Source organism: Borostomias antarcticus, assembly GCF_949987555.1.
Source record: "Borostomias antarcticus genome assembly, chromosome: 2".
Lineage (NCBI taxonomy): Eukaryota > Metazoa > Chordata > Actinopteri > Stomiiformes > Stomiidae > Borostomias > Borostomias antarcticus.
In genome coordinates, this window is record NC_140235.1 from 35768245 (window position 1) to 35912423 (window position 144179).

At 44.9% G+C, this 144179-nt stretch overlaps 4 protein-coding genes across 6 annotated transcripts; 1 reads left to right on the forward strand and 3 right to left on the reverse strand.

The window, feature by feature from the left end:
• Positions 1 to 6421: 6421 nt before the first annotated feature.
• On the forward strand, positions 6422 to 16189 carry adra1ab (adrenoceptor alpha 1Ab). 2 transcript variants are annotated; one of them, XM_084458103.1, is made up of 3 exons: positions 6422 to 6604; positions 10703 to 12044; positions 13657 to 16189. In XM_084458103.1, exons 2-3 carry the CDS (start codon positions 11108 to 11110, stop codon positions 14241 to 14243), a joined length of 1524 nt encoding a protein of 507 aa, XP_084314229.1. In that variant the 5' UTR covers positions 6422 to 6604; positions 10703 to 11107; the 3' UTR covers positions 14244 to 16189. The 2 variants fall into 2 exon arrangements, with proteins under 2 accessions (XP_084314229.1, XP_084314230.1); XM_084458104.1 differs by lacking the exon at positions 6422 to 6604 and having other exon boundaries at positions 10312 to 12044.
• Positions 16190 to 20052: 3863 nt separating this feature from the next.
• Positions 20053 to 26602, reverse strand: dpysl2b (dihydropyrimidinase like 2b; the record flags this gene model as incomplete). Its single annotated transcript, XM_084461509.1, has 13 exons — positions 26568 to 26602; positions 26224 to 26408; positions 25232 to 25396; positions 24934 to 24995; positions 23802 to 23882; positions 23499 to 23567; positions 23256 to 23376; positions 22988 to 23144; positions 22678 to 22819; positions 22415 to 22585; positions 20836 to 21015; positions 20464 to 20638; positions 20053 to 20144 (listed from the first exon to the last, which is right to left on the reverse strand). Exons 1-13 carry the CDS (start codon positions 26585 to 26587, stop codon positions 20053 to 20055), a joined length of 1620 nt encoding a protein of 539 aa, XP_084317635.1. The 5' UTR covers positions 26588 to 26602.
• Positions 26603 to 47336: 20734 nt separating this feature from the next.
• On the reverse strand, positions 47337 to 55492 carry bnip3lb (BCL2 interacting protein 3 like b). The gene is made up of 6 exons (XM_084461581.1): positions 55390 to 55492; positions 52372 to 52588; positions 51165 to 51243; positions 50414 to 50517; positions 50045 to 50194; positions 47337 to 49538 (listed from the first exon to the last, which is right to left on the reverse strand). The coding sequence occupies exons 1-6, from the start codon at positions 55466 to 55468 to the stop codon at positions 49490 to 49492; spliced, it is 678 nt and encodes a 225-aa protein (XP_084317707.1). The 5' UTR covers positions 55469 to 55492; the 3' UTR covers positions 47337 to 49489.
• A 596-nt stretch (positions 55493 to 56088) lies between these two features.
• On the reverse strand, positions 56089 to 67026 carry ppp2r2ab (protein phosphatase 2, regulatory subunit B, alpha b). Of its 2 annotated transcripts, XM_084458516.1 has the most exons (10): positions 66804 to 67026; positions 65074 to 65151; positions 63962 to 64059; positions 63618 to 63783; positions 63388 to 63500; positions 62302 to 62479; positions 60757 to 60921; positions 60383 to 60552; positions 60135 to 60226; positions 56089 to 57774 (listed from the first exon to the last, which is right to left on the reverse strand). In XM_084458516.1, exons 1-10 carry the CDS (start codon positions 66808 to 66810, stop codon positions 57495 to 57497), a joined length of 1347 nt encoding a protein of 448 aa, XP_084314642.1. In that variant the 5' UTR covers positions 66811 to 67026; the 3' UTR covers positions 56089 to 57494. The 2 variants fall into 2 exon arrangements, with proteins under 2 accessions (XP_084314642.1, XP_084314643.1); XM_084458517.1 differs by lacking the exons at positions 63388 to 63500; positions 63618 to 63783; positions 63962 to 64059; positions 65074 to 65151; positions 66804 to 67026 and adding an exon at positions 63216 to 63237.
• Between the last annotated feature and the right edge of the window lie 77153 nt (positions 67027 to 144179).

Here is a 144179-nt window from a genome sequence, read left to right on the forward strand (position 1 = left end):
ATGACACCATCTCAGCAGGAGCAGGAGTAACCAGCTGACCTTTGACATTAAGGACCAGAGAGTATTCACCTCAATAATTACATAGATTCTCTCCTCACATCTCCTGCAATGGAGAGGGGTGTAGGTAACAAGTCTTTAACTCTGACATGACAGTTCAGTCCCAAGAGAGCCAGGTGAAGAAAGAGAAACTGTCAGCAACTGTGTACTCATTTAAAGTGACTCATATTGATTATATAATCGCCAATGTAAGTTTGGTCTTAATCTGGTCTCACTACAACTTATTTCAACACCATGTTCAAGTCCAGGAAAGGTACTTACTGTATGTCAGACAGAAGGTGAACTGCAGTTGTGAAGACTTAGATTTAGAAGATCATGAAATCCAGATACAATGTTAGCTATGCTGTATGCAACATACAGTTAATCCACTCAGCAGAGCACTTCTGTCTTGGATCTTCAGGCCTTGGCATTAAATCACTTCCCTTGCTCTAATGGCAATCATTCACGGACTGATGTCATCAACAACAGTCCTCACACCCAGTTAGTTACAATGTGTTCCAAGGCACCTTGTTTATTACCATTATTGCTGACGGAACCTTGGAACATTGGAACCCCCCACTGTCTCCCTGGCCTGATAAAGACACAGCACATCCAGTTACTTGTTATATGATATGTACTGGGTCCAGACTACAAGGCTAATGGCACTCATGACTCTTTCCAGGACAAGCCGGGGCCCAATGTGCTGGTATCTTCCTCAATTCCTGTCTTGATAGGTAATAGAAAACGAATGGTGAATCTACAATACTAAGTAACGGGAAACACTCAACTGGTTTTGCAAATGTATCAAATTTAGCATCCATTTCTCGTCAGCCACAAACTATCACAGAAAACTGGGCAGATAATACCTTTAGCAAACTAAATTTAGCTTTATTAAATATCAGGTCTCTAGCAGGAAACACATAAATGATTGTATTATCAACAACAATCTTGATTTCAGGTTTTTACAAAGGTAACAATGCAGCTGTTCTTTTCGAATCAACCCCCCCCCAACTTGAGCTTTATGAGTGAGACTAGAGGTATAGAAGAGGTATAGAATTAAATTAATGCCATAAGTAAGTTGTGATTGTGATTAAGAAGTTGTACTTGTGATTTTTATTTGTAATTGTTTTTGTATTTTTACTTCACAAGTTGTAGTTGTAATTAACTTATAATTTAACCTTGTAATTTATATTTTGTTTGTACTTTGTACTATGTAAAAATATTACGGTTTTACGGTTTCAACAGTCGTTTTACAGATACGATCCTTGATTTACCAATGCCACAATTCACAAATAAATAAAATACAGCATTCACTCTACTTACAAACTTTTGCCATGGCTTTTGCACTTCCTGAGTCAAAATGCCCAAACTATTTTGTCCTTGAAAAGATGATTTGTGTAATTTGCAGTAAACCCGTGTACGTTCAACTCTCCTACAAGCACAACTGTCTCTTTACAGATTGGACAGCACTAGTACAGCTTCGGATCGCTGATTACAACTACACATTTACAAGTCAGTCGTACGTTGAACCGGTTTACGCTCAACACCCCTGCAAGCACAACTGCCTGTATAGACTGAGCAGCACTTGTACGGCTTTGGATCTTCGATTACAGTTACACATTTACGAGCCCAACAGGTCTGTTACAAAAGTCGTGTGATCAGCTCAGCCAATCGATGAATGACAGGTCACGTGATCCTGTGATGGCAGTCTTCTTCGGTGGTGATCATTTTTGGTGCTCGCACAATACAGCGGCATTTTAAATGGGACATCTCCATACGAGTGGCTCCTCGGTGTGGTGCACCCAAGAAAGAAAGATAAGTATTTTCTGGCATTCGTTAATCTTCTAAAAAGCTCCAGTTAAAACTAGTCATCCCAAAATTGTCAGTTTAGCGTGAAATTATCTAAATAATTTGCATTTTTGAAAAATGTGAAAATAAACCTTATGAATGCAATGAACATGAGGATGAATACTTACAGTAAATAGGCTTGCATTCATTACTTATTTTATTCAGAATAACACCTCAATCAGTTTTTTTTGCCATGGGGGATATGCAGATATTTCAGACAGGAATACTCTGTTTGCCAAATATGTCTCACTTCTGCCTGAATAATAATCTGATATTGTCAACCAAGGAGCTTCTGCCTGTCAACAGCTACACATTATATCATTATAACTCTCTAGGTCATGGCTGGATCATTGTATATGTACGGCTGATGCATATACCTGGTTGGTGTCTATGCGGATAGTGTACGAGGCAGCAACCACTGATCATATACATGTTGCTATGAAATTAAATATTGAGGTGATACCTGCTCTAACTAGGCAAGGTGACAACTATAACTCAATAATTTTGGATTGGACAAACTGCACTTAGAATATCTCTCCCTACTGTAGGCTATTAGAACGTGTATATTAGAACCATGGATGTATTAATAGAACTGGATAGGGCCACTCCATTCACTGACTGCTCGAAGAAGTGAAGCCCTATTGAACCGCGCCATCTTTGAAAAAAATGCGTCACTGATACCTTTGACATGCGCAGTCAAAGGTATCAATGACGCGTTCTTGTAGTCCACGAACAGATGGCTCTCCCTGCTCTGAGTTAGCGATGAAAAGCGGCTTGCTTATTAATCTACTTTCGTCAAATATATCCGTTGGAAAACATATTTTTTTATCCAGGCATCTTAGTTTTAACAGTATAATTGTGACTGAACATGTTTTGTTTGCTAGTAGGTGGTATTCATTCTGTTTCGAGCTCGGCGGGTTAGCCACGAACTTCATGCCGCAACGAGAGATCCCGTCTCTGGGTGGACAGCTGTTCAACTCGCCTGGGACCAGGTCCCCTGGAGCTATTTCGCCTGGCTGCCCATCGCGTTGTTGTGAACAGAATGAATACCACATAATAGCAAACAAAACATGTTCAGTCACAATTATACTGTTAAAAGAGTACACACAAATGTTCAAACAGAGGTCATTTCAAAACAGTGAAAACATCAGTGAAATATTTACTCAGGCTTTCTCGTCCACACCTGCCCTCTCTTGGGTCTCAATCAAAGAGCTTATAGATCATTTCAATTCTAAAATTACAAATATTATTGATGCTATTGCGCACACTAAGGTGAAGGTGGTCTCTGGTAAGAAACGATCTCCATGGAGAAACGCCACACTGGTCAGAATAGAAAAAAGAGTGTTGAAAAGCTGAACGCAAGTGCAGAAAAACGTATCTCCATGTTCATTATGACATCTATAAAGAGAGACTTCACATTTATAATTTGGAGCTGAGAAATGCACGGCAGTCCTCACCAAAAACAATAATAATGCACATGCTTTGTTTGCCACTTAAGATAGGCTAACAAACCCTCCTGTGTCAGTTGCCTCGGAACTTCTATCCACCAGGGCCTGCAACGAATTTGCCTCATTCTTCACTGACAAAATGCAGAAAATTAGACAAGCAGTCAGTGCCTCCATATCAGGTACAGGAAATGTGTTGTTCTTGTGTCCACTTAAAATCAATACCATGATACAATTTTATCCGATCAACCATAAAACCCTGGAGGACATTATACAATATCTGAAATCCTCCTGTTGCCTTGATATTCTGCCTACAGGCTTTTTCAAAAAGGTATCTAACTGCATGGCCTCTGATTTACTACAAATTGTAAACACTTTCAGGTGTGTTCCCACAAACCTTGAAAACTGAAGATGTCAAGTCACTCTTAAAAAAGAATAATCTAGACACCTCCCAAATGAACAGTTATAGGCCCACATCAAACCTCCCGTTTTTAAGTAAAATCATTGAAAAAGCAGTTTTTCAACAGCTGAATAACTTCCTGGCACTAAATAATTGTTTTGATGTCTTCCAGTCAGGATTTCGACCATACCAGACAATGGCAAAATTTCAGTACTGGATTCTAAGCGCTGCATTCAACACGGTTGACCACAACATTTTACTAGGCTGACTGGAAAACTGCCTGGTAATTTCTGGCACAGTGCTAGACTGGTTTGAATCCTACTTGAAGGACAGGGACTACGTTGTGTCTATAGGCAATTACAAATCTGAGCAGACAAAAATTACGTGGAGTTCCCCAAGGCTCCATTCTGGGGCCTCTTCTGTTCAACATTTACATGCTTCCACTAGCTCAAATTATGGAAAACAACAAAATATGTTACCATAGCTACGCAGACGACACAAAAAATTATATCACTATATCCCTAGGGGACTATAATCCCATACAAGTGCTGCAAGGGCATTGAACAAATCAACGATTAGATGTGCCAGAACTTTCTTCAACTAAACAAAAATATAAGTTAATAATATTATATAAGTAATTGTCTTTTGAGCCAAAGAAGAATAATTAAAAGTCAGCACTCAGCTCCAATCAGTAATGCAAAAAAACACAAACAAAGCCAGAAATCTTGGTGTAGTCAATGTTGTGCCCCCACGCCTGAGCCAGTCTCAGTCACGTTCCCAGTCCCACTCAGCACGTCACCCTTGAGGTTGGGCTAGGCGTCTCCTTCCGCAGCAGGTGTGGACAGTTTCAATCAGGCCAGCTGAAGCCAATCACCACCTGGGCTCAGCACTACTTAAGGCTGCGGAAGACAGACGTCGGGCGCTTGAACGTTGACAACTGTTGGTCAGTGGTAGTCTGCTGTAGAGCCTCCTAGAGAATTGTTTGCTCACCTTTTTGAATTTCCTAACCCTGTCTTCTCCTCCATTCCTCCTAGGCTCCCTCCCGTGTAAGACCAGTGTCTCCCAGCTCCACCCGTGCCCTCCACCGAACTCCCCTCCCAAGCTCCTACTCCTCCGCTCCTCCCAACCTTCCTCTTGTTCTACCCCTGGACCCCCCGTGCTTCCCAACCCCGGATCCCCTCGGACAGGCCTCCCCCCCTGCTCTCTACCCTGGACTACCCCCCGGACGCAACCCTACATAGGTTACACATAGACACTTGCAAGACACACACATAGTCAAAGTACACATCCCATTGACATTTTGACCACGCACACACACACACATTAGGCTAGCTAAGTTTTATTGTTTCAATAAACTTTTGAAACCTGTTCAGTTCTCCGTCTCTGCTTCTGGGGTCCCAGGCACATTCGGCTACTCTGCACCGTAGGGTCGTAACAGTCAAGACTCAGTCCTGAATTTCAACAGTCACATTAACACAATTACAAATCACCTATCACCTGAAGAATATATCAAGGGTTAAAGGATTTATGTCTCAGCAGGATCTGGAAAAACTTGTCCATGCGTTCATCTTCAGTAGACTCGACAACAGTAACGGTGTGTTTACAGGTCTCTCTAAAAAAAACGATCAGACAGCTGCAGCTGATTCAGAACGCTGCTGCTCGAGTCCTCACTAGGACTAAGAAAGTGGATCACATCACTCCAGTTCTGAGGTCCTTACACTGGCTTCCTGTCTGTCAAATAATTCACTTTAAAATACTGCAGTTGGTTAATAAAGCACGGAATGGTTTAGGGCCAAAATATATGTCTGATCTGCTGCTACGTTATGAACCATCCAGACCTCTCAGGTCGCCAGACCTCTCAGGTCTGATTTCTGTTCCCAGAGTTGGATCAAAACATGGAGAAGCAGCGTTCAGTTTTTATGCTCCACATATCTGGAACAAACTTCCAGAAAACTGCAGGTCTGCTGCAACTCTCAGTTCTTTAAAATCAAAACTGAAGACTGTTGTTTTTGCCGCTACTTTTTATTAAATCAAATAATTATTCATTCATACACTGCACTGTAACTTGTATGTATTTTATTTTTCCTGCATTTTGTTTTGAATGTCCCTATTTTGCATTTCGTTTCATATGACCTTTTGCGTTTCTTGCACTTTGTCTCGATGCTTTTAATGTCTCATGTAAAGTACTATAGGTCTACTTTGAATTGCCTTGTTGCTGAAATGTGCTGTACAAATAAACTTGCCTTGAATTGCCTTGCCATCCAGTGGCATTAGAGCCGTTATGCCAGGTGTTATTTTGCTGGTGTAGTGTGCTCTCTCAAATGTGGATGTATTCATATCCCCTTGCCAGGCCCTTTCATGAAGGGCCTCACAGTCAGAGTGCGGTGACGAGCGCGTGGGCTCCAACGGTAAATGGACTGCACTTCATAGCGTTTTATCCAAAGCGCTTTACAACGACATCTCACTCATTCACACACACATTCGCACACCAATGGCAGCAATTGCCATGCAAAGTGCAAAAGCCTGCTCGTTGGGAGCAATTTGGGGTTTTGCTGAAGAACACTTGAGCAGGTGGATGCAGGAGGAAGATGGTGATGATGAAGATGATGATGATGCGCCTTTCCGTAGAGCCTCGCGGGGTGGTGTTTTCTGGTGGAGCGCGTGCCAGTCCAAACCATTTCTCAGGAGGACAGCAGCGTGCTGTGCGCTTGTTGCTTATGGCACCGAAATGCATTTTGTCCTTCACCATGGGAGTTCAACGTTGTCTTATCCAGATGAAATAATAACAATAGTTTGTTGTTATTTTGTGCAATAATTATTGTGCTAGTAACGAACGATAGTGGTGAAACCGGTTCAACAGGGAAAAGGGTGTAAGGTAAGAAATGCGATGCGATGCGCATTCAGTAAACAATTCTGAAATGCTACGAGACGGAGTACAAGTAACTTTGTGGTTGTGAATTCCAGTTAGTTGACTGCATGCATGAATATATTTCAAAAATCAAAATAACCCGTTCTGTAGCCTATAGGGACATTTGTGTCCGAAGTTTATTTTAACCTATTTGTGACTTGTTTTTATCCCAAATATGACTCAATCAACAAACATTTATTGACTAATATCTTACATTGAGTTGCTTCAAATCTCACCCCAATACCAATTGTGTTGTTTTTGATGGCACCCATAGGTAACTTTGTATGTCAATATTCCTGAATAATTTTCACTCACCATTTGATTTCTGTATATTCAAATTACTTAATATATTGTCATGGAAACTAATGTGATGAACTGGACATGAAAACAACAATGTTTGTTTCAGAAGGATCTGTCTAGGCTCGGACTCTTGATTTACCACTTCACCTGTAATCAAAGTAGTGCAGAACAAACCGCATACAGCAGAGGAATGATAAACAGCATAAACCCCGAGAGCTCTTTCATCCTGTGCATGCAGAGCTTAGTAGTCAGTAGTCATTTTCAATTATGACAGATGGAATATATACTCGTTTACTATGCCTTGATCAAGAAAAGATGACAAAAGCATAGGCTTTATACCTACCGGTAGGCCTACCTATATGTCCCTGGAGCATAAGATGGTGATTTCCATCCCAATAAGTTCAGACTCTTTTTACAATGACAGTGTGCTGAGGACACCTGAGATGGAGGTGACCAGCTGCTATGCTATTTGTTACCAAGGTATCTGCATGAAGAGATATGCATTAGGCTATATGACGCCAGGTGCAATTACTGCAGGTGAATCTTTCACTCCTGTAAAGAAATGCAGGCGTCAAATTGCCCCAAGACATTCAGAGTGGTGTGTAAGTTTGCCTCATGCTCCCCATTGGATCTCCATGATGAGCAGTGATCTTTGTTAAGTTGAGTAGGCTACGCTTTGTTAGTGGTCGGTCTTAATTCTGCCCCAGGGTTTTATTGTCCCAAAGAGCAATGGTAATTCACTAGAATTCACTGGCAGAGGAAACATTAGCCTACAGTAATTTGCTGGCAAAAGAAAGTGGTCAAGAACCTGCACAACAAACTACTGTAGGCGCAATTCAGTTTATCTTAAATATATCTGAATTTATAAGATTTTACTGGCAACGTGAGTTGCTAGACTCTAGTTGCCAGTTAAATACTGTTATTAGCAGTTATTTCCTTGTCACCTCCCACCACCGTCTTCCTTGGCAGACTTGGATTCGAACCTACAACCTACTGATCACTGGAGCTCATCTCTGACCTCAAACCCACCGTCGCCACCCCATTTCCTGTCTGTTTACAGTCCCAGTCTCTCTCCACCACCACTGTCTATCTGTCTCCGTGGAAGGGACTGACAACAATGACAGCGCTTTGATAATGTCTAAGTTCGGTAGCAGCAAAGTCTATGGCTCTAGTACCAAACAATAGAATGGGAATATCATGATACGTATTTTGTGCACAGAGACAATCCTCTTTTAGGTAACATTAAGGGGATTCTACTGTACACTATCGTTTTGAACTCACAACCTCCAGCCGACTGCTCTTTCCACTACACCAAATAGGAACATATGTTGTTTTATGAGTAATGGCTTTAACAAGGTCATTATGGTACACCGTAAATCAAGAGACTACTTTCTCATCATCCTAATGTGTGTAAACCTTTGACCACACAACAAGACCATGGGAGTAGCCTACAATCCCAGAAATCTTCGGCTAGTTACTTTCAAACCTGTTTTGCTGTTTATTTCACAGTTGAAGAATGTTGCTGCATGCTGCTCTAACCATGACAAATGTTCTGAGCAGAAACCCAATAGGGTTGACGTTTTAACATACGGTATCAGTTAACACAGCAAACAGTCATACTCCAGCGCTGTGCTCTTTGGGTTCTCCAGGCAGGACTGAGGGAAAACTATGTGAGGATTTGGAATAAATGCAAAATGATTAGTTTTCATGGAAAATGATTTGGGCAGGTGCGTGCAGGTGCGTCCACTTCATTTTGTCTGTCAAAAGATGCTTTATTGAAGATAGTGTTTGTGACAGAACAAATCTAGCTGCCACAAACAATTCATCTAGTCGTGTATCAGGTTTTATTGCAGATCATGAGGTGTTTGTTTTTAGATTCTGAATCTATTTGTAGATAGTGTTTCTGTTTATACATTGTAATGTGTATTTGTGACTTATGGTTTGAAAATTTGCATTTAGAATAATATTGAAATCAAATTAAGGACATAGTGTGACTATTAGAGATGTGACTATTAGAGGTGTGTCTATTAGAGATGAAAGAAGAAGAGGGTTATTTAGAGAGGGTGATAGATAGGTGATAGAGTGAGGGAGAGATAGGCAGAGAGAGAGAGAGAGGCAGAGAGAGGCAGAGAGAGAGAGAGAGAGGGAGGACCGATGGAGGGAAAAGTAAACAAGTCCAAAAGAGAAAGGATAAAAGAGAAATGGTTGTTGGGATGTTGAAAAATGGGTTGAGTCAGCAGAACGCCGCAATGATACATCATTATCAGAATCCAAAGCACTGTTACCCTATCAGTGTAGTATCACACTGCTGAACTGCTTGAGCAACGCTTTCACTGCAGTCAGGTAAACAGTAGGTGAGCCCCTATGCTAAAGTCTTACTGTATTTTTGCTAAAGGACTACTCTGGAGAGAGAAAGAGAGCTGTACCTTGAATGGTCTCCAGTGTGTCTGGGCCCTGGGTTAATCAATAAATGTGTTGTCTGTGAATCTTTAGCCTCCTGGTGTTACTGTAACTACAGTACAGTCGACTGTATGGACAGATTAAACAGACTATGTTGGGTCTGTGTTCAACCACAGTTCTCAAACAGGCAGAATTTTGACACCCAAACAGGATTTTGCGCAAGTTCCTCTTAACTCAAATAACCCCTCTGGACATCCAAATAAAAGTCTCAACAGTGTGCATTTTATCCAAAGCAAAGTCACCTCGCCACAATTGCTATATATATATATAAGAACCTGTGACCCTGGTTCGATCCTGGTACAGTGTATGATCTGGAAAGGCCATGTGAGCAGAATAGGGATTGGCTCCATCACTATTCCTGTTCATGCTCCTCATCCTCCCCAGCAACATTTATCTGTCCCTCTGACAGCACAAGTCTCCAACACGTAAGGCAGGAACGGTACTGAGTGGAGTTATCAGTCCCTCGCCCTTCTCTGCTGTAATAACAGGGCCCTCTACGCTGCTCAATTCATGGCCTGTCATCTTACTGGCAAACACAGCCCGTTAACAACCACATCATGTGCACCAGCCAGAGATTTACATCCCGGGTGAAAATGAGCTTTTGGATTTTTCTTTCTTTTCTTTCTTTCTTTCTTTTCTTTCTTTCTTTCTTTCTTTCTTTCTTTCTTTCTTTCTTTCTTTCTTTCTTTCTTTCTTTCTTTCTTTCTTTCTTTCTTTCTTTCTTTCTTTCTTTCTTTCTTTCTTTCTTTCATTCATTCATTCATTCATTCATTCATTCATTCATTCATTCATTCATTCATTCATTCATTCATTCATTCATTCATTCATTCATTCATTCATTCATTCATTCATTCATTCATTCATTCATTCATTCATTCATTCATTCATTCATTCATTCATTCATTCATTCATTCATTCATTCATTCATTCATTCATTCATTCATTCCCTAAGCTGCCATGCTTTGCTGGCTTCCTCTTGAATGCTGCTGAGGGATCGCTTGGTGTCAGCGGTCCCGGAGTCTGAGGCTCACAGTTGTGGACCAGGGGGCAGACACACAGACCCAGAGAGGCTCTAATGGTGTTCTGATTAAGAGTGAACAGAACAGGCTCTGTGCTCACTGAGCCAAACTCTCAGGGGTGTTTTTCACACAGTATACATAGGACAGAGAGGATATGATTACACACAAGTCCCCAGCTTAGGCTCTTTTGCAATAGGGAAATATTTGCTCAGTTCTTTTTATCCAAGAGATCTGAGCTTTGGACCCTTTTGGTGTTTGACATCTCTTTGTTTTCATCTTTTCCCAGCATGACCTCTGCTCCTCAGAATCATCTCTCCAGCAAGTACTTTCTACGAAAACCCTGTCCATTTCTGGTGTGATATCGATAGCTGCCGTGTAACTTTTGACGTTTGAACATAAATGTATGCTCTACAAACTACAGAAGACAGATTTAACAGAAGTAAAGTATGGAAAACCTGGCGGTTACAGTTTTGAAGGGTAGTCTTTTCCCTGTCAAGGCCATGTGAGGGATACCCTCATTGGCAAAGGCTCCTGCCATCAAACATCTGTAAGAGAAGACCTACAAAAAAAAGATCCTTTCAGTTACATCGAAGTGGAGAAGACGCAATTCGTGCTTCAAGTCACAGAACATTGCTATAGATCCCAAAGACCTTTGACACATTGATTACCCCTTAAAAAACGCTAAGCGAAAATGGTGCCTTGGGATGGAAACACGAGTGTTGGCTTGCCCTCAGAGAGATGTCCCAACTGTAGCGCCACATCTTTCCCAGAGATCCATGTTGCCAAGGCCATCACCCTAGGGCTGGTGTTGGGGGTGTTTGTCATCTTCGGTGTCCTTGGCAACATACTGGTCATCTTGTCCGTGGCGTGCCACCGCCACCTGCGGTCCGTCACACACTACTTCATCGCCAACCTGGCGGCGGCCGACCTGCTCCTGAGCTCGGCCGTGCTGCCCTTCTCCGCCGCCTCGGAGGCCCTGGGCCGCTGGGTGTTCGGACGGCCCTTCTGCAACGTCTGGGCTGCCTTGGACGTCCTCTGCTGCACCGCCTCCATCCTCAGCCTGTGCGTCATCTCCGTGGACCGCTACCTCGCCGTCAGCTACCCGCTGCGCTACCCGGCCCTGGCCACCGGGCGGCGCGGTCAGCTGGCCGTGGCCGCGCTCTGGGGCCTGTCGGCGGCCATATCCGTGGGCCCGCTCTTCGGCTGGAAGGAACCGGACCCCGAGGACGAGACGGTGTGCCGGATCACGGAGGAGCCTGGCTACGCTCTGTTCTCGGCGCTGGGCTCGTTCTACGTGCCGCTGGCCGTCATCCTGGTCATGTACTGCCGGGTGTACGTGGTGGCGCGCCGCCAGACCAGGCTCCTGAGGGAGGGCCGGAGGGAGGAGGGCGCGGAGACGGACGGAGTGGCGCTGAGGGTTCACCGCGGCAACGCCTCCCAGACGGAGGGGCAGGGGGAGGAGGAGGGGGAGGGGGAGGAGGAGGGGGGGGGCACGCGGGGCAGACGGGCCTTCGCCCTGGTGCGGCTGTTGAAGTTATCAAGGGAGAAGAAGGCGGCCAAGACGCTGGGGATCGTGGTGGGCTGCTTCGTCCTCTGCTGGCTGCCCTTCTTCCTGGTTCTACCTATCGGTGGGTATCCCAGAGTGCTCCATTTGTCTTAATATGTAGTTTTAATCAATAGTCATGCCAGAATATCAGAGAAAACACTTTAACACCTGCAAAAGTAGTTACATTTTTCTGGGGTAAAGCAATTCTGTTTCATATGACTTGAATAACATCCCCTACCACAGGGTGCAGAGTAAGTGTCCATTTCTTGGCATGGAAGATTCTGTTGAAAATCTCTAAATAAATATCACTGAACTCTAGTCCAATGAACTGTGAAATAAGAATCTAAGCCTCTGAGCTGAGACAAATTTGAAAGGAAATGAGTATATTGATGGAGAGAGATAGGAGGGAAAAGAGGCAAATGTCTATTTTCTGCATATTTGTTCCTGTTCTTTCCGCTGCAGTGAACCAAGCAACACATTGTTAGGAGCCCTCAAGAAAAGGCAATTTGCTGTTCTATAAAGACCTGTGACTTGTGTGACTACATTAAAAAAAAAAAAATATGACGAGACCTGTTATTATTGATGTCACGGATGTCCCGTCATATTTTTTTTGATATGAGAATCTTAACTGATAGGACATATTAAGGGTGGAAAGATTGAGGATAGCTATCTGATCCTGTGAATGGAAGGACATGGAAGGACTATAATCTCCTGGAATAATGAGGGGACTAACCAATAATACAAGATGACATGAAACTCATTAACTGCAGATTAGCGAGTGATTAGTCAAGCTCTGTACCATATTGTCGTCTGAGACTTAGACGCAACCTTTTATAATGTTGATCGTGCTTCATCAGATACTTTCTTCTGTAGATGATATGCCATTTCAAAATCGTGTATATTCGATGTTTATGTTATTTGGACACACACCTCAATCTTCATATCAACGCACACACACGCACGCACGCACGCACACACACACACACACACACACACACACACACACACACACACACACACACCTCAAATGCTCTATTCACTATTGCGTTTTCTTTCATGGTATGCGAAAAGCATCAAAACAGCACATAAAAGAGCAGGGACCAGGGACAGGATTGACAATATACTTCAGGAGGAAAAATCTAATGGGCTGGAACACGGTTCGTTCTTTGATAGAGAACAAGCAAACAGGGCCTGATGATGGGTTGTGTTACCTGCCGCTTTCAAGCACACCCTGGCTTCTCACAGCGAACCATCAGATAACAGTTATGTGGTTATTTCCATATAGAGGGACTTACAGGGCCCTCAATACAATGCTCATGTCTGTTCTGAATCGATGGCCTTGAGCTTCTCTCAGACGAGTTCAATAGGACAGACTGATCCGTGCATAGAAACAGAATGTGAGCTTGCAAGATCAGGATGGTCTCATAATACCAAGAGGTCAATACTTCATTTGAAAAACACCTCACCTGGTCTTGCGTAACGGCTGAGCAGATGAATGTGTCTGGGTTTCTGGCTTTGTGTCTGGCTTTGTGGGGCTGCAGGGTAATGTGTTCACCTCCTCTCGTTCTGTGGTTGTTTCTTCGATTTAGATAGTGGTCAACAGGACCATGTACAATGTTCAAGAGAATTGGAACTTACGTGTGTGTGTGTGTGTGTGTGTGTGTGTGTGTGTTTGTGTGTCTGTCTCCCTCCAGGCTCCATCTTCCCCTCCTGCAGACCGTCGGACACCATCTTTAAGATCACCTTCTGGCTGGGCTACCTCAACAGCTGCATCAACCCCATCATCTACCCCTGCTTCAGCCAGGAGTTCAAGAGGGCCTTCAAGAACGTTCTCCGCGGCCGCTGCCTCAGACGACAGAGACGAACCTACACGCCGTCCGGGCTGGGGGGCCCTTCCTACAGCCACGGCCCCGGTCCCCTGACCTCCCTCAGAGCCCCTCGTCCTCGACCCGCCTCAACCTCCACCCCCCGCGCCAGCACCTCCACCTCCTCCTCCCCCGCCTCCACCCCCCGCGCCAGCGCCCCCTCCTCCCCCGCCGCCATGCCCTGCTGCTGGGGGACCCTCTCCAGCTCCTCCTCCATGGCGGCGGCGGCGGCGCCGGACCCCGCCCACAGCGCCTGCGCCCACAGCAAGAGCCTTCTGAAGGTGTGGTGCCTCGCCGACGGAGAGAGCCCGTCCCCGGAGGAGGACGCATCTCGTCTGGACCGCCCCGCGTCCGGTGCCGAGTCTCGGGCAAAGGTCACCCGCCTCTCCCTGGCAGACACGGGGGACGCTGTCTGATAAGAATATACGACTGTGACATTTAGCGTTAAAGATCCCCAGCGAGAAGCGAGACTTGTATTCGGCGTGAAGAGACGCCGTCTGACAAGCCTGGCTGGACCCTATTCAGTCCGTCTGACGACATGTCGTGGACGTCTGTTCAGGTGGCGGGAAATGAGAGATACTGCAAAGGAGGATCATCACATTCCAGGTAGTTGTCATTTGGGTCGATAGCAATGACTCGGTGACATTTCTGAGGAGATGGCTTTTCTCCCCACGTACGAAGGACAATGTAGGATCGTGCATGGGAAAACGACGTTAGGGGCTTTTAGGGACAGACTCTGTAGCTTTGAGGCACACGGTATTTATGACAAGCTGTCACACGGCCACTGGAATTTGCCATTAGGGAACATGGCACTCGTGTACATGTATGTTCTCACTGTCTGTGACTAGCTAGTGTTAGTGGGTCTTTTCTTCATCTCATGGGGACAGACAAGTTCAAACTCTTCTGGGATCAACAGGGGACTATCCCATGCACTGACAGTCACTCACTGAATGATTTGTAGTCCTGGTTGGCTGAGACCTGAACTGAACCTGAACCTGACCTGAACTAAATCAAGAGTTGCCTCCTTTCAATGATCTGAGACTGAGAGTCAGAATAAATGCATGTGTACAGTAGGCAAACACATTATAATAGTAATTGTAATTTTGCAAATAGGAAGCCTAGCGTCCATCATCCCCCGTTGGCTTATATTGCTCGATTCCCTCTGTAAAAATGAAGATAATCACCATGCATTGTTCTGCACGTCTCTAATACGCCATCTGGACTGAAAAGTAAACATTACACAAGTTTAGACACGTTAATGTGGAAAAAATGAGTAGTGAAAAAAAGGAAACTTAGCACTCACTGAAATTGGAGTTTAAATAAATCATTAGCTTGAGTAGCCGGCGCCGCTATTGTTTCAAACGCTGACGAAGGCTCCGGTCAAAACGACTGCTGCTGATGATTTATTAAAACAATCAATAATTCTGAGCCCACCACCCTACTGCCTCTTTGCGGACTATATTGATCAGTCAAGAACATGTTAAATATATGGCATAACATTTTCCCAGTTGCCTGAAACCTATCTTTATTCCGGAGTTGCAAAGCTTCTATACTTAGGTCTTTGGACATGCTTCCCCCTTGTGTCAAAACAATGGAATTACACACAAAGAGTTGAGATCTCAATTGAAGTTGGCATCATAACTACATGACCTTAAAGGAGTACTTCACCGCTGGGAATCTAAAGGTCAATTGAAATTGGGTTACCTATGTAGTAGAAATGTGCAGTTGTTTGTACAAGTTGTACCTTATGGCCAGAGAAAAGACAGAAAATGTTTTTTTTTTCTCAAACGGATGAAACCTACAACTACCACAATGCACTGTGCTTGCTGCCTTCCGTGGCTACACCCAATGGGCGGCACGTTGAAGCCGTGAAAACAGGCTAGATGTGGATCCAGATGAGGAACAGGCTGCCGGCTGTCTTGCGTGCAACCTCAAGCAAAACGCATTTGCCTACATGCTTTGATCCCATTGTTTTAAAGCTAATAACTCCCAGCTATAATCATCTGCAGGCAAATCAACTCCATGCATTTACTCCAAATGGTTCAAGAAGAGCTTTCAATTTACTTTGGGCAACATTATGCAAAAAATCCTGGCTTTAGGTTTGATTTATATATTGGTAGTATATGGGCATAATTTTGTGACAGTAGTGCAGCATCTCAAGTGTCAACCTTTTCCCCAAGTAGAAATAATTGTGCCTTATCCAGAAGTGGTGGTAGATGGGCTCAATGTACACCTATGTCCATATGGGAAACACATTATATAGGCTTAAATGACATTGTGATAAAAAAAAGATGCAAAATAAAGAAAGGGAGAGAGAAAGAGAGAGAGAATTGAGTGCTCAATACAAAAAAAGCTAATAAAATGTTTTCTGTCCATACACATAATGAAAATTATTTTGTCATATTTGTTTCACTAATATATTGACAGTGTACAGTAGCAGTTTTCTAGGTCTATAGTCAGACACCAAACCTACATGTTGATATGGTTCTCCTCCTCTCCCTCTGTAAACGCAGCCATGGTTATACACACACTTTAGAGAAACACTTCCAAATGAGAAGCAAATGCACAAAAAGACAGGCGCGGTACTTTTGGATTATTTTTCATGTTTAATTCTTTGAAATCATTGTTTTTACATCACCATCCATGGGATTTGACACTTTCCATAGAGAGCAAGCATCCTGGAAAGCCCAGAGCCATCAAGACAAAACACTATCACACAGTTTCACTTTCACAATGGGAGGGGGCCCGGGCCAGGACAGGGGTGCGGGTCAACAGCGTTAGCAACCTCCACCCTCCTCTCTCAATCAGCGGGTCACTTACATCACATATAGTATTAGTGTGGCATAGAAAAAAAACATCCAAGCTGGCAGAGCGAGAAGGAATGTGTTTGAATGTGCATGTGTGAGAGAGGGAGAGAGAGAGAGCGAGAGTGTGTGTGTGTGTGTGTGTACACACACGAAGGGGACACTGTAGGGACTCCGGCGTTGACAGCTGGTTTACAACATCTGAGTCACTGCATTAGGCATGGGTCTCTCTCAGCACGGTGACGGGTGTGTGGGAGAGCTCTGGGGCTTTCACAGCCCTGACTGTGGAACTGCTATCGTGTGAAGCTTCGACCTGAATGACGTAATTCAGGGCCAACGGATGCTGGGTTAGTAGAGACATGTGGATCTCCCCAACTAGCCTACAGCTAATATACGAATGCTGAAACAGGGTGTCACAGGGTGATATCTGCCTGTCTGCAGAAACGGTCTGCTATAGAAAACCACACAGTGTGTGTGGGTTCTATAAAAGTGTGTGTGGGTTCTATAGAAGGAAGTGTGTGTAGGTTCTGTATAAGGAAGTGTGTGGGTTCTATATAAGGAATTATGTTTGGGTTCTACAGAAGGAAGTGTGTGTAGGTTCTGTATAAGGAAGTGTGTGGGTTCTATAGAAGGATGTGTGTGTAGGTTCTATAGAAGTAAGCGTGTGGGGGTCCGATAGTGTGGATTGCTCAAATGCAGCCAATCCACCATGGACACACTGTTATTCTAATAGCACCAGGGGCCGGATGGGTTGCCACAGGCAACTTCCGATGTGACAGGGGTTGCCATGACAAACAAAAAACCAGCCGGGGGTGACTCAAGGGCCCTGTAGTCACGACAACAGACAGCAACAATGGAAGAGCCAGAGAAAGAGAGTGGGGGATAGAGAGAGAAAAAAGTGAGGAGTGGGGTGGAAACTAGCAAAGACATACTTTTAGTCTCGGGGGAACTCATGCTCTCCTTGCAGCCAAATCATATTTGTGCTTAAGCAGCCCCCCCCCCCCCATTAGAAATCAGAGTGAATAGAGCGATGAATCATTCTGACCCTGCACCCCCCACCCCCCTCCTTTTGAGAGATATGCATTGCAAGCAAGCAAAAGGGAGACTCATGCTGAAGAGATGCCGATCCACGGGCCTGGGTTTTCCATCGAACGGAGAACAACAACTGGAGAGCCAAAACAACTGGACATAATTAGTGATCAAAGTAATGAATAACCAAGAGAACTATTCAAAATCGCAATGAGTCTGAACATCTCAGTGAGAAGGACCCCTAGGTGAGGAGGCCGTCGGAAGACCAGAGCGACGCGAGCTCCCGGGCGGTACCGGGGTGACGGACCTTTACACCTCCATCGCTCCCTACCTCTCAACTCCGCCCCGTCTCCTCGCCCTGGGAGGCAGAGGGTCACACTGCGGTGTCCAGCCGTCCTTTATCTGTGCTGGGTTGTGTAAACACAGAAGCTCTGCCTCGGAGAGAGGGCGCTCCGTCCGCAACGGGCTTCCTACGAGACCTGAACGAGGCCGGGCCAGGAAAACCTGAGGTCCCAAACCACAAGTACAGCACTGGACGGGCACACAGACGACTTGTTCTGTGTGTGTGTGCGTGTGTGTGTTAAGCCATGGAGAGGAAAAGGCGCGCGCGGCGAAGCGGTGACTTAGGCCAAGATCTCGCCGACCTACGAGTGAAGAAGAAGAAGAAGAAGAAGAAGAAGAAGAAGAGAAGCCAGCTGGAGGAGCGCTTTGCTTAACGAGAACCAGGCCGTGCAAATATGAGCGCGAGCGTGCGTCCGTGACTGAGACGGACAGGCGGGTGGGGCGGGGCTCCTCGCACACTTACACCGCACACTTATTACACCATATCCTGTCTACGGCTACGAAAGAATTAATAGTGTTCGGCCCTCGGGCGCCTAGTTACAGTAATGTCACTAACGTAACGGTTAACAACTCAAAAACATTTCAAGGTATCAAGCGTTTTCTTTACAGGAGCACTAACAGCAGAATACGATAAAGCAAAAACTGGCACCTTTATATCGGTTAAACGAGGCTATCTTACATGTTTATCTTACATCCTTCTCTTACGACAATAAGAATAATTAAAAAGAATCAAATGATCAGTACAACTTCTGTGGGTTGAGGCACATAAAGAGACAGGAGCATGTGACGTGTAAAAAAGGAGGCGCCAGACATTCCTCTGATGCGCGGGTGAGAGTCGTGACATTCTAGAAATAGCGACACCAGATGACGCGATGCTTCCCGGTGAAATGCTGCATCGATCTCCACCGTTCCTCTGTCAAGTGACCTTATCGGACCGCAGCGAGGCATGCTGGGTAGGCCTACACACTCCAGTTCAGCTGAGTGCGGGGGAATCATGGATGCGGGGCGATTTAAGGCCATAGTCGTGGCGCTCTGACTAACAGCCACTCCCGTTGTCAGTAGCAGCAGCTAGATCTACTCCTCTCGTTTACTCATTCTACTCACCGGAGCGCTGATGACCACGCCCCAGCGGAGCGGAGATAGACGCAGTACCAAGTTCTATTCAGCACCGGCCAAGGACACTCCACCCTCTGCACATTTTCCCTCTACTCCAGCTTCCCAAATATAGACCACGGCTTTTCACTTTAGGTGGCCTTAGCAGAACCGGTGGAATGAATGGGGCGTCGATCACAAGACGGTCGCTCTGCCTCTTCCAACACTGCAGCAGTCTAGAGCGCCGTACATGGCGAGGATAACAATGGCCTGTTGTACGATCCTCAAACCTCTGGCGACAAATATGATAAATACCGTTGATTACAACCAGGGTTGAGCTGATCATATCAGCGTGACAGAGAGAGAGGACCGTCGTGTGGACGACACAGGGTGGAACTAACACACAGATAGTTGAAAATCCACAACTGACGGTGTGAACTCCAAATTGGATGTCACCCCTCCCCCCTCAATTTACCTTGTATCCAAATTTCTGACGGCAAAACAGACTTCCTGTATGCAAATCAGGTGCGTTCTGTCCCATTTTCCCTGTGTTAAATCCGCTCGGTCTAGTCTCACTTGACCCCTCTATTAAGACACGAAAATAAAACCAACAACAAAAAGAGGCATGGCAGGTAGAAAGTACAGTAAAAGTCACTAAATAATACAGTCAAAAGTGCTCAAATAAGATGTGTTGTTTTCTCATTCCTTTTCTTCATACGAGGCAACTCTTCTCTATAGGTGTCTCCTCTAGGATGGGGTGTTGGGGGGGGTGGGGTGGAGAGAGGGGAGAGATGGAGGGAGCGAAGGGGGGCGGAGGTGGAGGGGGGGGAATTCGTCAGGCGCTGCGGAGGGCTCGGCTCCCGATGTAGGCGTTGTTTCTTGCCCCCCCCCCCAGTTCCTGAGGACCCTCCCCTTCAACAACCCCCCCCCCCTTCCCCCTTCGGCCAATGGGAGCGCTTTAACCCAGGCTGGTGATGTTGGCCCTGCCCCCCGGTGGCGCCACGATGCGCTGGGTGTTCCGGCGAGGAACGTTGTCGTCAACCTGGGCACCTGGAGGGGCAGAAGAGTCAAGGTCAAGGTCAACTTTATTTATATAGCACATTTAAAATTAACCGAAGTTGCACCAAAGTGCTTTACAGTATATACAAATAAAATAAAAACAGACAATACATAAAAACAATACTGAATATAAAAGTGCAACGTTTAAAACTACACAATCATACCAGGGATGTATGGCTTAACTAGTCAATTCACAACCTGGCTACAAGCTAGCAACGTTAGCACAACAATCCCGCCGAAACAGGCACAGTTACTCACAGGCGCTGACGTCAACGCGTGACCCCCGGCGTCGGTGGGAGGTGTCACTGACCTGATAGGCTGAAGCCAGACTGGTGCAGGTTGCGGACTGGCGTGGCTCCGGCGGCGGCCTGCTTGGCGGGCGAGGTCTTGGCGGAGGAGGCGGGCGTCATGGTTTTGGGCGTGACCGACACCTCGCAGACCGGCCCGTCGTAGAGCCCCCTGGGGACCCCCCGCAACTCGGCCAGCTGGGGGAGACGGGGGACAGAGGCGGGGGGGTGTCAAACGTGCGATTTCAAACACGAACCGACAGCTCGCTGGTACGGAAAGAAGACAGCGAACGCTGACCCGTTCGCCGTCCAAAACATGCCAGGATGTAAACACGATGACCAGGATGTAAACACGATGACCTAAAGAGGCCGGACGCGGCCCGGCGAGCTCTTACCCTGCTACGGGCCTTTATCCTCTTGTAGACGTAGTCTGGGAAAGGCTTGCGGACCACGTAGCGCCCCGAGCCCTCGGTGGTGTGGAGGTTCCCCTCCTCCAGCACGATCTTGCCCTGGCTGATCACCACCAGGGGGCCGCCGCGCACCTCCGTGCCCTCGAAGATGTTGTACTCCACAGCCTGAGGGTCAGAGGGGTCAGAGAGGTCAGAGGGGTCAGATAACCCACACGTCTCTGATATAATACAGGCCTTCATTTCGGCCTGTTAGGGGACCGCCTCCCTGAAGGGCCACCGGAGCTGCTGTTTAACCGGTACTGTAAACACATACTTAGTGGACTGTTTCAGTTAAGAGCTCCCTGTCGCCTTTTGGTGATGATGAAAATGGCCGCCTGAAAGGCCGCCAGCGAGAGAGCCGTGTTGATGTTGTGAGGCATTTGGGGTTTCCCGGCCACAGGGCACTGATTCAGCCAACTGTAGCAGGCGGGAGCTGGCAGTTAATGTGTGTGTGTGTGTGTGTGTGTGTGACCACCCTCCTAAAAGCTACTGACTGAGGTTGAGGTCATGGTAATCTGGTGCCATGGGCCCGGAAAAACAGCATGAGGTCACCTGGAGGCCTCCCACCCAACACAAGCACACACACACACACACACACAGACACACACAATCACACATACTGAATGACCAATTTTCCCTGTGTACATTAGTCCATTTCCTGACCAAGCGGAAAGAAAGAAACCAGAACGTGGAAAGCAATTAAGATTCAAATAGCACACACCACATTCACGCACACACACACACACACACACACACAAACACGCACACACACACCGCATTTACATTCTCCCTCTCTCTCTCACTCTCTCTACATCTGTCTGTCTACCTTTCTCTCTCCATCTCCCCTCTCTCTCTCTCTCTCTCTCTCTCACATTCATGCACACACACACACACACACACACACACACACACACACACACACACACACACACACAAACACACACACACACACACACCACATTTACATACTCACTCTCTCTCTCACTCTCTCTACATCTGTCTGTCCCTCCATCTCCCCTCTCTCTCTCTCACACACACACACACACTGCATTTACATATTCTCTCTCTCACTCTCTCTACATCTGTCTGTCTACCTTTCTCTCCCCCGCCTCTCTTTCTCTCTCTCTCACACACACACACACACACACACACACTCACACACACACACACACACACACACACACACACACACACACACACACACACACACACACACACACACACAGGGATTTGCCTGCTAACAATCAGAAACGACATGTTCCAGTACGCTGGCAGAATTTGCAGATGACATCACTCTCCTGAGTCACTGTGAGGCCACACCCTGGTGATGGCGTTCTCAGCCAATCAGACAAGCTCTACGGCCAGACAGCCATAAAAAGCCTAATATGGGGAGTCATGCCTCTTACTAAACTGCCCCATGTTGAACAGTTTGGATTTGGACCGTTTTGAGGCCCTCAGTCACGTAGTTGGGTGTGCTGTGCTGTGTTCGACAGTAGTGTGAGTGCGTACGTAGCGGTCAACCTACAGAGATGTGGCTCTTGGCCGAGATGATCTTGGTGACATCGGGGTCCCACAGCACCAGATCGGCGTCCGAGCCCACGGCGATGCGACCCTTACGGGGGTACAGGTTGAAGATCTTGGCGGCGTTGGTGCTAGTCACCGCCACAAACTGGTTCTCGTCCATCTTACCCGTCACCTGGGTGGATCAGACCAGACCAGAACAGACCAACTGTAAATATCTGAATGTTATACACAGTATTATATATATATATATATAGTCTGTCCTACCACACACTTGTCCCAGATGAGGGACATCCTCTCCTCGGTGCCATTGGTCCCCTCGGGGATCAGGGTGAAGTCATCTTTGCCCACGGCGCGCTGGGCAGTGTTGAAGGGGCAGTGGGCACTGCCAGTCACCTGTAGGTCACCGCTACAGACAGGACCACGGGCTTTGGGTTAGGGTCAGATTAACGACGGGTTCGGGTTTTAGGCAAGACGTTGAATGGAGGCTGGCGTTGTTTACATGGGCACTATTTCAACTACTGTATCATGGTAGAGCTGTATTCATCCATATGGCCCAACAGGCCGGAGTTCTTACCAGGAGAGCAGGGAGTTGAGATAGTCGGGCGTGGTTGGGTCAGGGCTTAGGGGCGGAGACGTGATGTAGGCGGCGGCTTTGGCCCAGTTCTTGCTCCAATAGTGTGAGCCATCCGTACCCAGGCTGGCAGTGATTGGCTCCCCGTACACCACAGTGCCTGCAGGGACCAATCGTGTTTTAAACAACAGTGACACACACACACACGCCTGTCATGAATATGCATATCGGTCTATGCGGCTTGGTGGTAGCGGGTACAACACTCTCTCACCCTTCTTCCTGGCCTGGGCGATGACATCAGCGGCGCTCTTGCTCATCACCTTTGTGATGTAGAGGGGGCAGTTGGTCTGATTGGCCACGGTCACGGAGCGGTTGACAGCCTCCGCCTCCACCTGGCGAGAGAGGGTGTGTCAGAGGGCGGCCGCGGCAGCGGGTGGGAGAGACGGACCCCGGGAAGGTCGCCGGGGGAGGGGTGAGGCGTTTGAGACGACGTGGGTGCGGTCTCTGGTCTTACCTCCTCGGGACGGCTGAGGACATGTCCCTCGGGCCCGGTGATCCCCTGCTCCAGAATACGACGCTGCTCCTACAGAGAGGAGGGAGGAGTTAGAGATGAAATGTGCTGAGTCATGTGCAAAGTAGACACCGCCACGTCCTTGGCAGCTGGCCTCGGCGACAACCGAACGACCGATATTCATCAGCATCTGTTCAGCGTACTGTAAATATACGATTATACATGCACACATAAGATGAGAAGATTTGGCACGGTGCCAAACGTAACGGAGCGGTTCCTAGTGTCGTGCCGAACCCGAGTTCTCACCTCTGCGACGATGTCCCCGTTCTCGGCGTGGACCTGAGCGATGGCTCCCAGATCCCGGATCACGCTGAACACCTCGTAGACCTGCGGGACACAGGAAGTGACATCAGCGCCGCACGCACCCGCTATATACTGTAGGCTCAGTGCGTTGGGCTGCCTCAGGCATTCAGTGTTAATTCAGTGTTAATAACACTCGGCTGTCCTGATTGAGCGTGCTGTGTGTAAGAATTACGCAACGTAGGACCCTTGAAATCACCACACCGTCCCTCAGAAGTGAAGGATTTGTTAAGTTTTAATTTGTTCAATGGTGGATTCAAATACAGAAAGACACAGCAAGTCAATCAGTAGAGAACGCACACGGATTCGCTTCTCACGCTCGTACTTCTCAAGTACAGGTCTGTTCTCTGACGCAAAAGAACTGATGAATTTACGATGTTTGTGTCAGTTCGTTGAGACAATGTAAACTTTTAGGCACCTCATCCTTCTAGGGGCCTCAAGCCGCCTCCCGATCACCAGAATTCCTTTCTCACACTCTACCAAAGAAGGGATTACAGGCCTGAAGTAACAATACATACATGCATTTACTGAGTATATTGTAATTATAAATTCTATTAGAGTTGTCACGCGAGCTACGCTGTATTGGCTACGGACCGCGCGCGCGGGTAGATTTTCCGCGCTCTACTCTCCGACGTCGCGGTTCGCCTTGATCCCGTTACGACGCTCCGGCCGAGCGGGCGGCCTCCGTGCGTTCCTCGAACAGGTGCTGGGGCCTTTTCAAAGCCGGACTTCCCTTGCCAAGATTCATCAATCGTTTCGTTGAGTCAGACACACACACACACACACACACACACACACACACACACACACACACACACACACAGACCCAGGCACACTTTCATTATCCTGCACTCCTCCGCGAGAGAAACGCACAGATAATTACTCCTGCTGCCCCCCCCCCACGCCCAGCGCAGAGATCACAATCAGACGGTCTACTACGCTGGGGAGGAGGAGGAGGAGGAGTCACGGTCGACTCTACGCGGTTCTACCGGGCGACATCGCTGCAGTGCTGCCACTAGGTGGTCAGACAAACACGGGGTTCTACGACACGGCTAGTGTACAACACAGGAAGTCCTACCTGAGAGTCAGTAAGCTGGAAAACATCCTTATAAGCCAGATAGACAAGGAAAGAGTTTACACCTGAGGAAAGAACGCATGTGTTAAAGACAGGTGAGAGAGAGAGAAAGAGAGAGAGAGAGAAAGAGAGAGAGAGAGAGAGAGAGAGATAGAGAGAAAACAGATACCTGACTACCTAAATCTCAACATAGCTACCAATCAGGAGAGAATACAATAAACCAGAATAGATCCAAATGAAGCAGAATTCAGCATGTCTAGGTCTAACATGCTATGAGAGTCCGGTGTGGGCGTGGCGGTACCGTGGTCCTTGACGAGCGTCTCCATCTCTTCCTGGACCCCTTTGTGCCAGTCGGTGATGTCCACGTGCAGGGAGTAGTCGCAGCAGGACTTGCTGTCGGCCCACCCATGCCACTGCTCGAAGGCAGACAACAGACTGGTACCGGGCTCGGGCATCACGTGGTCAACTAGACGCAAACACAGACACAGACACACAGACAGACACACACACACACATTCAAAGACACAGACAGACACACAGAGGCACACACACACAGAGGCACACACACACACACACACATACACAAATAGAGTGGTTTAGCAAGACATCAATAATCATTGATTTTGATGCTCAGTAGTTATGTAGCTGAGTCAAAGTGAATCCTGTGACCCAACTCAACTGCAGGGCTGCGTTAACCAACATGCCAGTGACCCAGTTCCAGCCCTGCAGAACTGTCAGCCGTCTGCCTGATAAGACAATACTCCCTGACTGGCTGGGAGTAGGGGGGCTGGTACCTCCACTAACACACACACACACACACGCACACACGCTGCTGAGTCATCACTGGACGGTTATTGCTTGGAAGGGAGAGGGAGTAGATTCTAGAATTTCCACCTCCCAAGACCACCTCTGTTCTACATAGTCAGCAGCTTGTGGCGCGCTGTCTGTCTGTCTGTCTGTCTGTCTGTCTGTCTGTCTGTCTGTCTGTCTGTCTGTCTGTCTGTCTGTCTGTCTGTCTGTCTGTCTGTCTGTCGCAGGTTGATCTTTAAGGGCTCAGGACCTGGAACTGCAACCTGCATCAATAGAATTTACTTTGATGACTTACATCGATGTGGCCAATCAAATTAATTGTATACGGTTAAAAACAATTGGTTAACTAGCTGACTACATACTGTATATAGTGAATAATACTAATGTGATGCTGTAGAGATTCTGTCCACAGCAGTGGATGAGACCTTGCTACAGGATATACAAATAAAGCTTTGATTGATTGATTGGTTGATTGATACTTACTGATCATGGTGGTGCCCCCTGCCAGGGCGGCACGGGTGCCCTGGTAGAAGTCGTCGGCCGAGGTCATGCCCCGGTCGGGCATCTGGAAGCGCGTGTGCACATCGATGCCCCCTGGCAGCAACATGCGCCCGTAGGCATCGATGGTCTTGACCCCCCCGGGCACTATCAGGTTCTCACCGATTTGTCTAGGATGGATGGATGGAGAGAGAGAGGGAGGGGGGGGGGGCAGCAGAATGAGAGAAAGAAAGATCTGTGTGCTAGAATGAGGGCCACACTTAAGACATTTTAAATTGAAGTACCCATCTTAAGTGTGGTGTCTCAGACCAAGAGTCCAGTAAACTCACTTGATGAGGCCGTCCTCCATGTAGATGTCAGCGCAGAAGGACTGGTCATCGTTCACGATCTTGGCCCCTTTGATCAGGAGACGGTCGCTCTGTGGGACCGCGGCAAAACGATAAAATCAAGGATCGGTTACAGTTACACAGCTGAGCACACTGAGGAGTTCCTTCTGGAACGTTTTGATTAACGCCAGTATGAGAACCAGACACGGAAATGTAACACAGAAACATAATGGCCTGGCTTCTTTAACGACGCCTTGTTAAAATTAACTTATGAGGGTGAGTGGTGTATTCGGTGAACATTGCAGGGCAGACCTCTTTTTGCAAAACATACATGTCCACAGGCCCTTGACATTTGAACAGGCAGACGGTAAGACTCCTCTCCAGACCCCCCACCCCACCCCCACCCCCCACCTGCACATCTCCTTCAAACCCCTCCATGGCCAGAGGACGCCCCGGACTCGCGCTTTGATCCGTTATGAAGTGACAAGATGACACAGCCTGGTGCCGTGCTGTGCCATGCAGAGCTCCTGTAGTGACCCGCTCTCCGGTAGGGAACAGCGTGTCCTCCCTCCATGTTTTACAGTTGCACCAAACTGTGCTCTCTGGGTTGGTGGCGCTTAAAAGGGCATGATTTGTATGCGCTTTTTTTTTTTTTTTTTTTTTTACACTACTCTCTCCTCCTTTGTCTCTCTCTCTTTCTCTCTCTCTCTCGCAAACACAAACACACACAGACGAGACAAAGGACGCAGAGCAGAGCTGTTGGATCGGCCCGTGGTTTCTGTGAGGCTCGATCAACGATTAGGGTACGCATCATGTGTGAGAGAAAGAGGAGGGTTGAACAGGGAGAGAAGTGGAGAGATTGGAGAGAGGGAGCTAGAGGAAGAAAAGGAGGGAGGGAGAAATGGAGGTGGATTTCAGCTAAAGCGAGGAGTGCAAACAGAATTAAACAGGAATAATATGTGAGGGAACCAACGAGAGAATGTATGACCACTGCTGTGATCATCTACAGCTGTGGACCACGAGACTACAACTACACTACACTGTGCACATTTCACAAGAGGTGATTGTAACAGGATTGTTACAACACACAAGGCATCTGCAAACGGCTAATCGGCGCGCTAGGCTAATTCTAACCTCGCACAAAATTAGGGGGAAGAAAACTGAAACAATGACAGGCAGGAGAGCCCGCCTCCGGACACGCCCCCCTCTGGCATCGCCATCCTGACTGGCTGACGGAATAATGGTCATAATAAAGGCGTAATCAGCATGCAGACCATGTCATCAATTATCCATGCTTCTGCGGCCCGCTGGCTTTGTGCACGGCTGGGTGGGGGGGGGGGGGGGGGGGCGGGGGGCCCGGCGGCGCTGTCCTCCTCTCCGAAAAGGGGAGCGGCACCATTCTGGTCACGGGGCCTTTTAAGCATCCTCCACAAACAAAGAGTGCTCTGTTAGGGCCTCTGTCTGCAACGCGCTTCCCAGCCAGTGAGCAACCCGGGTCCCATGCAGAGCTGGCTTCCCATGAAGGCTCCCAACGCACCTCTCAACATGGACTAGGGGCCCTAGGAATACAAATAAAAACATGTCTCGTCTATGGAAATGTCATCATTTGATAGGCACATACCAGTACATTTGATGCCTAAAATCGGATTTGTTATCGCTTCCCTACACCCTTCTCACCATTCACATGGTATACACACCGACACACCCCCACACACAAACACACCCTGGCATACTCATCCTTGTTTGTTTTTTTACAGCTCACTTATCTGGCCCCCGGGTGAAACTGTTTTTTTGCTTCCCTCTGGAATATGTTGGGGTGGGACCTATGCCCACCCTCCCTTTTCTCTCTGTAAAGCACATTGTGTTGCCTCTGTGTGTGGAATGCGCTTTACAAATAAAGTTTGATTTGATTTGATTTGTTAGTGATGAGTACATCTCAGGAGAGAACATGGAACATGCATATGAACAGTACTCCTGTTGGAGTGTGTTTTCACAGCGGCGATGATGGCACTAGACAGAGCGCACCGTAACCTCACATCTACAGTATGTGGGGCACGCTGCCTGGCTCAAGGGCCCTGGCTCCAGCCCAACCATGCACACGTCTGCTTAGATAAACTCCATGAAATCGCGATGTGCTGGACAGTCGCTCTCATTACAGGTTTTGCCATCCAGATGTGCAAAAAGAAAAATACTCCAAATGACTCATATTGGATGAAATCACTGTCATGTCCTTTCTACCTGACAGTATGAAACAATATTTCTGTCTATGAACATCTCATTCCAGACATCCTGTACAATTGGATTTGCAGTAAGATGTATGCCATTGGTCTCTCTTGACTAGCCAGACCTGCACTGTGGGCCAATAGGATTGTGCCAGACCTGTGCTGTGGGCCAATAGGATTGTGCCAGACCTGTGCTGTGGGCCAATAGTCCTACTGCTGTGGGAGTATCCTTCACACTGCACTGGATCCGAGCCGGACAGGACAGTGACCTTCCCTGCATGGAGCCATTGACTGCCACACACAAACAGGATGTGCACTGGGCTCAACACACTCTCCGGTGTCAGCAGTCCCACGTTAAGACCTGTGATTCTTGTCGCTTTTCAATTTGACACCCGTTTGAGCATAAGATACCATTAAATGTACTGTGTATTTGTACAGGTAACATATCTATTGTATTTGTGGGTATTGTTGTGTTTGCATGTATGGTTGTCTTTGTTGTAATTTATTTTTCACTCATCTGTACAGCACTTTGGTCGATTTTAATCGTTTTAAATGTGCTTTATAAATAAAGTTTGAGTTGAGTTGAGATATCAAATACATTCCCAAGTAACCTATCAAATACATTCTCAAAGACTGATGGCTGAGGAGTAATGAGTGAGAGACTGAATGACAATGTAGTGAGGGCGTGAGCTAGGCATTGATCCTCTAACTCGCTCTCTCTCCAAATGGCATTACAGATCAATCCAGAGTATCATGTGACACCAGGCTTAGATTAAAGACCAGTGAAGTTCCATTAAAGCTGCGGTCTCAGAAGGAAATCGAAACCATTAGCAATGAGTAAAGAGCAACGGATGATGACAGGGAATATCGCAGAGCCAAAAATGCATGCCAACGAGTACATTGGGTTCACTGGGCGGGACATGGCCCCGCCCTCCCTGCTCAAAGGCTAACGCTATCCGATGAGGCCGCCAGGGAGGAAACGCGTGGGGGAAACTCACAGGGAACATAAGATCAGGTGGGGAACCACTCTCCCAAATACCAGCCACCGACCCCGGACTATGTAGTAGTCCCAGTAGACTCAGAGTAGAGGGGCGGTTAAAATGCCCTTTCTGTCCCCATGATCTCAGTCTTCTGGAATGACTTGGTCAGCCAATAGGAATCAAGGATCTGCAGGGTTGAAGACGTACTTTATTAGCCCATAACGAAAAGATATCGCACACCAAGGTACTGTTGTGAGGTGCTGATCACTGGAAAAACTGATCATTAAAAAAAAAGTATCACACACCGCTCCACATGCAATTCTTTTATTGATGACCTTTCGGCCTGTTGGCCTTTTTCAGAATCAATGTATTGGTCTAGCTTTAATCTGACTGGGCAACCCTGCAGATCCACGGCTTCTGTTGAGCCGCCTAAAACGCAGACGCCGCCTAATCCTCTTAGAGATGAAAACGCTGCTAGTTGGCAAAGACTCCCAGTTCAGAGAATCTGCTGTGCATTCTTACTCTTGTATCTTCCTGTGGCCAAGTGCTGAAGTGTGCATACTTGTTCACAGTGCAGGCTTTATCGATGGGGAAAATCCTAGATTATATCTGGAAGGTAAAAAAAACAACTAATAACATTCTTGGCGGGCTGGACTGTGAGCCAAGTACGAACTGAGAGCGTCCCTTGTGTAATGTGTGAATGTATGCATACCGTTTGGTTTCATACTGCATATTTAATTCTATTTATTATCTTTTAGAAAAGCCTCCTATGGACTGGTGTTGAAAATTAGCACTTGTGCTTCAAACACTTAAGCAATGCATCTGGTCTGTCCACTGTGACTGTTCCAATGGAATTGTGATGTCCATATTAAAGCAATACATAGCATTTTCTCCGGTTTTCTCGGAACTGCGCCCCCACAGGCTCTGCGAGTAAGTGCACTGTCGTACTGTCGTAAAGTTATCAGATTGTCTTTTTCTGGCTTCCTCCGTGATGTTTCACTTCGGTTTTCTCACCTCCGCCATGATATCATTGCATGTTCTATTAATACATCCATGCATGATATCCATAGATGCTGGAATAGTTAGCTACTACTGTGTTGTTTAAGCACAACGTTGCGCATGCGCACTTCTACTGAATGCTTGCGTCCCGGGGGCGCAAGTTTTAAAAGGTAATAAATGTCAATGTATTATCTTATCCTGAGTAGACTGGACGATTCAGCTTACTTTTAGTAAATCTAATTGGAGAATTTGCACCAGACATGTTTGTAAAGGTCCAAATATCGCGATGTATTGCTTTAAATAAAAGTTTTATTCATTCAATATAGAATACTGGAGGGATATGGAATATAGAATACTGGAGGGATATGGAATATAGAATACTGGAGGGATATGGAATATAGAATATTGGAGGGATATGGAATATAGAATACAGGAGGGATATGGAATATAGAATACTGGAGGGATATGGAATATAGAATACTGGAGGGATATGGAATATAGAATACTGGTGGGATATGGAATATAGAATACTGGAGGGATATGGAATATAGAATACTGGAGGGATATGGAATATAGAATACTGGAGGGATATGGAATATAGAATACTGGAGGGATATGGAATATAGAATACTGGTGGGATATGGAATATAGAATACTGGAGGGATATGGAATATAGAATACTGGAGGGATATGGAATATAGAATACTGGAGGGATATTGAATATAGAATACTGGAGGGATATGGAGAGAGGAGGAGCAGTCCAGCAGACTGGACTGATGTACCAAGCGGATGCAGGGTCCTCTAGGCCTGTGTCCGGTACAGTAATCTGAGCGGTCAGCTCCTCATCATACTGTAGGAGCCTAGGACAACCTCAGACCTCCCACACTGATATTCAAGGTGCACGGCTTCATTAAATGTCACTGAGCATTAAAGTGCTCCCAGGAGGAACAACTTAAAAAACTATTTTAGTCCTCCAATTTCCCACAGCGCATTTTCAACTTTCTAAGTGTTTGTCTGACTTTGAACCATATCTGGATGAGTCATCTTTTGATAAGAGCCCCCGCCGCGTGAATTTGCGATGACGTTCGTATTTGAGGAGAGCTCGGCTCCCTCGCCTGTCTGTGCAGGCAGCTGACCCCTCCAGCTGGCCAGGACACTGTTGCCATTATTCACAACTGTGTGTGTTCAAGATTACACTCGTGCACCAAAGCATACTGTAACTTTGCCTGTGTGTGTGTGTGAGTGCGTGCACGCGTGTATTGGGGGTTGGTGAGTGATGTATAGGAAATATGACATTCAAATCGAATTATGTCATAATCCAAGAATAATGACAAAATTGGAATATCTTGGAGAATAGAAATTAACCAACTGGAATACTGTATCTATCAGGCGCCAATCTACTGTACTTGTGTAATCTGTTTGTGCTTGGTCATAATGCCAATTTTTCATCTGTATACTATAATTCCTCATTCTCTATCTGTACTGTATATTACTATACCCCATTCTCTATCTGTATACTACTATACCTCATTTTATATTTGTATACTACTATAGATCATTCTCTATCTGTTCACTACTATACCTCATTATCTGTTTACTACTACACCTCATTCTCTATCTGTATACCATACCTCATTTTCTATCTATATACTGCTATACCTCATTATCGCTTATTACTATACCTCACTCTCCAACTGTATACTACTACACACCATGCTCTATCTGTATACTATACCTCATTCTCTCTCTGTATACTACTATACCTCATTTTCTATCTACACTCCTTTACTTCATTCTCTATCTGTATACTACAGGTGCATCCCCAAAAATTAGAATATTGTGAAAAAGTTCATTATTTGCCGTAGTTTAATTCAAAAGGTGAAACTTTCATGTATTCTAGATCCATTACACAAAGTGAAATATTTCAAGCCTTTTTTGTTTTCATCTTTATGATTGTACAGTATGTTCATTTATACACTCAATACTTGGTCGGGGTTCCTTTTGCACAAATTAGGCTACTGCATCAACGTGGAGCGTGGCATGGAGACAATCAGTCTTGTAATATGTCTCTTCATGTGTAATGAATCTATAATATATGAAAGTTTCACTTTTTAAAATAAATTACCGAAAATAATGAACTTTCCACAATATTCACATTTTCTGAGATGCATCTGTATTATACCTCATTCTCCATCTGGATATTATGCCTCACTCTCTATCTGTATATGCCTATTATACTACTATACCTCATTCTCTATCTTTCTCTGTCTTCGTTTATTTGGCCTTCTTTCACCTTGTCTTCCTTTCGCAAGTCAATAGTGTACATTTCATCCTCTTAGTCCTGGCTTAATCACTGTTTGGACAAGCGCTGCTGATCCTTTGATCTTCTGCTGTGTGGCTGCACTGCTTCCAGAAGCTACTGTACTCTAGAGCCTGAGTCCAGAGCCATGCCAAGGGTGAGGATAGGAATAAATTACTAGATGACAAATGTTTCCATATGTGTGTGAACCCACTTAAGTAGGCTACATTACACATAATACAGAACATTATACAGAACATGCATAGCGTGGCACATCCGTGATACTGTGTTTCGAGCCAATGAAAATATACAAGCATAATCAGACATGCGGTATGCATGACTTTGTATTGCATATGGGCTTTGTATGACTCCGTTGTGTGTGCGAGTCTGCTTCTGCAAAAGCTGAGAGACAGACAAGACAGCCCGGATCGATGCTCACTGCCACATGGGTGTGGCACATACAACACACACACACACACACGGTTCCCTTCAGCTCTAATCCACTATTATCCATCCCTTTGCTTCATCCATCCACTGTCTGCATCCCACATCTCCTCACCTGCTCCATCTTCTATCCTCCCCGTTTGGGGGAGTGGAGGAGCGTAGAACAGCGACTCAGAGGAAGATGTGTGCATGATCAGACTTCCCAGATAGCAAGCGGATGTGTAATGATTCTGGGCCATATATGGGCCGGAACTAAGCCACAAGGGCCAGATCTGGCCTGTATATGGCCCAGATCCGCTTGCTATCTGGGTTGTGCACCACAGCATCACTGTATGTGAGTGTGTGTCAATAGGTCACCCCCTTCTCCATCTGTATGTTATCCACCTTTGTTTGCCATGTATAAGTGCTTAGCAACAGACATGGCTGCGATGTCCAAGGAGTGTTGGATGTTGCAGGAGTTCAGGCCAAACCTGCTCTAGCTGTGGCATGAAGCCCAACAGCCTGTTGGAGTAACCTATCCAATCAAGGGGCAAAATCTGGGTGTTTCCTTTTGTCCATCAAAAAGAACACGCGCACACACAGGACGAATAGGAACACTCTCCAGACGTCTAGCCAGTAAATATGCTCGTGGAATGCTCCAAATGCAAAGGGAAACATAGATATGATTCAGTTCAGAAAAAGACAATATGGAACGATAGCTGGGATGTTTCTGCCGCGCTCCCTTCGTTAGGCGGAGAAGGAAGGAAATAGCAGCCACTTCCCCTCTCCGTTCTCCTCTTTCCACTATGCCGCTATTTTGCTCCACTTCGCCGTGATTTCTGTCGACTCTCTGGATTAGCCTATCCCCAGGGGTGCCCACTGCCCAAAGAGACACGCTATCACCAAAATGCCTCTCTGTGCCCCATAAATAAAACGGAATTTTCGTAAGTGAGCATTAGGCTATAGAAAACGTCTTAACGTGACAGCGGATGGGCGGATGCAACTGAGACCTCTACTCCGCCACCAGTCGGCAAGCGGTGATGCCGGCCAGACACATCGACTAACAAAGAACGTCGGCGTGAAAACCGCAAAACCTCAGACATGCCCATGACTTTCACGCGTCAAAATGATTAATGGTTACAGGTCACTGTATGTCTTGCAGCTATAATAGCCTACATGGGCTACATTTTCGACGAATAGCGGGCACTTGCCATTAATTGCTCTGAAAAGCCTGCATGCAGGCTACAGCCTTATACAGCGCAGTACCGCATTATGAATGCACAGCTGTGCCTTTTTACACCGATTATGTTTTGAATTGAACATGCCCTTGAATATAGACTTATTACCGAGTTATTCGCAAAGTGCTGTGCAGAATGCACATGCACAGAGCTGATGCAAACAGGTCGTTCACCTCTGCGCTGTAAATCGTTCATTTGGACCTCAAGTCCCAAGACCAACCTTGTCCGGGCCCCCGCCGGTGCTAGTGAGTAAAATGTAGACTGTTAACTGTATTCAATTAAATAACATTGTCCTAACTCACTGTAATGCGAGGGATGTTCTTCTTGCCCTGGTAGCCGGACATCTTCACTGTTCGGGTCTTGCTGTGCTGCGCTGCCGCTATCAATGCAATGGGATGTTCACACTATTGCGGTACGCCGGGGAGATTAAGGGCCGATGGGGAATAAGGGCTAAACGTGAAATAGCAGCAAAGACGGGGTGCAATTCCGATAGTATCCGTGCGTTGTGGAAGAGGAGGCCACAGCTCGCAGAACCGGGGAAAATAGAATCTCAACTCCAAATCACGTCTTCTCCTCCCGTTCTCCACCGATGCACCAAACCTTGCCAGACGGACTCAGACAAGAGGAGAGGGAGGGACGGACTCTCCATGAGGCCTAACGTGCATGCGCAGAGCCCCGCCCTACTCCATTGAGAAGTAATATGCACTGTGCTATCCATGCTTAGCCTGGAATAGGGAGTAGCCTATAGCAAGTAGGCCTACAGTATAGGTACAAAATCTGACTATTCCCTGAATAGGTACATAGTGGGACATCATTATTGTCTATGGTAAACGTATGGGTCTTCTCATTCTAAAACCTACACGTGACCATAGAAAGCTAATCAAATCCTGGATCATGTTAAATGTGAGATGTTAAGACTAAATGTGGTAGCAATGATATCCTATGAAACAGCATTAAGAGTCATTCATAAACAGTCAGCACCCAAAGGGTGTTAGATCAGCCTGATGTTCAGTACATGCAGGGTGAATCCGAGATCTGGGAGAGGATGATGCAGCAGAGCATTTAAATAACAATAATAATAATAATAATAATAAGGAGTAGGCTACAAAGCACTACCAACAGACATGGACCAACCCAGTTGCAGTAAGAAGTCAGTCACTAGCAGGGAACAGGGAGATGATGTAAGCACTGTGATTGGACCAGTCTCAGTCTCTCAATCTCAGTAAGTACAGCCCTACATCTTATCCAGAGTGGAGAGCAAGACTGTAGACCTACCAAGGAATGAAGACTGCTGAACGCAGGCGGGCATGAGTGAGGTTTATGACAGGTCATACGTCAGTTGCACTGCAGCAGTGTTGTATTGATCAGCCACGCGCCCACTGCCGGTCATTAGCCATGCACAGGGAGGGGTCAGGGCCTTGGTGCAGCACACAGCCTACTGGCACAGTGTGTGTGTGTGTGTAAGAGTGTGTGTGCGTGTGTGTGTGCCCCCCTCCCCGCCCCGCCTTACCTTTCCACACACTCAACCGGGCCAGAATGAGGAGGGGCCTTGTACACATTAAGCCTACCGCACTGAATGGTGTCACAGCATTAATATGACCTGGGTTCCTGACCTGTCCATCACACCACCACGGGACCATTACAGCAGTGTCTCATGGGATATGTAGGCAAAATGTCTGACAGTGACAAAGACATGGCATGTCTGACAGTGACAAGATAGTATGGCTGAGCAAAAACTCAAGAGCCATATGGAGTCTGCAGATTCAGTCTGAGCTGAACTGTTGTCAGAGCTTCGGCCTACTCATGCAATGTGAAGGAGGTGGGGTCTGGGAGATGAATGGTTTCACAGTGACAAAGCATAAAACCGTATGTAGCCTACCTTGTCGTCTAGGTTTTGTAGGGCTTCTTTCCCTGTACTCTCCCGTATCTCGATCCTTGGCTGAGAGATGTCTGTCTGCCTGTCAATGACATGGCTCTTCCTCTTTCCCGACCCGAAATCCAAGGTCTTGTTATCTGCAGAGCCTTCAACTGGACAGAACATGCCACAGAATTTCTGCCGTGGCTTAGGGCTGCCGGAGCCCATGTTCTTGAAGAAGTCTGGGAGTTCCCCGGCGTTCGACATGATTCCAGTAAAAAGAGGGGTCGCTGAGTGAGTTGTAGCCTGATCCTCTGAAGTGCTGCTTGTGACTGGGGATCCGCGCGCTTGCTTGGACAGCCGCCGCCTTGCCGGTTTCACGCGCAGGTGGTCGCACTATCAACAGTGCTCGCGCTGCATGAAAATCTCTGTCCCTGCCTTCAGTGCTGAACGTAGAATAAACAGCTGCCACGAATCAATGAAGGTAACGAAACAGACACTGTAAAAGAAGAAGAATTCAAAACGTTTTCATTACCTAGGCTACTTCCTTAATCTGTCTATTTTTCGGTTTATTTTAATAGGGTATAGATAGCCTACTCTGAAACGAACACCCTGCAGTTAAGGATAATCTCCACAGGCTATTTGGTGAAGAACATGATCAAATCTGCGCTTGTCACTTACAACTGCTTACTCACGGATACTCTGCTAGACAGAAATGCAATACAATTCTAGCTACATACCGTGCATGTTTCAGTAGCCTACAAGTCTAGTACAAAAATAAATAACTCACCACACGTAGGCTAGAATAGCCTACAGAAGGAACTGCATAGACAGTAAAAAGCATACAAACTAACTTGAGACTGGTTAAGATGGAGAGTGGAGACAATCAGAGCTTCATCCGGAAGTGATGCGTTGTCGTCGGGCCAAACATGAACGATTTGCTCATTGCAATTCTAGCCCAATCGATCAGCCTGGGCTACGTGTGGGGCACACACACCGGGCGCCCTCCAGTCTCATGAAGCAAGAGCTGCATCATGCAAAATATTATCTAGGCTTAATGTTTTCATGGAAAGAATAATATTCAACAAAGAAATTCGGAGGAATTCTAGGGGTTGAAGTAAAAAAGGCAACTTTTAAGATTTCGCTACGTCACGCCCCGCTCAACAATAAAAAGGGCGCTGTCCTTTCAGCACCAGACGCTTGTGTGGACTTGACAGTTGTGGCTGCTCATTCTAGCCTACTGCAGTTATCACGAATAGGCTACCTCAATAATTCAATTCTTCTTAGATGGAAATGTGAGAATCGTCTATCAAACGGGCTACAACAAATGCCACTGCAATTAAAAATCAAGGTAGGCAGATCCCTGCCCTTGAATATTGAACATAATGAACATTTTCCATAGAATTGTCACATGTAGCCTATATAAAGTGTATGTTAATGATAACTAGAAAGTACATTTCCTGGAGAAAATGTGAGGTGGGCTAGCTGCTACAGCTGTATGTAACAGCTACTGCTAGTACTACTACGGACCGGGCAATCTCCATGCACCCACCGGCGAAGACCGTGTGTCTCTAGCCCACTCAGGGGCTGAGTTGTGGGGCCTGTGGCATGGATAGTGGCGTGGTGGTGAGACTCTGCCCCCTCAGGTCAGAGCTGGTCGGGGACAGTGTACCCCTCTCCGGGCCATCTACCCGCCCCCACCGTTAAAGACTGTGTGTCTCTAGCCCACTCAGGGGCTGAGTTGTGGGGCCTGTGGCGTGGATAGTGGCGTGGTGGTGAGTCTCCACCCCCTCAGATCAGAGCCGGTCAGGGGCAGTGCAGTGACCTCTGGCCAATCTCAATGCACCCACCAGTGAAGACCGTGTGTCTCTAGCCCACTCAGGGGCTTAGTTGTGGGTTCCGTGGTGTGGATAGTGGTGGCGATACTCCGCCCCCTCAGGTCAGAGCCTGTCGTGGACAGTGTATCCCTCTCCGGGCCAACCACCTGCCCACACCGGTGAAGACCGTATGTCTATAGGCCACTCTGGGGCTGAGTTGTGGGGCCCATGGCGTGGATAGTGGCGTGGTGCCGAGACTCCGCCACTTCAGGTCAGAGCTGGTCATGGACAGTGTACCCCTTTCTGGGCCACCCACTTTCCCCCACTGGTGAAGACTGTGTCTCTAGCCCACTCAAGGGCTGAGTTGTGGGGCCCGTGGCGTGGATAGTGGCGTGGTGGCGAGATTAAGGTTCTGCAATATAATACTTAAATAATTTAATCTAAACTATGCTGTAATACAAAAAGGTTCCACAAATGTTTGCTTGAATAATTTTGCTTCAAATAGGTCTTGCTTCATAAATTGGGCTTAGGTGTGTGTACCTTTAAGATACCTTCCTGGGTCCATTGTGATCCTCGTTCCGTTACTGGCGAACTACCTCTCCAGACAAATGTTTGTGGCGAACACAAAGCTAACGGAAAATATTTAGCTAACGTTCGCAAACGTTCGCTATGTTCGCTGAATTTAAACGCACCCCTGCTCTCTCCTGTGAACTGTCACCATAGCAACCACAGCACAGCAGCTACAGCACCAAAGCAGAGAACACACAGAATTCGCTGACTCACTCACCATACGTTTCAATGGGGAGCGCAGTTGCTGAACAAATAGTCACACAGCGAAAACTATAAGTCACACAGCTTAGATACTTACATTGTACGAATCAGCACAGTTGTGTGAACATTTCGATATATAATATGTGTATGAGCTGTTAAAACTGTAGGCATAGCGACAAGTTAGAAAAAGGGTAAAAATGCAAAATTAGCAGCTCAAAAGTTCGAGTGCGTTGCCATACGTTTCAATGGGGAGCGCAGTTGCCGAACAAATTGTCATACAGCGAAAACTATGTCACACAGCTTAGATACTTACATTGTACGAATCAGCACAGTTGTGTGAATGTTTTGATGTATAATATGTGTGTGAGCTTTCAAAACTGTAGGAGTGCCAGCAGTTTACAAAATGTGTGAATATTTTCAAAGCAATAGCTGCCACCACTCTAAAAACATAATGATACTGAACATTCCACCAGCAGTTTCAATGGCACAAAAATTACTATTAAAAGTTAAATTACTAAAAAACTATAAAAATATCTCAAATCTGAATACATCTGGGAAACAGCTAAAGACGATGAACATTTTAAAGTTTGAATGAAGTTTCTAGCACAAAGTGTGAAGAAGTAGTTAAGGGCCAAAAAACTGTGGAGAACTATAATAATAAGTAAGAAAGAAATAGTGGGAATATTACAAGTTGGGCTGGCTTCTACAAGCTAGCCCACCTAATAATTAATTAAGTTACTGATAGATAATAATTCAAGAAAAAAGCCCGCTGTGACACCTTAATCACATCGGCTGAATGGAAAACGAAAGTAGTAAGCTCATAGGACAAGCATTAGATAAAAAGTTTCAACCAATCAGGTACTCACACATGTAGTCACGCGCCAATGTGTTGTGTGGAATAGTATATACAGAACGTTCCGACACTAGTCGGCGCGCTTGCCCAGATACCCCTTGTGTCTCTGTGTAACCGTCCCTTTGCTGCAATTGTAAGGTAATAAAGTATGTTTCTTTTATTCTATTCTGTTGTATTTCTCGTCCTCATTTGACAAGGTTGTGTGATTGTGTTGGTCCTTGGGAGGAGAACCCTGTGGTAGGCTACTGGTGAGTTCAATCTGAAGTGTTATAATGGCATTTTGTGAGTGTCCAAATGTCATAGGTCAACCGAGTCCAGCCACCACAGTATCGGCAGATATCCAAATTCGGAACTGAAAAAAAGTGGATCGGTGCATCTCTTATAGGCTATCCATGCAGCGTGGATACGAGGCAATTTGATTCTCTCTCAAACCGACTGCGAGTTCAGTTTCCATAACAACGTGGCAGCGAATAGTCTGGCTGCCATCCCTCGCTCTCCCGGGGCTCCAGTCAGGGCCATTACGGTCTGGGATGGCGTTAGGGTTGTCTAGGAGAGGGGTGGGCTGGAGGCAGGGTATGACTGGAACTCCCTGTGCCAAAGAGGAGTTTGTTGCCGCCAATCAAATCCACAAGCAAATGTATGGCCCACATGTGGTCTACATACAAAACTCCTTCATGGGCTTGCATGTCCTGAAATAATTGGATTGCATTCCTCGACCAGATAGGGGAGTTAATGAGATAGGCTATTGAGAGAGACATTTTGGCAGTTTGCCTAAAAGCAGACATGGTCCATGTCCGCTCTCCAGAGGATTATGTTCGAATGGAGGGCAAGTTCGTGGATGTGGAAACAGCTGGTGGACAAGGAGTAGCAGATACTCATTTATTACACCTTTAATTGCCCTATCAATAATACAATATAGCATCATTAAGTCAGCTAAAGCCAGAGGTTGCCATCCCTCATCATCACATAATCTCTGAACATTTAATGTGTGTGTGTGTGTGTGAGAGAGAGGGAGAGGGAGAGAGAGAGAGAGAGAGAGAGAGAGAGAGAGAGGATATAGGGGTAAAAGTGTAGTCTATCACTAGTAATGCATTCACACACTCTTCCCTCATCCTTCCCATCCTCCTGCTTCTTCCTCCCATGCCTTACCCATGTAACATCAGAACATCTGCTTTCAGCCAATCACACAGCAGCAAGTTCCCCAGCTCCTCCCATTGCAGATTGTGGCGTTACCATGGGTTACAGGGTGGTGGCCAGCTCTGTCTGCGTCCCGCTAGTGAAAGGACAAACCTGCTTATCTCAACAGGCTTCACTCCACGCAGTCATCAAACTACAGTAATACATTTGTACACTGTACAAATTACAGAACTACATTTCACAGTGGACAACCTAAGCCAGAAGAAAACACAGCAACAAACTAGTTCCTCTCAACCCATGTGCGCAAGCATGCATACACACACACAGGCAGACACACACGCGCACAGTGCACACGTGCATAAGCACACACACCCCTGCAGCTCTGCCACACCCAACACACAGAATCTTCGCCACTAGAGGGCAGTATTCTTCATGGACACTTGGCAGGACATTTCGACCGTCTCTGCTTCACAGCTCGGTCAGCTCACTGCTGCTCTGTGACTCGCGGATGAGGGACTATTGTTTCCTGTGAGCCGTTTCAAACTGCACGAATCGATGCTCGTAGCCCTTCCAAGCAGAGTTCCTCCTCATTTGCCAAGTATCATGATCATTGGCGATTTTATAGGGGGGATTGGACAGCCCAACTCTGCTCAGATTCTTAAAAAAAACAAATTTTTTTTTACAAATTAACACAGTTATTAAATACATAATTGTGGTTTGTACCAGTTTGTGTTAGATCATCATTAATTTTAAAAGTGTATTTATTACTTAAACTAGGCTACCTTTAAAAAAATATATATATTCATAATCCACTAATGGCACAACTCGTCCGTCGAAAAAAATGAGATGTACTGCTCAGTGCTCAACAAGCTACAACTAGCCAACCTGCTCATAATGGCAAAAAGAGCTATAAAAACAATTTACCACTTCTTCATCAAATAAAATAAAATCTGGCAATGCTAATGAAGAAGCTACCACTCGAAATGACAGCGCAGCAGGTGCAATCGAATGCAGAAGTGCTCCAGAGGCTATCGAAGCTAGCACTAGCACTAGCACTAGCACTAGCACTAGCACTAGCACTAGCACTAGCACTAGCATTAGCACTAGCACTAGCACTAGCACTAGCACTAACACTAGCACTAGCACTAACACTAACACTAGCACTAGCAACATCACCATCGGCGAGGAAGCCAGCACCAGCAGGCAGTGTCAGTTTGATGTTGTGATGTTCGGTATGGCCTAGTGCTCGGTCATAAAGTCATATTGACATGCTCGTGGTGTCTAGATGAAGTTTGATGCGTTGTACATATTGAATTGTCATACGGATTTCTCATTAGCATACTGTTCACAACTGGTATTCTTTGTAAATAGATGGGACGGGACGGCAGAACAGGTTGTTTTTTTTTCTCACGTCAAAATGTTGCCCCCCCTACTCTCAGAGGGTAAAATCACCTATGTCTGAGAGTCTAGTTTAGCACAGGATAGTCTAAATGCTGCTTAATAAACCTATATAAACATGATGACTCTACTGGACTATAGAATCACTGCCAAACTCCCGACATGCTGCTGAGGAAATAGTTACTTGTTATATATTCAAATGTTTGGTGACATTTATGTTACTCACTATTGAGATGGAAGTGTTTATGACTGCTGTTGTTTAAGTGATCGGTTAGTGGTTTTCTCTCACCTACTTTTACATCTTAAGTGGTTGTTATTTACCTAAACAGTAAAATAAACACAAGAAAATTAAATGCATGGATCATTATTTATACTGCATGGACATTTGGGATATTTGTTAATTAATTAGCTCTTTTCCCCCTTCACCCCCCCCCCCCCTCCTCTTCTCCATCCTTCTCCTCCCTCTATACTTCTCTCCCTCCCTCACTCCCTCCCTCCTCATCTCATCAGGGTTCTTTACAGCAGCCAATTTGTGTATTTTCCGGGATATCATGCATTTCACATACTTTCTCAAAACATTCTGTAGGCATATAGAAGCTGCGTGTTTAATGGATGTTGCGGGATAGCCAAGCACATATTAGAACATCTGGTCCAAGTCCCTCATATCCAAGGCCCCGTGCGTCATGGCCTACTATAATCCAGCTATATCAGTGCCTGTATCGAGGTCTTGTAGGGGTCCATGGACGGGTTTCATGTGATTCGATAATTATAGCTACAAACATGATGATTCGGCAAATCAATAATCTAACTTGCTGCCGTATTACTCGGTTCACCACGGATCTTTCAAACGTAAAGATCCTTTCCAGTAATCCAAAATCCATATCCAATTCCTGTTTTGATTTTTGTTTGATCATTGACTCACACGAACAGACTTCCGATTCCGATTTCAGAACGATTAAACTGTAACATAGCCTAGGCTATTTGTATTCGTTGGCGTATTCATAAAAACATCTACACATCCGAATATCACAAACAAGAACTTCTGCGTAAGGATTGTTGACATAAACCCATTCTTAAGTGTCATATTCAAGTCTCGTCATAATATGGGAGCTATAACGTGCGGGAATGGATGAAGGACTTAAAACAAATTGATAATAAGGACTGTATTGGAACATTTTGACAGAATTAGATTATTGAATAGAGAATATTATTTAAAAAAGAAAAGGGCAGGAGTTCTGGGGAGCCTATACCCACGCCCTAGCGGCATATCTCAATAAAGACTTTTTAACTTTTGGCAGTTGCTTTATTTTGAACTAGAGAATATTATTATAATATTAACGCCAAATCCAGGATACTCGTGAAGGCGCCTGCGTTGTTATGAACCAGACCTGGAGTAGTGAAAAAGGTGACGACATACAAAACTAAAACCCTCTAGATTCACTGAAACTACCATGGTTAACATAAAAAAGGTGACTGTAGCCAAAAGGTGACAAGTTTGCAGGTCCGTTGAACGGAACGCTGCTCGGCTGCTAGAATAAGACAGCTAATTTAGGCAACAAAACCTTTATTGAGATATGCCGCTGTGCGCGTGGGTGGGCTCCCCAGCTCAGTCTTGTTGTTCCGATCATGGTTTAATTTGCAATAGCTCCTTCATCACACCTGTCTGAAAGTGCCAATCAAGTGATTTACAGTGATTTTAGAAAGTAGTTTTGTCAAAAGAGCCTCGCAAACCGTGACGTCACAGAGCGCCCTTGTGACGTGGGCCAAAAGGTGTATAAAAGCCAGAGAGCGACAGAGGAAGATCAGCCAGAGAGAGAGCGAGGGGGACGTCTTCCTCTCTTTCCCTGACTCTCTCTCGTGGGCTAGAGAGAGAGAGAGAGGAGAAGGAGGTATCATCTCGACATCTCCTCCCCCCCCTTCTCTGTCTCACTGAGAGAGATTCAGTGAGAGAGTCCTCCTCTCTTTCGCTGAGTCTCTCTCAGTGAGCCAGAGAGGGGGGGAGGGGAGATGTCAAGGTGGTATCTCCTTCTCCTCTCTCTCTCTCTCTGGACCACTGAGAGAGAGTCAGGAAGAGAGAGGGAGATATCCTCTTCTCTCTCTCTCCTCTTCCCTGGCTCGGAGGAGGAGGCGGTGGTGGTGGCAAATTTAAAAATAAATAAAAACCGATTTTAATCATAAAAACTGATTCTGATTCTCATTGTAAGCTATAGTGTTGTTATTAAGATATCCATGTTAGCATATAGGAGTACTGTTACTATAGTTACTGTTAGCACTTCAGACTTAGGGGCTGGGCAGCCTCAGCCCTCCACCTCTGACCAGACCTCCACCTCTGCCCTCCACCTCTGACCAGACCTCCACCTCTGACCAGACCTCCACCTCTGACCAGACCTCCACCTCTGACCAGCCCTCCACCTCTGACCGCTGACCAGACCTCCACCTCTGACCAGCCCTCCACCTCTGACCGCTGACCCGACCTCCACCTCTGACCAGCCCTCCACCTCTGACCAGCCCTCCACCTCTGACCAGACCTCCACCTGACCAGACCTCCACCTCAGCCCTCCACCTCTGACCGCTGACCAGACCTCCACCTCTGACCAGACCTCCACCTCTGACCAGCGCTCCAACTCTGACCAGACCTCCACCTGACCAGACCTCCACCTCTGACCAGACCTCCACCTGACCAGACCTCCACCTCTGACCAGACCTCCACCCCAGCCCTCCACCTCTGACCAGACCTCCACCTCTGACCAGACCTCCACCTCTGACCTCCACCTCCACCTCTGACCAGACCTCCACCTCCACCTAAAATTTAAAAATAAATAAAAACCGATTTTAATCATAAAAACTGATTCTGATTCTCATTGTAAGCTATAGTGTTATTAAGATATCCATGTTAGCTTATAGGAGTATTGTTACTATAGTTACTGTTAGCACTTCAGACTTAGGGGCTGGGCAGCCTCTGACCTCCACCAGACCTCCACCTCCACCTCTGACCAGACCTCCACCTCCACCTCTGACCAGCGCTCCACCTCTGACCAGACCTCCACCTCCACCTCTGACCAGACCTCCACCTCCATCTCTGACCAAATGTTAACGGTACAGTCGAGCTCTTTGAGTGTGATCTTTACTAGCCTGCTTTGTCTTGTCAAAGGAAAGGAAGCTGAGCCGGAATCCACAGACGTCACCTACCGCGAGATCGAGGCATTGCGCGAGATCGGAATCAGTTAAACCTGGCTACACCCAGGTTCTGTGCAGAGAGGGTCTGTCTGGACGCTGTTACTGGGAGGTGGAATGGAGTGGTCACACTGTTGACATTGCAGTCTCGTATAAAATCATCAATAGAAAAGACAAAACCTATTTTGGTGGAAATAACAAGTCTTGGATGTTGCGGTGCTCTGGTGACGGTTACAGTTTCTACCATGATAAAGTTGAGACTAAAGTATCAGGCACTCGATCCTCTAAAATAGGAGTGTATCTGGATCACAAGGCAGGTTCTCTGTCCTTCTACAATGTCTCTGACACACTGACCCTCCTCCACAGAGTCCAGACCACATTCACCCAGCCACTCTATCCTGGGTTTCTGCCTTGGAATTGGGGTAGTAGTGCAGAGATTAGTAAACTGTGGTAGAGGAGTGATACCTTCTTTCAGTCTATAGAATGAGGCTAGCCTTTCTTTGAGCATCTGAGACATGATCATGATCATGGGGAAGAAAGGTCACAGTGATGGAGAGGTGCAAGTTTGACTGATTGCAGTTCTTCAAGCTGGCCACACCTTCTCTGAATTCTATAGAGAGCTTTGAGAGCTCGAAGGTGTCCTCTCGGGACAAGGCTATGGAAAAAGTACAACAGGTGTTTATCCAGAAACTATAAGAATTAAGGAGACAACACATAACTAACTTTGGGGAAAAAAAATACTTTTGGGACATTGCATTCAGTAAACAAACTGGCAGCGAGGACAACATGAGCATGAGAGGGAGTATTCAGCAGGAAGGAGCTGAAGAATGTCAGCCAGCCAAGCGGGTCATGGGGCTTGCGTCCATGGGGGCTCAGGCACACATAGCAAGTGATTGCGCAGGAAAGCGCTCATGGCGTTGTGTGTGTTTGGTCCACTTCCAAAGACTCTTGTACATGGCAACAACTGCTGAGTGGGAAAGGTTGGAATGATGACGTACTAAAGGGACCATTCAACCCTGCCACTGCTTCTCTCTACTGGCTGACATATGTCACTGGTGGGTGTGGTCTGGTCCGTACCTGGGAATACTTCTGGGAGTATCTGTTCGAGGCAACTTCTTATTTTCTCTTCAGCTAGTGTTGGTGCCAAGTACATACTTAAAATGAAATAAAAAATGAAATAAAAACCAAGATGCAAATGTATATTCATGCTGTATTGTCTGAAACCAAAACTTTTTTTTAAAGAAAAAGAATGCCTTCACAACCATTCAGCTTGAATCAGGACATTTTTATGACAAATATTTTTTTTTCAACTTTACAATGAAGGGGAAAATACAAGATCAAAGCAAATGTGTATCATTACAATAGCATGTTACCATAGCAACGTGAGGGGAATCTTTTTCTACACTTTCCTTTTTACTTTTCATGCTGGGCCCTGCCCTTGACAACATGTTTTCCTTAGTGGTTCAGTCAATGCTATACCTGCTGGTCCATGCATTTACTATGTCTCCAATATCACAACAATTTACAACCCCCCCCCCCCAAAAAAAACAACAACCCAACAACAATCCAAAACATTGCCTCTTGAATGTTGCAAATACAAACGGGAACAGAAACAGTTTTGTGCCGCGAGAAACATGTATTTCTATATGCAAATTTCAGTTTGATTGCAAAATGAGATATACACCAATTTTTCACATTTTCATTTTATTATCATAAATTATTATGAATACAGTATACCTAACCAGTATACCTAACTCTTTCTCTCTATTTTTATATTATACATTTTGATGTATCTTAAAATGTGTTGATATCTGAAACAGTAATGTCAAATAACCAACATTTCTCAAAATGGATATATCTCGTTTCGCAACCAAACTCTTCATATGGAGAGACCAAATGAAACCAGCAGCTGGATGTACCAAACCGGAGTAGTACTCAGAATACTGTTCTTAGGAATGTCCACAAACATGACTTCCCTGATTGCTAATCATTAAAGGACTTTTTTTCTTTTTAAAAATCACTGCTATTTCAAACATTTTCCCCCACATTTCCCCCCTATGAATATTACCATCATTTTTTTTGCCATCTGACCAATTTTTCTATATCAAAGTCAACCCCCCCCCATCCCGATGTAGTGTGTTGGGGGAGAGGGGTGAGGCACATGGTCACTGAAAGGAGTCGAGGTTCCAGCTAGACCTCAGTTCCTGTTGGCTGTTATTATATGATAAAAAAATTCTAAGATACTGCAGCTGATGTATACAAATGCATACTCCCATTGGTGGAGTGTGAGCAGAAGTTGACTAATGTGAATCTGAGGCTAACAGATATTGTGGTGCATCTTAGAGTGCTGCAACACAAAGGTATTTCACTTCAATACGACACGTTGTTGGAGAACGCGTCGTAATTCAATATGTCTAGTACCGGCGTTTCCAGTAGCGCCAACTCTCTAGTCACTCAAAGCTGGTCTGCTCTGCCCTGGCAGGGAAGTCTAGCCATCATGAGAATGTTTTCCTAAAGGACCAACTGACTTACAGAAGCATCATAGCAATCTACCTCTGGAGTCACTTCACTTAAACCAACCACACTTCCTGGTATTCACTGCAGGCAACTGCTTGTTCACAAGTGTCTGTCAGTCACAGAGATAACACAGAACATTTCTTAATATAGTACTTTTTTTTTTAGTTTAAATCTCATAGGCTGGCAGTAAACAAGCTTTCGGCATGGGAAGAGAACCTTCTTGCTGAGGTTAACCTGATGAAAACAGGACCAAACTAGCACTATGATATGTAGTTGTTGACATCTCAGGAGGCTAAAGTTACACAGGAACATCACTGACACGCAAGGACAGGAAGACAACTTAGCCTCGGCCAACCCCAGTGTTGCTACCCAGTTTCAAACCACAGAACACTAAATGAACTCATGATGGCACGTTCCACAATCACAGGCACATCTGCCTTGAGGGCGGCAAAGCAGGCTGAGTTCAGATGGCCACTATGGTAACTGTAAATAATCATTTCAGAATCAAAATTTCTCCATGAATCATTGGTGGTGAAAATAAATTAAAAAAAGACAAAAAGTTTCTAGAGTAATTGTATTTATAGTAATAAACAAAAGGACAACCATCTAAGGCATGCTCACATTTTCTGAGTGAGGTACCCTCTGAATTTGGTCGACCCCTCACAGGGGGTCGAGTATCGGGCTGGAGTATCACCCAGCCACCTGAAGAAGAGGTGGCACAATCCTGGGTCAATTCTGTCTCCTCCACAAGTGTCAGAGAATTCTCTTATGTACCCGGCAATTACAGGACGCTGGGCTAGTGTGTAGGAGAGTTTGGTTTGGTTTAACGCTGCACCCCCTCCAAAAAAAAGCACCCATTATAAACCAGTTTTACCCAATATAGGGGGGGTTAGGGGGATATGGCCTCAGTCTTTCCATAAAAAGCTTATACAAATGTGTTCGAGGGGAAATACCGGTGCTTTGGGACAGTCAGAGAAAGATCGAATAAGGGAGAGTTAAGGGAACAGGCGATGCATTTCTCCTGAGAATATGACATCTCAGACCAAGAAGGAGATGGTTCGGGTGAGAAGTGAGGGCGGGGGAGGAATGAAGAGAGAGAGGGAGAATGGAGAGAGGGAAGACAGAAGGGAGGAAGAGCGGAAAGGGGAGGTTGGAGAGGAGAGAGAGGCATTCTTCTGACAACAGCAAATATTATCCCTAACAAATTGCGACCACTCCTCAGGCACTTCTTGAGATCCAGGCTCAGAAAGAGCTCGTAGGGGACGTGGTCAGTCTCTTCCCAATGTACACCCTGAAATGAGAGGAAGGGAGGGGAGAGAGAGAGAGAGAGAGAGAGAGAGAGAGAGGGAGGGATATAGGGAGTAGTTAGTCAAGTATCTCTGATCTGTTGTCCTTTGTAAAGTTCCTGAGGCAGTATGAGGGAGAGTGGACTCATGCCACGGCCACACGTGCTGTCATAAAGAGGGTGTTAGTCCCAGGGCGTGGCGCTGCGCTGGGCTTTGAGAGGCAGGTGGCCATCCTGCCAGCTGCTCTGCCAGACAGACACAGACGTAAACATGGCAGGGCGGGAGCTCTGCAGCTGGCCTCTGTCTGCTGCCACCAAGCGCCCTCTGCTGGGACTCTGCAGGAACTGCTCTCCCGTCAAGATTCTATCTGCATCTGCAGGCACACAGGAAGCTCCTCTAGGGGGAGCTCTTGTGTCAATGTTCATGACAGAACACATTCCCAAATGTACAAAACCCACGCTAGGTGTGTTCTGCTTGCACAGATGGCATGACGTGGCAGGCTTGCTCTTACCCCAGGCCGAGGGCCAGGATGTGAGACAGTAGCAGCGATGGGATGAAGACTTTGAGGAACTCTGCGGAGAAGATGCCTCCCTTCTTCATGGCCCCGGTCTTTCTCATGCTGAGGGTCACCGAGCGTCGGGGGTGGCGGAAGTGAAACTCCCTACAGACACGGACATGGTTAGCACCAGGGTTAACACACACGCACACACACACATACACACACACATACACACACACACACACACACACAAGCACACATGCACGCTTCCCTCACTGCACAACATCAGCATGCATAATAGCATCCCATGGCATTTCAGAAAATGACGTAAGACTTGCGGGAACCTATGGGACTGATCCGCATGCAATAACTGGGACCTACTTGGGCGGAATGTTCTCCGGTCGACTGGACCAGTCGGCCACCCAGTCTGAATCCTTCATTAGGATGTCCATGTCCCTCTCCTTGTCCAGACTGTCCACCTCTGACTGTAGAGGCACGCACACACACGCACGCACACAGATACACACACACACAAAGCTAGTTAACAATCTCAGCTTATGCCGAGGTCACACTACACGACTTCCAAAGTGGTCAGATCGCAGTCCGCACTCATTACACGGCTGTCGGTCTTGTAATCGGGTGTCTCGAGGTCGTGGCGGGTCTCACACTACATGACCGACCGGCCACGACGGGCTTACACACTACAAGATGTTTCACGATGAGGAATCCCTGACGTCTGTTCGGTCTCCAAACTATGTTTAACAATTTCGGACTAAAATAGAGTAGTGTGACCTCTTGGGGACCATCACTGGGACGATGACTGGCCACGTTTTCCTTACAGACAAAGGCGCCCTGTGTGTGAGGTTGCCATGGATACAGACAGAGTCAGCCATTAGCATCAGTCGCTCGTTAGCGGACAGAAACAGGCAGAGATTCTGTGGCTGTTTATGACACGTCCTGGAGTGAAACAATAACTGGCAACGCAATCAACGTGACGTCCAGGAATAGACTTGGGGTGTGGCTGCCATCGCCATGGAAACTGAGGCTACCGTTGTCAGTCTGGTGGATGTTGCCAAGCCAGGCAGCCAGTGTACAATTTCCATGGACACCGACCGGTGACGTAGGTTCTTACTTGGCTGTCTCTCCTGCTGGTCACGTCCACATCGAAGATGATCTGTCCATCATCCTGTGGGCTGGGGGGTCGGGGAGGGCTGTGGGCAGGATTGGATGTTAAAACGAAACATCTGTTAATAATACAGACAGCCACCACATTCTGTTCTAGGTAGGGATATTAATAGTTAATCGACTATCGATTCATTGACAATAAGAATTTACTTAAGATTTTACTCGATTAATTGCTCGTTAATGGAACAGAACTTTTTGGGGGGGAATGAACGTTATCAAACTTATCACGAGTTGGTCTGACTGCACATGAGGGCGCCACGCCATGTAGTGAAGGCTAATTGGGATGCTGGGAAATTTCAACGACACAGTGGAAGAAGACAAAAAAATGAAGCGAGCAAAGCGCAGTCTGGCGTGGGACGTTCTTATCAATGAATCAACTATCGTTTGTTAAGGTTAACAGTTATCGATTAATGAAATTCCTTGAAATTTGCAACCCTAGTTCTAGGTGTGTTGCAAACGACCCGATGATGACTGAATCGATAATCCATGTTCAGAATCGATTATCACAATGCAATTAGATTTGATTCAATATTGATTCGGTTAGTGTTACTAAAACCAGTTTTTTTTTGCTGTAACCTTAATTACATGACGCTAAGTTATGCAATACATCAATACTAGGGCTGGGTATCGATACTGATTTCCAAAAATGAATGAATGAATGAATCATTGAATGAATTAATGAACTATTCATTCCTTCATTTATTCATTCATTCATTAAATAAAAGATTGATTTTGGAATTCATGAATCGATTCTGAATCATTTGATTCAGAATCGATGAATTGATTTTTTAAACCCAGCCCTGTCTCTGACCCCCGACATGGATGTGTGCGCGTGCGCTGTTGCCGAAACAAATTTCCGTAAACATACTCAGGTGACTCATCGACAGCTGACTCCGGTCAATCAGATAAACCTGGCTTTATGGGAGCATCGCGGAGAGAAAAGCAAAGTGAGAGAGGCTCTTATCTGGACGACTCAACCCTGAGCATACAAAAGCTGTTCCTCTTTCCTCAACTGCTTCTGGTCTCAAATTACTTTCACCTGCATCCCTCTTTCAGTCCAGCAACTCCAAGCCCCCTTCACGGTTTCCAAGGGGCAAAGCCTATCCCTGCGTCTCCGTAGCTAAATGTAGGGCTGCATTGCTAATGCACTATACCTGTCACAGGAGGAGTTGCTGCGACTGGACTCCAGTGCGTCCAGTAAGATCCTCTCCATGTCTCCGTTGTGGATGGAGGACGAGGAGGGCACGTGCTCCAGCCCCCCCACTAAGGCCTCCTCTTCCTCCACCTGAGGCAGGGGCAGCAGCCCCGGGGCCTGGCCCCCCGTGGAGGCGGCCTGGGCTGCTCGGGTCATCTCCAGCTCCACCCAGGACCCTGGGGGGAGGGGCACACATACACCAGATTGCCATGACATGAGCCTCAGTCGGTAGCTTTTAGGAGGGTGGTCTTATGGTCTTAATGGTCTTAATGACTCTCAGTGCGCACACACACACACACATACGCACACATATACACACATACACACACACGCACACACACACACACATACGCACACATATACACATACACACACACGCACACACACACACGCACACACACGAACACACACAGACACAGAGTTTTGTGTCCATAGGTAGATACAATAGCTTATAGGCACTTTAATCAGCAACTCTTTGTTTTGATTTAATTTGCTTGAGAGAGTGCATTACGCCTGTGCACTATTAATAGGAACAAGAACAGATGGGTGTCATTAAACAAAGCCGGACAGAGACAGGCAGTGAGACAGGCTGATACACACTTTCACAATCTTAGCCGGTTTAGCTTGTTCTAAGATGGTGTGTCCTGTTGTGGCCTTGTATCCGTTTACTACGTGGTGAAAAGCCAGTGAATGTCTGTCTGTGTTGTGCTTGGCTTATGACTGACCCCGCTTGATCCGAGGCTCCTACGTGAGCTCTGGCATGGAAGGTGATAGGAGAGACTGCCAATCCCAGCTGACATAGAGTTGTTATATGCCTCTTTTAGACTGGCTGCAATGATTTTATAACCTACATCCTGCCAGAAACGAGGAAGGGCTCACAAGCAGGACATGAGCTGGTAGAAGTACGTAAACACACAGATCATGTGACGGTAGCCCAGCAGAAACCTATGCCCAAGATACTGTAGTTTTCCAGTCAGTCTAACTTGACCTGCCACCAGGCTTCACATGAAAGCAGCAGCCCCAAGCCCCCACCCCGGCTGGCCCCTCCCCCCAACCCCGACTCAGCACCCACTCTCATCCCCAGGATTACCCAGTGGACTCCTGGCCAAGCCACTGTCCACAACCCATTGTGTGTACTCCATGGCTAAACACGGTTTCCATGACTCCGGCAGAGCAGAACGTTCTGACCCTCTCTGTTGTGGTGAAGGGAGGTTACTATCAGCTGTTGCACCGGATCAAAGGGAAGCCCGGGGTTACAGGCCAGTTATGACCCCCCCTGTCCCCATCCGTCCCCTCCAGCTCCTCATGAGACACGCAACAGAGCAGAGCACCACAGTCCCTTGTCTGATTCTCCAGCTGATGATACGCCAGCTTGTCCTTAGGCTCCTGAGCGGATGTGGGTGGCTGGGGATCCATGGGACATCATGAGATTTCACAAACAACACAAGACTGCCTGGAGCCAAACACTAATCTCTGTTTTTTTTTTATTGTCTTTAAATACACATGACTTCTTTAATCAACACAGGATCAGCCTTAATGTCAAAAATATCTAATTACAAGAACCGTTTTTTGCAGAGCACAGGATGGTGATCTCAAGTGTCCACGCTTTTACGGCCAAGTTCGAATCAAATCTGAGAGGCTTACAGGCAGTTAAGAGTTTAGGACTACTTATTAATAGGGACAGTGTGAGAACTGTCTCTGACAACAACAACGACGACAACAACAACAATCCATGTTCCCTGGCCCTTGGTCAGCAGAACTGGCATTCCAATATGACAATGGCACATACACCCAGACCTGTTATTGGCCCTGTGTCCTGACAAAAACTTCCACACGTCAAAAATGTCTGCGCTTTAATCACTATGGCCATAAATAGCACAGCAAGTCAGCCTCCGACCCCTCCCCCGTTAAGATTTGGTAATGCTCCATTTTGGTACCTTGAAATGCCCTTTTACATTTAATTCATGATCATTATTTCACAGCAGACAGAGTAACTAACAGACACATGTCAACACAGCACTGCTGACTGTCTGCTCACTGTAGAGGCATGGCTTGCATGGCACTCTAACAAAGATGCTGTTCACTGTAATTGTACACGTAGCCTACATTACATGTGACACAATTAAATTTCGAATCTTTATTTGTCTCTCTAAATTTGAATATGCAAACGTGAATCTAACCTCCTGACGTTCCCAGAACAATATCAGCCAGCATGCCTGCTCACAACAGGCCAAAACCTCAGACTCATCATGAAGTACATTAGGCATAGTGTGCCTATCTAGCCTACTCTATAGTCAGTGGCTCTTGATAAGAGAGATTGATTTGGCACCACATATTGAAGGACTCTTATACCATAATATTGACCTCACTCACTCTGGAGTGTATAACTGTCTGGTGACAATGTAACAATTTCGCGACATTTCTTTCTTAATCCTCCACTGTCTCTCAGTTGATTCTTCAAACCAAGCTAGCTTTAATAACACTGTTGTGTTGTATAAATATACTTTAATTCGTTAACTGAATATCCTTATACGTCCCTTAAGCATTCCGGGTATGTGATCTAATAGAACAACGTGAATTAGGAAATTCTGCTCCATATTCTACAGTAGCTGACTTCTTCCATCCGTCTTGTAGTGTTGACATTAATTTAGTCCCGCCTATTAAGGACCACGTGGACCTCCGATTGGTTCAGTGCTCGTCACTCATACAATTGCACCGCCTTTTCAACCTCATTGGCCGATTGGCCTGTCAATACACAAACAGTACACTCAGTTCCCAATGTTCGCCCTCCTCCAAACCTTCTACATATCTGAAGCACCAAAAAAAATCAAACCCAATACAATATATTTACGCTGTTAAAACTACTTTAACACAATCTTAAAGTATTGAAAAACATTGTTCCAAATAGCCCATTAAATTCTCTATAGAAAACACAGAATGACAGCAAATAATTGGAACGCATTTTAGCGATATTTACCATTTAGTCCAGAGTCTCCGTTGTTATCTGCTGAAGTGGCAGCGTTAGACATCGTGCCTCTGTGCAGGGCGGCTTGCATAAGACTAGACTGCCAATGCAACACGCGCACTCACATTCGTACGTGCGCACAACCGCGTGCCTACTGACCCGTCGCCTTCACTGTATTTGAGAGTCGTTACAGGTCAGATATGTTTCTGTTGGCTGATCCAGAACCTGTGGGTAGCTTCAATCTTCCTGGGGCTGTGTGATGACGTCAGATGATCCAGTTCTCTGATAACAAAGGGAGGCAAAAATGCCAGATTTGAATTGCGTAACCTGCTGAAAATGGACCAGCCTGTAACAAAACACAGAGGTGTAAATACTAAAGGGTGTCCGCCACTTTTGCATGCCGCATGCTCACTGCAAATTTCTATCCCACGAAAGTAGTTAAGAACGTGCGCTCGCTCACATACTCAAGATGCCGCCCAAAACTGCGATGCACCAAAATTGTTGCCTGCTGCATAGTTCTTGCATCACAACACCGTTACTCAACTGAGTTTTAGATACACAGCAGCCCAGTCGCCAGCCTAATTTCCATTATCTTCCATGCACCTGGGCCAAACATAGTCATATTGATGATAAAAAGGGCTGTCAACATTATATTAACCAAGTCAACACACAATAGTAAAAAAAAAAAAAAAAGGAAAAAAGTGTTTTCTTTATTCTTGTCACCATCATTCAATATTACAACAGTAGGCCTATTGTAGTTGTCATTGTCAAACATTATTGGCATTTCTGATCAAGTCAACCATCAGTTTCTCTAGGGTGGCCAGAGAACTAGATTGTCAGATCATTACATCACAGTAATGACTGGAATAGGTTTTAACTCACATAAACATACTTGCTTCTAGAACCCTGCCAATTGAATGGCATTTGTCAAAGATAGTCAACACTGTCTAACACACCCTCTAGTATTTCAGTTGACAATACAATATGGAGTCCAGTGTCGATGTATGAGACCTTAAGGCACTAAGGATGAGCAAGAGGAGTCAGTGTTTTCCTGTGTAGCCTGATCCAGTACCAGTGGACTGAAGACACCACCTCCTCTGATCATTCAAAATACCTCAAGGTCTACGTTAGCTCAAAAATAATTACAACCGACAAATTTGATGTGACATTTGTTACATTTATAAATATGACAATCATAATCATCATCTTTGAATATCTCTTTACATCCGACTATTACTTTGACATCAGGAAACTGAGAAAATGAGGTAACTAAATCAGAAAGAGAAGAAACGGCATTAGTAGCCTACTCTGGGTCCTAAAGCCAGCCAGGTTTCTCCAGGGCCCAGGCAGGTCTCATGCACCCAGAGCCTGTGCTCAGCTGTAGTCAGGAGACCTCACTGGGCCTGGTCTGGCTTGGCTGGTTCAAGTGCGTGTGTGTGTGTGCGCGCATGTGTGTGTACAGGTAGGACCAGAGCACATGGCTCTCCTGATTCCACCAGTAACAGCGACAGCTTAGTGAGAGAAGGCCCCAAGATGACTCTATTGAGTGTATACGTGTGTAAAGGAAAGAAGGATCAAATCAGAAGATATGTGGTATGTAAAAAGAGGGACGAAACGGAAAATGAACACTGGTTATTTAAACAAAAAAAGGAACAGATTGGCTGTTCTCTAATACAAAAATAAACATGACTATGGCACCAGGCAAAGAGAGGTGAAACCGAACAGGGTCAGGGATGCTTCAGGGTGGATTTTGGTTTTTCTACTGCATGGCCGTTCACTGCCACCACCCCCCCCACCCCCCGCCCAAAATAAAAGTGTGGCGGCCATCAGATGTACGAAGTAATGGAACTCGTTAGCTACCCATGTTGTCCTGGGGTTGGGCTGGGTGGGGGGGGGTTGGCAGACACAGATTGACAGAACGTCATCACCAAAACATTAACAAGGTGAGCGCCACTGTGCCATAGAGGCGGATGGTGGGTCAAGAATGTGGTTTCAGTTTTCCACACGTGGAAGAACCTGTCGAGGTCCGTTTGTCCGACAACATTCTCTGTCCTGGACTAAATTAAGAGGCTGTAGGGAAGCGAATGTCTGCCCTTTTTGCGACATCCGTCACACCGCTAGTTCACTTTATCCTGGAATATGTAGAGGTTGTTGGTGGTTGCCACGGCGATGATGTTGTCCTGGGGGTGCCAGGCAGTGTGGAGGATCTTCTTGTTGAAGTCCAGGCTGTCCACACTGATCTCGTCCTTCTTGCGCTTGCCGCCGGCGCACACCTTGCGCGGCTTCAGGACCTGCCGGGGCTTGCTGCTCTCCCGGGACGCCTCCAGCGTCACGTCTCGCCGATGGCCCCGGTCGAACATCCGGAAGAAGTTGTTGTAGGACCCCGTCATGACCACGCTGGAGGGAGAGAGCGAGCAGGGGTTAAGGGACTGCTGGAGCGAGGAGATTAAACGTTCAGGGCCTGGGGTTTCTTATTGGGGAGATCTGTTATGTGTGCTCTGTGTAGGGTTGCATGATTATGAAGGAGTGATGAGAGTATTTGTGATTATTTTCCTGATATTAGGGCATTTCACGCTGCATTTTCTTGGCCTAGGACTATCCTTAGCCCTGGGCTAAGAGTTAACACTGGGTTAATTTAGCCCCTTTTCACATACACATTGTTAACCCAGGGTTAAACTAAGCTCAGGCTATACAACTGCAGTTCTACTAGCCCTGGGCTAAATGCCTGTTGGAACAGGGGACTCTTGTGTACATTCAAATGACATGTGACTATGGTAGAGCTGCTTTTTCCCCATGATGCTCCTTATACCTGGAACAGACTCTAAAGCTTGAGGTACTTCCTTCAATCGCAGTTTAAATCCATCGCTTTTGACATTTGTACTTCGACCTGTAACTATTGTATTTTTTAAAGGAAACATGAGTATAAATAAAGGTTTGAAATGAAATGAACTACTCATTAATGGCCCGTAAAGACTACACGAATTCAAGACAATTTTGTGTCGCTGACAAAGTGTCCAGTGTGGGGCCCACAATCGTTTTTCCTTTATTTTATTTTTCTTCTTCGTCTCTGAGCAACACAGCTTGTGCCAAATTCCAAGTCCCTGGTAGAATCCCATTCCCCTTCGCGTTTAGATCTGCGCTCTTCTTCTGACAAAAGTATTTACAGTTTCTACCACTCGGCAAAGACCAGGACACAAGAGGAGCAACTTGTCACAAAAAGCGAAGCTATTTTGGGTTTTAAGATGACCACATCGCAGTGCAAACTTATGGCTGGCTACTGCTATAACATCCACGATAATAAACAACGAGAGCACTTGGAATAGGAAATATAGTTTACAAGTAACAGGCCTACATTCATATAAAGTCATTATTTATCCCTCCTCACATTTATTGTTGTTAGCCTGCATCTTTAGGTCACTGGATGCTACTGAGTCAGTAGATAAAAAGGGATCTCCGACGAAAACTGAATACTTCAACCGTATCAAATGTAGTTTTAATGAGGCAGATATAGCCTAGTTGTGGTAGCCTACATATGGTTTTGGCAGTCAAAAGATAACACAAAACTCAAAGATAGTGAAGGGGAGTCAGATTCTGCCAGGGAGTCTGAATTATTTGGCACAACACCCCGCCACCAGAATTTCGAGTATAAATAAAGCTTGAATACAGTGCATACAATACTTCTTTCATGACTGACAATTTCTTGACAAGACTACGTGAACTGATGCGCAGGGTCGTGAAAGACAGCATACAATGATTTGACATGGTCATTCGTGTAGTGTGTCCAGTGTCTCGGCCACGACACGGCAAAAACGTATGCAACTGTGATCATCTCACGGTGACCATCGTGAAAGACAAAAATATTGTGTAGTCTGTACAGGCCATAGGAGCAAGCAACAACGTTAAAATGTTGCCATCTAGTTTGTTCTGAACTGACTTTTCCGACCACTCAGAAACATTACCGTTTCCGCCTGCTACCATTTCAAACTTAAAAAAAAAAAAAGGACATATTATTGTTGTTTTAATTAGCTATGATGTTGCCGTTAGTAGTGTACTGTAGTTGCAATGATTTCGGTTGCCTAGCACCTACTGTAATGACGTCTGAAGAAGTCATGTGATTGGACAACAAATATGTGATGCTTTTACGTTTACTTGGCCCCGATTCACACTGGCACCTTTTAGCCCCAATGTTTAGTTGATTTTCAGGGGATAACCCTGCAAACTCAGGGCTAACCCTGCTCCAGAACAGGGCCAGCAAGCCCCATGCTCAAGTTGGGGTTAGCCCACTTTGGAATGTGCCAAGATGGTGCCAGTGTGAAAGCTTTCTTAGCCTGGGTCTAACACCCCCCTTAGCCCGGGGATAAGAAGGTTCAAAGAATGCGTTAGTGTAATGGGAAAAGCCTTAGTATAAATGTGATTGTGTGATTAATATTTCACATTTTAAATACATTTTCTGTCGTGCCACCTTCATATATAAAAAAAAATAACGATATAAAAATCTGAGAAATTTAGAAATATATGCCTTCTATCTACCATCTATCAGTGAAATTGCTTACAGTGCACACAGCCGGTACACGTGATTCGTCAGACAGCAGTTCAACAACACCCATGATTCATCTGCGTGGCCCCAGCACACTCAATGCAAAATGGAATTATTAACTGCATTAATTGGGGCCTTTTTGCTATTAATTAATTTCAAAATGGTGATTACGGTTAATGCATGATCAGTTGTGCAGCCCTGGCTCTGTGCGTGTGCTCACCTGTCATTCCCGTTCCAGCAGCATTCAAACTTGTCAAAGATGCAGTCGTTCTCATAGAGTGAGCACAGCTTACTCCTGAGGTATTCATGAACCTGCCATGGAGGGAGACTGGTCAGGAATGCAAAAGTACAAGACTGCCCCCTAGAGGACGTTATGTAAAACTGCCTTGCGGGATTATATATTTAAAAAAGGTGTGGTCTACAAAATGTAATAAAAAGCTCTCCATGTCTCAAGTGTGCTGGTCTCACCTGGTAGGTCTCTAGGGGCCTGTTCTCCATGTTTAGGTCCCAGATCTTGACAGACAGGTAGTCCCTTGTCATCATGTAACGACCGTTGTGGCTGAACTTGACGTCAGAGATGGAAGAGATGATCTCTGAGAAGAAGGACCTGTTACTGGGGTCCTCTGGCTCCTCAAACACTGTCAGAAAGGATGAATCGATAAGAGGCTAGAGATTAGAAACTTGGAGGCTTTACTAGGCAAAGTGCTTCCTGGTGAGCAATGGGTCAATCCGCACTGTTGTAATGTGGACTGGGACCAAGAGCCCAGTTTGTAGTGATCTCGTGCGAAAGACAATTGTTGCGGTGGAGGCTAAGCGAGTGATGATTGGTAACGGACGCTCACATTTGGAGTGCTTGTCACAAAGTGCTGATGCCCGCATGTCACAGAGGCGAATGGTGCCTTTGCTGCTGCTGTACACAAAGGTGTTGCACTGGTGCGGGTGGAACTCCGCTGCCGTGATCACCTCCGTCAGCTCCTCCATGTTGGCCGGCTTAATGTCAACAATGTCTAAGGGCAGTGGTGGGTCAAGGGCGATAATGTCTGGTTGGACACATCAACGGCAGTCAGAATTAACAAACACAGGGCCGCATGCTAGTTGACCCCCACCCCATCAAATCGAGGCGGGGAGGGATATTAATTTGACCCCTGTACGTTGGTGCACGTGGCACGCTTAGGTTAGTGCGTGCGTCTGACATGTACTGTACCAGAGGCTGCCACCACAATTCATTTTCCCCCATTGCCAAGTACATTTTGCTTTGTACATATAACACTATGCTTGGTGTCTCAGTAAAAGCAAAGTAGTCTAAAATCCACAGTTAAAGGACAATGCTCGTTTTTGACAACCTGGACCTTATTTACGACATATTATAAGACGTTTGACTCACCGAGATCACTTTGGTGTAGTTCGGCGGCCTGTAGAAGAAATGTAAAATCCAGCGCGAGCCAGTATATCCATGTAATGGCGGTGATCGGGGCAACGAGAATGCAGCTTCTAAAAATCTATTTTCTGCCGCGAAACGGTTGTTTTCATCAATCTGTCTGGATGAATCGCTAGTTGTGCTTACATAGAGCATAACTGTTGTGGTTTTCACATGCCATGATCTTTAGAAACGTCTTTCGAAACGAAATAGCTTCCTCACTTGCTCCAGCACTAATGCGCACAGCGCGCAATCGTTGTTCCAGCACGCTGTGCGCATGCGTGCTGGAGCAAGTGAGGAAGCTATTTCGTGTCTAACGACGTTTCTAAAGATCATATTACAGAGGCATGGGAAATACCACAACAGGCCTATGCTCTCTATGTAAGCACAACTAGCGATTCATCCAGACAGATTGATGAAAACAACCGTTTCGCGGCAGAAAATAGATTTTTAGAAGCTCCATTCTCGTTGCCCCGATCACCGCCATTACATGGATATACTGGCTCGCGCTGGATTTTACATTTCTTCTACAGGCCGCCGAACTACACCAAAGTGATCTCGGTGAGTCAAACGTCTTATAATATGTCGTAAATAAGGTCCAGGTTGTCAAAAACGAGCATTGTCCTTTAAGAGAACGACTTGTTTAGTAGCTTTTTAGTCGATTTGTTTTCAAAATTCATAGTGCACACCAGCCTGGATTTGTTTGCGCCACTAGATGTAGACATTTGTACAGGGGATTCAATATTCATTCAGTGCTAATAACGCGACTAATCAACTCCAAACTCCTCAAAACAAAGCTAGCTAGATTCTGCAGGCCGAGGGGAATACAATGAGGTCAATCTCTTGACATTTGGTTGATTTTACTGGCTGCTAGACCGACAACCAGTTACATTCAAACACCTGTACATGACAACGACATGCATCACAGATGGGGGACTTTTGTTTGTTGTTGTTTGCATTTTGAGGATACTGAAGCTGCGGTCGGTGATCTCCTGGTGCCACAAGTTGATGCGCAGGTCGTCGGCGGACAAGTAAGTCTCGTGGTCGCTGTTGACCGAGATGGAGTTGATGTGGTAGGTGTGGGCGTTGGCAAACACCCTCCGGGGACTGGCCTCCACCATGAGGTCCATGGGTCTGAACACTGGGACCTGGAAGGACACACAGCGGAGGGTTAAGGAGGTCCATGGGTCTGAACACTGGGACCTGGGAGAACACGCAGCGGAGGGTTAAGGACCAGGGGGGAACGGGCAGAGTAGGGCCTCTTCTAAAAATGCAACCTTCCCTCCTTGATGCCATCTCTGATCCAAATGTCACTGGATAGGCGAAAACATTTGCATCTGCAAACAGATCAGGGCTGCAAGATTATGACAAAAGATAATAATTGCGATTATTTGCTTAAAAATGCTAATTGCGATTAATATTTAATATATAATATTAATATATAATAACCACAATGCTCCCAAATCACGGACGTTGATCCCTTTCTTGCATAAGCATAAGCGCCTGTGATTCGTCCGTGTAGTCCTAGCAGACTCAATTCAAAGCAAAATTATTAATAACATTAATTGCGGCCTTTTGCGATTAGTTAATCGCGGAGGTTATAATCGTGATTTCGATTAATTCACGATTAATTGTGCAGCCCTAAAACAGATGATACCAATCTACTAATGTCAGATCAGTGTTTTCTCTGAGGGAGGGAGGGAAAGAGGACACTATTTTGTGACAGTGGTGGGGTCTCTGTAAGAGCACTAATCCAGAGTGTGGTGACAGTGGTGGGGTCTCTGTTAGAGCACTAATCCAGAGTGTGGTGACAGTGGTGGGGTCTCTGTTAGAGCACTAATCCAGAGTGTGGTGACAGTGGTGGGGTCTCTGTAGCGTACTAACCCGGAGTGTGGTGACAGTGGTGGGGTCTCTGTAGCGTACTAACCCGGAGTGTGGTGACAGTGGTGGGGTCTCTGTAGCGTACTAACCCGGAGTGTGGTGACAGTGGTGGGGTCTCTGTAGCGTACTAACCCGGAGTGTGGTGACAGTGGTGGGGTCTCTGTAGCGTACTAACCCGGAGTGTGGTGACAGTGGTGGGGTCTCTGTAGCGCCCATCCTCCTCCTTCAGGTTGTACCCCTCTGGCCTCTTGTCTCGTTCACTGATCTTCCACAACTTTATGGTTTTGTCTACCCAAAAAAAACAGTAATTTCATTTTTTTATTGCCAATTGAAACCCTAGAAGACAGTAAAGATTAAGAAAAAAAGGGCAGTTGGACAGTCTGGAATGACAGGAGAGTGACTGACCGTTCGTGGACAATAGGAACTGAGCTGCGTTCTTCTGAGGGAGCCAGCGGATCTCGTTGATCTTCTCCTCAATCTCCAAACTCTTCAAGTAGTCAAACTCTGGCTCATGGCTCTGGAAAGTGCTGTAAACATTGTACTCACTACGGCACTGCGGCTGATTCTTATTCTGGTGGGAGAGAGAGAAGGGCAACATGAATAGAAGACAGTGAGGGATAGAGTGAGAGCAGTCTAGGCATTAGTTCGCCTACTGCTGCCATTAATACAGTTTTCATTCAATATAAAAAACAAAACATCATAAAAGCATGCTGGCTTGTATATTCAAACTTGTAAACTCCCATTAATACCTCTATCTCCTGCTGAAAGATGACAACCCGACCACCTTTGTCTCCTGTGGCTAGCAACTCCCCTGAGTGGTTGAACTCCACAGTAGATATGATGTCAGCTGTCAAGACAGGACAAACCAGGCATTAAACTGTTGTAACATTGAATTAGAACAGATTGGAGTTCAGAGAAAAATTCAAGGTGGTGACATTCCTACAAACACAGTATGTGTGTCTACCACTGTGTAGGCATCATGGATGTATGTGTGTGTGTGTGTGTGAGAGAGAGAGAGAGTGAGCAGACACACAATGTACAGTAACCTAGATTCTACAAACTAGCACACATTCCCCCCAAGAGCAGTATTCCGATACACATGCATGCACTTAACCCTTTGTTGATCACTGAAGCAGAAAGACAATGCTGCAAGAGGTTGCAACAGGAGGCCTTTATGGGTTGAACTCCTTGGGCGCCAGTTTGGCAGAATGTGTTTACAGGAGCGGAACTACTTAATATTGTCAATATCCCCCCCCCCCCCATCTTCCCTCAATTAACCACTGGCAGACCAAGGGACAATGCTGCAGTAGTGAGGGTAGTTAAAGCAACCCCGGCAACCCGCGCCGCCATCTTGTTTGGATTACAGGTAATGTAAGAAAAGTGTTCACACTAGGAAAATATGTACAGAAGGACACACACACACACGCACAAACAACACACACACTTTCCCTTTTCCTGGTCCCACTCTAGGAAAGTGTGTCACACTGCTGTAGAACACAAGGAGCTCAGTACCGGCTTGCTGTACAGCATGTCACCATTCCAAAGATTCCAACAGCGTCGGCTTTTCGCCTTCAGTCAGCAGCTACGTAAGCATGTGTGAAGGGACACTACCAGACTGACCTATGGTCGGGGCAGTGCACTCGGTAAGAAGCTAATGAGTGTGATCCGAAATCAAGAGGAACACTGTGTGCAGTGCAGCGCACCTTGTGCAGACACGTCTCAGCGCGAGTGTGAGACTCGGGCCACAGGACGGAATGGGAGATGGTAACAGCTAGCAGCACCCCGAGACCAGTCAAGCAATCGTTTAAGGATGTGAAGACAGCACTGTGCGTCAATAACTGGTCTGAGGAAGAACTCTTACCTTCAGCTACGTCGTCGTCGATGGCTCCTTTCACCTGGGAGAAGCACCACTGCACATCATTGCTCCCACCTCCAGCTCCTGCAATGGAGATTGACACGAAGGCTTCAGGCTTCAATTCGCTAGAATTCACATCACAAAATAGCCCCTTATCTTGGATCTCTCTCATAAAACTCATGGTCATGACTTTTGATTAGGAGAGAGACAGACTGTGATTGAAGAGCAAAGGCCTATGGAGAAGAACAAATGCCTATGGAGTCATAACTGTGACTGCACCCAATGCAACACCTGACTAGCAGGCATAAAGGATAAACCAAAGGTAAACCTTTGGCCTAAATAAGTTCTCTATAAACAAGTATAATTGATTAAACAATGAAGCAAGCCAGGTGCCACACCTACACATGCCCATTTCAGATATTGCACAGTCAAACTGGTTTGATAGAAAAGTATCTAGCACATCTGGTCTGGTGGGTAAAGGTGACAGCAGGACGAGGTATGTGACTCGGCAGAGGGTGTAGCAAGCAGAGTCATACAGTTGAGCAACTGAGAATTGTATCTAACCACAAAAAATGGCTGGGCCTCAAAATGTGTCCTGTTGTATACTTCGAGACTTGCCCAAGAGAGATGTCTTGAAACGAATCTAGCGAACCTGAATGCTATCTGGCCTTCTAAAATCAGAAAGTCGTGTCATATATTAGCCTAGGTGCATTGAAGCAAGTAGGCCTAACAGTAACCGGAATGTTAGTTTCAGGGGGAATCCTACGCTTGCCAGCTAGCTAACTAATTTGAGACTACCTGCTTGTGTGAGTCGTGACACTAGCAAAGATAGACCTGATGAAGGATGCTGGCACAGGTGCAAGGGAAATGGAGCTCTGTGAACAGGCCAGCTTTTTGCTAACGTGAGCTAGCATTGGCAGAAGCATGTTCAACCAACCATCTTTGAATCACTCAGTCCCGCTCACTTTAACTCACTGCTCGCAAAACTTAGCCGCTAACTAGCGTTAGCCAGCTACTTGACAGATGCCATCTAGGTAACATTGGCGTATAGTATGTATAGATAGCAGTATGTAGGTACAACCCACTGCAATCGGACCCTGTTCTAAACCGGACAATTATTGTTTGCTTAGCCCGGGCGTCTCACTGACACAGCATTTTTGCCAACGAGGTTATAGTAGCTAGCGAGCTGCCATAACCAGGTAGCTATCATGCCTTGTTTGTTAGCAAGCTAGCCACAGCTAAACAACTGGTTAAAACGTTAGCGGGCTTAGCCAGCTAGCTGGCTATTAGTACCGGACACATCCAAGTTGAAGTTACCGTGCTCGTCACAGGCCAAACGTACCTGATACCTAGCTTGGCTACAGGGCAAAACACATTTCTGGTTGCAACGGGACGGTTGCCACACGCAAAGATGTGCACTTGATATAATATAACTGAAGCGCGAACAAGCAAACACATTTTCCGGACACGATTTCACCCCTAGCTAGCTAAATTCAAACGGTGGACACATATCTAACGTTAGCTGTTGTTATCTAGCTAGAAACAGTTAGCTGGCGAGCTATGGGCAGTAGCTAACGTTATGTTATCGAGCTAACTTAGCTACAACATTAGCTAGACTAGCTGGTTAGCTAGCTATATTTATACACTTTTCATCAAGCTAGATAGCTTAGCTAATGCTTACTTGACCAGCCAACGCTAGCTCACGTCAGCTAGTTGAGTTTTACAAATGAACTTACCTGCCATGTCGAGAGAGGGATTCTCTCGGTCACAATCTCAATTCCCACTTCCACGCTTGTTCGCCTGGGATGGACTTGTAGCTTGCTTGCTGCAGCCAGGCGGTCTTTCCCAGATGATGATGGAGGAGGGTGGCTAGATCGTCGAGGTGTTGTGGGCCAACCTGCTGCTTGGCTCTCACTCCCTTCCCTCCCTCTATGGCAGGGGTTCACTCACTCAACTCAGTCTCTCCCTCGTGAAGTCCACCCACTCTTCAAGCACAGTCAGCTAGCTAGCTAGCTAGCCTACTCATTCAGTTCAAAATGGCGCTACCCCATCTCACAAATGACATCATCAGAACAAGCCTCCCATAAGGGTGCATCTCAATAGTCATACTACACGATCTTAGCCAAAAGACCGAGATTCGATGCATCTCAATAGTCTACACAGGACTTCCTTATCACATAGTGATCTAGTGGCTGTCTTTGTCGCCGAGTGACCTGTGCTGACTTTTCTGCTATTTCATTAAAACGAGAGGCTTCGAAGAATTCATTAACATTAAACCAGTCAAAAAATTCCCTCAAAATAATGCCAGAAGGGAGGAATTTCGAACTCCAATAGGCCTACCAGTAGCCTATGGATGTGTTTGGGTAAAAACTTCTACAGCACATCTGCAAATTGATTGCTTTGCCTTGGATAACGACGATCACGACGACCCCTCTATTTTGTGAAGTGTGCTGACCTCCAGTGGTGTATATAGTGTATTGCACTATGAAATTCGTAACCTCATTGATAAAAGTTGCAGACTAGGCTACTCTTCTAAGTGCACAGTAGCCTAGGCTAAACATGTTGGACCCCACCTCCCATTTGTGTCAATGAAGCAGTGGAAGCAGGTTTAACATTCATGTTCATGTTTATTCTGCTGATAATCCACCACCACTATATTTTTGACATTTTTCGCCACTAATTAGGGGCAGAGCAGCCTCAGCTGCCAGTCCCTCTTGTATTTCTTCTTCTTCTTCTTCAAAATCACCAAACTTTGCATATAGGTCCTCAACTGGCATAGGGGGGCAATAGCCCTAATGGTGGCGCAACAGCATCTGTCAAAAGTTTAAAACTTAAAAAAATCATAACAAATCAGCTGTACATACTATCACTTTGCAACCACCAACAACATGTAGGCCCAAGTGAGCAGAAGCTTCCATGTGCTTTAAGCTGGCAGGAATTATGAACACTCTGTTTTTCTAAAAAACTGTAAAACCTATCAAACCCTACTCCTCCCACATTTTTGGTCAATTGACACCCCAATTGCTACACTACATTTTCAGACTGTCCTCCAAACGATCTTCACAGATTTTTGAAATATCAAAAATTGAGCCCACAGCACATCCATTTTTTTTTTTTACTGTAAAAAGTAGGCTACTGTATGCAGATACTGCAAACACTCACTCAATAAATCAGAATTTCATCACAAAAACTGAAGTTTTTATAGTATTTTGAAGTCCGTCATCATTTTGTCCCCTCAAACTCCTGCTGTTCATACAGGAAAAAAATACACTACCCACAATCCTATAGTGCAACAGCAAAGTCTCCACCAATCAAAGTGGTTGTTGTTGGCAGCCCCGCCCCAATAGCTACAACTGGCTAAATTGACTGATTGAGAGGACACCTGTACCACTGTGTTTGATTGGTTTACACCTGTCTTCTTAGTCTGTGTATAATCAGCCTACATTTAGCTCCCCTCTTGTTCTTTGTTTATTTGTTGTATAGCTGTGCATTGTCCCTGGTGTTTCCTGTGCCACCTTGTAAGTTTATGAGCTTTGTCTTACCTTGGTTTTATTCTTTAGTCTTTGGTTTAGTTTTTTTTTTACCCCTTGTCGTGCCTTTAACAAACATTTTGTGGAAAATGATGAAACCTCCATGTTACATACCTGTGACATTTGCATGCAACCCTTGATTGCTTGTCAGCGCGAAACCATCTATTGCTTTTCACATGGCAGATAACTCAACAAGAGTTCAAGTCCAGGGGAATGCAGATAAAAATTCTAAAGCATACTCGGGCATTGTGCTGTGACATGATTAAAAAAAATAAAAATAATTAAAGAAGGTTTAAATTATAGTCTGGGCAAATACATGAGCACACCCTCGTGTATTTATTGTCTCATCTCCTCCTCTTCTACCTCATGCACACTTCCTCATAGTTTCTTTGTACTGTGGCAACCCATGGGACAGGGAAGACCACAAATGCCAAAATGGCAGTGGCACACTGAGACGAGGGAAGCAAGTTGCAGAAAATAGACTGAGGTTGTCTCTTTAATAAACTTGGTGTTACAAATGAAAGATATCAACCAAAATCCACACATGAGGCTTATTCAAAGTGACTTACAATAATTGCATTTAACATAGGAAATTGGTGTACTATTCACCAGAACTCATAAGTGCATCTCCTTACTAAACAATTGACTAAGAGTATAATCTAGTGCTTAAAGGAGTACTAAAGGGAAAATGCATGTTTAGCCCTGTTTTAAGGTTACTTATGATCATATACAATGGTTCAGATCAAAAAGTTGCCAAAACTAGCACTTTTGAGAAAGTCTGATAATTGCTCTACCACTGTTTTGGTCATACAATGGATGTGGGTGGGCACCGTGAAAAATCATTCAAAAACATGTTTGGCGAAATTTGCGAACGACACCACTGTGATGATTTCCTGCAGTGATTCCTACGAATTGGGTTACAGGCAGGAGGTGTCAGACTTAGTAGCATGGTGCCAAGACAACAACCTGGCCCTAAATATCAGCAAGACAAAGGAGATCATTGTTGATTTCAGGACAGGTGAAAAGAGTCGCTCACCTATCGCCACCAATGGGGAGGAGGTAGAGAGTCAGCTGCTTCAGATTCCTGGGGATGCAGATCTCTGATGACCTCGCCTGGACCCACAACATGGAAGCCATCATGAAGGAGGCACAACAGCACCTCTATCTGAGGTCCCTGCGGAAATGGGGAATTGTAGAATAGTTGTATAGGTTTTACTTTTAGGTCTTGGTTAATATTTAATATTGTTTAGTCGGGAGAACTGATTTACTGATTGACGTAAGAACTGATAAGAACTGATAAGGATAAGCAATTGCGGAGAAGAGCAGGAACAAGAATTCCAATGGCCTACCTGTACATATGGCAAACAAAAATCTGTTGGAACTCTTTTGAACTATTGAGGCTAAGAGAGGGAAGGAGGGAGAGAGGGGAAGGAGGGAGAGAGAGAGTGAAGGAGGGAGAGAGAGAAGGAGGGAGAGAGAGAGTGAAGGAGGGAGACAGAGAGTGAAGGAGGGAGAGAGAGAGAGTGAAGGAGGGAGAGAGAGAGTGAAGGAGGGAGAGAGAGAGTGAAGGAGGGAGAGAGAGAGTGAAGGAGGGAGAGAGAGAGAGAAGGAGGGAGAGAGAGAGTGAAGGAGGGAGAGAGAGAGAGAAGGAGGGAGAGAGAGAGTGAAGGAGGGAGAGAGAGAGTGAAGGAGGGAGAGAGAGAGTGAAGGAGGGAGAGAGCGAGTGAAGGGAGAGAGAGAGTGAAGGAGGGAGAGAGGGGAAGGAGGGAGAGAGCGAGTGAAGGAGGGAGAGTGAGAGTGAAGGAGGGAGAGAGAGAGTGAAGGAGGGAGAGAGCGAGTGAAGGAGGGAGAGAGAGAGTGAAGGAGGGAGAGAGAGAGTGAAGGAGGGAGAGAGAGTGAAGGAGGGAGAGAGTGAGTGAAGGAGGGAGAGAGAGAGTGAAGGAGGGAGAGAGAGAGTGAAGGAGGGAGAGAGAGTGAAGGAGGGAGAGAGAGAGAGAAGGAGGGAGAGAGAGAGAGTGAAGGAGGGAGAGAGCGAGTGAAGAAGGGAGAGAGAGAGTGAAGGAGGGAGAGAGAGTGAAGGAGGGAGAGAGAGAGAGTGAAGGAGGGAGAGAGAGAGTGAAGGAGGGAGAGAGAGAGTGAAGGAGGGAGAGAGAGGAGGGAGAGAGCGAGTGAAGGAGGGAGAGAGAGAGTGAAGGAGGGAGAGAGAGAGTGAAGGAGGGAGACAGAGAGTGAAGGAGGGAGAGAGAGAGTGAAGGAGGGAGAGAGAGAGAGTGAAGGAGGGAGAGAGAGAGTGAAGGAGGGAGAGAGAGAACTCTTGAGACACTCCATTCGTGAGGCTCAGTTAGATGAGAGAGCTAGAGAGGCACAGCTGAAGAGTGGGGGTGTGGAGGATGTTTCTCATCGGGTATAATTGATGTGTAAAGCGATTGTGCGATGATTACACATCTTACACATATTTAATAATGATGACTGAAGAGACGAGCTCACAGTGCTTCAAAGCAACAGATTGTCCCAGTCATTTTGTACGTGCTAAATCTGCCAAATATAGCAATATATTATATTCAAATTCAGAGGCATTTTGCTTTCAATTATACTTTTCAACATGTTCCATTTAGGTAACTATTTGCAATATGCATTCCAATAGGCTAAATGATGACATAATGGTCAGATTAGGCTGTTGAATCACTGAATATAAGTCTTGTTGTGGACTGCAGATGGCAATGTTTCCTTACCTGGGCACATGCCACCTTACAGGAAGCAGCACAGCGAGAGCCTCATGAGAAAATGCCCGGACAGAAGATGGCAGTCTTCCTCCATGGCACTGTGAACTCGGATAGTAGATATCAGTCTTTCTCCACCCCAGGGACTGTGGAAGAGGGGATGGAGTGACAGGAGAGGAGAAAGGGAAAACAATGTTATTATGGCAAGGAGTGGCAGTCTTGCAACACTACACCACAGGGGGAGAAAGAGTGAGGGGGGAGTGCTGAAAAGGCTGGTTGGCAGTGCAGAAGAGAGGGGGGTGTTGGGTGCGTAGGTGTGTCAGACTGGAGTCGAGGCGCTGGGAGAGAGTGTGGGAACGGCGGAGAGCGAGGGGGCAGGGAGATCGAGGAAGAGAACTGGGTACCGGGTGGAACGGGAGGAGGCCGGCAGTGGAGGGAGAGCGGCGCCGTCTGTCTGGCATTCATATGATCTCTTGGACGGCTTCCCTGTCCACAGGGAATGCCTGGGAATCACACTGTGAGTGACACTGGGCTAGCCAATGATGGTATGACCAATCATCAAAACCAGGCCACGGATGTACAACCCCCTCCCCTCACTGTTGACGGAAGCTAAAAGCTATTTTCACTTTTAAAGCACAAGAGAAGGACAAAAAAACAAAACAAAAGGCTAAACCCCATAGGCTTCATAGTTCTTCTTATTAGCCCTATTTAAATAGCTTATACAGTATGTAATACCATGCCCGGCTCCAATTTCTGTCCACGCATGAGAGGTATCGACAGTATTGTTGCCAAGTTAAGTCACAATTAACCAGATGACCCCCTAATCGTATCATTTCTCAGTCTGTTTGTGTCTGACAGCAATACACAAATTTGATCATAGCTCTCACTCTGCCTGATCGCCCAGTGCAACATATGATAATAGGAAACTAATGAAGTGTAGGAGATGCCTTTATTGTCTCTACTGCAGTCAATTTAAGGAGAGAGCTTCTGCAACATTCACTGGTTTAAATAGAAATGTCCACATACTCTTTGTGATGTAATTGGTTTATACTGAGAAAAAAGCGAGGGGATCGAAAGATCCTCCAGTCTCACTTCTTTATTGTTTGGTGTAATTCTTTAGTAGCACTAGACTGTGCCGGAATTGCACATTAATAAGAATCTTAAAAGTCTTGTGTTGTAAAACCCCAAAACTTTTGTGAAAGCTTATTTCCTAAAGCATATATAGACTATAGTGTATGCAGTCCGCTTGGCTTGATAGTTCCAACTGGGATTTAGGCTATACTGAACACACAAATAAGGTGGAGAACACCACTAATCCCAATGATAGAGAGTGGCTTCTCTACTTTTGTGTATGGAGTCTTAAAGCCGGCCATTCATTTTCATTAAGTGCTGTCAGTAGGACCATTAACCAGGCTGGAGGATAATCACCTCCCTAGAGTGGTGACCCGTTTATGGTTCTGGACGGGGTTAACGAAAACAGCCCACCTCAATGTAGCAACACCACACTCACAGCAGAACACACAATCAGCATTCCACAGCAGCTCAGGTTGCAAGTTCCAGACACCACTCATGTAGGCTAATGCTGAAAAAAACGAGTTCAGAACAAATGAGTTGGGCTCAGTCAGTTAGTGATTTATGGTTAACATTAACACCATATGGCTTCCTGTGCTCCCTTTCCACTCCCCTTTAAATACTGACTGAAATATATTTCATTTGTAAAGATACCCATGGTCAGCAAGTCTCATATTACTATATTAATTTAGTGTACCATTAGGCTACCTAGAGAGAAAACATCAAAACATTTCCATCTGTGCGCGAGTCCCACAGTAAATGTCTAGTGATTACACTGGCCATTTCCCTGTCAGTATCTAGATACGGTCTTTGCTTGGGATTGACTGTAAATAACATACAGCAGGCTACTTCTCCAGTCAATTGGTGGGAGTTGAACATAGTGCAGGATTCAATGTTTTGAATCTTCCATAGACTGTAATGTATGAATGCCCCTGTCTCTGCTATCTCTCGCAGACATATGTCGAGGTGTCATAATGTCACAGGGAGCCGCTGCTATAGGAAGATAGCCAACTGGTTTGATACAGGTGACGAGTGATGAATTAATGTGTCAGACATGGACGTAGAATTAGGTGGGGACGCTGGGGACATGTCCCCACCAATATTCAGAGACTAGGCCTACTGAATTGTCCCCAGCAATGATTTGGTACACAAACACTTAAAGGGATAATACAGTGGTTCAATGTGACACATGCCAGTTGTCTTTAGGTAAAGATATCCAAGTGAATATGTCCATAAGTGTTGTTATTCTGTAATTTTTAGGTACTATACAACTCCTTTTTATATGCCCACTTTTCCCCCTCTCCAAGCTCACCTCGATTTGTGGGCGTGTCAAATAGGGCGTGTCAGTCAGAAATGATTAACAGGCCGCGGCCCCAACCTCCACACATTTGTTGTTTGTAACCATAGTTACCTCGACACCAGGAAGCGTACAGGCCTTAATATAAGAAACGTAAGATGTCACACTACCCTTTAACCCCCAGACATTATAAAGATACACGCTACCTAACAGGCCATATCCTCGAATTCGCATTATTTGGAAAAGGTACGATAAGGTATAACGATGGCGCGTCTCCCCCGCGACACTGATAAAAAGCACCCTGCAGCCGGCCATGCAAGCTTGGAGGCTTGTTATAGCTTTCAGCCAGCTACAAACAGTATAGACCTAGTTAGTCAAACTGTTGGTCTTACCAGAAGACAGATAATTTGCGCTGTGAAACCGACATAAGATCCGCATTGTTCACCAGTCTAACAATATTTATCTCAGTAGGTGTCCAACAGCCCCCTCCTACCTCCAGGCCATGGTCAAACCCTACATCCCCTCCCGACCACTACGCTCTGCTACCTCAGGGCGACTGGTTGCCCCGTCACTCCGAGGCTCCTGCGGTCGATCGACACGGTCACGGCTCTTCTCTGTCCTGGCCCCGCAGTGGTGGAATGAGCTGCCCACTGATGTCAGGACAGCAGAGTCGCTGCCCATCTTTCGTCGCAGGCTCAAAACTCATCTCTTCAAGAAGTACTACAACAATCCTCCCACCTAAGCACTTATTATATTATATTGCACTGTACTTTAGATTGTGATTCTTGCACTTTGCCTTCAGCACTAGATTATGCTCTTAGTCACTTGTTTGTTTTAGAAAGAAGATGCACTTGTGAGTTCAGGCAAGTAGTAGTACATTGGCTCTTCCTACGTTAAATGCAATTATTGTTAGTCGCTTTGGATAAAAGCGTCTGCTAAATGACTGTAATGTAATGTAATGTAATGTAACAAAGCCAGCTGAACACTGAAATGTTACTGTTCTGGGTTGATATAAAGGAATCGAGCGGAATACCACTGCAATAACTGATTAAAAGAAAAAAGAAAAAAGAAATAAAAAAAAATAGCCTCTGCATGCCTCTGTAATATGATCTTTAGAAACGTCTTTAGAAACTGAATTAAGCTTCCCCACTTGTTCCAGCACGCATGCGCACAGCGCGCAGACTGGCTATTCTCCGTCTGTAGGCTACACTCGCGGCTCACATTCTCTACGCTACGATCGGCTTGTTGGTGCCTGGAATATTGTGTGCAATATGGCTGAATATTTATCAGATTTTGAGGGTATAGAAGATGACTTAGAATATGATGGAAGCCGATCGTAGCGTAGAGATGTGGATGGACGGGTGTGTGTTGTGAGATTATTGGCCTAAAATCTAAGGTACCTGTTGTCGTCATTGCACGTGACCTACCATTTTCCAGGAAATAAGAAATTATATACTTTGATATAAGATTACAACAGAAGTAGAATTTTGTATTTTTTTTGGCATACATCGTTGAATAGGTGAACACTATGACCAATTATGTGAACCAAAATGGGACAGAATGCTTTTTTAATTTCAGTGTAACTTTAAACGTGGACGTAGGGTAAGCCATCTCTCGAAGTGCTTACATTGGAATTCCCATTGACATTTTAACATTGGGATGGTTTATCCAATCAAAACTTGTCATGACTGTCCCATCATTCATCTGGCTGTCAATCACCCGAGGAGAGCCTGGTGATGGAGGCTAGTCAATCACAGTCATGTTAGCTATCTAGCTAGCTACTGCCGCGATTAGCATGGAAAACGGAGACCTAGAACATTGTTGAAAAATGATTTCACAAAACTAGCACCAGCTCAGATGATTGCTTGCTGGGATGGTGGATTGGACTAATGAATCAGAGACGAGGCATTAGATTGTGAGGGCAACCAATGTTTGAGTCCATGGCTGTGGAGCTACACTTTCACTACACGGCACTTGGACAACATGATTTTATTTCATATAGTGCACTTTTTTTTTTTGTGCGCTAAGTGTGCTCGCATTAAATGTCCCCACCAAAATTCAAATAAAAAATACGCCCCTGGTGTCAGACATCTCTCACCCCACCATCTGTCTCTGTCGTGAGGGGGTGGCTTTACTTCCACAAAACACCTGGATCTTTTCACTTTAGAAGAGTTATTTGCCTCTGTAACCAATTTGTTTGGCAGCACTGGGCTTCTTTTTGGAGATGAGTGGAAGCGAGCCTGTTTTAGCTGAGGACATGGAGCTCCACTCTCATCCCATGCAGACAGTGAGGATCACAACATCAGACTCCGAGGAGCTCCCTGGCCTGGGCTTCATACTGCACTGCTATCAATCTTCTTATCTGATAACGATGAGGGGTCGGATGTAACAGACCAGTGGGCATCGGGATAATTCATATTGGAAATGAATGATTGTGTGGATGAGATTGGCTCAGTACTCAGTGCTGGAACGACAGTCATCTTTATCATGAACAATACTGTTTATACATTGTGTTTATTTTCAATATTTTCAATTTACAATACATTGTGTTTATTTTCTTTTTTTATGTACTTATTATAATAGCCAATGCATATTTCTAGATTGAACACTGTACCAAAAGAGGCTTTTGAATCAGTGCATAAACCTGATTATTCAGGATTTGTGTGTTGGCTCCTGGATACAAACATAAGAATGCCTTGTTTGTTTGTTTTCTGAGTGTGTGTGTGTGTGTGTGTGTGTCAAACCAACCAACATGGTATTTCTCAAAACACTCAGGGCTACTAATCTGAGCTATTGAAACAAAGTAATGTGTGTATGTTATGTTACTGCATGTTCCCTGGTTGATAAACATTATGACAAGTTGTCTTTGTTACCAAATTTAGCTTCATTACCAAGGGATGATGCCTTCGACAAACATGAGCTGGAGATCTCTCATGGTGGTGTCAACGTAAAATCAGTAAGCAGATGATTGTAGTATATATTATGCACAGACTGTGGCTGCATTAGGCTACTTAAACTGGGTCTACAGACATTGTATAGTTGTTCGAAATGAACTTGAGTCACATACTGTGTTAACTTCACTAAGGTTAACACAATTAAGGTCACTTTAATAAAAAAAATACTCCAAAAACCAGAAGGAGGAGAAGAGACAAAGCAGAAAAGGTCAGGTTGCTCTCAACAGTGAGTCATATTGAGTGCTCACAATGTTCTACTGAATAAGCTACCAGTGGCGTATTTGCCATTTCTGGAGAAAGATCTTGATTTGGCTGGCAGCTTCTCCTAACTTTACTAGCTCAACAGAGGGAGTAAAGTGGCACACAAATTCCATCACACAGGTAGTGCTGGCAAATGTACAGTACTGTATACAGGCTCTCTAACAAGAAACCCCGTTGTTCATCCCTACTCTGTTTGGGATTTGGCTTTGGATTCTGCTACCACTCTCTCTAGTTGTTCTTCCATCCAGTGACTGATCTCTGGTTTGACAAATAATGCTGCATATCACCAGCAGTCGGAACCGCCACCCATGTCATGTGGTGTTGTAGATAAAAGGTGTCAGTCATTAGGCGAGGATAGTTGAAGAACTACAAGGTTCAGCAGCTGTCTGCTTGTGTTAGTAACCATCATTCTCGTCTCCAACATGAAAAGAAGGCTTGTCTCGTTATGGCTCATCGCTTCCTATCAAATATGACATGCCGTAAGACATGGCATTAAAATGCATATGGGCATTTATTATATTGCTAGCATGTAATGATGTGTGAGATTAATTTGATTTCCATGCCAATACATTAGTTTTTTTTGTTTACCACATATTTGTATTCTTTATCTGTCACTAGGAACCCCGACTGGAGGACTACTTCTTTCATGTGTACAATGCTGTATGTTCTGTAATTGAACAATACGTAACTCCACTGCCTTGTAGTGGCCATAGCCCTTCTTGGATGAAGCTATACAGTGTTATTCTTAAGAGAAAAGCAAAACAAAACATTTCGGACATAAAATAGCAAGTGATCCTCCTCTCTGTCCTTGTTGACTGCTAATGCGCTTGTAACAATGTCTCACAATGTCACCACTGAAGCTGACCCCCGTCTTCTCCATTGTATTTGTGAAACTGTTGTTGACAGAGATTTCCGTATGCCTGAGATCTGAGGCGCTCTGAAGCCATTTGCAGCTCCCTCATTAGGCATCTAGAAAGCGACGCACAGAGACCCCTGCAGGAGGCCGAACCCGCGTGTTCATCAAACCTGAGGCGAACCAGACTGCACACATATTACTCAATGACTTGGAAATGGCTTCCGCTGGGAGGGGACGAGAGTGACATCTTACTAAAGCGCTGGGAGCCGACGGGCCTAAGAGTGTGTGACGAACACGAGATGGAGGCCCAGACGATCGATACTTCACTCTACATGAAGCAACAGGCATTAAATACACTCCACAGCTTGCTCCCGATCCTCTGAAGACCCTCAAATGCATAGTCTCTAAAACATGCATGACTTTGAAATGTGTTTGAATGAATTACTGTGCTTTTCGAGTGGTGCGGCGCTGCTTCTATACGTAACGTGTGTCTGTATGTGTGCCTGAGATTTAGACCAATCAGGAGTAGCCATCATTGCCCATCATGCATCATGCTCATAAACCTGCTCCACTTCACCACCTCGGCATGATGTTTTTTTCTTTTTCTGTTGGAGCAACTTTTGTTTCAGAGGTACTTGTGTGACCTTGTTAGGGTAGAGAGGCTGTAAGGCTGATCAGAGTATGAAAAAGGATAGGAGAGTGTTTTTAAGACATCTCCGAGGAGGAGTTTATGAAAAGGGATCTAGCAAATGGCTGTTGACAGGGCAGGGGGTATTCATCAAGGAGAGAAGCTAGGAGAGCGCTGAGACCAGAGTTAGGGGCTGGAATGAATCTCATAGAAACAAATCTAATCTAAACTCCGCCAGAGAGGCCATTTATAACGTTAAGATCACAACATGCATCCGCAGAGAGTAGGGAGGAGGGAGGGAAATGAGGAGGTGGAGAGTGAGAGAAAGAGACAGAGAAAGAGAGAGAGAGAGAGAGAGAGAGAGAGAAGGATGGGGGAGAGAGTATGTATTGTCCATTTGCTGATGAATTAATATACAAACCACTACCATGGTGGTATGAGTGGAATAGCGCTTGGGAAAGCATTTGAACAGAACCACAGTAGCTTTCTCTAAACTATTGTTCCTGTAATTCAGCAGTGCCCCTGGCCCAGTGAACGAGCATCCATTTCCGGAGCTCCAGAGGCATGCTGGGATCCCACTGTTTAAACCCAGCACATTCCCTCGACCTCCACGTCTGCCACACGGATCTGCAGTCTCAGACGCACGCAGCGCTCTCCTCTCTTCTGACCGGTTCTCCGTCCAGATCCATTGCCGAAGAGCGAGGGAGGAAACAGATGCTGTGTGGGATTCATCAGCAGAACTTAGTGATATTGCATTTCACAGTCCGGGTCGTGTGATTAATGGAAAACAGACACTAAAAACGGGTCAGAACCCACCATGCATTTGCAGCCAGGAGCTGAGCAGAGGCAGCTTTTGACTCGATAAGCCAAACTTAGTACTTAGATTTTGTCAAAATGTAAATAATAGAAAATCATTACTTGCATCGACTTGTGTTTCTCACTAAGGGGCTGCATGGCTTTTCTATCCAGCCAATGAAAATTGGCGACCATATCTAATAATCTGTGCTGGTGTAAGAGCTGGCTGGGTAGTTTCACAAAGGACTCAACGGTGTTCACTTCAGAGACTGTGGCCACCTCAGGCTGCTCTATGAGCTTTCCCTGGACACCCTCGGAGAGCTTCCTCTCCTCCCTCCCTTCTCTCCCTCCCTCCCTCACTCCCTGTGTAATCCCCGATCAAAGGTCCCAGGGTAACGGGTTTGGATTCCTCAATCTAACCCCCCCCCCCACACACACACTTTTTCAGACGGGTTAAATCGTAGACATTTCTTTATCTTCATTCTGCAGGTAAGCGCTCGGCGCTGGAAGAGACAGAGCTGGGCGTGATAGTGCAGCCTGACACAGAGCAGAACACACAGATAGGACCCATTGCATCTCACAGCGTTTGATGTGTGTTTTTTCCTGCCCCGGCATCTCTCCTCCCCAGAGCAATGATCTCTGATAAGCAAAACAAGAAAAAACAGCACACTACCCAAACACATCTGATGGTCTCAACAGAATGTGGTATCAAGCAATTAATAAGACAGTCTTTACATTAAAATGAATGTCTGCTTGATATCACATGTATTCCCAAACAAATTGCCCATAGTCTACAATTATTCAAACACAAAGCTATGGGGATACTGTGATCTCTCTCTCTCTCCCTCTCTCTCATGCCGTTTGTTTCATACTCTGCCCAATATCCAAGATAAAGACCTGAGTGTGGAGACATAAGTACAGCATCTGAGATTAGGGTAGACAGGCAGGACTGGAGTACAGGATGGGGGGTTAGGGAAGACGGGCAGAAATGCAGTTCGGGTGAACGGGTTGACTGTTGTGATGCAGAGACGATGGCTTCATTTGGTCTCTCTAAGGATGACTCTGTCCTCTGATCAGATGCACTGTGCAAGAGGGAGACCACACGAGAGCCTGCATCAACACAGGCGAATACTTTCAATCAGCCATTGAACTCATTGCTTTCTGGCAGTTGTATTATCTATCTATCGTAATCTCCCAAGGTGAGGGAACAGGGTTGGAGTGCAACAAAACACAGTCAGTCAGGGAGCTCTTATTCGCCTCAGTGGATTTATTTGAAATAAATCAAAAAGTGAAAGAAAAACATCCAAACAGAAAAACTGATCTTCAGCCTAGTTGGGCTCTCTGTCTCCCCGTGGTGTATGGCGTGGGAGGCATCGAGGGGGACGGCTACGGTTCCCGAAGAAGACAAGAAAATACCAGTTCCCAGGGTCGAAAAAAAAACCAGAGCACCGTACAATACTCAGAGTCCAAAGACTCTGAGCTTCTCCCCAGCCAGGCTTTTACCAGCGCATGGGCTCGTTAGCAGATGAGCTGCAGCTGGTGGCCTCTCCGACCAGGCACTGATAACGCAACTCAGCACAGCTGGGGAGTAGGGTTGCCCGGGCAACCAGAAAGGGCCTGTATACCCCGTCTACCACCTGTCCCTATCTATCTATTTGTCTGTCAGTCTGTCTCTGTGTTTATCTGTCCGTCTATCTATGAAAGTGAATACATAGCCATAAAATCACTGTTTCAGAGATATAGAGGGGATGTGGGGACAGAGGTAGATCAGAGGATGAAAACATGTCCCCAATCCTGCCTCTGTGTCATGCTCGGGTGCCTGTCAAAAGCTGCGGGAGCGATTGGCAAGCAGATCTGAGACGACCGCTGGTGAAAATGTCAGAGCAAAAAGAAACGCAACAGGAAATAGAATATGGAGTCAGGCCAGTCTAAAAGACAAAACAGACTCAATTAAACATCAGACTCCTCATGGTTTGAGCTGCCCTGGCTGGAATGCAAGGAAAAAAGAAAAAAGACAGAGTCCAAGTGTGGGCATGCAGCTCATGCCGTCGCCATACAACGCTGAAACTGAAAAATCTCGACCACACTTTGAACCACTGGCGTAATTTTGAGTTTGGTAATTGCTTCTTCCAAGGATCCATGTACAGTAGAATCATAAACTTACAATATTAATTGCAATAGATTCAAAGAAAGCACTACAGCAGGACAAATAAACAGGTCACTTACTCAACAAGGAATAAGGTTGTTCAATAATATGTTATTATATAATAATGCTAATTTACTTCATATATGATTATATATTATATTATGTAAATTAGCACCCATCCTGTAAATATCACACTACAAAACAACTTCACAGTAGCAGGTTCACATTATCCAGGCTGAACTTCAGAATAAATAGGCCTCCATAAAAGCTGACATACAGACCTGTGGTTAACTAAATGATGAACATGAAAAAGATGGAACAGGCTAATTGCTAGACCTGTCACCTTGTGTTTGTCACATGGACCACTCTGGTTGGAAGTTTCCACAGAAGAAATTACAGCAACACCATCAACAAAAACAAGACCGAATGTGTGCTGTTCACGCTTCTCTAAACAGAAAAACATGCAGTTTCATTTAATATCTTGATACAGTAGGTGAACTAAGACATTTGCTCATTCATTACTCTAATCAATCATGCGGCAGTACACCGAGTCCAGCTGTGTTCCTCCTTGATACTATAGTATGAAGCAGATTGTCTTCAAATTGACAACACCGCCATTAAGGAAGTCCTAGACACGGTTGCAGATGGACTGCTGAGAGTTATCCTCTAAGGACAGATATTAGTTTAGTTTAGATAACAGAAGGAAGGAGGCCTATCAGCTGGATGACAATCTTTAATGAACTACTAATACACGCGGAATTGGATGCCATCCTTTTCGATAAGACGTGATAAGGTGGCAAACAAGAGTCCTTATTCTTTATTCCTTCCCTTCCCCTTGGAGTCAGTCTGCTATCTCTCTTCCTTCTCCCCCTGTCTCCCCTGCGCCTCTCTGCTGCATGACAACTATGACCCTGGTTGAGTGTGTAAATAAATACCATCTTTTGTAGCAAGTGTACCCAGTGAGAGGCAGCTGGAGCAGAACGGCACTCCGGAACTCATGTCTGTGCCCTCGCGCGAGAGTAAATACTAATAAGCAGGATAAAATGGACTCCCACACAAGGATGTGCACATGCATAGTTGGTTGGTTCATTTCCATGTTGAAAGGCATGACTATTTCTGCTGGAGCCTTGACATAATCACTCCGTAGAAAGGAGGGCCAAGGAACAGGCTATGTGTAATCGTCCACTTTTACCTCTGTACAAGAAGTTTTTATTTTAAAGGACAATGCTCGTTTTTGACAACCTGGACCTTATTTACGACATATTATAAGACGTTTGATTCACCGAGATCACTTTGGTGTAGTTCGGAGGCATGTAGAATAAATTTAAAATCCAGCGCGAGCCAGTATATCCATGTAATGGCGGTGGTGGGGGCACTGAGAATGCAGTTTCTAAAAATCTATTTTCTGCCGCGAAACAGTTGTTTTCATCAATCTGTCTTGATGAATCGCTAGTTGTGCTTACATAGAGAGCATAGGCCTGTTGTGGTATTTCACATGCCTCTGTAATATGATCTTTAGAAACGTCTTTAGACACGAAATAGCTTCCTCACTTGCTCCAGCACGCATGCGCGCAGCGTGCTGGAGCAACGATTGCGCGCTGTGCGCATTAGTGCTGGAGCAACGATTGCGCGCTGTGCGCATTCGTGCTGGAGCAAGTGAGGAAGCTATTTCGTTTCGAAAGACGTTTCGAAAGATCATGGCATGTGAAAACCACAACAGTTATGCTCTATGTAAGCACAACTAGCGATTCATCAAGACAGATTGATGAAAACAACCGTTTCGCGGCAGAAAATAGATTTTTAGAAACTGCATTCTCAGTGCCCCCACCACCGCCATTACATGGATATACTGGCTCGCGCTGGATTTTAAATTTCTTCTACAGGCCTCCGAACTACACCAAAGTGATCTCGGTGAGTCAAACGTCTTATAATATGTCGTAAATAAGGTCCAGGTTGTCAAAAACAAGCATTGTCCTTTAACACACAAACAAGTACACACGCACACGGCTCATTTGTATTGACTCTGCATGCTGAATTTAATCCAGCTGACTGGAGGATTGGCCAGTCCATGTGCTTGGTGTTTATCAGGGCCGTTCCATGACATCCAGGCCCTGCCTGCTGGGCTTGGGATGAGAGGATGAGGAAAAAGTTCACAGAGCCTGCTGAAGATAAGATGACAGGCTGTCTGGCAGACGACAGAGATTAGAATCGAGCTGGCTTGTGAAAATAAAAAAAAATCACGAACAAAGGCTTTACCAAAGTATAGAAAAATTACCATCTGCCTGCATGTCTCCCAGATGCCAAGCAGGGCACATCTATTGCCTGTCTGTGCACAACAAGTTTCCTTACGGAAGACTTTGGATCAGTGTATCAATCAATCCATCCATCCATCCATCCATCCATCCATCCATCCATCCATCCATCCATCCATCCATCCATCCATCCACCAACCTACCAACCAATCAGTCAGTCAGTCAATCAATCAATCAATCAACCAACCAACCAACCAACCAATCAATCAATCAATCAATCAATCAATCAATCAATCAATCAATCAATCAATCAATCAATCAATCAATCAATCAATCAATCAATCAATTACTTTTAATTTAGAGTGCAGAATCACTATGCAGCATGGTCTCAGTACACTTTAAAGGTGGGGTAGGTAGTTTGGCCTCCGATTGGTCATCTTTTTCAAAAGAACCCGCCTCTCCCTCCTGTCAATCATGATGTAGTCCCTCCCTCCAAACATGACTGGTAGGTGTGGCGAGATAGAGACCCTGATTGGTCAATACATTCGGGCGCGGTGCATTCTTTAAATCCAAAATACAGAGGCAACGGTAAACACGGAGATCCAAGTTTATTCTCAGAGCACTTCTGTTACTGATAGCTGAAAGGATATTATGCCAATTTGACCAAATAAAGCCAAAAGCAAACTACCTATCCAACCTTTAAGGAATACATACAAAACATACAGCAAGCAATACAAATTTGAAAGAAAAAAACTAGGGCCTATATTAAACATTCATTTTAAACAGATATGGCAAGATAAAACGATAAAATCATTAATTGTTGTGTTACACAGTAGTGTTTCTAGCTTATATGCCACCCTGGGCGAACCCCCCACTACGGCGCCCCCCACTTTCAGTTTAGTTTTGTAAACGTGAAATGAACGGGCTTGTTCCGATTGTGAATAACAGTGAATAATATTTTTTTCTTCTGTTTTCTTTTTCTGCTCCTCTTGCCGCCCCCTGCGGTTCAGGAACTGCAACAATAGACCTTTCCGATCTGTCAATCACGCGGAGAATAATAACCAATTTCTTATTATTGATTTCTTAAAACACATCTGATGTCCCACAAACAAAGCTTGTCCCGTTGTGTGTTCATAGATTAGACATTAGTTTGAAGAAAATGGTTCTTAAAACATACAGAAAACTGGCCTGCAGGCTGCTGTACCATAATGTAATCATAAGAAAACAAGCTGTACGATACTCCACACCCTCTATACATCAGTTACAGCAGTGCCGACACAAAAAGCTACAAAGCTAGTAACATTAGGTGCTTGATGTACAGTAGCTAATTAGCCCGTAGCTAGTAGTTAACAGATCATTCACACAAGCTTATTTTCTAAGAATGGATGCCACTAACTTACTCACCCTGCTTTACACAATTAAGACGCCACAATTTTTTCTTGATGAATTTCAATCTGGTGTTTGTGAGGCATTTGTGCCTTCTGCATACATCGCCAACACCTAGCATCAACTCGTATGTTGTCACCTGCTCCGTCCGAAATCCAAATCTCATGGATATATCCTTGTGTAAAATAGTTCAGGCCTTTCTGTAGAACTCTCTTAGACAAAGTAGTGGCATTTGGCAAATAACATATAGCAGTATTGTCAGGAATCCTTGAGAGAATCATCAGGTATGTGCTGTTTAGTGGACATTTTATTAATGTGCTCCAAAGCTCTTGGGGCATAGCAACAGTAACAATGGGGGCGGACCTTGCCACCTGAATAGGAAAGGTCTATTTTTATACATAGTCCCCATCCATTTCAATGGACCTAAAGTAATTGGACAAATGAATATACTCATAAATACAATGTCCATTCTTAATATTTTGCAGCCGATGAGCCTGTTCTCTGAACATGTTTTTGAATGATTTTTCAAGGTGCCAACCCACATCCATTGTATGACCAAAACGGTGGTAGAGCAATTATCAGACTTTCTCAAAAGTGCTAGTTTTGTCAACGTTTTGATCTGAACCATTGTATATGATCATAAGTAACCTTAAAACAGGGCTAAACATGCATTTTCCCTTTACTACTCCTTTAAGGATGGCCTGTTTCATTCACATTGAGAGCTCCTTTGATGTTGTTGATTCACAGCAACAACTTCCAAATGAAAACGTCACACCTGAAATTAACTTCAGGCAACTCCTGGACCTTGTATCTGCTTAATTGATGGTGGAATAGCCCACACCTGCTCAAGAAACAGCTTTTGAGTCAATTGTCCAATTACCCCCTTAAAATGGGGGGGGGGGCAGGAGATGTATGAAAATTGTGGCAGTTCCTGAATCCTTCTTCCAATTTTGATGTAAATAGCTTCAAATTAAAGCTGAAAGTCTGCTCTTCAATTGCATTTCAAATCCACTGTGGTAGCATACAGGGACAACACATTGAAACGTATGTCACTGTCCAAATATTTCCAGGCCTTACTGTAAAGTCATGCATCAAGGGTGAGCTCCAGAAACTGCTCTGTCATGCTTCATACTCAGGTGTTCTCTGATGAGAGATGACTGTGACTTTTCATCCCAGCTCCTCAGCAGGTGTCAAAAGATACAACGTTAACCTCTCACATCCCTTTATCTGTGTGGGTGTTTATCTCCCTCTCTCCCTCATTGGCATTGGCTCTCTTCACCTCTTCTTTGATTTGATCTGATTTGAGTGATCACAGTGGTATGAAACTTGGGACGCTTTCTCATCGGTGCTTTTTGTGTTTTAATAACGCACGTGCTTCAAGTTTGAAAACCTACTGTAGGATTAATACTTTCAATGTGTGACATGTTTTTCAGTTTCAACAAGTTTCAAGAGATTGATAGCCACACAGCAGTCCAGTACAGGCTGAAATCCATGGGCATTACTTATTATTACAGGACTGGGGGGGGGGGTCTTTATTCAGCCACACAGTGACACACAGTGACACACAATTACACACAGTGAGTGGCGACACGACAATCACATGCAATTTTCGGGGTCGCTGGTGGAAACTGTTCCCTGCATTTCTTCCCAAGCTCTCCTCCTCCAGGGGCAGCCAGGAGCATTGGGCAGCCATCGTTTATGGCGCCTGGGGACCAAGTCCAAGTGCTCTGTCCAGGTCTCAGTCAGGGAATGAGATGAGAGCATCTGTTCTTCTGAATGTTTTTTGTATTGTGTTCTTTGGGAGGAAACCCTTGCGAACACAGGTAAAAAATGCAAACTCTGCACAGAAAGGCTCGGAGACCTTCTTGCTGTGAGGTGACAGTACTAGGTACTGTGTCACCGTGTCACACGAGCGATTTCGGGATTCAGTGTCTTGCTTAAGGACACTTGGGCACAATGCCGGGAGCTGGGATTGAACCGGCAACCTACAGTATATACAGTAATTATACACATACAAGATTAAATGTAAAAACATTGCTTCATTTAACAGAGACCCAAAGAAAGGCATGGGTGATTTCTTACATGTTGCCTGTTTACAAGAAAAACATGTTTTCACATATAATCCCCCTTAGAGTTGCTGAATATTATCTCTCTACCCAGGCACCTTGCAATATTACTGGTTCCTTTGTTTTATAAATGCTATTTATCATTATTGCAGTAGGTCACAGTCATAAAGACAATTCATTATGAAACATACTGTACAAACTATATTGTATATGTATATTCAACTAAATGGCTGAGAACAATGTTTATACATGACAGGTGAGGGACAGGCAAACGATACATTTTCATACCACCTGTATGACCATTGTAGTCAGACTGCATTGATGTCAAACAGGATAACAGTAAGACAAATTACTCATCAGATGGCTAGCAGTTCAATCAGTATCCACCAAGCAGGTTTGTAAGGATTGTCACTGTGTCTTAATTACAATGTCAAATCAACCCTCCAAAGAGAGGAGAGAGGGAAAGAGAGAGAAGGGGAGAGAGAGAAAGAGAATGAAACAGAAAGAAAGAAAGAAAGAAAGAAAGAAAGAAAGAGAAAGAAAGAAAGAAAGAAAGAAAGAAAGAAAGAAAGAAAGAACACCCATTAGGTCACAGTGAATAGTTTTTGCTGTACGCAGTTGTCAGTATCAATGTGTTGTTTGGTGATCACCTCTGCCATATCACTACTATCCATTTGAGTACCTTTGATTCCACGAGATTGCCTCAATGTGAACTTTCATTTGAGTATTCAAAAGCACTGAATACAATATTGTTACACTTCTCGACAAAACCACATGTTTCTTTTTGAATGTGCTATCTGGATGTGATGTCCTCCTCTTTAGAAATGCTCATGATTACCTTGCCTTTTCATGGTCGTTGAAGTTCTCTATGGGATAAACATGTTAACCTCCGCCCCAGTGCAGGGTGAGAGGTATATATAACCCTGTTCACACATAGAAGCTTTCCCATTAAATTCTAGTGAACTGACCTGTTAGGGAAAGAGAATGTTGGTCTCTCTTGGACAGGTATAATTTTTCTACATTACTACTCGCGTACTTAGATACCAGAGGAGGTTCGTCCATTGAGGTAGGGGAGGACAGTCCTCCTCAGTTGTTGGAGAGAAGAGAGGGATTAAAATATAAATATATGCATTTATTTATTTATAATTAATATTTAATATTATCTCAGTTTTGTTCATAAAGCAGGTTTTCCCTATGGATAAAAACCCATTATTGAAATTCTATAGGACAGCTTTGCTCAAATTAATTTATTTTGGGACAAACAAATGCAATGACAAAAGATACAAAGGATGCCTGTTTTTTAGCCTGGGAGTTATTGAATTATATTTTCTCCTTCGTTCTCTTTTTCAAATCATTACACCTCTGTTTGCAGTCCATACTATTGTGTTTGGAAACAACATGCTCACAGACTGGGATATTAAATCCCAAATATGTTTTTTTGCTTGGAGTGTGATGTTTTTTTGCTTGTAATTGTGAGGCATACGTGAGGATCTCGTCCGTCAGGACTTCCAGTTCACGCTCTGAAAATGTTCACGCTTTCTTTTTCTCTCTGCCATTGTCCTAGGACAAGCATACTGTTGCATGGGCAGTATGTATAGTATTCATCAGGAGCAAATTGCACTCAGCTGCAACACTGTATAGGCGTGTTTGCGTTAGAATGCATGGTGCTATTAGCAGCCGCATTCCATTCTTTGTGATTTCGCCCCAATGTCTTTTGAGTGAGTGTTTATCAAACCAGCAAACTGAGAAAGATCAGAAAGATCATGTTGGCCATCTGTGGCTGGGCACATGTCTAACACTCTGAACCACTACACTGTCTAGACAGGGTGAAAAAACCCAATGTCAGACAGACATGTGGAACAGATGGTGACTCCATGTCCATGCTACCGTATAATACGACCCTTTAGTCCAATGTAATGCTATGGGACAGTATTAGCTTCAGCACAGTGTTGAGTAGCTGAGGAACTAATCTATCAAAACTGAAGACAGAGGGCTCATTCACTTCTGCCTGCAGATATCATTGCTGCTATGTTTGTGACTCCAGTTTTCATGACAGGGTTTAAATCATTATAGCATAGTATTCTTTCAGTTTCACTTCTTTGCACTCCCTGCAAATATGAGCAGTCAAGCTGTTTCAAAGGGTGCTCTCCTCAATTGTCAAATCTGTTACTTTTCCTTTTGCAGCAATGGTAACATTACTTTTAGCTTTAAGGAAATTAAATGTCAAAATGACTGCTCACTGCAGTCTGATCCTCTTCAGAATCTAATCTAGCTGTTAGAGCAGCACGTCGAACCCACACCGGCGAATCAACACTTGAGGAAATGTTCTATTTTGTGGACTCCGCCCCACTGAGCAAGCTCCTATTGGCATAGAAACCCTAGCCAGCTATATTGACTGAAGAAAAAAAACATACACACACCTGCGCCCAACTAGGTCCGGTGCACCACTGTATAAGTGGGCTTCGCCTGCACATCTGCTCCTAGAAACTAGAAGAAAGAGATGACCTCACCATAGAGCCGTCGGCGTCCCTCGTCCCCGGCCAGCACTGCCTAGTCTACCTTAGAGGTTGCGGTGCCCTCAACAGCGATGTGGGACATCCACTCTGCTTCCGCTGCATGGGGTCGCAGCACGCCAAGGCGGGTCTGGTTCCGCTGCATGGGGTCCCAGCACGCCAAGGCGGGTCTGGTGCCCGTCTCCTGACTGTCAGGCCTGCGCTCTTCTTGAGTCTCTAGAGAGGCTTCACCGAGCGCACGCTGATGAAGAAGAAGATGGCTCTGAGGCCGACGAAGACTCAGCCTCAGAAGCTCCAAATGCGAGCGGTTCGTCTTCCAGTGGGCCCGGGCCTGGGTCCTTCGACCGCAACCTCCCAAAGCTATGGGAGAGAGCTGTGCATCATCTTGATGTTCCCCTCCTGGAGGCTGTGGCTTTGACAGGGCTCCCTCTTTGGAGATCCGTCTGCTACGGGCCGTCCTCCAAGCCTGCACCTCGTCTCCTCCCGGCGATGCCTGACCTGGAGACATTCGTTTTAGGGGGGATGGGGCCAGTCTGCTCCACTGAGAGCTCCGCTACGTCCCTTCGTGAGAGCTACCAGAGTGGCCGGCTGGTATGAAGTGATGACGACTGGCTCTCCGCCGCTGGAACCCGTCATCGCCGCCGTCCTTGTGCCCGGCTCCTCCACCTGAGGTTCGGCCAGAAAACCATCCATGCCCGACCCCAAAGACAAGACCACTCTGTCCTTGGCGGAGAAGAGCTACCCGCTGGCAGTGTAAGCTGTCGCTGCCACCTCGTCCATTGCAATGCAGTTGCAAAGTCCAATGCAATTATCATTAGTCGCTTTGGATAAAAGTGTCTGCTCAACTACTGTAATGTAATGTAATGTCCATTGCCATGCTAGCCATCTACATCAGCCAGCTGGCTAAGGAGTTGGGCCCCTCTTCCTTGGAAGTGATGCTGAGAGCGGAGATGGCCGAAGCCGCCGGGGCCATCGCCAAGCTTGTGAGAATCCCCGCCTCCTCCTTTGGTGGAGTGATTGCCACTTCTGTCATCCAGCAATGCCACCTGTGGTTATCGTTGACCGGTCTGCGTGAGGAGAACAAGGGCGTCCTTCTCAACTCACCAGTAAGGAGGTCCAGGTTGTTTGGTTCTGCTGTTGCCAACATCCTCGAGCAATGTTGGAGCCAGGAGCAAAACCGTTGTCTCCTCGCTCGTCACATTGCCGCTCTAGGGAGACACAGTGTGATGGCGCGTCCTCGTGCCTCAGCTGCTGCTGTTTCTACTGTATAGTCGGTCTTGAAATAAGCCCAAACAACCTGCTGTGTGTGTTACAGTTCAGAGTGCCCAAGCCGGCCCGGTCCTGACCGGCCTGCCAGCTGCCCACCCCCAGGCTTGGGGGAAGAAAGAGGTGCGTGACTGTCCTTTGCCTTACCCACCACAAGAGCGGCGGTAGGAATGTTTCCGAAGGCGACAATAAAAATACAGATAACTGTTATTTTGGTCGTGCTGTGCCTGTCTATGGTAATGTACAGTCTGCATCTCATGTTGTGCTTAGCTTAGCTAGCAAATGGCAGAGCTGTGTTGTAGCTCCTTTGCACAGAGAAAATTGTGTGTGTGTGGGGGGGGGGGGGGGGGGGGTATGCTTGTGAGTACAATAGGGCCCAGCCGTTCAGAGTTCCGGTTCGAGCTGCAGTGTCATCCCCTGCTATATTAGCAGAAGTGACAGCCGTCGGTACGACTGCTGGCGGGACCTAGTCTAGCGCTCTCCTGTCCGGTGGCGGTCATTAACTCGAATCGAGCGACAACGCCCTTCCCTGTTGGTTTGACAGGTGGATCGGCCTCACGCTTGACGAGCAAAAAGTGTAATATCCAGGTTGAAGAGCCCTCGGTTCAAGCGGCGGCATGTTTTTCTGAAAGTGTCCCCTCTGGTTCTCCCTGAGTCAGCGGGACCAGCCTCCGCAAGGAGTGGACGTGTTCGCACATGCCCCCTGGCTGAAGGCACTGCTGTATGCTTTCCCAACAGTGGGTCGAATCCTACCGCTGTTAGCCAGAGTGCAATCAGAGGGCTTATCAGGGATTCTGATATGATGGTGATGGGAGCAATGGAGCTGAGCGCCTCCTATCCTCCGCCTCCTGCGAGTGAGGAAGAGGCTCGCTTACATTTGTTGTGTCCTGTGCGTGCGCTGACTGGTTACGTTCAGCACATGGCTGCGGTCCGTATTACCCCCCAGTTGTTGGTTTGCCGCGGCCTGGGGAAGGTGGGTTCACCGCTATCCAAACAGCACCTCTCCTAATGGATTTGTGAAGGAATCTCCAAATCTTACGAGACTGTGGGTCGCCCTCTGCCTGGGGCTGTTCGGGCACACTCTACGAAGGGCGTGGCCACGTCCGTTGCCCTGTTCAATGGAGTGTCTGTGGCGGACATTTGTACAGTCGTCACCGTCTCCCTTTGTCCGCTATTGTCTTTTGTCCATGTCGTCTGTCTCTGTGGTGTCGTCTGTGCTGGGCATAGCTGCCAGCGGGAGTCAGCATTAGACTTTGGGTTGGGCCAACTTTTGGTATGGTCTCAGCCCTGGCTTGTGTCCTGGCTGGCCAGTGTTTGTTAACAGGTCCAGAAAAAGTGTATGGTGCAGTCATGAAGCTCTGCTTATGCCAATAGGAGCTTGTCCTGAGGGGCGGAGCTCCACGAAATAGAACAATGGTTACGTATTGTAACTCTTGTTCTAAGAGTGCAACGAAGCCCCACAGGGCGCAGACATTGTTGAACCCACAGTCTGCTCGCTGAAAGTTTTGGCTAGGAGCAGATGTGCAGGCGAAGCGCGCTTATACAGTGGTGCACCGGACCTAGTTGGGCACAGGTGCGTATATGTTTTTTTCCTCAGTCAATGTAGCTGGCTAAGGTTTCTCAAGCCAATAGGAGCTTGGGGGGGGGGTGCCAGAACTAGGGCTACAATACATAACCGTCGTTTTCACAGGGGCAATGTTACCTCAGCCACCTCTTCAACATCTCTGATATGCTGCAGGATATCACTTAAACTGGAGTTCTGAGCCTTCACCTTCATTGTGGCTATGAAGAGACGATCATCCATCACTACAGTATCCACGGGACTGTGCTGCTCATTCACACATTACCTTAATTTGGATTTTATGTGAGGTCATTCTTCTTTCTGTCCCACTCAAAGAACCGCACTGTGGACAGAGGAAGGGCCAAACAAATCACATTTATTATCTCTGTTAACTCATCTAAATTCACAGTGCTTCAGATAGCTGCTTACGAGATGTTTAGAGCTATACTGTAAAATTGGACTGTAAATGTGTCTGCTTGCAATTAAACGGTTATTTATGGCTTTGCGTCAGCAAAGCTCCAACCGCCTGAACAGACCAGGACCTTGTAAGCACTCAAAACCTTCAGGGGGAAAAAAGGAGAAGGTGAGTTTATTGGAAGTTTATTCCAAGTTCATTGGAAGTTCTGGAAAGTCCTGTGTGAGATGGTGTGACATGAAGTGGAATGGATGTGAAATGTGCGGCAATATCCACCATCTCTGTCTCCATAGAGACGACAGTGACACACAAAGGCTTTGTGCACGTTAGCCTGTCATTAATTCAAGATGGCAGCGTCAGAGGGCTTCGTCGGACACAGCAGTGATGCTGAAACAAAACATCTGTTCACATCATCTGTTTGTGGGGACACAATGTCATATTTGTTGGAAACATGGACATATTCTATTAAGATATGTATGTGTTATTTGTGGCTCTTTTAGAGTCAGCAAATGTAACATCTGTGTCGATGTTTTGCATATTATATTTTATTATTCTGACATAACTGTCTTTGGTACATTAGTCATAACACTTTCAAATTCTCTCAAGTCTTCATAGTTATGCCCCCTGTCTCTCCTTTTTGTCTTCACAAGTCATATGTCATTCAAGTTTCTGTACTGATATGTCCTTTTCACCTATCCCATGATGTGGAGTGTGCTATTCAAGGCTTTTGTATTGGCTAATAAGAGGATTCAGATGATTTGAAGAACTGCTAACCTCTACTTACCCCTCATCCAACCATTTAGCAGCATTTGACATGAGGGCCCTGTCAATAAGTCAAGTGTGGACTGGAGAGATAATCGTTTGACTGTTCTCATCTACAGAGACCTACTGGTGGGAATAAAGGAGGGGATAAGCTCTTGGAGAGTAACAGCTTTGATAGATCCTGCTAGTCAGAAAGCACATCAATGTGAGTCGTCAGAGTGTGTGTGACAGACCCAGTCGATGTTAGTCCAACATCACTCATCTCCAACTGGTGAAGAAGTCCTGTCTTATGACTCCAGTCCTGCAACCAGACTGGATCAAATATGGAGCCGCCGTACTCCATCACTCCCCTGGAGCTCAGTGTAGGGCTCAGTCTAGTTCCTGGGAGATGAGCAGCGCTCTATGAGAGCAGAGGCTGCCGATGCTCTCTCACTACCCGTTTCCTCTCATTAATCACATCCACAATCCGGGAGGAGCTGGAGCCCAACGCACGGCTACTCTGACAGCTAATCAAGTCCTCATTCATATCAGATGTCAGATCAAGACCCATGCTGTCGACTCCTCAGACTTTCAATATTGTGTTATGGACCGATTTGTCTTCTGCTCAACCAACTGAATCCTCATCATGTCAGCTCTCTATCATTCCTGTCATCGCTAAAATGGGACGATATCCACTAATACAAGTCAACTGAGAAATCTGATCCAAAGATGTATTAGATTAGTCCTGTTTGAACGGGCCCAGGGGAGAGTGTCTGAATGAGACTCCAGAGACGAGAATAATGTTTGGAGATCCTTCAAAGTCCTCAGGGCACACAAAGAGGAGCAGGATACAGACCTTCTGTACAAGCAAAGTGTATTGGGACCATCAATCAAGAGACATCAGAACGGAAGGCTGGGGCGTGTAGTACATTTTTCAAATACGCACACAAGAGGTTTGTTCTTTTTCCCTTATTGTACTTTCCTGCTGTTAATTTCTAAAGAATCTTGTTGATTATGTTTCATCTGACACATCTTTTTGTGTCTAGCGACCTACTGTCTAATGAAGGACAAATAAACAATTTGCATGAACCAGCCAGCTCATTTATAAACACACAATGTGCGTGGCCTCCATGCTCTTTCACTGCTCATACAGAGATGCAACATCACGATCTTAAGGTGCCCTAACACTGCTGGGGCCACAATGCAAAGAACAGAATATCATCCAAGTGGAGAGGAGGTGCTTGCCTTGCACAATATTTGTTAGAAATGCATAAGAGTACACTCTGGCTATACATTGTCCTACCTCTCTGTGTAGAGCACATGTCTGAAAAGAGAGATAAAGATTTAAGTCTCATTCACACAGAAATGCCTCTGGCAGCAGCAGGAATAGAGAGGAGATGGGATGAAGGTGGTCTCTGTAGTATTGACCGTCTCTTTCTTTCTCTCTCTCTTGCTCACTCCCTCTCTCTCCTTCTCTCACAGTGAAGAATGGAGGAGTAAAGCAGAGGGGAGGCCACACAGCGACATTTTTATCAGCGCTGTGCTGACTCAGCTGAACTCTCCCTCTGAGAGGCTGATGAGGAGGAATGGCCTCGCCGAGGAGCCGGCCGTGTGCATCCGTAGCTGTCATCATCGTCTGGGTCCAGGACTGCTGAGTGTGCAGCGCAGAACCCCTGCATGGATGGGAAACGACCTGTCTGGGTCCACCTGACACCCTCTCCGTCTTCACCTGACCTTCAGACCTTGCCCAACCATAAACTACCACTGACCACCTGACCTTCTGTAGTCCCCGTCTCTAGAAACCAACTCTCAGAGAGCTCCAGTGTGTCCAGACCGTTTCCAACTTGTTATTTTAAGAACAGTGTTTCCATGAAGCCTTCAGCCCTGTCTGTTGTTGTGGTCTGCAAAGCTGGCTGGGACCTCAGGACTTGAGAGAGATGCTGGTTGTGGGATTTCTGGTTTTATTCGACTAATAGGTATCGAGGTGAGTTTTTGGGCTGGAGGAAAACACATTCCTCTGCTTGAGCGTGTGACCACAATGTGTGAGAACAATTTGAGGTTTGCTAATCGCTCATACCTGTCTTTCAAATGTGCTCGCATATGCCAACAGCCTATGAGTAAACACGCATGAGGATTTATACCTGTAGAGGGAAAGGAGAAGGATTGGAGCTTTGCAAGTGCTCTGATAGCAGTTTGTGGACTAAATCCATATTTATAGGTGACAGGCGACATTCTTTGCCTTCAGCAGCCTGTGCAGAGCAGTAAATTGAATTCTAGCACGCAGCTCTCCTTGACAGAATGCTGAATAAGTGAAAGGATATGTATTTTAGAGAAAGGCATGACTGCCAGACCACATACACTTTAGAATAGGAATGACAGCTTAGTGTGAAAACACTCACGGCACTTGACAGACAGAAGACTTGTACAAAAAGAGTCAACAGAGACCATTACAGGATTATAATTGTTCTACATTACATAAAAGGTTGAAGATTATAGGCTAATATTCACTGTTGAATGGATGTGATGTGACTACTACATACACTTGACAACAACCATGGAATTAGCATATTTTATAGAAAAATTGCTAACTAGTTTAACCTTATTTAATGAAAATAACAATGAGCAAGGGATTTCGTAGTACAAAAATACTTAATTGCTACAGTTAATTAAATGTTTTGATTTTAGTAAGTTTGGTTTCCCTGTTTCTCTGGAGGAAGCCTAAAGGTGAATACACTCTAGTGTTCACTCTTCTTCTTTGATCTGTCGGATCTTGGAGACGAGCTTCTGTTGCTCTGCGTCCTCCCAAGCTCTGGTTTAATCTTCTGCTGTCTTTGTGAATATAACATCTCTTCACACACAGCTCCTCGTAAACACAGTACCATGCCAGCAGAATTGATTGGCAGAGATAGCATCAGTGAGAAAACCATCAATGCCAACAGCACCCACACAACTTGGAGAGACGTGTAATTTGTCAGGGCGAAATATGAGTGTGGGTGATTGATGATGAGAGAGGCAGGTTTTAAGAGGACATATGCTCCATCTATCGACTGAACCTTTGGTGGATCAGAGGTGCAGAAGTGTTACTTCAAAGAACAAAAGAGCACTTATTAGTGTCCGCTTGTTCATTCTACACTCTGTACAGACTACAGTTTCAGACGCATGCTCACGCACACAGCTTGTGTCACATATTCCCACATTAAACCAGATGTGGGAATAATTTTCCTTATAATAACCCCACGTTAATGCATTTAGAATTAAGCATCATATATGCATAACAGCATTACGCAACAATTAGCAGGAATTACACAGTATATACTCCCCCTTTCCCTTCATAGCAAGTTATACAATGTATTGTAGAAGGGTGAGCAGCAGCAACAGGGGTACATACAGCAAACGCATAACAGCAGTAGAGCAGAGGGTGGACGTCTTGGTCAGCTGACATAAACCACCTCACTGAGTGTTATTGGTGCAGAGCTGGCCAATACACAGCCACCTGGCTGTCAGCTGATGATGCTATTTGGAGTCCCCTATACATGAAAGGAACTAAGCTTTGCTCTGTTTACAGAGAGTAGTTGTGATATTCATCACTATAACATGTCCATTTGTCTGTATGGAGGTTCCTTGATTACACAAAAGAAAATAATAAAAGAGAAATGGATAGAAAGTTTATTTTGCAGGTAAAGGTACATTGGAATTCTTGTCATCGCTTGTCCTTACAGTATAGATAAATAGATACTTTAATAATCCCTGTAAGGGGAAATTTGTAAGGGGAACGTTTCAGCAGCGAAAGAGTAAAGCAACACTGGGAAAAAAGTACAGCAGAAAAAATAATATACATAGAGAATATGCATAATAGATTACCTTACAATAAATATATACATGCATGATACATACATATAGAATACATACATACATATTAATTCTTTATGCAGGTCCGCAAAATACATTGCAAGGGCCCAAATATATACTGTACAATATACATAACTGTACATACATACATACATACACATACAGTCTGTATAAATATGTATACTACTAATACTCAAATATACATAGATACATGTACATGCACACTTCCACAACACTCAGGAGTGCTCAGGCACTGTTAAAGACTGATGGCTGCTGGCACAAAGGAACCGTTTTGCACCTGGGTGGGATGAGCCTGAGGCGGAAGGTGCTGCCCATCTGCCACAGCTTGTCATAGAAGGGATGGGAGAGGTTGTCCGTGTATCTTATCAGCACTGATCAGTTCCTCGTTCCAGTCCTAGGTCATGATCCAGACACCGCTCACTCTGGAAACCGTTGTACCCGGCGCAGCTGAGTGTTGAGTAGCGGATGACACAGAATACATTCCGTTAATGTGAGGTGGCGCAACCTCAGCATGTGCAGAGAAGTGTCATGCTGCGTTCCAGTTGGCTGGGAAGTAGGAAGTTGAAGTTGTGACGTCAATCTTGAGTTGACTGCGCTTCAGAAACAAACGGTCACATTTTTGTAGTTTAGCTAAATCTTTGTAGTTGTAGCTAAGTTAGCTATATTGTTAGCAATATCGATAAGAACACACAATGCGTGATCTTGCGCATACGAATGACTGATTAAATGAGACACAAATAAGACAGAAGTGCTAATAAACTGTCTAATTACAGTTCTATTTTGTGGAGCTCCGCCCCAGAGGGCTAGCTCCTATTGGCTAGTGAAACCTAACTAACACAAACAAACATGCACCTGTGTCCAACCAGGTACGGTGCACCACTGTATAAGCGGGCTTCGCCTGCACAGCGGAAAAAAGAGAAAAAGGCTATTCCAGAGATCATGGCACCAGATCAAGGAATCTGCCATAATTCAACTTGGCCCTGACCGCCACCGGACAGTGGAGAAACTCTGCTTGTCCTAGTCCAAGGTAGCCTGGTACGACCATCCCGTTCTCGCGAGATCACATTCTGTTTCACTAACGCAGAACAGTCTGGCCTTTGCCTCCTCCAGAGAGATTATGCCAAAATCCAGACCATACCGGGCCAATCAGGGACTGCATTTTAACTGCTGTCCCACCCCACAGTGGAAAGCAGCCCCTGATTGGTTTGTGTCCCTGCCACTCGCTAAACAAACATGGCGGCACCCGAAGCAACGAGTGGTAACGTTAACGTTAGAAGAATAAATGCAGCTATAAGTGCAGTTATTGCAGAAATAGACTTAATCACAACACTTAAACAAGAACAATAGTATGCACTAGCGGAGTTTCTCGGTGAAAAAGACGTTTTTGACGTTCTTCCGACTGGATTTGGTGAAAGTTTGCTGAACCCTCATTGGCTGAAGGTGTCTGTCAAGGCAAGTACCCCCTCCCACATAATCGCTCTCTATGGGGCGAAGGCCAGACCAATATTGCGGAGCGAAGCAGTGAGCTCGCTAGATAGGGATGGTCATACCAGGCTAAGTCCAAGACAGGCCGTCCTCGAAAGGGACATGAAAAACCCCTATAGAAAGTTCCATGTCCCAATTCAGTATGAGGGTGAATGGCATTCCTGCCGAGAAGCACTTCATTCATTGAATGAGGAAGTGAATCTACAGCATCCACATTACTGACAACCCGCCGTCGATTTGCCCATTCAGACAAAGCAGCGGAGCCTTGTAATTCAGGTGTAGCAGATTATGGACATGACAAATATTCTACAGACATGGTGATGCCTGATAAAGATCTGGCAGGTCCGGGACATCCCTCTCTCCCCTACTCAGTGACTAATCAATGGGAGGTCATGTAGGTATTTCGCTCAGACTGTTTCCTGTCAAAGCCACAGTAAATCTGAGAAAACCCTTTTAGCAAGGACTGGTTCTGTGAAAGAGGATTTTGGGGAAAACATTAACTCTTTCTCTCCTTGCCATGGCCCCTCTGGTTGTGATAAAATTGGCACTGCGTTTTAAGAACCACACTTCCCACAATTCCCCGCTCACTCGCTGTAATGATGGGGAAAAAAATATAACAAACGTGCATGGAGCAGACTGGACTGGAAGATTGTAGTTACTTCAATGGACTTTCTGGAAGGATGGCCTCAATGCAGGTAAATACCGGCCTTTTTTCTTTTATGTGCATGTGGATAAATCCGCGGGGCGAAGTGTTTGTTGTCTTCCTGATATTGTGACACGCAAAACACGTCACTTCCACTTCCACGACTTCCCGCTAGTGTACTAGCCAGGACACTGAAATTCTAAAATAATAAATTCACAGGGTCTGATGCCGTCTCATGTCACAAAAACAATTTTTACCATATGGGTTCAGATCTCTGAAGTTCTACTGTACTAATTTGCACTGACTGATGTATAAAATGTTGTTTAAGACTCCAAGAATAAAGGTGGAGTGGCAGCAAATTACTGACAATTTCTACCAGAAATGGCAGTTTCCCCATTCCCATTGCCTTGGTGCCACTGTTGGGAAACACATCAATATCCAGACACCAGTACACAGCGGCAGCAACTTCCACAACTACAAAAGTCGCTCTTCGGTGCAGATGATTGCCGCTGTTGATGCAACATACCAATTTAGGTATGTCAGTGTGGGTGCACAAGGGAGCCTCAGGACTGGGTTGCACCAGTTTGTCTTATCTTGTGACTAAACCCAAGCATTTAGTCACGCCTAAACACTGACTAAACTCTTAGTTGCTACTAGTTAGTCGCATATTAGTTGGTGTCTAATTTCGGTTGCACCACGGCAATTTAGGCGTTGTCTTAACTAGTAACTACTAACTAGTTACTAAAAAATAGTCGTTGTATGACTGTGACGGCAGGATCCAAATAGCCAATCGGTAAGCAAGTAAAAATGTAAACAAGGAGGTTGATCGCCCTTACCCAGCCCTTACCAAGCTTGGGCCGTGTCCGAATGTCCATATTACATACTATATAGTACATACTGCAACTCGCCTACTACATGCGATTTAGTACATAACTGTACTACTCCACGAAAACATGTTTAGTATGCGAGATAAATGTAGCATGCTTCACGAGTCATCCAGTGAAAGCGACGGGCTCCGGCTCGCATATGCGATTCATGTTAAACTTACAACAATATTGAGCTAGCCAGGCATTTGAGTTGGTCATCCAACACAGGCTCGATCCTTACCTTTCTGTATAATCCCAACTGTGAAATGGATGTGATAATAGTCCACAAAATATTCTTCCTTTGCCTCGTTTAGCACCAGCTGCAAGACTCTCCTCCAAATTCATTATCTCCGTTAGCAAGGCTAACGCTGCACTCGGTAGCTTGTGCTTATTATTATTATTGGGGTTGGTGCTTGTGCAGTGGAGGGGTTCTTTTGGGGGAGTTAGCCGTTGGATTGTTATGCTTAAATTATCCTAGCCAGCTAGTTCCCAAGCTTGTTTGATAACCTTCTTTGATTCAGACATACCGTAGGCTGCCTGGTACAGTCCACTGACCAGTTGCTGGTTAACTATGAGGCAGGATCCCAACCGACTGTTGCATCCCCCCAACCCGCAACGGAGGGTTATCAACTCGGCTGGGACTCCCCCCCCTCATCGCTAACCAGCAACTGAGCCAATTGAGCTAAAGGTGGTTAGCTAGCTCGATCGTGAAATTACTCAAACTTATTAAATATGACACCAATAAGCACACTGGTGCCAATAGTTAGCTTAATCTTGATATAACTAAGACATCTGCTAAAAAAAATAATTTTTCCACCGACAGATTTAGCTACAATGTTTCAGCCCACCTCCGTCCTAATAGCAGAGTTGAAGACACTACTTCCTCGCACTAGTCATCACTGACACCACCTCCCAGGGTGGTGTAAATATTTAGTTGTTACTAGGAACTAGTCGTGAGTGGTGCAACCCATTTAAATTTAGTAGTGACCAAATCTCGAGTTAGTCAACACTTAGGCTATGACTAGGCCTAGTCACCACTTAGTAATGACTGGTGCAACCGGCTCCAGATGCTGGAATCTTCGCCCAGTCCGATTTCAAGGGAGCACTTGACCATGGCCTCCTCAACATTCCCTCTGCAAAACCACTGCCAGGTTAGTTCAACTGCTGCTAGTATATACATCTCATCCCTGCCCCCCCTAAAAACAAGGATCACTGGACTTGATGACTACAGACCCATTGCCCTGACCTCTGTAGTAATAAAGGCTTTTGAGTGCCTCAAAACCATCACAGGCCCACTCCTGGACCTCATGTAGTTCACCTACAGAGCCAACAGGTCTGTGGACAATGCAGTAAACATTGCCCTACATTACATCTACCTGCAGGTGGATCACCCACTTCCTGTCTGACAGGAAGCAACGCGTGATGCTGGGAAAACACATCTCTGACTCTGACAAAGCTGTTTCTTCCTAACTCCTACCAGCCTCACCCTCTGACTCTGACTGCAGCACTACTTGCACACAACCATTGACTGTACTGTACATAGGATCACACTGCACATGCATAAACACACTGCACATATATTGTATATAATCACATTGCACATATTGTAGTGCCCTTTGCTATATATATATATATAGTTTGCACTATCTTGTCATTTGCACTGCCCTGTCTTGTCATTGCACCCTGTCTATACATTATACTTGTATGAGTGGATGATGTCGCAAACTAACTTTGACTTTGACAGGTTCAGCCATTGAGGCCCCCTTCATGTTTTTGGGGGATGATGCATACCCTCTCCGCTCTGGCCTAATGAAGCCATATCCTTTCCGGCAAATGGACCATGATCAGAGGGTATTTAATTACCGACTCTCTTGAGCACGCAGTGGTGGAGAATGACTTTGGGATTCTCGCCAAACGGTGGCGAGTATTCCACTCCACGATCCTGCTCAACCCTGACAAGGTAATACAGATCAAAACAAGAGATGGTGCTACACTCTCTCAAGGCCAAGAGGATACATGATTAATAATGATGACTGGACCACTCATATGTTCAAGAGGCCAAGGCATTATTAATAACTTATCCACTAATTTTAGAGTGTAGTGCCAATATGGCTGCACCTCTCATACACGTACACAAACACACCACCACAGTGGCTGGTGCTACCATCACCTCCTGTGTATATAATACAAACAAGAAGGGTACAATAAGGAATGTGTATACATACATTCATGGGTAATAATATTTAATTAATTCATCCATGATGGTGAAGATTACCATGGCATGTGTGTGTCTCCATAACTTCCTGCGTGCAGTCTGGTCTGAAACATACCTGACCCCTGCACTGGTTGACTCGGAAGATGGAGAGCACAGGGTCATGGAGGGCAGCTGGAGGAAGGAGGGCCTAGGAGAATAAGGCGAATGGACATCTCCTGGAACAAATCCAGCTTCTTTTTTTCAAGGGGATCCAGAGTTTGGCCTTTGAATTTTGCAGGTTTGAGAGTAGGAATAGGAGAGCACTCGCATTCTCTCCACAAATCAACAAGCTTGTCCTTCATTTGGACTGTCCACCTAGCTCGGGAGACACTCTTGTTCTTGTTATTGGCAGCCATATTTCTGTCGCCTAGTTACGAAAAATCTTGGTGACGCTTCCCAGTCAGCTCTCTCATTGGCTATTGTGGGTTTCCGCTCAGTGTTCCATAGCTGTCCCAAGGATATCAAACATGTTTGATATTTACGATTCAAAATCGGGGAGACACCGATCAGTTGGGAACGTTAAGATTTGGTTCTATCTTCAATCCAATCATACACCTCAATACTGGTGGAACAAACGAAGGAGGACCAATCAAAAACAACCTTCCAGTCACGAGAGGCTGCGTTGCTTTGGCCGTCATTTAGAAGCAGCAAGGAGATGGCGCTAGTGTTGTCACGATACTAAATTATGACTTCGATACGATACCTGCCGAAAATATCTTGATACCGATACCGAAACGATACCACAGCAAAAATCTAAAACATAAAGAAAAGTACTGGAATAATAGATGACAGAACATGGAACTTTAAATTGTTGGCTTTTTTTTGTGCTCTGTTCAGTCTTTTTTGCATCTTTTGAGTCTTTATCATATTTCCTGTAGCTTTCATACACAGCTGGAAGGGAAGGCTGCCTCGACTGGGTGGTTTGGGATTGTGTTTGTCTGTGTGGGGAGAAATCAATAAATTGTTGTTGCAAACTGTGAGATAATCAGAAGAACTTGAAAAGCTTATTATTATTATTAATTAACCCAGGCCGATTGGATAATTTTTGCTATTCTAAATTTTCAGAAGAGATCATTGTCTCACGGTTAACAGTTCTCTCGCTCTAGGAGGTCGGAGCAGGTATTGATTTTTTGTCACACGTGTGCTAGGTAGAGAGCTAGGCTTGCAGCCAGGCTGCAGCTATGCTAGCTAAAAGTCTCATGCTACGGATAAAAATTAGCTTCTCTAGCTATCAACTGGTGCAATAAATGTATTGTGCATTCATACATTCAAACATAAGGTAGGCTAAATATCCTTCGGTTGTATTCAGTTACAGTACTGGTGTTGCTGCTGTGTCTTATCTTCTATCACATTCGCTAACCTGTTGCTCTTTGAATTGTTTGTGTAAGTCAACAAAAAAAAAAGTCTGTCTGCAAGTTGCTTTGCCAGGTTGGTCGTATTGGCTCCCTTGGTTTGTATAGATTTGTAGCATCGTTTACAGATGGGCTTTGTAATGTCCGTGGGCTTGCCCTCACTGTCGGCTCTGTAAGCAAAATAATGCCAGATTTCACTGCGCGCATCAGCTTTATCGACAAGCTGTGGACGGTCGACATTTGTACTTGTAGCCATCTCAGGTTAGCTACCGTCCTCTCGAAGATGCTGCGTGCATATGAGGGGGAAAAAAACTGTTGCGCTGCTCGCTGCAGAGTGACAGAGCGAGGACAGAAAGAGAGAGCGCGTGCACACCCACACACACACATAGGCCGTGTCCGAATTGCATACTACCTGCTACATGCTATATAGTAGGCACTATATAGTATGCATACTGCATACTATATAGTACCTACTGTTCCACAAAACGCGTGTAGTATGCGAGAAAATACAGCATGCTACTCGAGTCATCCAGCGGAAGTGACGGGATACGATACTGTTTACTCCCGCGAAGCTGTGGTACAATTATCCGTGTTTTCTGTGATCATTTTGTGTATTATCTACAAAAATGTAGCCTTTTCCTGGCATGGGATGTGCGGCTGCTGCTGCCGCCAGGAGAAGACGTGTTAACGCTGCAAGGAGAAGAGCCGTCATGAGATCTTCTCGACATGCTTGTAGTTGAGGTAAATATTGAACGTTAGCTTGCTAGCTATGCTAGTTAGCTAGGTTAGTTGATCGCCCCGCATGTGCTGGCTTGGGGCTAGCTATACTGTTACATTTGTTCCAGGGATGTTATATTAAATAGATTCTGAGAGGCAGGTAAGCAAAACAATAAAACTCAACTCATTTTAAAGAGGTGGGTAAACTGAGTTTACCTGGGTTTACTCACTACACGCCTGCTTTGTAATGTTACATTTTAGCTCTACAGATAATGACATCTATCTATTATCATATTGTAAAGACAAGTATATGCCATACGCACAAATGAGTTAAAGTTTGCCCTAATAATCCCCCTGTAGGCTCACATGAAAGACAGAGGTCCTCACCAAGTCAACCTCCACGTCCCTGCTGAGGACCTATTTTGACAGCGCGGACACAAGGAGGGACTTCAGATTGTCAAAATCGACACAGAGGAACCTTGGTGATGGTCAGGAGGATGGGACAAGACCATGGAGGTGCTAATAATAGCAATAACAATAATAATAATAATTCATTGCATTTAGAGCTTTTCTCAGTACTCACCCTTTACAATGGTCTTGTCATTCACACACAGGTGCTAGTCTTTGGAGGTAACATTACATCAGTCATTTAGCAGACACTTTTGTCCAGCATTACCTTAGTCATTTATTTAGCAGACACTTTTGTGTGTCTGCTAAGCGACTTACAGTAGGCCTAATTGCATTTAACCATTTAAAGGTTGAAGACCTTGATGGTGGCCATGGTCCTGCTGCTGCAGATCATCCCAACCCTGGAGATGGCCTCAGAAAGTGTCTCGCAGCATCAGCACCAGCACCAGCACAAGCTGCCTGGATCGCAGCTCTTGGTGAGCACGACTACCCCCATCCTGCCATAAGTAGTCAGTCTATCAGTTCATGAGTGTGTTTGCCTTGTTCCTTATAGACAGCCTTGAGGCTTTAAACACCGATCAGTTGGTTATAGGCAGCCTTGAGGCATTTGTTTAAATGTATTTGTATTTAAATTTATGTGTAACACTGTACATAGTAATCAGTTTAAGTATTTTAGGGGGAGACAACAGATCAGCGTTATCCTGTCAGTACCTTTTGCAAGGAAAGCTAATGATCTGACCAAATATAAACAAGTCAAAAGTATATTTGAAGACCATTGTGTAATAAAAATATCCAAGAAATGTTTATGGTTGTGTTTCTTCCATTATACATGTAAAGGTTACTTCTTGATGTATTAACATTTCAACAAAGTGTAATATCTACACATCAGACACATTGTCTTGATATGTCTACAGGTCATGTACAGTAACTTGGAAGGTCTTAACACAACACGCAGAGCGCTTTGGACATGTAACTCCCTTATCAAGTAGTCGTTAGTCAGACACATTAAACAGTGAAGCTTTCATAACCGTCTCTGAATAATTCCAATGAAGCATTGTGAACCAACATGTGTGTTCCGTCTTTTATGCCTAATTGCAAACTACAATGTCCATTAAGAATGTTCTTTTACTCTAATGACTGGTTTTAGGTATAGTGACATTTGTTCTTTGACTGGGAATACATTACAAGGAATGACACACAAACACCAATTTAATTCAAGAAAATACATTTAATAAAAAATAACAAAAACAATAATGGAACAAGATAAAACAGTTTTTTTTGACTGAGGCTTCTAGAAGCAACATCAGCCGGTCCTCCCTCTCCTTAAACAACCCCCTTTCCTCCCTCCACTCAGCCTTCATCTCTGCCTTCTCTCTCCCCCATTCAACATCAGCCGGTCCTCCCTCTGGAGGACGGCCAACTCTTCCCTGTTTACGGGGAAGAGAAACACCACGCTGAAAGGCTTGGAGTAAGTTAACTAACGTATGCATTGTTGTTCAGAAGCAATCCAGCGGTCTTTTTACTTTGAATATTGATTTATGTAGGACCTACATCTTAGAAGCTGGGCTGCAGGGGACGACGGAGACAGCCTGGATAAAGCACACAGAGAACCTTGTAGCCATGTACAAGGTGATTTTGATCTACAGGCTACATGATAGCAAATATATTGATAGGGACTCACAGTTTGTATGACACTAGAAAACTTATCTAACCTCATAGGACCTAAAGAGCCCCAGAACTGGGGTCAGCACAGAGGGAGGGGAGGCCACAGCCGCTTCGTGGAAGTGGTACGGGGTCTTGGAAGAGGCGATGGGGGCCACCCATGCAGCCGTCCTCCAGAGGATCATCGTCCCTGGTGTGGTCGTTGGTCCCTGTAATACATCCAGAAGTATTATGGGACAATGAATACTAATATATTCATATATGATATATGAACAGTTGAACTCGTTTAAATCATGGAATGAACAGACAATTGTTTAAACAACTTCAAGTAACGTTAGGCTCGGTGGCTTAGGTCAGCCATTTAACAACTCATCACAATTTCAACATTTCTTATACATTTCTTAAGCAATCATGGTCATATTACATGGAAATGTTACTCTGTTTGTCTTGATTCTAGCTATAATAACATTTAAGCTATGACATTAATACGTTTTGAGCAAGAGCCGTCTGAACACCTGTAACGTTAGCAGCCTATTAACGTTAGCTGGGCTAGCTAGCTAACGTAACGTCCACCACAGAGATCAATGCAAGCAGCTAGCTATCATGACGTTCTTTTTCGAAATGTCATTTCTACCCCACGTATATACACAAAACTGCATTTGTAGCTCTGTGTCGTTATAACTAAGATATCTGTCCGGAAAAATAATTTTTCCATCGACAAATTAAGTCAATACTTACATTTGAAAACTCCCGCTGCGGTCCCGGAGATCTCTTCGTTCGCCATCTTTTTTTATTTTTCTCACAGCCCAGTGACGTATCACGTCTCGACTTCCGGAACAGTATGCTCTGGACTATGCTACATTTACGCCCATTTTTTCGCCGATTTCGCCTACTATATAGTACCTACTATATAGTAGGCGAAATACAGTATGCACAGTTTTGATGCAGCATGCTGCATCTCGCCTACTATATAGCAAGTAGTATGCAATTCGGACACGGCCATAGACTACTGCCCCGCGACTCGGGGATCTTGGGAGAGAGAAGCAGAGTGCTATTAGCCTACAAGCAAACACGGCTTCACTGTTGCATGAACGCAACTCAACTCAATATATACGGCTCTTATTAAAACACTGTCTTTCTTAAAGTATCGATACTTTAAAGTTGGGTATTGTACCGTTTTTGACAACAGAGTATCGGGGTACTTTTCTAGTATCGATACACCGTGCAACACTAGATGGCGCGCAAAAAATTGCTGAAAACTGAAGAAATACTTCATATGATTAATTTAAGTTAAAGTAGTACTGAAGGGTAAGTTGAAGTAAAGAATCTTGCCTTTTGTTTACAACATAATAATAAGCAAACTAGCTAAATAACTCTATCTAGCTAAATAGATAACTCGCTAGCTAGCTAGCGAGCTAACTCTATAACATGGATTTATTTACCTAGGTAGTAAGGCAGGCTATCAATAACGTTAGCTAGCAAGCTACAAAATACTAACCTGTATCCCAAAAATCCCACTGCCTTTCATTTGCTACATCATAGCTAATAAGCAAAGGAGCTAAGTCGTCGCTAGCCACCTAGCCCAACTAGCTAATGCTTTGGCTTTTGATTTTTAATCAGCTACGTTAGCTAGCTAACTAGATACCAAGTTAAGCTATCATAACGTTAGCTATAATATAACATACAATGTATACTTTTATTCAAAGAACTGAGAGCCAGCTAGTAGAGAGGGAGAGTATGGGTCTGTCCCAATTCAAGGGTTACATCCTACCTACAGTAGGTCGCAGCCTACGGGTCTACGTAGGTCACGTCCTTCAGGCCAGGTAGGCCGGATGTAAACGTTTTGTGAAATGGGACAGTCTATCCTACAGAGGATTCCCAACTCCTCATTTTGTTGCCTAGGCATCCCCAAGCGCGTGCCAAGCGTGCCGCGTGCCGGTAGCGTGACCTGTCCCGAGGTAACAAAAAAGTGGATGCCCAATGCTGATGGCAGGTTGTTATGGAAACACCACAGAAAATGCCTATCTATATCGTCTATCTAAACTCGTAGATACAGGCGTAATTTGGATAACGTTTCCACATATTGGGATTCTATGGTGGTACTATCAGGCATGACATTTTATTAAAACGTAATAATATTAACATCAAAGCGGTTTAAAAACTTTTTAAAATCCGAGCAATGGCGGCTGGTACAGGAATTTATCCGGACCGAAACGCATTCTGGGAGGGAGGCCACGAAGGCAGGCCGCGAAGGATCCATCAGTTGTATCCTTCAAATTCTTCAAAAGTAGGCCACATTTGTGGGCTGCATTCGGAGGACTCTTCGTAGGCTGAATGAATTGGGACAGCACTTGTCGCCCCGCTGTGACGTAGCAGCCTTCAAATCCGGCCTAGGTAGGATGCAACCCTTGAATTGGGACAGACCCGATGTGAGCTGAGAGAGGAGGAGAGATGTCAGAAGCAGGGCTGCAGGCTGGAGTTGATAGTGGTGGGTATTGCCAGCCAGGAGGACTTGTGTATTACACAAAATGGCAATACATCACAACATCATAATGTAACATTACTGTGAAAAATGGCATTTGGTACTGTTCTGTCTAACCTTAGCAGAGAGAGGGAACGTAGGAGAGAGAAGAGCAGCAGAGAGATAAGGAGCAGAGAGAGGAAGAGCACCAGGGAGTGGAGGAGCACCAGGGAGAGGATGAGGAGCAGAGAGAGGAGGAGCAGAGAGAGGAAGAACACAAGAGAGAGGAGGAGCAGCAGGGAGAGGAAGAGGAGGAGGAGCAGAGAGAGGAAGAGTACCAGGGAGAGAGGAGGAGCACCAGGGAGAGGAGGAGGAGGAGCAGAGAGAGGAAGAACACAAGAGAGAGGAGGAGCAGCAGGGAGAGGAGGAGGAGCAGAGAGAGGAAGAACACCAGGGAGAGAGGAGGAGCACCAGGGAGAGGAGGAGGAGCAGAGAAAGGAGGAGAGTCAGCAGAGACGCAGGCTGGAGTTGATAATGGGTCTATTTTAACAAATGCTGGATTTTGAAGCCTCGGCGCTACCAATAAATAACTTATTTAGATGCGTTCTGTCTGAGTGAATTTATTTTTTCTTCTGTGGTGGTGGTGGTGCTTTGAAGCTTCAACCCAGCATTTGTTAAAATAGACACTTTTGCTTAGGTAAGTGAAGTTTCATGTTTATCTGACACTTGTAAATATGAGCGCCTCTCCTAACTAGGCCGACACCGATTTATTTTGATAGCTTTGTCAACGTTTTGATCTGAACCATTGATCATAAGTAACCTTAAAACAGGGCTAAACATGCATTTTACCTTTATTATTCCTTTAATCAGTGTCCATACAGGCTGAGGTACACAACCACTCATGGTCAGCCTTCCGTACAGGACATAAGGGGCTTAAATATAAGCTCAAGGGCATGTGCCCCACCAGCATCCATCTTACCAAAGCCAAAGCTAATGGCCAAAGGTATTGGCATTACAGAGGCCAAGAAAGATGACCTGAGATCAATGTTCGAGTACATGCCTGCGGTAGACAAGGAGTACTACAGGGTCCTCTGCAAGACATAAAAAATTCGCATTAGAGCCAGGCCTCAATTCAACATCCCTGTGCATTGCACTGCTTAAAAGAAAAGGAACAGTACCTGCCTGCGGTAGACAAGGAGTACTACAGGGTGTTATTATTCTGGCCGGGTCCGCCCGGCTCGTCCCCTGCTCCCAGTCCAGAGCCACGCCCCTACACTGGACCCCTGGTTCGTTTCTCCTCGATTCCAACCCAGTCCCATTTCCAATCCCAGCCTTGTTCCCTTCCTAGTTCTAGTTCCCTTTGTCCTAGTTCCTTTTGTCCTCATGTTGACAGACAAGGACATGGAGGGACTCCAAACAAGACACCAACACAGTCTTAATGAGCTATACAAGTTGAATGTACTACATAACAGTTTTGCCAGCTGGGATGTGAAAACTTTGATCCTCAATATCTCTAAATCACCTTGAACGCAGATGGAACCTTATAATTCTAAGATCACAACGTGGTGTTTAAGCTTAGAGGATTTAGGATAGGCTGTGATAATCTATAACATCATTCTTTTTATTTCTGCTGTGTTTTCATAGTGCCACATTTGTTTTTCCATCTATTATATGGTCTTCACCGGTGTGGGCGGGTAGGTGGCCCGGAGAGGGGTACACTGTCTCCGTCCAGCTCTGACCTGAGGGGGCGGAGTCTCGCCACCACGCCACTGTCCATGCCAAGGACCCCACAATTCAGCCCCTGAGTGGGCTAGAGATGCACGGTCTTCGCCGGTGGGTGCATGGAGATTGCCCGGTCCGTAGTAGTTCTAGCAGTAGCTGTTACATACAGCTGCAGCAGCTAGCCCACCTCACATTTTCTCCAGGAAATGTACTTTCTAGTTGATTAGTATAACTTCAATAAATATTATTAAGCTTTGATCACGTCCTAGCGTCATCACCTAGCGCCACTTTCATTCTCCACATTTTCGTGGAAACTCATCTCATTTGCATGAGAACCAGACAGTGTCAATAACGACACGCAGAGCAACTGAGCGTTAGCTAGTTGACTCATGCGCACGCTGTGAGACACTTTCCCATACTGTCTGTCCCCGTCGGCAAGCGAAAATGTTTTAGCTGCCATAGGAACAGAAAAGCATGTTGCCGCCCGAACCGAGGATACAACATTCAAACAGGGGAGCGGTTGATCAACGAATCTAGTTGAACACACACAGGGGACAGACACAATTATGAAAAACCTGGTTACAGCGCATTCTGATGGAGGGGTATTCCATTTAGTTTTGTTGCCCCCCTCCGCCCTTCGCGGTTGTTGTGGAGATGGTGATACCACATCCCGATACTTAATATGTATGCTCTCTAGGTTCAATAAGCAGAATTTAAGATAGCATAGCAGATATCAACGACAACGTAATGTAAACCGGAAGTGAGGTCTAATTGCTGAATGCATGAGTGACTTTTGGTATGATCTCACCTTGGAGTGCTGGCTTGTGTCCTGGCTGGCCAGTCCTCTGTTACTAAGGGGCCAGCAAGAGTGTATGGTGCGGTCATGTAACCCTGCTTATGCCAATAGGAGGGTTATGCATTGTTACCCTAGTTCTGAGTGGAGCGGAGCCCCACAGGGAACAGACTTGCTGACCCCGCAGTCTGTTCGCTGAAAATGTCGGTTAGGAGCAGCTGTGCAGGCGAAGCCTGCTTATACATTGGTGCACCGTACCTGGTTGGACACACATGCATGTATGTTGGTTTTTTTCTTCAGTCAATTGTAGCTAGCTAGGTTTCACTAACCAATAGGAGCTAGCCCTGTGGGGCTCCACTCATAGAACTAGGGTTACAATTTGTCCTGCCTTTTGTTTTAAATGTCTATAATGTCTTGCTTTTTGTTTTAATGCTTTTAATGTCTCATGTAAAGCACCTTGAATTGCCCTGTGGCTGAAATGTGCTATATAAATAAACTTGCCTTGCCTTGCCTTGCCTTACAATGCGTAACCATCGTTTTCACTTATTGTTGATGCGTGGAGCAGTCGTCTTGATTTGACGTCAGCAGCTGTGGTCAGATCAGGTCGGGGTGGATCCCCCCGAGTTAAAATGGCAGAAATCCCAGTTCAGGTGATATGGTTCAGGTGACGGTTCATGATTATGTTTTTGATGACAAACTGGCAGCATTAGGCTTGGATAGGCCTAGCCTCGTGAGACCATCCTTATCTTGCGAGCTCACATTCTGTTTCTCTCGCAATCAGTCTAGATATTCTCTATAGAGATCCATTTGTGCCAGATCAGAACACAATCTCCCCAATCAGTGTTCTATGAGGAAACACAAACAGTTATGCTGGAAGAGTTTAGGTGTGACGACAGTGAGGAGCGGTTGAAGTTAGCATGTTAGACAGTGATAGACAGATGGTTCATCCAATCACCTGGTAAGTATTTTTGAAAGTGCATGCCTTTTTCCAAACGGTTTCCAACAAAGAGTTCGCAGATGGTTATGCGAAACATTCAACGCTTCAGGTTAGGACAGGCCTGGATTAAAGTCAGTTGTATTTCAAGTCTGTCCATTCAGGAAGTGAGATTCATTTAAAATGTAAAATTCAATTCAGTGGGAATTGACCCCAGCCCTGCTGCACAGTGTGTGGACACCAGTGTAATACACAATGGTCATTTCCCACAAATAATTTTTCACTGACACGCTTATCATGGTAAACAGAAGTTGGTATGTTGGTACAGTTGGTTTGTTTAATGAAACAAACCAACTGAATCATTAAAAGGTTCAGTGGTGTTGGTAGAAACAACAGCATATGCTAAGGTTAAGCTACTGCATTACTGCACAGTACATTGGGTCAATGTAAAGCAGGCTCACAGGTTTTAGGAGTGTCATTTAAAGGCTTTTATGTGATTGTGGGCAGATTGATGTAATTGGCTAGATTGTGGATTAGCCTTATAGATGGAATCGGCAAAGCACTTAAGTGACTCTGTGACTGACCCTTCCCATACACTCCCGTCCCAACTAGCCTGCATTCAATTAACACCTGCATGTACATGGACATGACTCAGCTTCGTGTTAACTGTAGCAGCCCAGAGAAGGGTGGTGTGTGTGTGTGTGGGGGGGGATAATGACCTTTACAGCCGCCAGTGTCCAGTGTATTACACATGAATCTGATAACTTTTCTTAATTCTCACTTTCTAAACTGATCACAGTTACAGTATGTGTGTGCCCTCCTATGGGAGTGGATTTTGTCACAAAAGTAGTAGTCTCTGCGATTCAGTGTCTCATTTCTCAGGTGTTGCAAAACCGCTGCCATGTGAGAGCGCACAAGGTTTCAGCTTCTCCTTGGACTGGAACAGGAAACGCAGTCATTGCTTTGTTCTGGGACCTCCTCCGGATTCTTTTGTGTCCTTTAACAAACAGTCCCTGGTGCAGCCTTGCTGGATGATCACATTTTGGATGATCGCTAGTTGGCTACATAGTGTGCTGCAACCTTCTATCTTAATATTAGTTGCAAATGAATTGAAATCCCCATCTGGAAACACATTTCCCTCAGTCCAGCGTCCATTTTTGTTCACTGCAACTACTGTACTGTTTCAGGCCATTTGCTTACACTTGCGAACAAATAAAGCTAACGGGGAAAAGTTTGAAATAGTGTGAAAACATTTGTGAACGTCCGCTAAATTTGAACGCACAAATATTTTTTATTTGAGCTTTGGTAGGGACATCAATGCGAGTGTGCGTCTATAAAATACAAAAGCATACATTTGTGCTAGTCAGATATGATTATCCTGATGGCCAAGGGCATATTTTTGATTTGAGCTTTGACGGAGACACTTAATGCGAGCGCGCGTAGAGCTCAAGACGATTTTTTTTGCATTATATAAAATAAAATATACATTTTTGTTTCTTTCGTTTGTTTACCAATTTATCGCTAGGGACAATTCAGTAATCTCTGAATATTGGTTGGGACATCTCCCCAGTGTCGCCGCTAAATTCTATGTCCATGAACGCACCTCAGGATCCAGGGTTTAGCTGGAGGCGTAGAATAGCAGCATATGTATGTATGAGAAAACAAACCTCCTTGACAAGCATGACTCCCGACAAACAGTAAAAGAGCAGGTGGAGAGAGTCCTCATCACTTTCCATTTGTGATGTATCTGAGATATGGCATGTTGCTGTTGTTTGCTCCCAGGGTAACTAATGGAGGTGGTGCTCAGACAGGAGCAGATGAAGGCCGGCCAGATGAATAAAGGTGAGGGATTGGCTCAGGGACGCTGAGAGATCGAACAGGCTTACACAGCCGCCAGCCCACAGATATTGATATATTTCACTTGGACGCGGCCGACGTGAACTGTTTCACTGAGAGAAGGGCCCTCGGCAGCTCGGGGAGACGACAGAACAAGCACTCTGCCCTGAACACCACCACACTGTGTGGCTTGGCCCTATCACCCTTTGAACTGCACTCGCTCACTCAAGTGGCCCTTAACCCAGGGGTGTAGTGGTGCCTAAAGAAGTTGTTAATGTATACTCTGACTAAAGTTGGAATGCTGTAACAGAAATGTTAGTTTTTACATTAGTGGCGTTTAAAGAAGAGGCCCATGGATAAAGAAGTGGGTATACTCTGTATACCCTCCACTACACCACTGTCTAAACCAATGCAACAGCCCTCCCATAACTTGTTGTCAAAGTTAAGTAGCCAGTGACATACTGTAGATACATTTGCTCATTTTCTGTGCCATAGATCACAATATATGACACTCAAATTTGGTGTCCATCTTTGAATGCACGAGTCAGAGTAAACGAGAAGCATGTTTGACTGAGGTGGGGGTTGTCAACACCCTGACTGCCGTGCCTCTGCCTCCAGAACTTCTGAGAGAGTTTTAAAAGGCGAGTCAGAATTAAAAACTGCACATTTATCTTCCTGGGGGATGGATTAGGTTTTTATGTAACACGCCTTTCGGTTAGTCTCTGACAAGAGAGCTGTGAATGGGATGATTGCCTCGCAATGTGTTTGCCAGCCTCCTGACAAGCAGCCCTTTTAAAATATGAGAGCGAGAGCAAATTCAGCTGATTATGCAGAATCCTCCCCCTCAGCAGGAGGCCCTAATTTGAACACTCGCGTGCACAAAATCATTAATCAATAAATGCTCCCAATTATGTTGGAGACAGCCCATTCATTCACACCTTGCCTTTTCTCTCTGGTCCATTTCAGCTGCCTGGCTGTCTGAAGAGACAGACAGACAGACAGACAGACAGACAGACAGACAGACAGACAGACAGACAGACAGACAGACAGGCAGACAGACAGACAGACAGAAAGGACGTAGAGAATGGAGAGAGTACAGATTAGAGAGTGGAAGAGAGAGGCATGTGTGTGAGAGAGAGAGAGACAGAGAGAGAGAGATAGAAGAGAGAGAAAGAGAGAGTTGTTTATGGATTATAATCCTAATGAGGAAAGTCACATTGTTTCTGTTGGTTGGGCATCCTTCATTGCCTCCGTGGGTGAATATCTGCTAGTGTGTGTGTGTGTGTGTGTGTGTGTGTGTGTGTGTGTGTGTGGACAGTATGTGTAAACATGTGGAGAGCAGCAGGGGGACAGAATTGTGATGCAGGATGCAGCAGAGAAAGACAGAGGAGGAGCAGATGGTCCAAAAGTCTCAGGGTCTATTTCTGGAGAGATCACCCTTTCCGGCTCATAGACTGACTTAATTATGAGACAGAGATGAGAGTCAACCCCTGAAAGAGGGATTGAAAGAGAGGAAGAAAATCTTCATTAAGTCCACAAGAAGAAAGCATCTGAAATTACTCTATCCCTTCGATCTCCTTCAGATCTCAAACTATAAAGCATGATGAAGACTAAGACCAACACACCACCTGTATAATATAATTATTATCTGACGTAGCAAATATAGTAGCCTATAATGTATAATAAATGTAATGTACTAGTGCAGTGGTCATTCCAACAACCCCACACTCGACACTAAGCTTCCTTGGTTATATAACTGACGAATTTCAACTTCATACAGTGCCCGGTTCTCAAGAAAATTTAAACACAGATAGACATACAGACACTCTCCATTAGGCTATACTAAGACTCACGAGTCAGTCTCTAAATTCTGCGCTCAACTAGAGACTGAAGACATTTGTCGGGGTTTCGTCGCTAAAAGTGGGTGGAAACAATTTGAGATATTGAAAAAACCTGCATTGCAGAACCAATCCAATGTCTTTAGGGCAGTCCTTCCTAATGGGGCAGTGAACAAAAGGTTTGTAGTTGTTTTGATTCTCCCCTCCACTTTTGTTTGGAGGACATAATTTCTGTTAAGGCGGGTTCTTCATCCTATTAGTGTTTGACAGTCCGGCTCTTTTCAAAGAATTGGTTCCTTCGAGTTGATACATATAATTGTATTGACCCTTTGGAACCTCTTGAGTTTTGATACTTGATACCCAGTACATGCACATTTGACAGCTGACCCCACAAATCCTCTCTCCAGTGCAAGGAATGCATGCATTACCAGCCAACGTGTATTCACATTAATAAAGATAGAATGTTCGTCACTTTAACTCGATTTGCTGGGCGTGCTATTAGGTTTCAATAAAGCTAGCAATAATCCAGTTTGATACAGGATTACCGTTTACTCAAATGTGTAGCTAGGTATAAAGAAGACTACTATATGTAGCACACTAGCCTTGGTCAGGGCTGGACTGGGACAAAAAATCGGCCCTGGCATTTTTGGCCCAGACCGGCCCACCACAATCGGTCGGACACAGGGCTGGACTGGGTGAATATTTCCTGCCGGGAAATGTAGCCCCAGTCAGGCCACAAGCCGAGCCGACGCGGTGAGATGGAACACCTTCAGTTTCGTTTTGTTGAGGGGGGGGGGGGGTGTGTGCTGCTGCGCGATTTGTTGACGGGGGGGGGGGGGGGGGTGTGTGCTGCTGCGCGATTTGTTGACGGGGGGGGGGGGGGGGGGTGCTGCTGCTCTCTAACGGCCCACGCAAATGACACCAACTAACAGAGGGAGGGGTGGGGCCTACATATGCTTGGGCCAGCCCAGTGTCAGTATAGAAAATGGACCAATGGGCCGCTGTCCCCGCTCTATGGGCCGTTCGTTAGCCCTTTTTTTTTTTAGATCGGCCCACAAGTAGGTCCGGCCCATCCGGCCCTATCGCTAGCTAACATGAAAAAAGAAAGGAGATTTAGCTAGCTATTTACCTGTCTTCTGTTGAGTTTTTCTACAGTATTTATTCCCTTTTATTATCCCGTTTATTGATCCACAATGTGCACCGTCATTGCTTGCTGATATGATTCAGTTCAGCACACGATTCGTTGGTTCAGGTTTTCTTTAGGTTGTAAAATGTTCTCTGGCTATTGTCCAGTTGTGGATTTGTGCCATATGGTTGATTTGGGCGAATGACGATAAACTTGGTTTGAAACACAATGGTAGGTCCATCAGTCAGGCCTTCCTCAGAATGCAGCCATTTTCCTAGTGCTCATTGACATGTTCTGGGGTACAAACTTGTCACCTTTCGGCGAAATTCGTCGTTTTGAATCTGAAATAGGTCATTTGTGTGATTCGTGTAGATCTGGTGAGTTTTTGAAGTGTGTGTGTGTGTGGGAGGGGGGGGGGGCGGCAGAGTTCTTTGAGAACAGAGCCACACAAAATTAAATAATAATTGTCTGTGCTTGGAGCGTCGTCTAGCTATGCTAGCTATAGCTGTCTTGCTACAGTAGCTAGCACTTGTCGCCTGCTAGCCTAATGACGCTAGCTAGTGGCCCGTTTAGCAAGACATGGCATGCTTAACGTTAACTAGATCATAAAAAGACAGAGGAGGGGGTTTTATAAGGTAGGTTTAGCTTGTGTATGGTTTGTATGGGGCTGGAACAACACAAACTTACTTACTCACTTTCAAATAAGTGCTCTATATCCATCTATTTTGTACTGCAATAAACTATAGGGCTCATAGTAGCCTACCAAAATCAATCAAAAACTCAAAATGGCTTAATTTTTTGGGGCTGTTTCTTCCAAATAGCCTAGTCCACAAGGATGTTGACACCTGATATCAGACAGAATGTCAGTTAATAATGAGATCTCGGTGGAGTGGGTGGATTTGAATGTCTGGACCCAGGCTACAAGGATGTCTCACAAGTGCACTACTGCTCGCTCAAACTCCTGCACGTTCGCACCGTTTCATAGCATTGAGGGCCATCATCCTCCATGTGAATCTAATAACAGACCTGCTTTTCTGTTGTGCGATGGGAGAGCCCCGGACCCCCCTAGAGGGTTTGCATCTTTGTTACCTTTTTCACCTCTGATGAGTTTGCACCCCTGAATTGCAGCCTTCTTGAGAACCCTTCTCATTCTTGCTCCCTGAGCAATAGGCTACACCAGCCAAATGTCAACTTCATAGAGTGAAGTAATCATGGCACAGACAGACAGACAGACATATTGGGGGGCCCTACCTTTTTAGTTAGATTAAAGCTACATGAGATATCTCTGCACTTTGGCGGACCCTCTGGTCGTGATCAAATCGGCATTGCGTTTTAAGAACCACACTTCCCACAATCCCCCACTCACTCGCTGTAATGATAGGGAAAAAATATGATAACAAACGTGCGTGGAGCAGACTGGATTGGAAGATTGTAGCTACTTCAATGGACTTTCTGGAAGGATGGCTTCAATGCAGGTAAATACCGGTCTTCTTTCTTTTATGTGCATGTAGACAAATTCACGGGGCGAAGTGTTTGTTGTCTTCCTGATATTGTGACACGCAAAACGTGTCACTTCCATAATAAATTCACAGGGTCTCATGCCTCATGTCATGAAAATTATTTTTGGGGTCTTGCTAAGGCCAATTCATAAACTAATAGCAAGTAAAGGTGAATATTGAACTATAAAAAAAAGTTATCTCATTGAGCTTTAAATTCACTCAGGCATCCACTGAGGAGTCCTGATGTTAATGCTCAGGCATACTGTAGCCAAGAGACTGAACTGTATGTGTGTGAAGATCAAGCTACAGAGGAGTATAGCCTATATTTTTTAAAGAGTTGTTACAAGACAAGACATGCCTGCATTCAACCCCACCAACACCAAGTAAACAGACGGCAAACAAATGTGTGTGAGAAAAAGTTGTTGGTTTGTTGATAAGCAAATATAAATAAACATACACATACAACCAAATACACACACAAATACACACACACACACACGCACACACATTTTTGGGCCAAAGGCAGAAAAGTGAAGCTGTTGCTTACATATACTTTGCAAAACACCCCCCTTTTTAACACCTCGGGTGTGACGGCACTCACAGCGGCACAGACTCGCATTCCTTATCACCTCGGGGATCCGAACAGCTGCTTCAATTTACACTCAATGAAGGAAAAAATGATGTAGCTCGGTGTTCATGAAAAGTGTATAAAAAATCTCCATCTTCAGAGGTAGAGGTTTGGCAGAAGTAATTCCAGTTGTTATATACATTAGGATTTAAATGTAAAAAAAACTGAGAGGATCTCTAAGGACAAAATAATTTCTGCTGCTCAAATCATTTTTTTTCCAAACCAACATATTCTCTTATCCTATGCAGAGTACTAGATCCATTCCAGAATAGGTAATGTTGAGGCAGGAATAAGTCACCATGCAGAGTTCTGGTGAAATGGTGAGTTAACAACCCATTATTACGCATTAGAAAAAGCATAAGCAAACTGTTTATGTTGGCATAAATTGGATGGGATAATTAATGGTAAATCAGTGTCATGATCCTGCAATATGAATAATGTGCTCCAGGTATCAACTGATTTATTGGTCTTCTGTATACATTTTTGATGACATATTTCAATATATTATATTCCATACACTATCTGTTTCTTCCTCTTTACAGTCTTTATTATGGGTTTAGGAATCATACAGTAGAACCTTGGGAATACAAACGTATTTGCGGAGAGGATTCTCAATTGGAGTTGTTTCTTTAATCCACCCTAAAATGATTTGTTTCCACTCCCAACTCTTTGGGTGTTCTGATTGGGCAGATGTGGTCACACCAGGATGAAAGAACCACAGTAATGCTGGAGATGTTCTTTGTCATTGTGTCACTGTTTGGAGAGAGGAGTGAGAGAGAGGAGTGACTGAAACTCATGCAAAGTACATGAAAGTTATAGGTCCACAGTCTGTCTGCCTGCCACACAAAAAATGTATAAGAACATTTCTGTGTCGAGTCCATCCCAATAGATAATCACATAAATAAATGGTGGCTAAGTGAGAACAGTGGCTCAAGCTGTTCCTAAGGCTAAATTGTTGTCTCGTTTTCACCCTATTTACCCTGAACCATATTATCACAGCAAGCAAGTATTTAGAGATGCATTCAGATTTTATCAAGTTCCTGACCTCAGCACTTCAGCCCATTAACTGTGTGTGTACAGTGTGTGTGTGTGTGTGTGTATGTGTGTGTGTGTGTATCAGATCAACTTTAAACCTGTAGGGATCAGAAGAAGGCGGCTGTGCTCCATAGAAGGCAAATTCTAATTGAATGCTTTGGGGATATATTCAGACTATTCATAGTATAGTATAGATACAGTAATACCAGGTGTAGAGATGGAGGGAACAACCTGACAATTGAGAGTTTGCCTCGCATAGAGAAGGAAGTATAACAGCTGTCTTCACAGCTTAAAGCTGAATAGACAATACGGCAAGATACCTGGCAGAACTCCAGCCTCGCACATACTGTAGACTCGCATGCACACACACACACACGCATACACACACACACACACACACACATGCACAGATGCACGCACGAACGCAGACACACACACAACCACACACACACACACACACACACACACACACACACACACACACACATGCCTCAGTGTTTGCAGCTATTTGTTCAGGTGTACTTAGATGACTGATAGCAGGACATCTGATATGGTGAAGATATAGATTTTCCTCTTCCCCAGACAGAATAAGGTAAGACTATAGATGCATCTCTGTGCTGGATGAAAAAATACATTTGTTAAAGACCTTGGGCAGCTCCTCATTCATAAACACTTTTTTGTTAGCAGGACTTGTCATACAGGCAACCATGGGAACACGCAAGAGGACTCTGACTGTCGTCAGGGCCGGCCCGAGGCATAGGCGAAATAGGCGGTCGCCTAGGGCGCCAAATGGCCAAGGGGCGCCTGGCCAAGGAGCACCAAAAAAAAAAAAAAAAAAATTATTTTTTATTTTTATTAAAATAATTTCATTCCGTAATCCCTACTGTCTCTATTACGCTTCGCAATGCGGTGCGGCGCCTCCGCCCAGCGCCGGGCGCCTCCCCCGTTAACAAATCGCGCAGCAGCACCCCCCCCCCCCCCACCCCCCCCCCCCCGTCAACAAATCGCGCAGCAGCACCCCCCCCCCCCCCCCCCCCGTCAACAAATCGCGCAGCACCCCCCCCCCCCGTCAGCAAAACGTAACTGAAGGTGTTCCATAATCTCGCCTAGAGCTGGTGAAATGCTAGGGCCGGCCCTGACTGTCGTCATAGCAACTCTCTAGTCTTTTGTGCACCTCTCTCAAATTCACTTTAATATCGGGTGAAGGAGTGAGTTGATAAATGTGGCGGCTGAAATCAATGGTAATTTGAATATCACGCCCTACATATTCTGGCCTCACCCTTGCAGTTCACGACATGGAGATACGTAATACGGCCAAGAACACACACTTCTCCCGTAGCCACTCGTCGCTCTCCATGGAACGATTCCTGCAGTCCCGGAAAAGCCTCTGGCGTTTTATCATTTGATTTTAAGGGATGCTTAAAATTCATCAGTGTGCGAGCTGGGCAGCTTCCTTGTTTAATTGTGTAGTCTATACAAAATAGATTGAACATGAATAGCTGATCTTTCCTCCAGAAGGCCTTTTCTTTGTCCATGTGATCAGCAAACTTCATTCGAGCCTTAAAGGAGTAGTAAAGGGAAAATGAATGTTTAGCCCTGTTTTAAGGTTACTTATGATCATATACAATGGTTCAGATCAAAACGTTGACAAAACTAGCACTTTTGAGAAAGTCTGATAATTGCTCTACCACCGTCTTGGTCATACAATGGATGTGGGTGGGCATCTTGAAAAATCTTTTAAAAAAAACTCTCGATTTCAAAGACAAGAAACTCACCGAGGTGTTGGTTGGCGTTCTGACATAATTTGCCATAAAGTAAGATTGTAGTTCATCTGGAAAGGCTTTTTTTAAATATTTAGCATAGAACTATTTAGTCGCAGCACATACGTATGTAAACCTCCGCAAACTAGGTAGCCTAGCAACATAAACAATAACAATAGCTACCGTAAGTAGTTCTGCTTCTTGAATCCCCTTTGCGGATTGATCTACACATCTACAACGGTCGCGTCAATACAAGTCAATGGATTTCATAAAATGATCAATAAAACCCTACAGGATTCATACTTTGCGGCGAATTTGATGTCAGAACACCAACGGACACCAATTACCCCCTCGGTGAGCTTCTTGTCTTTGAAATCGAGAGTTTAACATGTTTTTTAATGATTTTTCAAGGTGCCCATCCACATCCATTGTATGACCAAAACAGTGGTAGAGCAATTATCAGACTTTCTCAGTGCTAGTTTTGTCAAAATTTTGACAAAAACCCCAGTCCAAACGCCGTGTCTCTAGCGCAACACACAAACACACGCCACCGAAAACACCTCTCGCCTTGCCACGCTGTCGCTGGGGCAGAGGTAAATATCCTCTTTCAATCAGTAGGCCTAGGAAACTGCCATGCGCCAGAACAGTAGTAGGCTATCTCAAAGTACATTTCGGCCATCTCAAAATGTAAGCGAAATTACTCTTACACAAAAACCTGTTTACCCTCTTAATTATTAACAATTGGAAAATACCATTGCATAAATACCAAATACAATTTCTATGGGATATATGACACATAGTTGGCCTTTATAAATTATTACATTTTGCCATAGGGTAGCCTACATATTTTTAAGTGATGAATATGTGGCTGCATATATGCTAAGATGCCAGTCAGTCAATCAGTCATGATTCTCAGACTTGCGTACACGAGCTAAGACTTGGTCGAAATTGATGAATGTCGAACTTGGTGTGGAAATCACTGTACGCCAATTTTCTGTCGTACGATCGCTTAGTAAATGAGGGCCAATGTCTGTGGGAGACTAACTAAGAAACGGCTAGAAGCAAGCAGGTTTCCTCCCCAGAAGAACAGATCTCTCTCCTGGCCGGGATTGGACAGATCACTTGGCTTGGTCCCTATGTGCGACTCATGCAGACGCCTGATACTCCTGACTGCCCTTGGAGGAGGGACAGCGTGGATAGGTTAAAAGCAGAGACACATTTCATTACGACACTCCTGCATTTGTGTGTGTGTGTGTGTGTGAATGTGTGTGTGTTTCAGCGTCGCTGCCTCCCTACACTGCGTGCTGTGTTTGCGTATGATAAATGTATGATAAATAACCTTTCCTCCTTCCTTCCCTTAAAACATTAATGCAGGCACACGCCCTTCTAGACTAAAAAAGGTTTAGGATACTGTTGATGGTTCAGCATCATGCCCTTCAGGGGGGTGAAAGAGAGGAGAGAGAGAGAGTGAGAGAGTGAGAGAGAGAGACAGTGAGAGGGAGCAGACACCTCCTAGGAGGCTGGGCTCTCTGCAGTGTTGTTAGAAAGGTCAAATTGCTCTCTCAGATAAATAAAACAATACCTGGCTCTGAGAGCAGCTGCAGGCCCAAAGCCAAGTCTGACAGGGAGGCACAACTCCCAGGTGCCAAACACAGCACCAAACTGGACCTACCTGGGGATGAATAGTAAAAACTCTTTACTGTCGGGTTGGGCACATTCATTCTTTCACTGGGGTCCACTCAGACTGAGGCTAGACTGAGGCTTTTGTCTTGACCCATATTTAGCTGTAAATGTGGAACGAACTGCCCACTGACGTCAGGACAGCAGAGTCGCTGCCCATCTTTCTTCGCAGGCTCAAAACTCATCTCTTCAAGAAGTACTGTACTACCACGATCCTCCCTCTTAAGCACCTATTGCATTTTAGATTGCTATTCTTGCACATTGCCCTCAGTGCTAGATTATGGTCTTAGTCACTTGTTTTAGAAAGGAGATGCACTTGTGAGTTCTGGCAAGTAGTAGTACATTGGCTTTTCCTACGTTAAAGGACTACACCAATCTAAATATGATTTCATCTCCTAAAACTAGTCACCCAACGTAATCACATTTCTGCAATCCATTTTCTGAAGTAAAGCTCACGTTAAAAGATATTTGCATTTCCGCGTTTTACTTATATTTCAGAAGTTGAACGTGATGGCTTCAAAACCTATTTTTAAATTGTTCCCTCGACAAACTCGCCCCAGTTAGTTTCAAATAATTTTCAGTAGTTATTACTTTAGCTTTAACCCTCTTTGCGCAGTCTACGCCAACGGTCTGTCTTCTACCTGTTTACATGGTAGTCGTTGCTAGGAACGCTGGGTAGAGAATCTAGTGTAGGTGGATTAGAGAATATAGTGCAGGAGTTCAACGAATTCAAACGAAAATAATATAAAATAAAAACTACTGAATTGATGTACTAAATAATGTATATATACATTATTTGAAACTAACTGGAGCGAGTTTTTCAGCACAACGAGGGAACAATTTAAAAATATGTTTTCAAGCCATCACGTTCAACTTTTGAAATGTAAGTAAAACGCGAAAATGCAAATATATTTTAATGTGAGCTTTGCTTTGGAAAATGGATTGCGGTAATGTGCTATATGTTGGGTGACTAGTTTAAGGAGATCAAATCATATTAAAATCAATCAATCAAAGCTTTATTTGTATAGCGCATTTCATACACAGATGTATGTACACAATGTTCTTTCCAGGGAGGTGGGCATAGGTGCCACCCCTATAAATTACATTTTAAGAGGAAGAAGGGCTAAAAACATCATAGGAGAGACATGGCAAACACTGGTGTATGTCTGTGTGTGTGTGAGTGTGCCTGGGGCCAGGTAGAGGCAGGGGTCGGGGGTAGGGTAGGGGTAGGAAAATTATATATATATATAGGCCTATATATATACATATATAAAATATTTAGACCAGTATGGTAATTTAAATGCAGTTATTGTTAGTCGCTTTGGATAAAAGCATCAGCTAAATGACTAATGTAAAAAAACAAAAAAATAACTGATGTGAAACATTTAACACCTCTGCTCATGATTTTTTTTTTAAATGTCGGCCACCTCGCTCCAAAAATTTAATAATCATACCATTTTTGTTTCTTACACATTTATGGATCTCAAAGAATGTGAGTAAATTAGTTTACATTGATTTTGAGATTTAACCGATGTTACTTGGTAGCTGCCGTTAAAAGAAATAAAGAGCATCTCTGACTGGACATACATGTGGGCAGCCCTGTTTACAGGTTGACCTTGGCAGGCAACTTAGCCTGTCGGATATTGATCTGGCTAAACAGAGGAAAAGATGCCTGTACAAAGCAAAAGGAGGAATCAATGGAACCAGTTAATTGGTTGTCTTTTTATATGATAAAAGAGGTGATGTGAACCAAGTACTTTTGTATAAAATCGAAAACAGTTTCTTGACATAAAAGGAGCCAGTATGTTCAGAGAGAGTGAAGGACACATCCACACAAGCCTTAGAATTACATATTGTACTTTAGATTACAGAGAGCATGAAAAGCCACTGTATAATATTCCTGCTGTTGGTATACAGTTTATGCCCTTGACCTACATTTATCAAACAGCATCTGTTACTGTAATCACTTCAATTATTTTCAATTTGTCGTCCCTCTCTCCTTGGTGTATCAGCGGGCCCATGAGGGGCTTGACAGAGTACAGAGAATATCCTTCAGAATTTTAAGTGCCATTTTCCTTACTTAGATTAGATGGGCCTCGGGTCACCTTTCCCTGTGTTCAGACTTTCCCAAGTCTGCAGCCATTCTGCTCTGCTCTCCGTCATCACCATAGCCCTCTGTGAGAAGTGTACAATTAATTACGCAGTGTGAATTACATCAGTCATCAGTCACGCCATAGTGGACATCAGATCTGCCATGAGTGCTAGTGGAGGTAGGCCATGTGACCGTCCTGTGACAGTGTAGCTGGAATCCCCTCCCTCCTTTGAGAGGGTAAGTGAGAGGTCTGAGTGACCGGAGGGGGGGGGTGTCTGTGTCATGCCGTGTCAGCTCTTCTTCAGGCTCCACGGACTAAAAGCAAAGTGGACAGCTGCCGATGTCTGGATGCCCCCTTAACACTGGAAACGGCAAAGAGGCACACACCAAGCTGCCTGGGCAAATTAAAGAGTGTCAGTTTCACCCCCTTCACAGTCAACCACACACACATACACACACACACACACACACACACACACACACACACACACACACACACACACACACACACACACACACACACACACACACACACACACACTCCATGTCTTAGTGGAAACACTGTGAGAGAACTGGAGGACTCTCACAAGTGACGCAACTGAAGAGATGGAGCGGAAACCGCTGTGCGTAGGTGTTGCATCATCGAGACTCAGATAAAAAGACTTGAGGATTTGAGGTGAAACAGTTCACACGCCACAGGGTGGGATTGTGCAGGATTCAGTATTCAGGCTGGACAGAGCCTCTGTGCGGTGGCCTGTCAGCTTTTCCACCCAACCATATACTGAATTCTCTGTATTAGGGATGCACCGATTGCAAAATTCTGGGCCGATGCCGATGTTTAAAATAACAATCCGGCCGATGGCCGATGCCGATGGCCAATGTTTATTTTATTTTATTTGTATTCCCCCTTTTGTGCCAGGGAAACAACGAAATGATGCCTGCTTTTCAAATGGCCAGTTAGATTTGATGTGTTAAAATCCTTGGCTGTAGTACCTCCTCTTGAAATGTCACTTGAACAAGTTTTACAAGTTGCATAGCACATATGTTTGTCTGAGATGGTGAAATATTCCCACACGGCCGCCATTTTTATTTCACTTCAATTTGAAAGCAAACTACACGTGCGTTTGCGGCGTTACGTCACGGATCTTCTCTGAATCTGCAGCTGGGTAGGCTACGTTTTGCAACAAAAAAAGCCGTAATTGTTGCGACAATTGTTGTTACCGATGCCGATGTTCGGCCGATGCATCGGTGCATCCCTACTCCGTATATATTCTTAGCCAATTGACAAACATTTTCCAGGAGCTTGCTCGATCGTCTCGTTGAGACAGGTCAGGGAAGAATTTTTACAGCTCACTTTTCTGGCCCCCGGGTGAAACTGTTTTTTTTTTTGCGTCCCTCTGAAATATGTAGGGGTGGGACCTATACCCACCCAACCATTGCTCTCTGTAAAGCGCATTGTGTTGCCTCTGTGTATGAAATGCGCTATATACATAAAGTTTGATTTGATTTGATTATTGTCACTGTAGGAAGTGCAGCCCGAGAACTGTTTTATGAGTGCGACCAGCCACACTGTAAATATAGAGGCATACTGACTGACTGAAAAGTCTCATTCCCTGATCTCTCCCGTGCTTGTGAATTCCCTATCTTCCTTCCACAGTCAGGTAATTCATCTTCTTCTTACTGGAGAAACACACTGACATCCCTCCATAAAATGCCACTTAATTTATGCATTATTTATGCCTCATTTATGTGCTCTGGTCCTCAACTATTTATCAAATGTTCCCACTGATGTCAAAACATGGAAATTGATTGCAGTTACTCATTATGCTAGCCGTAAACAGACCAGTGGACAGGAAGTCCCTGTAGACTTGCGCTCCATGTCACCCATAGCACCCGCATACAGTGAAGAGAGAACACATTGAGATGTTGGAATGGCGTAACAACAAGCGAAATAATAGAACTTGACAGTTCAACACCAGCAAAGCATTCACTGAATGGGAACGTTTCCGTGAGATAACTTTATGCTGTAGATGTGTGTGCGTGTGCACGTGTGTGATCGAGAGCGTGCGTGTGTGAGTGTGTATGCATGCATGTTTTCAACATCCTCTGAAGAACTTAGTCTCTATTAAAGAATAAGTCATTCAAGTGTCAGAAACAGTAAAATAAGCAGCCCATACAAATGAGGACACCTCCCTGCTTCGATTCATCAGTTCACTGGTGTGTGACAGAAAACCAGGCCAGGTCCAGCCTGGCTTATGTGTGTGGCTGACTTGTTTCTGTTCAGGAATGGTAGGACGGAAGCTAGTCATGCCACTGAAATAGCTGTGAATTGAAATGACATGAAATAATGTCTGATAAATTAAGATAGGTCTTGTCGCCTGGACACATCAGTTCCAATGCTTCCAATGCTAATCCAGCACAATACGAGCGGGATAGCCAGTTAGCTCATGAGCTCACAACAACTAGCAGCAGCTTCCATAACATTACTGGTAGGGGTCAGTGGCTAAAGCAGTTACACTGATGATAACATAAAGTCATCCCCATCGGGTCTTGAACCCCGGCCTCCTGGGTGGGAGTCCAATGCTCTCACCACTACTCTACTTGTGGAGTAGAGATCAGGTTTTGGTGTCCTTCTTCCAATCCCTAGTGTGGGTTGGGGTTAGAATAAGGGTTGGGTTTGGGACAGGATCTGACCTATAAGGCAAGAGGTAAAGGTCGGAGTGAAAGGATGAACATGTGGAGGTTTGGGGTAGAGTCCCATAAAATCACCCCCATCGGGTCTTGAACCCCAATCTCCCGGGTGGGAGTCCAATGCTTTCACCTCTACTTGGCGGGTTGATTTTGGCGTCCTTCTTTATTTCGGTGTGCTGGGACTACTGCCACTTGTGGTACCAACATAGAAATGCAGGTCAACATTGACCGGAGGGAGAGAGCGATAACCGTACAAACACTATCCTAGGTGCGCTGGCTTGAAGCCACGCACAAAAAAGTGTCTCTGCACTCTCCTTCCACTCAGTACCCAGCTCACCCTGCAGCAGGCAGCCGTGTCACACACCTCACAGATCAGGACGACAACTCACCTGCAGAGCTGCAGATTTCTCCAGGTCTCCAAGGAGATTAGCATAGCCACAAGCTAGGCCTGTCTCCTCTCCTCACTGGCAGACAAGTCCAGCTTCATTTCGCATCTAGAGTTGAGGCTTCGACACCTCTCACTTTTCTGCCGTTTTTTTCCTTTCCTTTTTTGCTCTTTTCTTCATCCTCTCACACTCTCAGATTGAGGGCCCTGTAAATTGTCATCCTGAAATGGAGGCGGAGAGAAGGGAGGGCCAGAGAAGGGAGAGAATTTATTTTCTTATTTCAACTTTTTTTTAGAATGTCTCCTGGCTGGCCTTATAGTGGGATTTCTCCACGCTTCTTAAAGCTCAGCCTCTACAAATGATTTCTCATTATCCCCACCCCGCAACGCCGAAGGGCGGGAGGGACTTTAAATTGATCCCTGTACGTTAGTGCGTATGCGCGTACGCACATACAGTACCAATTGATAGCCAGCAAACCTGTACGTTACTTTTTTTGTTGTAATGTTTTTGATTTTTCCAGATTCTCTTATTTTTTGAAGGACACATGAAGAGGAGCATCTGTGAGCTAAACATTTTGTAATATTAATATTAAGTATGAGCTATTTAGTTAGATAGATCTTTGAACTGCATTTTATGTCACGAAAGGTGCACTATGAATATAGTGTTTCAGTCTTCCTGATTCATACTTCTGGCTAGCTCGCCAGTACTCACCAACCCTGCATCTCTCTTTAGTACGCCCACGTACGTTGGTGTGGGACGCCCTCGAGATCGATGTTTGTGTGTTGGCTCCCACAGCACCAGTTTACTGGTTGTAAGTTCCCAGTGTCTCTGGCAGTGACCAGCCAGCCTCATCCTCCAGACTGCTATTATCTCACTCACCCTGGGTGACCCCCCATGCAGCACAATGACCCTAGTACTCCCTTAGTTCCAATACAAATGAGACTAAACTTGGAGAAAGGTCTTGACCTGGGACTTCTAGCATTTAGACTGATCCATAAGGTCTCTTTGGAGATGCAGGAGAACCAATTAGTCTTCTCCCCCAATGAGGGGGGTCTAAAGCTCACGGTAAAGACTGACCGGGATCCCTGCATGGGTGGCATGCTTACGTAAACGTAAACAGATGTGAGGGTACCTACAGCACTTACCCACTATGGCAAAGACATGGTCCAGGGGAGACATAAGGTTTCAGAACACCACAGAGCATTTGCATTCATCCATATATCTCATATTTCACCAGTACACCCAGATAGCAAGCGGATGTGTAATGATTCTGGGCCATATATGGGCCGGAACTAAGCCACAAGGGCCAGATCTGGCCTGTATATGGCCCAGATCTGGGCACGATGCGGCGTAGCTGTGGATCTGAAAATCTTCTGAAAATGCATAATTGTTCCCATATGCAGTACCTATATTCTCATTGCTCTGCAGCTCGGCTGGCTGGAGCGTAGAGAAATATGACCGGGGTTCACGTGATCATGCCCTGTGGCCTCACCATGCTTTATTAATACACATCACTCTTTAATGTCTCATCATAAATAATGTATCGGAATTGTGACAATATGCAACTTGGCCGTTCCCTGCGGGCCATCAGATTGATGGCAGGAGCCAGCACCAGGCCCCTGCCCCTGCCGACAACATAAGCTATAAATTAATGCTTTGACGCTAACGCCGTGAATTTATGATGCGAGAAACACAGGGGTTAGTAAGAGCAATGCACAGCTTCTGCCACTGACGATGGCAGATAGAAAACAGAAGTCCCATTATCATCAACCCCCCACCTTGATTCATAATCAAAAACCCCATTCATCTTGAGTGAATGAGAGATTCAGCAACTTTGTAAACAAGACTCACAGAGGAACTAAACTAGAGACGGCCTGAGCTACTGTATATATATATATATTGTGTGTGTGTGTGTGTGTATGTGTGTGTGTGTCTTTGCGTGGGTGTGTATATGCAAGTGTGAGTTGATATGAAGACTGAGTATTCTCGGAGTGTGTGAGTGTGTGTGTTTTAGCCAGTGTGTGTTGTGTTTGGTAGTAGGGCTGGGTGGCGGAGGTTGGTGAGAGCATCTGTTATCAGTGTAATGAATGTGTCCCTCCTCCTCTCACACTCATCATTAACAGAGTTTAATTAAAGACAACCCACTCCTGGCCTGGGATGGTGCTGTTAGTGAGGTGGGGAGAGAGATCACACACACACACACACACACTCTTTCTCTCTCTCTCTCTCACACACACACACACACACACACACACACACACACACACACACACACACACACACACACACACACACAGACACACTCACACACACATACAAACTCACACACACACACACAAACACTCTCACTCTCTATCTCTCTCTCTCTCTCTCACACACACACACACACACACACACACACACACGCTGACATGATCAGTTATAGAGATGAGAATCAATAATCTTCTGCAGATAGCAGCCTTAATGCAGTGATCACTTAGCTTATCTTTTGTTTATTTCATAGTTGATTGGGATATTAGGAGCAAGAAAGGTCTAAAGGTGAAAAATCTGAATGTCTATTTTTGTTATTATTGTAAGATTTGTTACAACTCGGTCATGGATTCAAGCTACTGTAATTAGTTGTAGTTGTAATTACAATATTGAACAGTCTGTTGTTCCAAAGAAACAATAGTTTGTTTGCTTCATGGAGGAGAAAGAATTTCTGATGTCAACAGTCATAGAGAACTGGTGGTTTGTGGTATCAGTGTGGATACCTTTTCTAGAAGTATAATATATTATTCAATAATATGCAGTATCTCCATGTCCCTGCCATTCTTCCTAGAGAGAGAACAGAGGATAGAGGACATTTTATGGAAATTACAGTCATCTTATTATTGTTTCTTTCTGGGCATGGTGACACTGTTCAAAAGACCAATCTCAAAGTCCTCTGTTTCAGGACCCTGACACTTATAACTACAGCTCACTATCTTTATGAAGAAAAACAACCTTGTTTCACAAGAGCAACATTGATAGTTTGATCGTGCTCATTTATCAGGCCTCTGACCTCCACCTACTCCTATTTGCTCAGGCCTCTCCTCCGACGACCGTCGGATGCTGACTCATGCAGACTGCGGGGAGAAGGGACCCCTCTGCCTGTTGGCGTCCGATTTACAAGCCAGTTAAACAGGAAGCTAGGTGGTACTATGGTGTCCAAATGAGGTGGGGGTGGGGACGGGGGGGCATGATGGATTGGGGTGTAGTCCATGGGGTCGTCATCATGGCTCTGAGGTCATTTGAGAGAAAGTCAGTGTGAGCGGGTAGGGTGAAGCTGCAGATAGAGTGTATGGTGCAGGTAGGGTCCAGTAGGGGCATTTGACACACCCAGAACCTCCAGGGGAAAATATCTATATTCTGCCCAGTTGGCAGAGCTCCCAAAGCCTCTGCATAGCTGATATAGGGCCTGGCTATCTGCTGTGACAACGCCTTATTAAAATCTAGTGCATTACCCCCCCTCTCCCTCTGTCTCTCCCTCCCTCAGTGGCTGGGGAGAGAGTCGTTCCATGAAGCAGGACATAAATCCATAGAGCTGCCCCAGGCAAGGTCTTCATCAGAAGCTCATTCCTCATCACTTTACATAAACTCAGCAGTCCACAGTCTAACTGTATAGTCACACTGGGGTTTAGTAGATACGGGTATGGGAAATGCATTGTCTGACTACTCAAAACGCATATTACAATGTACACAGTGTTAGGGTTAGGTTGGCAAGATGTATCAACCAGACGTAACTGGTTGATACAACCAGATGTAATTGATTGATGCAATTTATTTAAACAGGGGTACATTGTTTTTAGAGGATATCATTCAGTTTGTATCAAATGCTGGCCCTCAAGATGTGATAGTCATGGCCACACAAGAAGGCTGGAATGATAATTTGTATGTGTCCATCAATATCCACTGTCCTCACTAAATAAACCAATAATAAATAAATAAAAATAACACAGACAGAGAGAGAGAGGGAGAGAGAAAGAGAGAGAGATGAGAAAATAAATGACAGCAAGTAAGAAAGACACTGTGAGGTAAAATGAAAAAAAAAAAAAAATCTCTGGGATTTTCTGATGATTATGCACTCACCCTCGGTGCTTAATTGCTTCATTAATTACCCTGCCATGGGAAATTGGGGATATTTAACAAGTAGTCATTAGTTAATTTTCAGTTACAATGCACAGCCATGAAGGCCAATACCATAAGTCATTTTAAATGAAATACATGTTCAGATACTATGGCCTGCAGAGATGGACTGAATTAGACACTGCCACCAGAAGCAATTTGTTACTTTCAAATGGCCCCATAGTACTGTAAAAAAGCACTACATATGTTCAAGTAAACAGCATGAATAAAGTGATTGGATAGCAATGCCTCTCTATAGATCCATAGCCCCCATACAATAACTTCTGAAAATAATAATAATAATAATAATAACAATAATAATAACTCTATCTATCTATCTATCTATCTATCTATCTATCTATCTATCTATCTATCTATCTATCTATCTATCTGTATACATGTTGTTTGTATATATGTATATATATATATATATATATATTTTTTACAAGAATCATCTTTCTATAGAACATGCAAGAGTATCCCATTTGAGTGTATGTTTGAGTGTGTGTGTGTGTATGTGTACTGTAGGATGCCGGTAGCTCTGCCAGTGATTAATGTCTCATGTCCCTACTCTATGAAGGGGAGATAATACAGGAGGCGGTGGCCTTTGTGTTCCATTCTGCGGTAATGCTGCACTCTGTGCATTCTGTGTTAGGGTGCGTGTCCAACGGGGAGCTGTATTTTAGAGCTCCCGCTGTTTTCTCGTTGTTTACAATGGGTAATGAGTTCTAGGGCGCTATAGAGACGAGAGCCGTGTTCCAAGCGCTTTTTAGCGCTACAGCGCCATGAGCTCTAGGCTTTTTTTTGCAGTTGAAAAAAGTTTAACTTTTTGGGCTAGAGCGCAGGCTGTAAACGGCTGTTCTGACAATGACAACGGGTCAGTTTTTGGCAAAACCACAGAGACAGCGAACGTTAGCACTAGCTAACATTAGCTAGCTATCTTAACTTGGCTAGTTAATCTGCAGTCTGCAAAAACACAACACTCGTTGCTAACATAGCTGTAAAACATCAGTAGCCTAGCCAGCTCTAAACTCCAGCTCTAGTGCGCTCTACGCAGCTGTAAGCTTGGCGCTGTTCAGCTACATACAGCTCGTTGATGGAGACGCACCCTTAATGCTCCTATCAGATTCAAGCCGGCTGGCTCAATAAGATATTAAAATATTTAGCAGAGAACATATTCATGTGGAACAAAACTCAGTCTTCGGTCCTTGTGGCTTCAATTATAAAATTGTCTTTATTCAACATTGATCTCTCGAAAGAATACTCCCTAAGGGAGTTATCAAAAGAGGGTACATCAAGGCCACATTTCTCAGGTCATGATAGAGTTTTGTGTCACAAAAAGAAAGGAACTGAGTACAAAATATGACTGGTTAACTTAATTCAATCTATAAACTTCTACATTATCTGTATATACAGGTCCAATTGAATAATGGCCATGCGTCATACAGTATACTGTAGATGTCTTTCATAGGTATTATTCTCTCTCTCTCTCTCTCGAACTCAAATCGTCAGACACCATGAAAACAAATAATAAATAAAAGAACAGGTTTGTTTAAAGGGTTCAACATATGCTAAACTCAATCGAAAATGTATTTTTCACCCTCATTTCGGTTTTTGAGAGTCTTACTGATATGCCCAGTCCCAATTCCTAACACTCGCTGCTCTCTCTGTATTGCCCGTGAGCGCTTTCCCCCCCTCCCCCCTCCTATCAATTGCTTCATTTTCCGGAAGTGGGGGCCCTGACGTCACGTTTTTTGAGAATTTGCATACTTCGCCCCTGATTAGCATATTTAGATTGTTGCGTAGGCCACCTTATCATTTACCTAGCCTCGCGTCTCCAGTCTCTCCTACGAGGATGGACATTAAATTTGGTAAACAGTGCCATGTCCTTGGCTGTTCTCTAACAAACAAGCCTCTCCACTCCCTCCCACGCGATGAAAGAAAGGATAAGTGGTTGAATTTGATTTATAATTGTAATATTCCCGAAACCCTTCCTAAATCAGTCTTAGTGTGCGCTGCGCACTTTACTCGCGAATCGTTCATAAATCTCGGCCAGTTTGAACAAGGACTTGCAGAGTTCCTGCTTCTAAGGAATGATGCTATACCAACTGTTCGTGAAGACGCTGAAACTGTAAGTACAAAAATACCAAACTCCACGAGTTGTGCTTTGTGTGTGTGGATGGTGGCTGTTGTAGCCGGCGCGCTAACGTTAGTATTATTCTAACAGGCACTTAGATTGTTTACAGTTGACTCGCCTATTTGCTATTTTGGTAATAATGTTAGGCCTATGTGACTGCTATTTTAGCCTCCTGGTTTAACTAAAAAGGCTCGGGTACATTAGCCAACAAGTTGCTGGTAAGCTATAGACCTTTTTCTGTGCAACGTCATCATCCTGTTTCGAAATTGCACACGCATCGCTGTAATGACACCTGTCAATAGAATCGATGCATTTGATTGATGCACCTGGTGGCAACCCTAACCCTAACGGCTGGTGGTTGTCGTTTTCTGGATCGCTAGGCGGGTCAAAATCGTAAGGAACCAAATTAGCTGCCATCTTTTCAAAACAGCAAAGTGGGCGGTAACATTACCTGGCGGGAACTAATTTAAATAAATAATTAGCATACTCTGAATCAAGTCAATTCAGCCTGGGGGGGGGGGGGGGATACTAAAATAGCCCTGATAAATAAATACATGTTTATTCAGACCAAAGGACATTATAGAACACATTTTCGGGACCAAAGGTAGAGATAGAAGGTAGGTTAAACTAGCATATGTGGAACCCTTTAAGTAGGTATGCTAGTCATTGCCTCTCAACTCAGAGTCCATTGTTGCAGGAACAATGAGAAATGTAAATGAGAATTGTAATGAAAAAAAAACAATTGCTCACACAAAGTAGGCTATCACAAATATCCAAACAACAACAACCGCAATAATAATAATAATAATAATAATAATAATAATAATACAACTTTAGTTGTATAGCACCTTTCAATTCAATCAAATATTGTACTTGGGAGATATACTACTTTAAAAAGTGCAGTGGTATGTAAGTGCAAAGGAGCTAGTTAAAAACTAAAGTGAAGAGAGCTTTATTTTAGCAAACTGGCTTCCCTGATATGTATACTGTAGGTATTGTGTTCCATAACTTTGGGCCATAATTGACAACGTCTGCACTCCTGATGTTCTTCCGACTTGCTGGGAGTTTCTAGTAAACCAGCAGTGGAAGTTTGCAGTGTTCTTGAAGGCACATAGTTGACAAGGGAGTTAACAATATAAGGTGGATGAACTTAAAATCAACTCTAAATCTTACCAGAAGCCAATTCAGAGCAGCTAAGACTGAACTAATATGCTCTCTCCTCTTGGTTCTAGTTAATTAGGCAAGTTGCTGAGTTTTGAATGATCTGAAGTCTCTCAGTGTTTTTTGGGGGGAGGCCAGTGAAGAGTGTATTACAGTGATCCAGTCAGCTTGAAATAAAAACATGAATACATCTTTCTGTTCACCTTGTTAATGTGGCACTTGAAGCTTAGATCTGAATCTAGGATAACACCAAGACTTGTAACCTCAGGTTTAATCCAATCTAGCAGTTTCTCCAAATTTTTAAACACCATTTCTGTTTTTCTTTTAAGGCCTATCAGTAGGATTTCAGTTTTGTCCTCGTTTAGCTTTAATAAGTTATTGCTCATCCATTTATTGGTAACACCTTACAATAAGGGTACATTAATAAGCATTAATTAAAGGAGTAGTAAAGGGAAAATGCATGTTTAGCCCTGTTTTAAGGTTACTTATGATCATATACAATGGACCGTTACAGTCCAGTCCATCCCCTTTTTCCTGATGTGTATATATTCCCCCCAACCCTCACATATGGTAAGAAAACTTTATTTTCCACAACATTGTGTGAAAGTTGAAAGCAGTGAAAGGCAAAAATGCCATTGATCCCTCAACTGCTGCTCGCAGGTAGTCTATGCAGTCTACGTTGTTAGATGCTATTTGTTTTCTTCTCTCTTCAGTGGGTTTCTTCTTCTGCTTCAGTCATATGTAGCTATTGTTTATATCCGGTGAGCATTGGGCAACACCCCCTGCTGACGTACAACGGTTTGGCTCAAAACTGGTCGAAACGCAGGGCCTGTTCTCTGGACAAAACCAAGGTTCCAGGAATTTTGAACAGAACCGGTTCACGAACCAGAGTTCCTTTGGTGGAAAAGGCTTAAAAGTGATTCCCAAGGTACCCCTGACTAAGTCCCATGAGGCTCTGCCCAGCTGTTTGAGCAGAGACAGGCAGATAAGGTGTCTCAAAGACTGTTAGGTAGATCATCCATCTTATTAAGGGAAAAATTTGTTAAATGCCAAAGTACTTAATCAGAGAAAAATGGAAATACTGTTCTTGAATCTTGCATGATAAACAATGGAATTCTAATGTAGAAATTAATGCGTACTAACTGATACCTGTACATGGCAAGGTCGTAAAGTTGGTAATTATGTGTTAACTGTAGTGGTACTGTACAGTGGATTTGCAAATCAATTATGCAACATGTTGGTGTTGCAGCATAAGTGAATTTGTGAGCAGGCTTAACCTCTTCAAAACCATTACTCAATAGAGAAAACAAGAAGAGAAAACAAGTACAAAAGGTAATCAACTTTTGTCACATCTCACAAAATATGCATGAACCTGTATCATGCTCAGATGATTTAATCAAGATGACTAAGAGTTGATTAGATGTTATCCTGGGATAAGGCCTCATCCTACCGCCTCCCTCACTGCAGCAAACAACAGCTGGCTCTGTCGCTAGGCTTGTCTTCAGCTGCCTCCGCTCAGCTTAGTCATAGCGGCTGAATAAGGCCCCTTAAAGGTAAAATAAATAAAGTAATTCCTAAAAAATAAAGTCATACAAAAATAATCCCTCTCAATGATCACTTAGGCCTCACTAGAATATGTGATGGTGTGTTTATCTGCAGAGACCTACTGGGCGGATGAAATGAAAGGGGCCTAATAGCAGAGTTTGACGGCAACCCAGTCACTACCATTATGGCTGTGTACTCACCCACCAACGTGGCTCCAGTCGAGGAAGTGGAGAGGTTCTATGGGTAAGGTTCTACTTCATATAAATTATCGGAGAATTCAACACAAGGCTCGGACCAGAGGATGCATGCTTCACGTACCACGATGCGACAAACCTAAACGGTGAACTTCTTGCGACCCTTCTGATGGAACATGAGCTACTGGCTGCTAACACCCTGTTCCAGAAAAGAAGAGTGTAATGCGGTCGCAGGTGAATCCACACAGACTTCCTTAATAGGTACTGTACTTTATTTAAATCGTCACTGTGAAATAGTACTACCATTAAAACAACTGTGCGGCTTCTCCTTTTGTGGCGAGTCGGCTAGTTTACAGCATTACAGTGTGACAGAAATGGCAACATAGGGCTGCAAACTGCAGACCCTCCATGCCGACTTCCCCTTCAACACACCAGGAGAACACTGCATTCAATAATTCACATTACACAAATACAACCATGTCAGATGCACCGAAACAAACTCTAAAACACATACCGGGTGTTGCGCAGTCTATCGCAGCTCGCTCTCAAAATGCAGGCGTGCCAAACTTCGCACCGTCCATCCCTCTACAGTACAAACACATAGCGTTACCACACGATCACCACACACACCGACTTGCGCACACATACCGTTGACTATGCAGCCTTGCCTCCCACTGCATTGGCATCCAACCTGACTGAATAGGTGAGCCAGTCTTTCCCCCACCTGAGCTTCCCTATAACGTCACTCATGCGCTCTGGCTACCGTACTACTCTGGCTAGGTGCGCAGCCACAATCACAGCTGTGACACTTCACAAGAGGAAAAAGATGGACCTTCCAGGACCAGGCTTCCGGTATGTTTAGACAGCTAGACTACATACGTAAGGTGTAAATGGAGGAACTCAGTCACAAATGCAGAACCTTACAGCACATTCAGCACTATTGGCTCAGACCACCGAGTGGTTTCCAGGAGGGTGAGGCTGAGCTTGAGGGTCCCCAAGCTAAACCTAAAGACCCTGCATGACTGGAAGACTTTCTCAGTAAGACCGGACCTCAAGGCTAGATACACAGTGGAGGTGAGTAATCATTTCCAACAGCTGGACATGGAGGAAGGTCCTAATGCAATGTACGATCGGTTTGTAGCAGCACGTGGAGGCAACCAGGGAGTGTGTCCCAGTGGTGGAGAGAACCAGAGCGAGAACCAGAGCTTCCCCAAGGTCCAGGAATCCGGATGTTGGAAAGGCCTGGAAAGAGTTGAGAAGGCTTGCCAATGTCTTGGCCAAGAGAAGACTAAGAAGACCATTCCCCCATTTAATCTGCATACTGGCGTACCAGAATGCCAGCATTCTAGTTATCAGGCACCCCCTTTGACTCAATTTTAAAAACAGGTCATGATGGTTAACTCGGTCAAAAGCCTTGGAGGCATCAATAAAACCAATTAACTAGGGGTGTAAGAAAATATCGATACACTTAAATATTGCAATATTGTATCGATTCTCTGAAGCGCTGTATGGATTTTTATATTTCAACGTGGTGACATGTTTTGGTGTTGTATTTAAGCCTCCGCCTGCTAGATGGTAGCAGGCATTTAGCCATTAGACTTTCCCTTTCATTTCTCGCAGGAAGTGCTGCTTCTTATATATATATATATATGTATGTATAAACAGTATTTGTTTATGCATCACATTGTGTTTATGCTGTGGGTTTTTCTAAAAGTACTAGGCCTAGATTGTTTTTTGGGGAAAAATCGCAATATATTTCCTTACTTATAGTATCCTAATATATTGCAATATATTGTATAGTCACCCCTGTATTGGAATACGTATCGTATCGTCAGATTCCTGCCAATACACAGCCCTACAATTAACACAGAAGAATTCTCTCTTCTACATTTCAACCATTTCTTTCAGGGCATAGATACATAAATCAGTACTGTGCTTGGGCTTTAAGCCAAATTGGTTATCTGCAGTGCCAACATAAAAGTTTACTCTATCTAATAAGATTTTCTCCAGTACTTTGGATAACACACTGGCTATTGCAATCAGCCTGCAATTATTCAAACTCCCTACAGTACCTTGCCTGCTTTGTCCTTGATAACAAGCACAAGAGTAACAGCCAACAAGGAGTCGTATCAATCAATATACAGTAGTAACCAGGGCCACTGCCAGTGATGAAACATCCAGGTACTTTGATTTCCTAGCTAAAAACTGTTTTTTTCTGGATTTTTTCTAAAACTTGTACTGCCATTTCCTCACTGTTTGCAGCCCAAGTAGTTTACTGTTGATTTGGTTGTTAAAATAGAGCCCTGGGCTGAAACGTTAAAATCTGGAGAGCTTTTTAATTTACATTTCGAACGGAATAATATAGCTTCAGTTTTACCCAGATGTAAGGACAATTTGTTGCCAGCTAACCAGACACTGATGTTTTTGAGCTCTGTGCTGCCGAATGTTTTCATTTCAACAATTGCCTTGTCTTTGTGGGAGACAAGTAATGCGGAGTCATCAGCATATAAAAAATACTAAGTGTTGCATCAGAGAGCAACTATGGTAAAACAAGAGTATCAAAAAACACCCCAGGCATCAACATCAGAGCATTGTAGTCATGTCTAGTCAAAACTAGAGGGGCTTGCACTCAGAGATTGCAGACCTCCGCTCCTGCCCCCCCCCCCCCTCCCCCTCAACTGCTCTCCCCCTTCCACGCCCCCCCCCCCCTCCCCTACCATTCCTCTACTTTTCCTCCCACCTCCCACCACCACCTCTCATGTGCTGTGCTCTCCTACTGGCTGTTTGAATTGGTTACTGTAGCACCACCTGTAGTTTCCTCTTTCTGCTTGACATCTTCCCTCTCCAATTTCCAAAACGTTGCTAGTTTGGTGAAGACTTCCCATTCACATTCATTGTCAGCCAAGCAGAGCCGTAGTGGAGGGAGGAGTGGGCTGGTTCATAGTCTGCAGACAGTAGTTTACAAGATGTACATTTGAGATGGGAGTTATATAGCCAATGACATGTTAAATCTATAGTCTATAGGTGAGATATAGTTTTCTATGAAGTCAATAATTTTAATGTGCAGACACTTTATTTTCATCCACTTGAAAGTGTCTGTAGTTTACTTTGAATGCTTGAAGTTTACATTATCGTTTAAATGAAAGTTGAGACACTAGTCTATATAACAGGTGTCACTGTGTTGCTTGGCAGTATTGCCTTTACACTCACTTGCCCATGCTAGGTTCGATCTTGGCTGTACAGAAATCATCACACTTCACACTAACAGATAGTATACATAAAGCATTAAACATGGTAATTTAGCGGACTCTATTGAGGTAGCCTACAGAATGTATCACTTCAACTATCCACACGAATGAGAAATATAACGTTATGGTGCATTCCATTTGTCTCGGGAGGTGCGAATGGGTACTGGCAATGATCACTCCCGAAGTGAGCGTTCCAGTTTCAACAGCTGATCTCGTTATCAACGGCTAATTAGTAGCTCTAGCCTTTTTTAGCAAACAAGTTGATAACGCACTAAGTGGTATTGTGCGCACAAAACACCATAATCAGCAATAGCTTTAGCAGCTTGTTTGTCGCTCTCTACACTGCAGCCAGTAGTCTCGTCAGGTGCATGGCAAAATTTAAATATTGCTTATTTAAATAATAACACTGCTGCAGCATCATCTTCCATCCGCTGGATGGAAAAATGATGGTAGGCGGGCTCTAGCGTTCTACCTTCCTGATCGAGCTGAAAAAGTAAATAGACACCAGCCTGTTGACGCGAGCATAACTGATTATGGCTGGATCATGGATGTATTATAAGAAGTGGATAAGGCATGCAAAGATGGTGGCCCATTCAATCCAATGCAAGTTGCTCAGTGGCGCATGAAGCAAGCCCCCATGGCCAGGAACAGCCAGTTTTTGGCATAGTGGCCAAGCTCGATATTGCAAGTGGCGCCAAGAACCTGAAACCTAAATCCCCCACTACACTGAAGTTACAGTAATATGGGTACTGTAGAGCCAACTATGAATGAATCATGGTCAAAATTTAATGGTGAGTTCCTTGGCCCATGCTGCACCCCTCCACCGAGTTTCATGCATATCGGGCTGGTATTTGGTTTTTGTTTAATCTTGTCTGCCTACAGACACACACACACACAGACAGACAGACAGACAGACAGACAGACAGGGGCGAAAACATTACCTTCCGCCCTGCGGGGCTTTACCCCTGGGGCGGAGGTAATAAAAACCAAAAGAGCCACTTAGTTTGTTGGACTGTCAGTCAGAAGGTTAGTGTGCTGCTTAGCCACAGCCTCAGTCCTCAACCTCAACCTCACAGCTGGAGAAGTTGGAGCAGACATAAAGACAGCTTCAGTGAGTTTGTGGCAGCTGTAATTGCTGCTTTTTGACATCAACGGTAACACACAGCATGAAGGGACAGCAGAGAAAGTACTACAAGTTGAGTTCATAAAGCTTGCGTTTGACAGGGTCAAAGCACCAGCGTCTCCTTGTCAAGTCTGCACTGAAGTCCGGATAGATGAAGATAAAAGTCCCGTTGTATTACATCTTCTTTTTCACATTATCATGGAAGTTAAGAAGCTTGATTATGACAGACCTGGGATTGGCTGTGTTGCTTTGGTGGATAGTCGGAAAGCGGTGGGCAGAGTGGGAAAGTTGTCTTGTCCCAGAAGTTGTGGGATCAGTCGGGACATGAAACTGATCATATCATTGCCATCAGCGGACTCTTGGACTCCAACAAAACAGATAATAGAGCGTCGCTTCAGTTCTCCAAATTGTTCAACCTTGTCGATCAGGTAGGAGTTGTCCTTCTGAGGTTGTTGAATAACGTTATCCTCGCTCACCCCAACACGCTGCTCTAGCAAGTCGACCTGTTCTCCCAAAGTAGATTAAGATTAAGAATGCTGCACAGACTACTTTAAATGGGATCCACTTTTGCATCGAAATGCATCAGCATGTCAGTCTTGATCTGATGAATGGCTTCCCACAAAGTTTGTAGTGAGATGTGACACTCATCCATTGTAGTAAGGACAATCAAGATCAGATCAACAATATGGGGATCAGGATAAAGCTACTAATAATAGTGACAAGCAGTTTGAGACACGTTCACTACGATGAAGCCATCTTGATGAAAGCTGCTCAAGCACATTGTTGCAGAATTTTCAGATAGCTTATCATTGGCTCCTGACATTGAGCACAGAGAGCCATCATCAGTTCACAGGGCTTTGGATGCCTGTTAGACAAAACAGTGAGAGCCAGTCAGTAACATTGGATTTCTTGATAAGCAGACACAGGAGGCACAAGTAGAGAGAATTTACACAGTCTTTCTGAGAGCCCTGGAGCATTCCAGGGATATGATAAACGAATCAGTGATCATGGGCTCGAACACATAAACCAAGGGATGTGACATTTCCATGACAACCCTCTCCAGCGGAGGCCAGGGAGAACATCTATGATTGACAGCTCCCCACATACTGTAGCCGGAGTGTGGAAGCAGAGGAACAAATACTGTAATATGGCCTTAGAGGGGAGCAGCTTTCAGAACGGGCATTTCATTTCATTATTATTATGTCTGGTGAAGCTTTTGTCCTCCATGGCAACTCTCACTGGAAATGAAGAATTTCATATAACCCACATAGAACTCCAGGGTTACAGCTGTGTGTTGTTGTCATATGTTCATAACACGGGTACTGTGTACAATGAAATGCTCTACTCACAAAAACTTGTATC

Bases quoted from the DNA above. Each gene is read 5' to 3' on its own strand.
- adra1ab (XM_084458103.1), top strand. From the start codon at position 11,108: ATGGTGCCTTGGGATGGAAACACGAGTGTTGGCTTGCCCTCAGAGAGA. The intron at 12,045-13,656 runs GTGGGTATCCCA...GTCTCCCTCCAG, and splicing joins CTTCCTGGTTCTACCTATCG to GCTCCATCTTCCCCTCCTGC.
- bnip3lb (XM_084461581.1), bottom strand. From the start codon at position 55,468: ATGCAAGCCGCCCTGCACAGAGGCACGATGTCTAACGCTGCCACTTCA. The intron at 51,244-52,371 runs GTATAGTGCATT...TCCTGCCCACAG, and splicing joins AGCAACTCCTCCTGTGACAG to CCCTCCCCGACCCCCCAGCC. The intron at 50,195-50,413 runs GTAGGTCCCAGT...CCGTGTCTGTAG, and splicing joins CCGGAGAACATTCCGCCCAA to GGAGTTTCACTTCCGCCACC.
- ppp2r2ab (XM_084458516.1), bottom strand. The intron at 64,060-65,073 runs GTAAGAGTTCTT...CTGTCTTGACAG, and splicing joins CGACGACGACGTAGCTGAAG to CTGACATCATATCTACTGTG. The intron at 63,784-63,961 runs GTATTAATGGGA...CTCTCCCACCAG, and splicing joins TCTTTCAGCAGGAGATAGAG to AATAAGAATCAGCCGCAGTG.